General features: G+C 47.2%; 4 protein-coding genes and 2 long non-coding RNA genes across 13 annotated transcripts; 3 read left to right on the top strand and 3 right to left on the bottom strand.

Annotated features, from left to right (window-relative positions):
• Positions 1-4,117: 4,117 nt before the first annotated feature.
• Positions 4,118-8,532, bottom strand: LOC132657411 (uncharacterized). The gene is made up of 2 exons (XR_009595556.1): positions 7,945-8,532; positions 4,118-6,906 (listed from the first exon to the last, which is right to left on the bottom strand). It is a non-coding gene; the product is annotated as an uncharacterized LOC132657411 (long non-coding RNA).
• A 24,809-nt stretch (positions 8,533-33,341) lies between these two features.
• Positions 33,342-49,709, top strand: TMEM220 (transmembrane protein 220). Of its 6 annotated transcripts, none has more exons than XM_042255668.1 (7): positions 33,342-33,521; positions 34,127-34,244; positions 37,489-37,568; positions 38,397-38,457; positions 40,523-40,646; positions 42,059-42,118; positions 48,490-49,709. In XM_042255668.1, the coding sequence occupies exons 3-7, from the start codon at positions 37,509-37,511 to the stop codon at positions 48,623-48,625; spliced, it is 441 nt and encodes a 146-aa protein (XP_042111602.1). In that variant the 5' UTR covers positions 33,342-33,521; positions 34,127-34,244; positions 37,489-37,508; the 3' UTR covers positions 48,626-49,709. The 6 variants fall into 6 exon arrangements, with proteins under 6 accessions (XP_042111602.1, XP_027830680.1, XP_060251425.1 ...); XM_060395439.1 differs by lacking the exon at positions 33,342-33,521 and adding an exon at positions 33,619-33,856 and having other exon boundaries at positions 34,215-34,244; XM_027974879.2 differs by lacking the exon at positions 37,489-37,568 and having other exon boundaries at positions 34,215-34,244.
• On the bottom strand, positions 45,591-58,515 carry ADPRM (ADP-ribose/CDP-alcohol diphosphatase, manganese dependent). Its single transcript, XM_027974878.2, has 4 exons — positions 58,458-58,515; positions 55,845-56,462; positions 54,876-54,992; positions 45,591-51,835 (listed from the first exon to the last, which is right to left on the bottom strand). Exons 2-4 carry the CDS (start codon positions 56,443-56,445, stop codon positions 51,540-51,542), a joined length of 1,014 nt encoding a protein of 337 aa, XP_027830679.1. The 5' UTR covers positions 56,446-56,462; positions 58,458-58,515; the 3' UTR covers positions 45,591-51,539.
• Positions 58,516-58,593: 78 nt separating this feature from the next.
• Positions 58,594-76,765, top strand: LOC101113508 (protein SCO1 homolog, mitochondrial). Its single transcript, XM_004012709.5, has 6 exons — positions 58,594-58,903; positions 60,123-60,213; positions 62,835-63,032; positions 63,739-63,831; positions 68,772-68,887; positions 73,737-76,765. The coding sequence occupies exons 1-6, from the start codon at positions 58,619-58,621 to the stop codon at positions 73,869-73,871; spliced, it is 918 nt and encodes a 305-aa protein (XP_004012758.3). The 5' UTR covers positions 58,594-58,618; the 3' UTR covers positions 73,872-76,765.
• Positions 76,766-102,347: 25,582 nt separating this feature from the next.
• LOC101113252 (myosin-3) lies at positions 102,348-123,374 on the top strand. Of its 3 annotated transcripts, XM_027974881.3 has the most exons (42): positions 102,348-102,427; positions 102,923-102,958; positions 103,076-103,130; positions 103,747-103,958; positions 105,570-105,713; positions 106,230-106,386; positions 107,455-107,482; positions 107,818-107,926; positions 108,499-108,591; positions 109,261-109,324; positions 109,404-109,502; positions 110,256-110,359; positions 110,453-110,591; positions 110,977-111,095; positions 111,186-111,335; positions 111,848-112,018; positions 112,118-112,424; positions 112,532-112,602; positions 113,154-113,241; positions 113,324-113,441; positions 114,032-114,155; positions 114,244-114,380; positions 114,465-114,720; positions 115,040-115,282; positions 115,369-115,545; positions 115,653-115,798; positions 115,878-115,968; positions 116,309-116,698; positions 116,786-116,912; positions 117,327-117,445; positions 117,614-117,810; positions 118,150-118,333; positions 118,912-119,077; positions 119,360-119,484; positions 119,973-120,281; positions 120,398-120,601; positions 120,675-120,800; positions 121,646-121,816; positions 121,917-122,021; positions 122,180-122,275; positions 122,373-122,510; positions 123,230-123,374. In XM_027974881.3, the coding sequence occupies exons 4-42, from the start codon at positions 103,755-103,757 to the stop codon at positions 123,254-123,256; spliced, it is 5,823 nt and encodes a 1,940-aa protein (XP_027830682.1). In that variant the 5' UTR covers positions 102,348-102,427; positions 102,923-102,958; positions 103,076-103,130; positions 103,747-103,754; the 3' UTR covers positions 123,257-123,374. The 3 variants fall into 3 exon arrangements, with proteins under 3 accessions (XP_027830682.1, XP_060251421.1, XP_060251420.1); XM_060395438.1 differs by lacking the exon at positions 102,923-102,958; XM_060395437.1 differs by lacking the exon at positions 102,923-102,958 and having other exon boundaries at positions 102,348-102,438.
• Positions 112,582-120,601, bottom strand: LOC121820586 (uncharacterized). The gene is made up of 2 exons (XR_006061167.2): positions 119,903-120,601; positions 112,582-115,473 (listed from the first exon to the last, which is right to left on the bottom strand). It is a non-coding gene; the product is annotated as an uncharacterized LOC121820586 (long non-coding RNA).
• Positions 123,375-131,670: the final 8,296 nt, after the last annotated feature.

Raw genomic sequence — 131,670 nt, 5'->3', positions numbered from 1 at the left:
CAGGTGTTGACTGGATTTGGCGACTTGCAAGGCTTCCCTTGTGTGTGTGTGTGTGTGTGTGTGTGTGTGTGTGTGTGTGTGTGTTAGCAGGTCAGTTGTGTCCGACTCTTTGAGACATGGCCTGCCCCTCCCATGAACTGTAGCCTGCCAAAGTCCTCTGTCCATGGAATTCTCCAGGCAAGAATACTGGAGTGGATTGTCATTCCCTTCTCCAGGGCATCTTCCTGACCCAGGGATCAAACCTGAGTCTCCTGCATTGCAGGCAGATTCTTTACCATCTGAGACACCAGGGAAGCCTTGCAAGTCGCCAAATCCAAGGCTCAATGGTGAAGCATCCGCCTGTCAGTGCAAAAGTCTCGGATACAATCCTTGGCTTAGGAAGATCCCCTGGAGAAGAAAATGGCAACCCACTCCAGTATTCTTGCCTGGGAAATCCCGAGGACAGAGGAACCTGGTGGGCTACAGTCCATGGGGCTGCAAAAGAGTCATACACGACTTAGCGGCTAAACAACAGCAAAGCTAAATCACAGAGCAAGCAGGGTGCATGCCCACAGCTTCTCTTTCACTACCATCGCGCTGTAATTGCCCACCCACCTCTGGCCTCACTCTCCGGTCTCTACAAAGGGCGAACACAAATAATGCTAATAATGCTTCCTGGCATTTGGGTGACCTTTCAGAATCTCAAAGCCCGTTCACATAAATGACCTCAAACCACAGAGAGGAGGCAGGCAGGAAGCTGTAATGATCCCTGTCTTACCAAGATGGAAAAACTAAGGACCAGAAAGACAAAATAGCCTAGATGTTTTCACGAGGGAACCAGCTCTGAAAGGCATCCCCACCCCCGTCCCGGCTCCAAGTTCAAAGCTGTGTCCCCCTGTCTCACTGAAGCCTCCTGACACACAGCTCCCCTGCTTTCCTAGCAGGGGAGCCCAGGCCTGGCTGCAACTGAAGTGACCTGCGGAGTTTCCGGCACACAGCGGGGCCTAGATCCTGAGTCCGGAAATTCTGATTTAACCAGTGTGGGGTGATACCCAGGGAATCGGTATTTTATACAGCTCCCCAGGTGAGGTGAGGTAATGTGTAGCCGGGATTGGGAACCACAGTGTTACAGGAATGACACGGCAGGAGAGAAAGCCATCAGGCTTCAGTCTCAGAGAGTTTATGGCCACTAGAACACCACACACACCAAAGACTTCTGAACATCACAGAGGCCAGAGTCGGCCCTCTGAGGCCCTTCTCCTCAGCCCATACAGCTACTTGCGGATAGACACACACTCAGGGATGCAGAGAGACACACGCCCAGACACACACAGGCATGGACACACACGTATGACTACTTGACACAATATAAGGGATGTATTCTTGGGCAAACTCCAAGAGATCATGAAGGACAAGGAAGCCTAGCGTGCTGCCATCCACGGGGCTGCAAAGAGTCAGACGTGACTTGGCGACTGAACAACAAAGGGACACATTAGTACCTGCCCTGTTTTCCAACTAACTCATACCCAAACCTAAACAGGAGATTCCCAGCTTTCTACACCCCCTCCAGGATTATGGAACTCCTCTGCATTTACTGAAATCATTGCCGAAATCAGAACTCAGGAAACCTGCCAGACCCCAGCCCACTTCCTGCTCTCTCTGCTCAGAGAACTACGGCATCCAGAAATGTCTCGGGTCAAGACATTCACGGCACAAAGGAAGAGGTTGCCCCAGAGGCGTCCATACAGAAAGCTGGAACAACTGGATTTCTTGAACTTCAAGTGTCACCTGGTAAGTCACACAGCATTTTCTGTGCTTGGTGGAGACTGGGTAAGAGTCAAGTCTACAGTTGGAAACCTCCCATCTCCCTCACCTGTCTGGCATTTTGCACACCTGTGTTGAAGCCAGTGATGTTGGGACTGGGGTAGCTGTGCATTCAAACTCAGCCTCTACTTCCCTACCCAGGGCTAGAAGACAGCACCTTACAATGGGATTCCTGCAGAAAAAGGAGGCTGGTACCACCTGGGCATGTAGCTTTCTCCCTGGCCTTCTCTAGGTTCAGCCAGGAGAGCTCTTGTCTCACTCATCCCTGCCATGGCTGGGCCTACACCATGCCCAACGCATGGCCTGCCCAGACGCAGCATCCCTGGACAAGGAAACCTCTGTCCTGGAAGGTCACCCTGGCAGTCCTGCAGCTGAGCCAAGGGGAGCGGAGGAAGCTAACAGGATTAGGTTAGTGAGGTCATGGCCAGGGTGTCCTGCCTGTGTCTTAGATGGTTGCATTTTGCAGCTGGTGATTAAGAGGCAGGCTCTGCAGGATTCAAGCTCATTACCATGTAATTGAATCTCCTCCCAGACGCCAGCTGAGGCATGGAGCGTTTAAGAACATTTTCCGAGACTGCAAAGCCCGGCAGGCCGCCATCAGAGCTCCCTGGGGACATTCCGGGGTGCCGGGAAGCGTCAGGCCCTCTGGGGACAGCATTTGAGCAGAGGACTCTTTCTGTCAACTGGTGGCAGCCTGGGAAGCTGCTCTGAGCAAGGATTTCAGATGAAATGTCACCCCCTTCTTCTTAGCAGCCACCCCATACTCAGCACTGCCCCCAGGTCTCAGGTTAAAAGCTCGGGGCTCCAGAGGAGTCACGGGAAGAACCCTGGAGGTGGGGTAGCTGGACTGGGGTCCTTCAGCCGAGCAGCTGTGGGGTGGGGGCTGCGAGGGGTGGGAAGGCAGCGTGACTAAGTGATTATGTGGTCTTATCTAGTCACTAAGTTGTGTCCGACTCTTTTGCAACCCCAAGGATTGTAGCCCACCAGGCTCCTCTGTCAATGGAATTTCCTAGGCAAGAATACTAGAGTGGGTTGCCATTCCCTTCTCCAGGGGATCTTCCTAACCCAGGGATCGAGCCTGCATCTCCTGCATTGGCAGGCAGATTCTTTACCACTGATTATGGGCAAGCTATAAAAACCCAACTCCACCATTCACTAGCTCAGTGACCTTCAGTTCAGTTCATTTGCTCATTGGTGTCCGACTCTCCAACCCCATGGACTGCAGCATGCCAGGCCTCCCTGTCCATCACCAACTCCCAGCGCTTGCTCAGACTCATGTCTATCAAGTCGGTGATGCCATCCAGCCATCTCATTCTCTGTCATCCCCTTCTCCTCCTGCCTTCAATCTTTCCCAGCATCAGGGTCTTTTCCAGTGAGTCAGTTCTGTGCATCAGGTGGCCAAAGTATTGGAGTTGCAGCTTCAGCATCAGTCCTTCCAATGAATATTCAGGACTGATTTCCTTTAGGAAGGACTGGTTGGATCTCCTTGCAGTCCAAAGGACTCTCAAGAATCTTCTCCAACACCACAGCTCAAAAGCAGCAATTTATCGGCACTCAGCTTTCTTTATAGCCCAACTCTCACATCCATGTATGACTACTGGAAAAACCATAGCTCTGACTAGACGGACCTTTGTCGGCAAAGTAATGGCTCTGCTTTTTAATATGCTGTCTAGGTTGGTCATAGCTTTTCTTCCAAGAAGCAGGTGTCTTTTATTTTCATGGCTGCAGTCACTATCTGCAGTGATTTTGGAGCCCAAGGAAATAAAGTCTGTAACTGTTTCCATTGTTTCCCCATCTAAGGACTCAGTGACCATAGCCAGGGTACTAACCTCTGTGTGTCTCGGTTTCCTTATCTGGAAAGGGGTAATAATGAAATGACATATCTCCTAGTTTACAGCAAAGATGTATAAAATAACACTGTGCAACTTGTCCCTCTTGGCTTCTGGGCTCCCAGGGGCTGTGCCAGGGCACCAGCCTACAGGTTGCTTTTCTTGCCTTTCTCGGAACCAAGCATGAAGAGATCAGCAGCATTAGTTGCCCATGGCTGGGACTCCATGGGGAGGTATAATAGGCATTCACTATATTCCAGATGGGGCTTCCCTGGAGGCTCAATGGTAAAGAATCCTCCTGCCAATGCAGGAGATGTGGGTTTGGTACCTGCGTCAGGAAGATCCCCTGGAGAAGGAAATGGCAGCCCACTCCAGTATTCTTGCCTGGGAAGTCCCATGGACAGAGGAGCCTGGCATGCCTACAGTCTGTGGGGTCACAAGAGTCTGATATGACTTAAGGACTAAATACATACATACACATATTCTAGATACTGAGCCAGGCATCTACTTATCAAGTTGAAAGCGCACTTCATGGCATCCCAGGTTATGCTTTGTGAAAACAGTCTCAGAGGCTTAGTGAAGAAAGGACCTTGCCCAGGGTCTCACACCCACAGCCAGCAAGTGAGGGGTTGGGGTTTCGAATCCAGGTCTTCATGAAGAACACCTACACAAAGGTGAAGAATGCATCTTTAACTGATGGAGGTTGCAATCGAGAGAACCAACCGGAGGGTAGTTGAAGAGGCTCTTATTCATCCTTGTCGGGGGTACACAGAGGTCTCAAGACAGGAAAAGCAACACTACACACTGCCGATGTGTTACTCGTGGCTACACTGCTTTTTTTCTCCTTTTCTCAGTGTTGACCGAGGCATCTACATCCTTCATAGCACCGTCTGCATCACTCTTCTGTAGGGAGAGAGTAAATCTACAGAGGCATTCCAGAGGGATCATCAGAGACCGTAAGGCAGGTTGTCGCTAACAAGTAACACTCTGCTTTGCAATGGAGTAAGTGCAAAAAGCGAAAGGGATTTGCTAATTCTGCTGTTATTTAACATGACGTTTTCCAGCCTCAGCACTATTGAGATTTTGGGGCTAGTAAATTTTTTGCTGTGGGGGAATGTCCTCTGCGCTGTAGTATGCTTGACAGCATCCCTGGTTACCAGTTATTAGATGCCAGTGGCACACACTTTCCTCCCCACCACAAGTTGTAACAGTCAAAAATGTCTCTACACGTTGCCAAGCGTCCCTTGAGTAGGTAACATTGCTCAAGGCTGAGAACCACCACACCAAGTCATAACTCTGCAGCTACAATATATATAATGCAATGCAATTTATATAGTAGAAGTCTAGTAAGTCCTAGTCATTGCAATAAGATAATTAAATGCAGTGAGTTAGTTATAGAAGGAAGTTAGTTCACTTCTTTATATAATGTAACAAATTAAATTTCAAACAGACTAAAGAATTCAGATTTTTTAAAAATCAAAGAATTAAAACATATAGAAGAATGTTTATCTGATCCTATGGTCTAAAAAGTAACACTTTTAAAGTAAAAAAAAACCAGCATAAATAAAAGGTAAAATTCAATGTGACATATTCTGTATGTATATTAATATATTAACAGTCTATAGTCTATGTGACTTATGAAGGATTAATATATTCCTACATTAAAAATAGATGTTATAAATAGAAAATAAAAGACCAATGCCTCAGTAGAGGAAAAATAAAAGGCAAAGAATATGAGCTGGATATGCACAAAAGAAGGAAAGTAAGTTAGTCAACAAACTTTAAAATGTCTGATATTTTCAGTAACTCAAAAAATGTAAATTAAAACAACTGCAATATACTTTTGCATATACAATTGACAGAAATTGGCTTTAAGCAGTAACATCTAGTTGTGGGGAGAATGTGCAGAACCTGGTTTTGCATATGGGAATTAATTTATGTGGTTTTATCTTCCCAAGGGAGTTTTGGTATCAAAATTGACATATTTTTGACCCAAACATTTCACTTTCAGAAATATATCCAGAAAAAAAAAAATCATGATTGTGTATAAAATGCATCATCGAGATTGCTTTCCACAGCAGGAGGCAGCTGGTTGCATCAGTGATGCTATATCCATAAAAGTGAATCCCGTGAAGTCTGTTAAAAGAATATGCAGACTGTGTTTTCCAAACTGGTCTTTCCCAATTCCAAGGGGTTCCTTGGGCTGCTTCAGCAGTTGCCTCTGGTTGGTGGGGGTTGTATGGGGGGGAACTATCAGCCAGGGAGGGGCAAGGGGACAGGAACAGGTAAGACTGAGAGCCTCCCACTCCTATTCAGTATAGTCCACTTCATTTTGGTTTACATATTAGGCTTACAGAAGAAGTCCTTTAAAGAATGCATTCCAGGGCTAAAGAAGTTTGCATAAGATTGTTGTAGAATAGCATACTGGCAGAAATGACATGAGTTTCGGAATCAAACAGATCTGGTTATAGTGCCTGTTCTGCCACTAAACTAGTCTTGTGACCTTGAGCAAGATGCTTGATCCCTCTGTGCTTTGGTTTCCTCATCTGTAAATTAAAAACAATAATGATGCCTAACTTACAATCACTATTATGAAAATGGAGATAATACATGTCAAATGCACAGACCTCAGCTAATAATAAGCAGCAATCAAGGGTAGCTACCACTATATTATATATTATATATCTAATGAGATGCAAAAATGTCCACAAGTACACTGAACAAAGAAGATCGTCCACAGCAAAATCATGCATGTCAATATATAATGGATCACGTGAGAGCAAATGTATACACAACACCAGTGCTAATGTTTGCTGGGAGGTAGAATTCCAGGTGGTTTCGAGTTATTCCTTTTTGCTTCCTCTCCCAGAAAGTGTTTTCGTAGACTCCTAAGACCCTGTATCTCTGTATGCGTAGGAGGGGGTCAGGTGATATGACTCACATTCCTTTTTACAATGTCCCGACAGTCCAGACAGAGTTAGACTTCACCTTTAGCCTGTTTGATAGGTAGGATTTGTATCACTCAGGATTCATCTTGTCTGCTAATTCTGGGCCTTTAGGAGATGATACATTGGTGTCAATATGTGGAGATCATTAAATCCAACTGAGAATTGTCTCATGGGAGCTGGTGGAAGGATGCTGCGGATTACAGCTAGGCAGCACCTCATAAGCCCTGAGGACAAGCATCTGTGAAATGGGGCAGTGTTGAGAGCCAGCCGTTTCTTCTGCCTCTTTTGATATAGATGCTGCTGCTTATTATGGGATGTCCTGGGTACTGCAATAAGAGAAGGCAGAACTAAAAAGGGATTTTAGAATGTGAGAAAAGGCATGGTCTATATCAAACTATCTCAAATTTATCGAGTTGTGAAGTTGAACAGTTCTATGAAGACCTACAAGACCTTCTAGAACTAACACCCAAAAGAGATGTCTTTTCATTATAGGGGACTGGAATGCAAAAGCACGAAGTCAGAAACACCTGGGGTAACAGGCCAATTTGGCATTGGAATACAGAATGAAGCAGGGCAAAGGCTAATAGAGTTCTGCCAAAAGAACGCACTGGTCATAGCAAACACCCTCTTCCAACAATGCAAGAGAAGACTCTACACATGGACATCCCAGACGGTCGACACTGAAATCAGATTGAGTATATTCTTTGCAGCCAAAGATGGAGAAGCTCTATACAGTCAGCAAAAACAAGACCAGGAGCTGACTGTGGCTCAGATCATGAACTCCTTATTGCCAAATTCTGACTGAAATTGAAGAAAGTGGAGAAAACCACTAGACCATTCAGGTATGACCTAAATCAAATCCCTTATGATTATACAGAGGAAGTGAGAAATACATTTAAGGGACTAGATCTGATAGACAGAGTGCCTGATGAACTATGGATGGAGGTTCGTGACATTGTACAGGAGATAGGGATCAAGACCATCCCCAAGAAAAAGAAATGCAAAAAAAGCAAAATGGCTGTCTGAGGAGGCCTTACAAAGAGCTGTGAAAAGAAGAAAAGTGAAAATCAAAGGAGAAAAGAAAAGATATACCCATTTGAATGCAGAGTTCCAGAGAACAGCAAGGAGAGATAAGAAAGCCTTCCTCAGTGATCAATGCAAAGAAATAGAGGACAACAAGATCTCTTCAAGAAAATTAGAGATATCAAGGGAACATTTCATGCAAAGATGGACACAATAAAGGACAGAAAAGGTAGGGACCTAACAGAAGTAGAAGATATTAAGAAGAGGTGGCAAGAATACACAGAAGAACTATACAAAAAGATCTTCACAACCCAGGTAATCACGATGGTGTGATCACTCACCTAGAGCCAGATATCCTGGAATGTGAAGTCAAGTGGGCCTTAGGAAGCATCACTATGAACAAACCTAGTGGAGGTGATGGAATATCAGTTGAGCTATTTCAAATCCTGAAAGATGACGCTGTGAAAGTGCTGCACTCAATATGCCAGCAAATTTGGAAAACTCAGCAGTGGCCGCAGGACTGGAAAAGGTCAGTTTTCATTCCAATGCCAAAGAAAGGCAATGCCAAAGAAAGGCAATGCCAAAGAATGCTCAAACTACCACACAATTGCACTCATCTCACATGCTAGTAAAGTAATGCTTGAAATTCTCCAAGTCAGGCTTCAGCAATACGTGAACTTCCAGATGTTCAAGCTGGTTTTAGAAAAAGCAGAGGAACAAGAGATCAAATTGCCAACATCCGCTGGATCATGGAAAAAGCAAGAGAGTTCCAGAAAAACATCTATTCTGCTTTATTGACTATGCCAAAGCCTTTGACTGTGTGGATCACAATAAACTGTGGAAAATTCTGAAAGGGATGGGAATACCAGACCACCTGACCTGCCTCTTGAGAAACCTGTATGCAGGTCAGGAAGCAACAGTTAGAACTGGACATGGAACAACAGACTGGTTCCAAATAGGAAAAGGAGTGCGTCAAGGCTGTATATTGTCACCCTGCTTATCTAACTTATATGCAGAGTACATCATGAGAAACACTGGGCTGGAAGAAGCACACGCTGGAATCAAGATTGCCGGGAGAAATATCAATAACCTCAGATAGGCAGATGACACGACCCTTACGGCAGAAAGTGAAGAACTAAAGAGCCTCTTGATGAAAGTGAAAGTGGAGAGTGAAAAAGTTGGCTTAAAGCTTAACATTCAGAAAAGTAAGATAATGGCATCTGGGCCCATCGCTGCATGGGAAATAGATGGGGAAACAGTGGAAACAGTGTCAGACTTTATTTTTCTGGGCTCAAAAACCACTGCAGATGGTGATTGCAGCCATGAAATTAAAAGAAGCTTGCTCCTTGGAAGGAAAGTTATGACCAACCTAGACAGCATATTAAAAAGCAAAGACATTATTTTGCCAACAAAGGTCTGTCTAGTCAAGGCTATAGTTTTTCCTGTGGTCATGTATGGATGTGAGAGTTGGACTGTGAAGAAAGCTGAGTGCTGAAGAATTGATGCTTTTGAGAAGTTGGAGAAGACTCTTGAGAGTCAGGAGATCCAACCAGTCCATCCTAAAGGAGATCAGTCCTGGGTATATTCATTGGAAGGACTGATGTTGAAGCTGAAACTCCAATACTTTGGCCACCTGATGCGAAGAGTTGACTCATTTGAAAAGACCCTGATGCTGGGAAAGATTGAGGGCACGAGGAGAAGGGAACGACAGAGGATGAGATGGTTGGATGGCATCACCAACTTGATGGACATGAGTTTGGGTGAACTCCGGGAGTTGGTTATGGACAGGGAGGCCTGGTGTGCTGCAGTTCATGGGGTCACAAAGAGTCGGACACAACTGAGCGACTGAACTGAACTGAGGCCACATTATCTGACAGCCATCAAAAGGGCAATGAAATGGCCTAAAATTTTTCAAATCAGTGTGACCTTTGTCATGTCTGCCCTAGGAATACATAGCTACTGAGAGGAGTGTGTGTATGTGTGTTGCAAGGGATTAGGTGGTTGAAAGGGTCTGGGTCACAGTGTCCAGGGCTTTGCCGAGCTCTCCAGCCAAACTTTCTGAGAGGATGCATGTGTTTCCCATCTGTGCTGTCCAGTGTGGTAACTACTGGCCACATGTGGGTAGTGAGTCTTTGAAATGTGGCTTATGGTACTTTGTGAATTTTTCATGTTATTTGAGTTCAACTAATTTGTATTTAAACAGCCATGTGTAGCTACTGGCCACCTCACTGGACAACTCAATGTTGTCCATCTGAACAGAAACCTGTTCAGATGGCCTGGGTTTGAGTTGCAGCTACTCCCACACTGACTTTGGCTAAATTACTTAGCCTCATTCTGCTTATCTGTAAAATGGCGTGACCCTAGAATTTCTGAGAATGTCACGAGTTGCGTACAGGCAACATGAATTGCTGTGTATACTGTGTGGTCATAATGCTCATAGTAAGTGACATGGAAGTTCCCGTGCTGGATTTCCTCCATCGACTCCTCCTGACCCACTCTCCACTCTTTCTGCCCCACTCTGTCCTCCAGGAGTTTAGCCTTCGTGGACCACATCAATGGCTCCCTTGTCCTCCAGCTTCCAATTCGCTTCAACCAATGAGAAGTGCTGACATGGAGCTGAAGGGTGGGAGCAGAGAGAGGGCAGGGTGTTTGGTGATCCCCCTCCGTCCTGCGTGGCCACCAAGCTGAGTCCCTCCACATAAGGCCACAGCCCCTGTAGGCCTCTCCCACAATGCCCCTCTCCATCAATGCCCCTCTCCCACAATGCCCCTCTCCAGTTTCTCAGGCCCGGGGGTGGTAGGGATGTGCTCCTGGGTGCTTCACTGACTCTCCCCACTGACTTTTCTTAATGCTGCCCACACCGTGGGAACTAGTCCCTGTAACAAGCCCCGCAGGTGACGTAATCATTTCCAGTCAGACCTGCAGGTACCGTCTTGTTACTCCCATTGTCACCGTCGTCTCACTGTCCCCCCACCACTACCTCGGGGAGTCTTTCTCGACTGTTGGGCTCTCTCTCTCTGTTGGACCCCTAAGCTTTATTCACTGCTCTCAGCTGGTTGGGTTGTGATCTCTGCAAGTGGGAAGATGATCATCAGTGAGGAGAAAATGTGTTTTCTCTGCAAGAATCCCTGCCCCCAGAGGATAATCAGATCCACTTGGCTCACAAGCCAGAGCCAGAGAACACTCTAATTGCTGCTTTTCTGTGCTTTGCATGGGAATCTGAAAGCCGGAATCCATTATCCCCGTTCCAGGGGGAGGAGCACTCTCCCCACCCCACCAGCCTGCCAGCTTGTCACACCCTTAACCACAGCCATCACTGAGGACAGGCTGGGATGAGTCCTGTCTCCCCAGGAAAGACACACAAGCTCTGTCTCTGCCGACCTCAGGGCTCATTGGCTGGAAAGATGGCCAAGGTCAAGGGTTGGTCACTGAGTGCTCAGGGTGAGGACCAAGTATGGCCTTGAAAGAGACGAGGATTAAAGCAGGCATTGATCAGCAAATGTTTACTATTTGAGAGGCACTGGTGTGTCTGTGAGGATTTGTACACACAAGTGGCAAAAGAAGTCAATTCTGGTTGATTTAAGAAGAAAAGTAATTATTGAGGGGACATTGAGTGAGATGGCCATGAGCCCTGGAAACCAGGTTCTGGGAATGGGCAGCTGAGAGGGAGGCTGAAGCCAAAATCATGCCAAAGAGCAGGTCACGTGACGTCTGTCCCGGGAAGCCCGGGCTCCCCAGCTTGCTCTGCCTCACTGCTGCCTCTACAGGTGCCACCACACAAGTGCACCCCCACTCCGGCCCCCATCCCTGCCTCTTCGGGCCACGGGCTTCCGATTCCAATTACCAGGAGTGTGACACTGCTTGGCTGAGTCCGCGTGCCCATGCCCCTGTGCCAGGGGGCTGGGAGGGCAGGACTTGGATCTTTCAAATTCTCTGGGGAAGTGGGCTTTGTCTTCTATCAGGACAAGATGGCCAGGAGTCCTCCAAACATAGGGAGGGGGAGGTGCTGGACGGCCATTTCCACAGGGTGTACATGAGTGAGCCGCAGAGCCTGCAGCCTGGAGGAACTGAGTCCCCAGACCAGAAAGTGTTGTCAAACATTAACGCCAACATGCACAAGAATCAACCCGGGTAATTAGGAAACAGTGCAGACAAGGCCACGCTGCTCTGATCCAATCAGCCTATGACGGGGAACATGCGTGATGCTGAGGCAGGTGGTTCCCATGCGGGCACCATGACCTTGTACTCTGCAGGCGCAGAGCAGGTTCTGACTTAACAAACACACAGGGACAAGCTGAGGCTTGAGTTACAAGGGCCGAGGGTAGGTGACGACAGGGAGGATGACGATACAGGCAGAGGGAATCGGGTGAGAAAAAGCACCAGAGTGAGGCCTAGCATGGGATGGACAAAGGAACTCAAAGAAATGGAGACCGGAGACTGACAAGAACCTGCAGCAGGAGTGGGGAGAGGTGAGGCCTGGCAGCTGGGCAGGACCTGGGGCACTGCGGGGCCTTCTGGGCCGTTCCCAGGGAGCTCCGCTTGTTTCTTCCAGCCCGTGAATTTCGAACAGATCACGACTCACTAGTGGGTGGTAAAATCAGTTCAGTGGGTCTTGGCCAGAAGTTTTAAAAGTGATATAGGATGGCAACTCAGGTAAGTAATGACTCTTGAAAACATTGCCTCAGTTATACAAATAAGTGCATTGTAAAATCAGTTGCATGTAAAATAAATGTCTTCCTGTAGCTCAAGGTCATAGAACTTTGAAAGCTGTGCCTGTGGGCAGAAAGGCACTATTTGAAGCTTTATAAAGGAGAGGGTCTTCCCTGGTGGCTCATCAGTAAAGAATCCGCCTACAATACAGGAGATGAGGGTCTGATCCCTGAGTTGGAAAGATTCTCTGGAGGAGGGAATGGCAACCCACTCCAGTATTCTTGCCTGGAAAATCCCATGGTGACCAACAGTCAGACACGAGTGAAACGACTGAGCACAGTACGGCAAGGACGGGGGTGATAGGATCAGATCTGCGATATACAAAGATGCCTCTGCTGCCAGCTGCATGTGGAAAAGACCCGAGGGCCGAGCCTGCAGGAGAAGGAAAGACGCTGCGGGCCTGAACTTCAGCAGTGCTCGTAGGAATGGAGAGGAGGGTCATGGGCAAACGAGCTGAAGTTGGCACCCTGCTGGAGGCCTGGAGGAGAAGAGGGAGGGCTCCCCACTCCCAGTGTGAGCAGCCAGGAGGACAGAGGTACCAATACCTGGACTGGGGAAAGGCCGGGGGAAGATGCAGACCTGGCAAACTGGGGAAGCAGAGCACGTGGAGAGAATGAGCCAAGGGCTGGACACTGTGAGTCAGCCATGCCTGTGGGCCTCATGGGGCCCATTGTCCAGCATACGGCCTGAGACGTGGGGCACCTGCCCTCACTCAGCCCATCAGACACCGTCCCTGGAGTTGGAGCCTTGAGTAGAGGACACAGGGCTGTTCAATCTATAGGGCTGCCCTCGAGAGAGCCCTGCTCCTGCTCCGAAGGGTCCTTCTGGAGAGCTGGTCCTTCAGTTTTCCACTAAGTCAGTGAGCTCCCCTATCCTGTCCTTTCTGAGTAAATGAGCCGACGCCCTTTTCCACTGCTTGAAGACGAAGTGAAAGCAGCTCAGTCATGTCTGACTCTATGCGACCCCATGGACTGTAGCCTACCAGGCTCCTCTGTCCACAGAATTCTCCAGGCAAGCATACTGGGGTGGGTTTCCATTTCCTACTCCAGGGGATCTTCCCAGCCCAGGGATAGAACCCAGGTCTCCTGCATTGCAGGCCGATTCTTTATCATCTGAGCCACCAAGAAAGGCCTCGCATTACTAACCACCAAAGAATTCTGAGAAATAACACCCACTCTGCTGACCTCACAACATCTGGGGGATTAAAGAGGTAAGGTTTCAAAGTGCACTGCAAACTGTAAGGTGCCAGTCAGCTGTAAAGAACAAGAACTGGACAACACCCGCTTCCTCAGGCCCTTCACATCCATCGTGTTAGGAGCCCACTCATTCCTTCACTTCTGAGACTTGCTGAGAACCTCAGGGGAGGCACTGTGCAGGTGAGCCTGTAAAGAGTCCAGAGATGAAGGCTGCATGGTCCTGAAACTGCCCCCACATAAAACAGCCAACCAAAACTACTCCCAACCCACACTACCGACACCCTTTACAGGTGAGGAAGCGTTTGTGATGGCCTTGGGAAAGCTGATCTAGACTGAGATGGGCCAGGAGAAAGGGAAGGAGGATCAACCAGCAGGGGGCCTGGCATAGGTGACATCACAGAATCTGCAACCCTGCACCCACCCGACTCAGTCACTGCAAGCAGCCTCGTGGTTTGTGCAACAGGAACAGAGGGAAGGCTGTGGGGATGTTACCAAACCAAACTTGGGTCCTCTTGCTGGAAACGCGGCAAAACCAATGTACTGATACTGGGTTGCAATGAAGGAAAATGCAGCGTGTATTGCAAGGTGCCGAGCAGGGAGTACAGGCAGTCTGTGCTCAAAGATGGAACTACCCTGAGGGTTTTCAGGAAAGGGTTTCTCAAGGCAAGGTGAAGGAGAGGGTTGAGGGTGCCTGATCACTCATGGACATTCTCCTAAGTGACTGGTGGTGAGGTCACCACGGTGTATTTCAGGAGTCAACATGACCAACCTGGTTCCAACCATCCTGGGGTCTACATGTTGGTGGTCAGCTTGCAGTTAACTTCTGCCTGGTGTGGGTTTTAGTAGCTACAGAATAATTCAAGGGTATTAAGGTCCTTGGTTTTGTGTTTCAGCTAAACTATATGGTTTGGTTTGGTTTGACTGTTTCCCTTTGTTTCTGCATTTTCTCACTTCTCTGATTAAGTTTGCTCTTTGGAACTTGGGGAAGGCCTAAGAGGCTAAAACTTTTCTACAAGAGGCGGGGGACACAGAGGGTGGTCTGTCTCGAGGAAGGCCCCACAAGTTCCTGATCAGTTTCAGGAGCAGAGGGCTTGGCTCATGGAGATATGAAGATCAGAGCATAGATTTGATGCCAGAGCATTTAGGGATGGATCTAAAGGTTTAAAGCACTTCTGTTAAAAGGAGGGGAACAGAGTAGATTCATGGTTTATGAACAGGGCTTAGTATCTTTTATCTGACCCACACCAGGACAGGTTAAGTGCCTTTTCCAGGTTCAAATCACCCCTATGCTTCCCCAGGGTGATCACTCCTTCCTTGAAAGTCACCCCAAAACTTGTCAGACTCAAGAGGGGAGGACAGTACCTTTACTGTGTCCTTTACTTGGGGCCAAGCACCCAGCAGGCCCTCCACAAGTAAAGAATGCATGAATGAATGAGTGGGTGAATGAATGAATGAGGGGTCCTTCCTCCTGCCAAGTAGCTACAATGCCTCCCTTTCTCTGAAGTATCAGAACTGAATGCTGTGTACACATGGCACTGTGTGACTTGCCAACCCCAGAACTGGCTATCTCAGCTCCTTCTTTAGGGGCTGTGTGCAGGGCTCTTATTTACCCCGGTAGATAAGCAGAGGCCACGGCTGGTCAAAAAGAGCTGAACGCAGCTGGGTCATGAAAGAGGCAGCAGTGGAAAATACCCAGCCCCCCGAGCCTGGATGCCCCACTGGGCTTGGGAACTCGGATCTCATGCTCCTTCTGCAGCAATATCCTGAGGGTGCTGGATGGCAGGCAGTCCTCACCCAGGAACCCCTCTTTGCTCCCACTCTTCATCTTTAATATGTGGTGATGGTGTGGAGGACACAGGTCTGGGACAGGCATAGGACCGTCCTTCATCACTGTCGACCGGAACCCTTCAGGCTCTGAAGAAGGGTTGGCAAAGCTTTTCTGTAAAGGCGTGCTAAGTTGCTACAGTCATGTCTGACTCTTTGTGATCGTATGGACCATAGCCAGCCAGGCTCTTCCATCCATGGACCAGATAGTAAATATTTAGACATCACAAACTGGACAGTCTCTGGAAAAGGAAATGGCTCCAGTATTCTTGCCTGGGAAATCCCATGAACAGAGGAGGCTGGAGATCCCATAGGGTCACAGAAGAGCTGGACACGACCTACAGATAAACAACAATCCATCTTCTCCACAACCTCCCAAGCCTTGTTGCCTTTCCTCCTTCTGATAACAGCCATACTGACAGGTGTGAGGTTCTGATTGGCATTTCTCTGATGATCAGTGAAAAATATAGAGGAAAACAACAGAATGGGAAAGACTAGAGATCTCTTCAAGAAAATTAGAGATCCCAAGGGAACATTTCATGCAAAGATGGGCACAGAAAGGACACAAATGGTATGAACCTAACAGAAGCAGAAGATATTAAGAAGAGGTGGCAAGAATACACAGAAGAACTATACAAAAAAGACCTTAATGACCCAGATAACCATGGTGGTGTAATCATTCACCTAGAGCCAGACATCCTGGAATGCGAAGTCAGGTGGGCCTTAAGCAGCATCACTACGAACAAAGCTAGTGGAGGTGATGGAATTCCAGTTGAGCTATTTCAAAGCTTAAAAGGTGATGCTGTGAAAGTGCTGCACTCAATATGCCAGCAAACTTGGAAAACTTAGCAGCAGCCACAGGACTGAAAAAGGTGTTTTCATTCCAATCCTAAAGAAAGGCAATGCCAAAGAATGTTCAAACTACTGCAAAATTGCGTTCATCTCACACACTAGCAAAGTCATGTTCAAAATTCTCCAAGCGAAGCTTCAACAGTTACAGGAATTGTGAAATTCCAGATGTTTAAGCTGTATTTAGAAAAGGCAGAGGAACAAGAGATCAAATTGCCAACATTTGTGGGATCATCGAAAAAGCAAGAGAGTTCCAGAAAAACATTTATTTCTGCTTTACTGACTATGCCCAAGCCTTTGACTGTGTGGATCACAACAAACTGGAAAATTCTGAAAGAGATGGGAATACCAGACCACCTGACCTGCCTCCTGAGAAATCTGTATGCAGGTCAAGAAGCAACAGTTGGAACTGGACATGGAACAACAGACTGGTTCCAAACAGGAAAAGGAGTACGTCAAGGCTGTATATTGTCACCCTGCATATTTAACTTATATGCATAGTACATCATGAGAATCGCTGGGCTGAATGGAGCACAGGCTAGAATCAAGATTGCCAGGAAAAATATCAGTAACCTCAGATACACAGATGACACCACCCTTATGGCAGAAAGCAAAGAAGAACTAAAAAGCCTCTTGATGAACGTGAAAGAGGAGAGTAAAAAAGCTGGCTTAGAACTCAACATTCAGAAAAGTAAGATCATGGCATCCGGTCCCATCACTTCATGGCAAATAGATGGGGAAACAATGGAAACAGTGATAGACTTTATTTTTCTGGGCTCCAAAATCACTGCACATGGTGACTGCAGCCATGAAATTAAAAGATGCTTGCTCCTTAGAAGGAAAGTTATGACCAATCTAGAGAGCATATTAAGAGATATTACTTTGCCAACAAAGGTCCATCCAATCAAAGCTATGGTTTTTGTATGGATGGGAGAGTTGAACTATAAAGAAAGCTGAGTGCCAAAGAATTGATGCTTTTGAAGTGTGGTGTTGGAGAAGACTCTTGAGAGTCCCTTGGACTACAAGAAGATCCAACCAGTCCTTCCTAAAGGAAATCAGTCCTGAATATTCATTGGAAGGAATGATGCTGAAGTTGAAGCTCCAATACTTTGGCCACCTGATGCAAAGAACTGACTCACTGGAAAAGACCCTGATGCTGGAAAATTTTGAAGGCAGGAGGAGAAGGGGACGACAGAGGATGAGATGGTTGGATGGCATCACCGACTTGATGGACATGAGTTTGAGCAAGCTCTGGGAGTTGGTGATGGACAGGGAAGCATGGCGTGCTGCAGTCCACGGGGTTCCTAAGAGTCAGACATGACTGAGTGACTGAACTGAACTGATGATAAGTGAAGCTGAGCACGTTTTCATGTACCTGCTGACCATCTGTGTGTCTTGCTTGGAGAAATGTCTATTCAGGTCCTTCAGTTCAGTTCAGTTCAGTTCAGTTGCTCAGCTGTGTCTGACTCTTTGCGACCCCATGAATCGCAGCACGCCAGGCTTCCCTGTCCATCACCAACTCCTGAAGTTCACTCAGACTCACGTCCATCGAGTCAGTGATGCCATCCAGCCATCTCATCCTCTGTCGTCCCCTTCTCCTCCTGCCCCCAATCCCTCCCACCATCAAAGTCTTTTCCAATGAGTCAACTCTTTGCATGAGGTGGCCAAAGTACTGGAGTTTCAGCTTTAGCATCCTTGGTCCATTTTAAAATCATGTTGTTTGCTGTCTTTGCTGTTGAAGTGTATGAGTTCCTTGTCTATTGTGGATGTCAACCCCTTAGCAATTCTGGAAAGCTAATATATAACATTGTGACTATAGTTAACAAAACTGCACTGTATGCTGGAAACTTGATAAGAGGGTGCATGGATGCTCAGTTGCTTCAGTAGTGTCTGACTCTTTGGGACCACAGGGAATTTACCTGCCAGGCTCCTGTGTTCCTGAGATTTGCAAGGATACTGGAGCGGATTGCCATTTCTTTCTCCAGGGGATCTTCCCAACCCAGGGATCAAACCTATGTCTCCATTGTCTCCTGCATTGCAGGCAGATTCTTTTCCCACTGAAGCTACCTGGGAAGCCCAATAAGAGGGTAGACCTTAAGCTTATTTTCACTACCAAAAGAACAAAGAAAAGGATGTGTCTATGTGAGGTGATGGGTAAATTTGCTAGCTTGACTGTGTTGACTGCGGGTAATTTCACAATGTATACGTATACCAAATCAGTAAATCATATACCTTTAAATGTATGCAATTTTTAATTGTCAGTTATATCCCAATAGAGCTCGTGAGGGAAACAACAGCAGACAGCTTTCCAGGTGATTCTGACACACACGAAAATCTGAGAACAGCTGGGGGAAGGAGAACAAGAGAGGCTGGAGGAAAGGGAGGTGAGGAAGGGCAGGGTGGGCAGAGCTGGGAGCAGGGACATGCCAGGCTCTGTGCCGGGAGGGGTCTCAATGTGATGAGACAGAGGTCACATGACCCACAGAGACAAGGATCAAGATGGGAGCCCATGGAGGTGGGGGTGGCGGCATTGAGGATGCCAGTCCCGGAAGGAGGTGTGAGAGACAGGAACGTAGAGAAATCAACACTTCGAGCCAAGGATGGAGCAAGGCATAACCTAAGGGCATGGACAGACAAGGGAGGGGAGCAGAGTTCACCCATTCCCAGAAGCTGCTAGAGGAAGAGCAGAGCCCCTGATGGAAGAAGAGGATGAAGGGGAAGGGGGACATCGTGGACAGCCTTATTGCCTTCTCACAGCAGCTCTGAAAGGTGCAGCTGATTATCGGCTCTGTTTAGTGGATGAGGCTCAGCAAGGTTCAGTAACCTACTCAAGGTCACACAGCAGGGACATGGCAAAGTTGAGACTCCACATCCTCAGGGAGGAGCCCAGGCCCTCAGAGCACAGAAGTTTCTGGAAATCAGGAGGGGACTCAGAGACGGGCTCTCTCCACAGGGCTCTGCAGTGGAAGAGCTGACAGCCACCTACTTATCGCAGCAATAGTAAGATCTCCAGCACCCCCCTTCATTCAGGGCTTCCCCACCCCCTCCCCATCTTAATTCCTACAATTTCTCCTTCAGAGGAGGATCAGCCAACTGAGACAAACAGCTATTCCAAATTTCAAATAAACATAACCCTGGGAGGTGAGAATTCTTTCCTAGGCCATTTTTTGGTGAGAGGCTTGGCTGGGGCCGCAAAGATAACCACTCCCGTGCTTCTCCCCCACCCGCCCCTGCTGATGTTCTCAACCGCAAAACACTCCCCCCCCCGGGATATTCTCCTTCCATAAAGTTCTTCCAGCCTATTTTCTGGTGGATTTCAAGAGTGAACCTGAGATTTTTATCTTTGTGATTTAATTAAAATGTGTTTGCTTGATGGTGAGGGAAGACAAGCTTCACCACTACAGACACCTCTTCGAAAATGCCCTTTACCAGCCCTTTGGTGGCTCCCCTGATGCTTGGGGCTGCCCCACCCAAGAGGGTAGGGGATGTGAGCTCTTTCAAAAAGGTACCCACCAGGGCACCCCTAACACACACAGCCTGATTACTCATGCCCACCTTCCCCCTGGGGCAGCCTACGTGAATCAGAAGGGAGAACGCGCTGGGTGTATTAGACAAGCAAACCAGGCAAATGCCATTTGCCCTTTGGGTGTTAGGAAATTGGCTGAGCAGCAATGACCTCCTTAATTGTTGACTTTGAGCTCACGGGAGATGAAATGAGTGGGAAGAGTGAGCAGCCACTGCCTCCAGGGCCAGCCTCAAGGGAGACAAACTCAAACTCCTAGAAACAGGAGATGAGGGAGACAGGCGGTTGCTGAAACAGAATCAGAAAGCTTACCAGGCAGTGTCCAAAATAGATAGCTCCTGGATTAACCTCTTTGTCCAGGGTGACTCACACATCCTCACTGGGCCCCACCCAGCCCCACCCAGCCCCACCCAGCCCCACCCAGCCACAGACCAGCTGGTCCCAGAGGTGGGGAGATACAGTGCAGCAACTGGCCTGAATGGTCATGGCCCAGCAAGTCCTAAGTCCTGGCTTCAGACATGACACTCAGGACAGCACATTGTCTGCAAAAGCCAAGGAGGGATTTCAAGCAACTCAGACATGAGTCTCAGAGTACTTCAAGGCAGCCAACTGGGCTGTGATAGTAAAAGGTGACCAATTCTCAACCCATCAAAGCCCTCTTTGCCTTTAGCAGTAGAGATACACTTGGACACCTTTTTCGCTTTCCTGAGCCCCACTTTGAACATCGGAGCTCTTCACTGGACTGACCTGTGCTCAGGGTCTCGCACTCAGAAGCTCCCAACAGTAAGGGTCCCCATACCCCACCCCCTCCATCACTCAGGAGCTCACAGTAAAGGTCCCCATACACCACCCCTCCATTGCTGACTGCCTGGCAACTCCTCCTGCCTACTTACATTTTATGGGATATTTACATTGTTCTATAGCTTTCCTGGAAGTGTATGGTTTTTCTAAGCAGATAAAAAATCTCCTGGAGATCAAGGTCCATATCTTAAACTCCACACTGTGGCATAGCATATTAGACCCATGTCTCAACCAACTTGATACTTTCAGAGACATACACAGATTAGTAGCTCAATTGATATACATAGTAGAAGCAAAAAAAAAAAAAAAAAATACATGCATTGAGTGAGTGAATGAATTTAGCCTCCATGCAGCTCTTCCTAAGAAGGCCCAGGATATCTCCTCCCCAAGTCCTTTCTCAGGGCCTTCGTGGCTCAGAGCTCTGATTAATGGCCCTGCTGAGGAGGACAGAGGCCAGTCTGCTGTTCCCCAGCAAGAAGAGCCCACAGGCGGCCAGGAGCTCCCAGAGCAGATGCTTACACAATGCCCCACAACCCCACAATGAGCACACAAGACCCTTTGTGTCCCGTGCTGTGTCCACACCCTGTGCTCCCCTGGGCTGCCAGGCCTGTGCCGTTGCTAGGCAACCACCTCACTGAGCTTCCAGGTGATGGAGGACCTGCGGGTTGTTGGGATGAGAAGCCCCTGCCTGCTCCCAGGTCCAGACACTTGTGATGGGAGCAGATTGTCCTCATCTGGACCATCACCTGTGCAGAGGGCTTCCTCCAGGGCCTGTCAAGGTATGGATCAGGTCCTCCTGGAAAGACACAGTAGTTGATGGGCCCTCCCCTGTGAGGACAGCAGGCAGCCACCACTCTGTCCTGTCTAGCAAGGAAAGATAACGGTGGAGGGGTGAGGATGAGACCACATCTTGGGGATGCTGGGAGGTACTGGGTGGTGTCTGTTCCTTGGTGTGAAATCCCCAAGAAAGTAAAAGTGAAGTGAAGTCACTCAGTCATGTCCGACTCTTTGCGACCCCATGGACTGTAGCCTATCAGGCTCCTCCGTCCATGGGATTTTCCAGGCAAGAGTGCTGGAGTGGATTGCCATTTCCTTCTCCAGAGGATCTACCCGACCCAGGAATCGAACCCGAGTCTCCCACATTGCAGGCAGACGCTTTCCCATCTGAGCCACTTTGCTTTTCCCTCTCTGCTTTCAGAATCATGGAAATCACTGGACCCCAACCCAGAATAATTTTGTCTCTCTGCCCCCTGCAGAAACATTTGGCCGAGTCTGGAGATATTTAGACTGTGCTGACTGGGGTCTCTGTGAGCTCCTGTTCATTCTTCAGATCTCTCCTCCCCAGCAAGGTTTTCTGGCCCCGCTGCCCTGGCCAGGTCATCTCCCACCTCAACCTCTTTTACCCTCTCAAAGCACCTTGTGCTCACACATCATAAAAGCACTCTTGTAGCTAAAGCAGTCGATGGGCAATTGCTGATTCAAGGTCCCTCTCATTAGAATATAAGCTCCTCACAGCAGAACCGGAGCTTTCCCATCCACAGTGCATCCCCCAACACCAGGACCAGGATAGAAAACTGAACCAGGAGTACCTTTGCTACCCTACTGCGCCCTTCTCCAACTCGTTCATTTCCTAGCGCAGCTGAACTCACCTTAGACAAATGCCTAACGACTCAAAGGCACTTAGTGAGATTTAATAAACATCGTTCCCTCCTCCACCTTGTTCCCATCCCCTCCCCTTCTCACCCTTCAGCCCCCAATCTGAAGTCAAGCACAAGAGGGGAGGCTCAACAACCAGTCTGCTGACTGACTGATGCCTGCCGGCACCTGAGCCCCCAAATTCCCCTTCCAGGAAGAGGGGTGAAAGATGCTCATGCTTCCTCAGAGACTGAAGGCAGGAGCCGGGACATCTCTGGACTGGGCCCCCAGGCAGCAGGGAGGGAATTAGCTCAAATCACATTAACATGCTTCTCAGGAAACACTGCTGAATTAGAGGTTACAGTCACAGCCACTGCCTCTTTTTAATAGGATGCTAATGCTCATTCTGAGCAATTACTCTATTTGCAATGGTTTCTTAATGTTCAGCTTCTGGAGCTCTGAGAGGAAAGGGCCTTGTGTTTCCAGTAACCCCCCCCCCCCCCCCCCCGCCCCGCCCACACCACTGGCAATGCAGAAGGATGAGCTGCTGAAATGCACCTCACGGCCGGACCAGGGACCTGATCCAGTGAGCCTGGGGAAGGGGCCGGCAGCTGGCTCCCCTGACTGGGAACCAGGCCAAGGGTGAGCCCCTACAGGCTGAGGCAGGACGGTCTCCCTGAACCTCCCTCTCAGTTCCTTGAACAGCTCTGCAGCTGCTGAGCACTCTTAAAGCATCCTGTCCTTTTCCCAGCATAACACTTACCATGCTTATTTTGATTTTAACATTTCCCCCTTTTGGTTATTAGAAAAATGGAGGTTCATTGCAAAAATAAAGCAAACTGTAAGAGAAGAAAACAGATCACACTGCATGGTGCCCAGAGATCACAGCATGCTACCAGATTTTATTCTACATACAGGCACACATAAAAATCTGTAAATACCTTAAAAAAAAAAAAATGGGCCCATTGTACTCTCCACCCTGCTTTTTAACAGTAGGATGAACATATTTCATTGTCATCGCTTATGCAATTGTCTGTCTTTCCCAGTGAGTTTTCCCCACAGTGTGGGCGGCTCCCGACTTTACTAGGCTCTCTGTGCCTGCTGGGCACAGACCCTATCGCATGGCAGTCATCCCTTAAATGTTAACTAGAGATGACATGTCAGTCAGGATTCTTTGGGGCTACAAGTCGCCCAGTTAAGTACCCAATTAAAGCTAGCTAAAGCAAAACAGGAGTGTATTGGCTAAAAATATCTGGGATGTTCAGAAATAGTTCTAGTTTCAAATGAGACTTGATCAGTAATTCAAGCCATGGCATCCAGGACCTAATCAATCTCTGCTCAGCGTCTCTGTCTTGTCTCTGTCTCTCTCATCTCGTGTGGTGTGTCATCGTTAGGCTCCTCCTGATGGCCCAGATCCCCCAGACCATGTCCTCACACCACAAGGTCCAGGAGAAGAGAGCCGGTCACTTTCGATAACAGCAGCATGTGTTCTAGGAGTGGTGGTGGGGTGGAAAGGAGGGGTCACTCTCTCTTTAGCCTAAATTGGGGCACAGGCCTTTCTCTGAACCCATCCCTGTGGCCAAGGGGATGCTAGAGCTGGGGGTGGGGTCAACCCCAGCCAAGTCCCAAGCATGAGGATAGAGAGTAGATAGATTCACAGAGGAAGACAACAAGTGCCCACTAGAAATGAATGATCACACAGGCAGGTAGGAGAATGAGTCGAGTATTGAGGAAGGTGGGCAAATTATCTTCTGCCCAGATAGTTTAGAATCTAAGAAAGGAAAATGCAGGGAAGGAAGGAGCATGGCTCACTCGGCCCCGAGTTCCCAGCTCACCAACAAGGTGCAGAAGCAAAATACAGTGACACCCACATCAGTCACGAACCCTTGGGCTTGTGCTCATCAGGTGTGAAGGGTTTCCTTCTGCTTCTCTCTCGCCTCTCTCCCTCCTCCCTCCCTTTCTCTGTTGGCATGCAGGTGTGTTTTTCCCCATCTCCTTCTCTCTGTTTTGCTGCTATCAGGTATTTGAACTTGATCAAACATAGTTACTATATTATCAACCAAGTAGGTGCTCAATATTTGTAGTATGATTCTGGAACTTCAAATCTCCTTTCTGATAAGTGAATCCTGTTAATTTCCATAGACTATGAAGCCTTAAAACACATTTAGAATGTAATTTGATTTTTAAGAGCCACGACATGGGTCTCCTCACAGAGATCAAAAGGCCCCACTTCCTGCAAGTGGTACAATGGGCCGTACCTGTGTGTTGGCAGAGATAAGAAGGGCAGTGCCCAAGCTGAACTAATTTCAGAGCACGCCTGGCAGACTTCTGGTCAGACTTTTAACCGGCTCTGCTGAAATGTCCAACAGCACTGCCTTGCAGCGACTGGAAAGCTCTGGGCTCTGAGTGGTGGTATGTTAGGGTCATTTCAAAGAAATGCTTCGCACGTAGAATCAGGCAATCAAATGAAGGGCTTCAGGCAGGAGGGCAGACTACTGACCAGGAAGTGGTGGCAGCCATTTCTGGATCATGTGACATTCTAGCTTCCACTTCACCAAAGCAATGTCTGATCCACACCCATAATGAACCTGACCAAGGGACTAAGGATATTTTCCACTCAGCTCCCAACTTTGGGACCACAGTTGAGACCTCCCCCACAAATTTTGTCCTTTTTCTCCATAAAGGACCATCATTATGGTAATGAAAAATCATTCTGTGGGTGCACTTTCCAGGCCGGCGCCGAGCTAGGTAACTCTTCACCTCTTCATTCATCCTACAGTTCTTCACTGGCCAACTACTGAGTGCCAGGCTGTTTTGGGTGTTGGGGTGACCATGAGGGATAAAATACACGAAGCCTGGGTTCTCAGTGGGAAGAGACAGGTCATTTAAAATGAGTATATAAATACAGAATATCGAGCAATGAGAAGTGCTCAGAAGAAACCCAGAGCTGAGTCAAGGGATAGCACGTGAAGAGGAATGCCATTTCTGACAGAGTAGCACAGTCTTTAGGACAGGGTGCCATTTGAGAGAGCCGTAAAGGAAGTGAGATCGAGCCACAGGAGAGGGAAGGATGGTCTGAGTGGAGGAAATCGTGTCTGGAAAGGCGACAGACTGCTTGGTTTGCTGGAGGAAGAGCTGGGAAGTCATCGGAGACGGTGCAGAATGAGCAGAGGGGAGACAGCAAGACGCGGGATCAGGGAGGTGGTGGGCCATGTGGGAGGATCCAGATTTGGCACTTTATTCCAGTGCCATTGGAGAGTTGTGAGATGGGGAGAATCTTGTTTTTTGTTTTTGTTTTTTAAAAACAGCTCTGGCTTCTGAGGGGAAAGGAGGGTCTGGGACAAGAGTGGAAGTGGAGGCACAGTGAGGCAGCAAATGCAATCGTCGAGGTGAGAGATTTTAGGGTGGGGAGGAGGGGCTGCTGTGCATGGATTTTAGAAGCAGAAGGAACAGGTTTTGTTGCTGAATTAAGTACAGAGGAGAAGCATACGTGGAGGATAACTGCAAGGATTTTAGCTTGAATACCTGGGAGAACCAGTGGTGCCATTGACACACTAAAGACTCAAGGGCGGAGCTCATGAGGGGGTGGGGGCGGATCCAGGATTTGACTTCAGGTGGGTTATCACTGTTGGGGCTGGGTGCAGGGAGACCAAAAGGCTGAGGAATTAAACCCAGGGGAGTCCATTGTGTGATTGAGAAAGTGAGGATGGGGCAAAGGGGGCTGAGAAAGAGTGGCAGGGAGGCTGGGAGGGACCCAGGAGAGACAGGTGACCCCTGCCTGAGGGCAGCAAGTTTTCCATGGAGAACCAGATCAGCCGTGTCAAAAGTTGCTGGTAAATGGAGCAACGGAAAACCAGGGATTGACCTTGGAACTGAGCAGACAGGCCAGGGAGGCTCAGTGGTGCCCCTGAGGCCACGTCAGCAGTGAGAGGGTTGCAGTGTGGGTGTATCTGTGCCCCCATCAAGGTCATCACACCCCAGCCATCCAGGCTCCTCACTCCTGTGGCCTCTGAGAAGACAGACCTGACTTTACTGCTAAGGGGTTGGTGTCAGCAGGCAGTCCTTTTAGAAAGCAGCTTGACATGGTTCAAAACACGAGCCTGACATTTCGTTTTCATTGTTTTGACTCCTAAAACTTACTAGGTTTTCTCTCGGCCTGGCTTTGAGATGATATCTTAAAAACGTTATCGTTTGTAACTGGACAATTTTTGGCGAGCTAGTTTTGAGGGCTAACTCTGCCCACTTGATGACCAGGGGAGCTGTTTCCCTTCTCTGTGCCTATCACCCCCTTGAAACTAACGCGAAACGACAATGAGTGATTTCCTTTTCCTGTATCTTTGGTCTATCTTATGGATTACAGCGAACATTAGCTACCTCTGAAATACAATTTTTTTCAGATTATGTCATTTTTATTAAACAGCTCGTTATGGAAATTTTCAAACACAAAGTTGAAAGTATTGTGCTGTGACTGCCTATATACCGCCACCTAGCGTCTACATGTAACATTTTTTTCTACTTGCCTTGCCCCATCTACCATTTATCCTGCTGTCTGTTATCAATTGATTTTATTTTTTGAGGCATTTTGAAGTAAGAGGTAGATGTTAGTACACTTCACCTCTGAACACTTTGGTGTATATATCATTAACTAGAGTTCAATATTTGCTTCAGAAGGTTTTATTTTTTAGATAAATTTTGCAAAAACAGAGAAATCAACACCTATCATGCATACATATGCTAAACTTGGACAAACACATTCACACCTGGGTAACTGAAACCTCTGATGAGATGCAGAGGTTTCCTTATCACCCCGGAAAGTTCCCTCACACTCTTGCCCAGTGGGTTCCCACCTCCACCCCAGAGGCAACTGCTGATCTGATGTTTTTCACTGTAGATGCCTTTGCCTTTGCCAGGGTTTTGCATAAATAGAACCCTAGAGTGTGTACGCCCTGTGTCTGCCTTGTTTAGCTCAGCATAATGTTTCTGCAGTTGGTGCTTGCAATAGCGGGTTACGGGTAGTCCATTTCCCTTCCCTGCTACTCGTGTCCACTAAGGACTGTATCGCAGGTGGTTCATCCATCCTGCTGCTGATCGCAGTGATTATCTTAACAAAGGAAATTACTCTTTGATGAACTTCTGGTTAAGATGCTTCTGCCTTCCTGTTAAGCATCTGCTCATCGTCTGAAGCAAACCGGACCTGAGTTGTGGCTGCGAATCTGAGCTGTGGCTGTGCGTTGTCTGTGACACCGGAAAGCTCTGGATTCCGAGTCCAGCTCCAGCTGTGATAACCAGGAGCCCTTGGGCCAGTTACAGACATGCATGTGCCCAGCGTCTCACATCTGAACACTGGAAGCAGAAGAATCTAAACGATGTGAGATGCGTACTAGGATCAAAGCCGTGTATTCGATCCCAGGCTCACTCACGAACTACAGTTAACAAGTGTCTGCTATTCTAACTTCCCTAAGCACTGGGAAAACGATGGGAAACAAAAGTGGGCCCAGACCTCATGGGCTTTTAGTCCAGTGGGCAACATGAACACCAAACAACTGACTGCACAATTAATTAATTGCCACTGTTCTCGGTGCTGCTTGGGGAGCTGTGACAGCTGCTGAGGGCATCAGACAGAGGTACTCAAGGTGCTGAGAGTGTCGTATGGGCCAGAGTGAGGCAGGCCCGGGGGAGCCTTCCAGGCGGGAGCCATCCATTGGAGGAGCCAGTGAGCGCTGTGTACAGACAGTCCTGCACATGGCCAGTGGTGGGGAGGGAGGGGGACGGGGCATACGTGGAGGCTGACGGGCCAGGCTCCGTGGACAGTGTTCAAAATGTGGGGGTTTACCCGCAGAGCCACGGGCAGCCAGGGCAGCATCACACAAGACTGTCCTGTTTCATCCTTTCTGCTCAGAGCTGTGCCTGCATTGATTTCAGGAGGGGCGAGGGGGCCAGAGGCCAGCAGGCAGAGGTTTGAGATGTATATCTTTCATGGAGCCTTGCTGTGGGGGGCGCGGGGGGAAGCTCAGAGATGCTGGGGCTGCTCAGGCTGCTGTGCCAAAACACCACAGGCTGGGGCTGGAGTGGCAGAAACGCATCTTCTCAGGGCTCTGGAGATGGGAGCCCAAGATGGAGGTGCCACCAGGTTTCCCTTCCCAGCGCACAGACGGCCAGCCTTACGCTGGGGTCTCACAGCCTTTTCAGGGTGCATGTGTGGACAGAGGGATCACTTGTGTCTCTTCCTCTCCTTAAAGGGACCACAGTCCCCTCAGACTAGGGCCCCAACCTTACAACCTCTTTTAACTTCAATTAGGGCTTCTCAGGTGGTTCCGTGGTAAAGAATCCACCTGCCAATGCAGGAGAAGCAGGTTCAACCCTGGGTCAGGAAGATCCCCTGGAGGTCTGGCAACCCACTCCAGCAGTCTTGTGTGGAGAATCCCATGGACAGAGGAGCCTGGCAGGCTACAGTCCACAGGGTCGCAGAGAGCCAGACACGACTGAGTGATTAAACAGCAGTATCTCCTTGAAGTCCCTGTGCCCAGTGCAGTCACGGTGGGGGTCAGAGCTTCAGCACACGGCTGGGGACAGCAGGAGCACAGCTCAGTCCGCAGCAGGGTGGGCTCCAGTCAGGAGATTGGGGCGGAAGTGCCGACAGCGCCGGCTAGGCGTTGGCGGTGATGGTGAAGGGACGCTGGGCAGAAGAATCTGCCGGAGTCAGTGGAGGACATCATGAGGCGGGAGGGGAAAGGAGGCGTCAATTCCTAGGTTTGTTGTCAAGGGCAAATCCTAGGTTCCTAAAGTACAGCGAGCTGAATGATGCCCCCTGAAAAGGCATGTGCATGTCCCAACTTCTGGAATCTGTGAATGTGACCTTACTTAAAAAGAGGGTCCTGCAGATACAACTGAGATGACATGATCCTGTGTTACCCATGGAGAAGGCAATGGCACCCCACTCCAGTACTCTTGCCTGGAAAATCCCATGGACCGAGGAGCCTGGTAGGCTGCAGTCCATGGGGTCGCTAAGAGTCGGACATGACTGAGTGACTTCACTTTGACTTTTCACTTTCATGCACTGGAGAAGGAAATGGCAACCCACTCCAGTGTTCTTGCCTAGAGAATCCCAGGGACGGGGGAGCCTGGTAGGCTGCCGTCTATGGGGTCGCACAGGGTCGGACACGGCTGAAGTGACTTAGCAGCAGTAGCAGCAGCAGGGCGTTACCGGGGTGGACCCACAATAAAGGACAAGCCTCCTTATAAGAGACAGAGGGGAGAAGACATAGACACCCCAAAGGCAGAGACTGGCCTGGTGTGGCCACAAGGTCCCCAAAGCTGGAAGAGACAGAAAGGACACACTCCCTGCTGACACCTTGAATTTGAGCTCGTGGTCTCCAGAACTCTGAGGGAGTACGTGTCTGTGGTTTGCAGCCACCGGTGTGGCGATCGATCCTTTGCCAAGGCAGCCCCAGGCAACCAACGCAGAGTGCCTAAACGGGAGGTTCAGTCCCAGAGTGGGGGTGGGGGGGAGGTCGCTAGGGGGCAGGTCCTGTGGGATGGGAGGAAGAATTTAGGTTTAGAAATATAGAATTTGTGACTCTAAGATGTCAAGGAGCTGAAAGGATAGCAGCTGGGCTCACAGAAAATACTCAATAAATGATAGCTATTCTCCTTATTATTTAGTTTTGGAATGCTCCGATATTAGAAGGCATGGCTCCCCTTAAGCACATTTGGTTTTGCTGGAATCTTGGGAGGGCAAACAGTTTGAAGCTCTGCCAGGACACAGGGCAAAGTGCAGCTCTGTGTCAGCAACACCCCAGAGGGGACCAGCACTTCCTGGTACAAAGTTCTGTTTGTCCCTCTTCACCTCAGGCTGATACCAACCTCATACCCACCTGGAAAGGCTACATCACAGCCACATAGGACAGGTAGCCCAGGGGAGCACCGTCGGCCCTATGCCTTCCCTTCCCTCCTCCCGGCAGGGCTGTTGGTGGCAGAAGCTCGCCACCTTGTGGACACCCACAGTTCTCGGCCTGGTCTGAAATCAGAATCAGGATTGGAGAGAAGGGGCTGCAAAGACCTACCTACCTACCTCCATATAAAGCCTCATTTAATCAGGCTCTGCAAGTCAAGGTCTGGGTGGAAAATCTCTCTGATCTTGAAAACATCTAAGAAATAAGGAAGATGGCTCCAAGCAGGCCCTGAGGGATGGCCCCTCCTGCCTGTGTCTCGGCAGGAGCAGCTATTTCTCTCTCATGGGTGGGAGAGCCTTGGGCCCACCCAGACCACGGCTTCCACAAACCCAGAGGAAGCCTCCCCACTGGCTTGGAGACATCACTTGGCTTTATGACTCAAAGCACAGAGAGCTGGGGTCTTTCTCAACCAGTGTATTCAAAAGCTAGTCTATGCCTCAGTTTCTTCATCCATTCAATGGGGGTAATAACAGTGTCTATGTAATTGATCTGTTGTGGACATGAAATGAGTTAACCTAAATAAGGTGCTCAGATGACTGCCTGAGCAAGCTGGCCCAATACCTGTTAACCAGTATGTGCCCCTCTCCCTACCCACCCCGAACCACCACCATCAAACCCAGCTTTCAGCAATATCCTTACATCTCAAGGCATCCCCACTCACTGTCGGATACCTGTGGTATCTAGGTATGCCAGGTACGCCAGGCACTGTGGGAGGAGAATAAAAATAGGTAAGCTATAGTCCTTTCCTCCAGCAGTTGCGGGACAGTCCAGGAGCAAGGACGACACACGAACACACCAGTGCCCCGCCTGCTCTCAGATGCCGTCACTGACCTGGTGGACTGGGGCAGTCCAGCGGCGTGAAGGCCCCTCCTGCCAGCCTTTCTGCAGAGGGAAGCCAGCACTGACAGGCCGCTGCTCCCTTCCAAACCTCGTCCTCCCCGTGGTAGGTAACACCGCAGATGAGAAGGGAAAAAATGGAGTGACTTCTCAAGCAGAGCTCTCTGGGAAACTGGAGTCACTTAAACTTATTTCTCATGACTTCTCAGGCTAAGCTTTCTTTTCCCTGTGTTTGCAAAAGTTGGACAAACATACAGCAGGAGGATTTAGAGGATTTCAAGCATGGGCATAACTGTCGAATTGTGATTTTAAAGTCATCATTCTGTGTTGTGAGTGGTAAAAAAAAAAAAAACAACAACAAAAAAAACCCACCCACACAGGCTTATATAGAAGAAGGGACTGTGTTGACTCACAAAGCTGAAGGATGGTGAGATGTTCCCAGTGGGGCTAGACCCAGAGCCTTACGTGATGTTACCAGGTACCTGCCTTCTTTATCACTGAGCTCTGCTTCCCCCACCTGGACTCAACCTCAGAAAAGCTTTCTCCCAGCAGCTCCACCTTACACAGTACCAGCTTAACCCACTTCTTTTTAATGCTCCAGCTAGGGTTACTGGATTTAGCAAACATTTGGGACACACTTAAAAAAAACTGTTTCTTGTTGATCTGAAATTCAAATGCAACTAAACGTCCTGTATGCTATCTGGCAGTCCCTCCTCCAGTACAGGCCCTAGGACTGCATCTGGGCTATCTGAATCACACACCACCTCAGACCCAGTTGCTATGGTCAGAAGGATGGGCTGTGCCAGCTGGCAGACAAGGGTCACCTTTCTGTCTCATGTCAGCCCTCCTAGTACACGTGCCCTGATGTTAGGAGGCAGGGTCCCTCCCCAATAACTGGGATGCTGACCCTAGAGGCAGGGGGATAAACCCTGCACCAGCAAAAACAACAGATGTCCACACAATGGCCATGAGTGTCCTGGTCAACACTGAGAATAGAAAACTCTGGGTGGTTGTACAGCACACGACGGTTTATAAGGCCTTTGCCACCACTCTTTCTTGCCTCCCTTACCTCTGTTTGGCTGGCAAAGTGGGTACTGTGATCACTTCCTGTATTTCTTTGTAAGACCATCACAACAAAGTGCCATAGACTGGGGCGGTGAAGCAGCAAACACCTATCATCTAACTATAATTCTGGAGGCTGGGAGGGCAAGATCAGGGTATCAGCAGGCTTGTTTCCTCCCGAGGCCTCTCTCCTTGGTCTGCAGATGGCTGTCTTATCGCTATGTCCTCAGTATATGTCTGTGTATATATCTCTTCCTGGCTACTGGTCATACTGGATAAGGGTTCACCCATGTGACCTCATTTGACCGTAATTTTCTCTTTAAAGACCCAATCTTCGAACCTTCCTGGAGTGCGCACAGCAAGCCCCCTTTGTGGTCCCTACACCAAATAAGGGGGCCAGCCAGCCAGTGCTTCTGAAATAAGCATTCTTTGAAAGGAATGAAACAGAGAGAGAAAGAAAAAAAAAAAAAAAACCTAAAAGTTTTAGGAGATTTAGCAAAAAGGAGAGAAGCACAGGAGTACACACTCATGATTTGAAGGGATTAAGACTTTTTAGAACAGCAAAAATGATGAGGCCTATGGATATGTAAATGAGCCCCACGAAGAACTAATCAGAAAAAAAAAAAAAACACACAGAAAAAGGCCCGTAAAACAAGCGAGGGGAGAACAGTGAATATTTCAAGTGTCTTTAGTTCATAAGAAATTCATGAGCAAAACGTGTGGAGATCTTGTTGGTTTTGGTGGTGGGAAAGAATTGTAAATATGTATAATATGTAAATACCTCTGATAATAAAAGTCCATGAAGATAAACGAAGCTGTCTTCAGAAAAGCTGTGAGCTGTATGAGATGCTAATATCACTGTCGTCACTCTAAGAAAATTACCATAATGCTTACAGCGCTTTGAAAGTTTCCGAGCTTTGAAAAGAAATGCATAAATACTAACCAGAAGGCGTGCACTCACACGCAGACGCACACACACACCTTTTTTCCTCGTTCCTTCGCTCCTCTTTCCTTCCCTTCTAATCTCCTCTAATTTTTTTAAATATGAGGAAGACAGCCTTAGTGAAAACTGATGTTGGAGTTGCACCTTTCTGGGCTCAAGGGCAAATTCCTATCCCCACGGACCAGCTGTGAGATGCTGGGACGGCCACGCGGACGCCCTGGGACTCACTCTCCGCGTCTGTGAAATGGGCAGACCCCCGCACCTCCCCAAATTTGGGGAGGAGCGAATGGGGGCACACAGGGAAGCCTGCTCGGAGTCCCACCCGCCCCAGCGCGCGCCGGCCAGGACCTTCCGGCGAGCGAGCGAGCGAGCGAGCGAGCGAGCGGGCGGGGCGGGAGGAGGGGCCAGAGGTGGACCGCACTGCCCGGTGGACCTGCGCTCCGCCCGGACCGATCTGTCCCGGCCCGGCCCGGCCCGGCCCGTCCGCCCGACCATGGCGCCGGCGGCGGGGCGCAGGGTGCGGGGCCTGTGGCGCGCCTGCAACTGGCTTATGGGCGCCTTCTTCGCGCTGGCGGCCTTTGTGCAGGTTAGCGCCCCGGGCCGGGCGGGAGCGGCGGGAGGGGAGCCCGGGCTCGGACTCCAGGCCGGTTGCGGTGTAGACCGACCGACCAGCGGGGTCGCAGAAGCCGGCCCTGTATGGGCAGGGCGGGAGTTAGGGTTGATGCTTGGGGAACCCCCACCCAGTCTGGGCTGAGACACAGATGCGGTCACATGACCCCGTTTGCTCACTGGCTGGAAGGAGCTGGTTTGGCGCGTGTCACTTTGCGGGGGACCTTTATAAAAAGGCAGCCCAGGGGCAAGGCTGTGCACAGCTCGGAGAGCAAGCAGAACAAAACCCCTCACAGCTACTTATCCTTTCAAGTAAGATCTGGGGCCCCCTCGCGATAGCTGTCCTCATTTCTTGAGACTGGAGGGCCGTTTAAACACCCATTCTGGGCTTGGCCCACACTTTGCAGAGCTTCTGTGCACTTCTTTACAAATAAGTGTGGCTGTGTGTTCAAACCAGGTGCTGGGGTCAGCCAGAAACACCCCCTACACACACACAGCCAGAAGCACCCCCTACACACCTACACACACAACCCCATCAACTAGTCTGTCTTACTCCTATTTGTATCCTCCTGTTGGGCTTAGCAAATGGCTGACATGAATGAAGACCAGACCAAATACTGGAATAGAACTGTGACAGCCTGGGGCTAACGCTGCCATTCTGGCCTTCTAGGTGAACGATCCGGATGCAGAGCTGTGGGTGGTGAGTATGGACTGCTCTCCCATACCTAAAAGAATCAGGGCACTGCAGGAAGCATGCAGTGTGGCTGTTTGCCTTCCTCCCTGCTTCCTGTACTTAAGAGCTTAGAAATCAAATCCTTACTAAGCGCCTTTTCCTAAAATATTAGGAGGAAAAGTGAAAGTGTTTGTTACTCAAGCATATCTGACTCTTTGCCACCCTATAGACTGTAGGCCGCCAGTCTGGAATGGGTAGCCAGTGCCTTCTCCAGGGGATCTTCCTGACCCAGGGATCGAACCTGGGTCTCCTGCATTGTAGGCAGATTCTTTACCATCTGAGCCACCAGGGAAATGTGAAAACATTAGGAGGAGAAGGATCAAATTGAGAATTCAGAATTTTACAGAGATACAGGGGCCTTTCAGCTGTATTCCCTTTGAATACAACAGGCCAACTGAGAACACTTTTCTGAAGACAGAGTAGACCTCTCAAGGCCATGTGAACCAATCCTCATGAATTTCTACCCAGAAACTCCAACAAACGTTGGACCAGAAAATGGCAGGCTTAAGGTTTGTGGTTCTGCTAATTCAGTGAGTTATATTCACAAAAAGTAATTAAAGCCCATTAAAACCTACAGTATATACTGAACTGATGCTCTGACTAAACCATTTAGAGGAGGGGGGATTTGTTCCACACTTTTTCTGAAATATCTGGATTTTGTTTCTTTTAATAGAGGCACCTAAGACTATACAATATCACAGATGAGATGATCTTAAGCTTTGGAATAATGTTGACTTTGTACAAATAGCAACAAGTGAAAGCACTTGGAATGACAGTACATACAATATCACGTATAAATATAACCACATTCTTATATTCTTATTGTCCAGATTCTCAGGCCCCTGCATCAAATCAAACTGCCTCTTCCTCAGCACTCTGGTCCATGTCCTTAATTCCAAATGTTGTTTCTCCTGCAGTTCCAACTATCCAGCTTAATGGTGAATTTCCAAAAGACTCCTATATCCGTCTACCAGTACGTCACACTGGCTCCTCTAATACGCACAAGGTCCTTTTCAGCATCTTTCCTTCCAAAACCCACTCTTCCTCCTGACTCACCATTTCCGTTATCTGCAGAGTCATTCTGAGTCATCCTTGCTCAAAACCTCAGGCATCTCTAATATCTCTGTTTTCTTACCACTGTCTTTGAGATCCCCTCAGAAAACAAAATGAAGAACAATCCACCAAAAAGCAGTGTAGGTCTAATTGCTTATCTGTACAGTATCTGTACATTTTACCCTTTACATCATGCTTGGATGATGAAATATAAGCATCAACACCAGACCCCCACAGACATCCTCACTCACCTCCAGTTTAACCCCCCATTACCTCCCGTGTGGACCCTTATGGGTCCTTTCTAATTCTTTGAGCTGCCTCTGATCTCTTCCATTCCTATAATTCTTCCCACATATTGCTTCCTGATTCAGAAACTTTCGTCATTTCCCAAGATGTTTCAGTTGGCCCTCCACAGTATGGCCCTAACCTACCTTCCCAACTTGGTTTTGGAAGCCTTGTCCACCTATATTACTTCTGGGACTTGCCCTGAGAATTCCTGTGTCCGACTCTTATTCAGGTGTCCAGGTCTATCTCAAATGCCATCTCACCACAAAATCTCTCCACCTCTTTCCCATAAGTTCCAAGCATCCTTCCTTTGAACCTTCACTGTAGCACTGACTCATTCTGCTTTGCATTAGAGTTGGCTCTGTATATGCCATCTCCCAGGGGTCAGGGGCCAGTTCCCTCCTCTTGCTTGGCAACCTAGCATAGAACTTTCCTATGGCAGTCCTTCCCAGACTGACTCTTAGAGTGAAGAATGGACACACAGATGAACTGATACTAGGTTACTGGGTCCTGGGGGCTTGTACTGTACCTGACTGTGATGTCCATGTTCCCTACCACAAATTGTTCATGGAGTATACTTGTATCAGGATGCATACAGGAGCAAATAACTGAATATCTGACTAGCATCAGGTTATAAACATACAGACCATCTCATGAGAAGAAGTCTAGAGGCAGCTGCTTAATGGTCAAGTGTCATCAAGGATCTGGGCTTGCTTTCTTGTTTCTCTGCCAATCCTCAATGGGTAGGTGATATATCCTCTCATGTTTACAAAATGGCTGCTGCAGCTCCAGACATCTCATCCCTAGACAAAAGCATCACAAGTAGGAAGAAACAAGGCAGGAGGCAAAACCAGTTTTCCTCCTGTGCTTTTTCTTCCTTTCATCAAGGAGCAAATGTTTCCCAAGAAGCTCCCCAGACAGGCGGCTATCCAGTTAGTACATATTACTACTAATAAGGCTTATGGTCTAGGATCCATCCTGCTTGGTCAGTACCCATGAATATTGAGTGTTAAGGGCTCTGCATATCAGCCTTGCCTCCAGAAGACTTTTCCGTACATTTCATTGCTGGGACGTGATGGCCCCTCACTGCTAAAAAGGATAAGAAAACAAATTGGCTTTTTTAGTTTTTATAGTGGCAGGGAGACAGGGGGAGCGTTGTTAGAAATGACTGTCATGGGTCTCAGTGGCTATATGTTCAATTAAACTAAATACAGTAAATAAATATTATAATACCCTTTAGTTTAAAAAATCCACCAACAAAAAGATAAAAGACCATTATATTTGGATTCTACTGAGTTCATTACTGAGTGCTTATACTATGCATTGTTTTTACTTGTGTGCTAAAAACAATTACTTTCAGTCTCTCTGCATGTTAAAAAAAAAAAATCCTTAATCTCATTCAAAACAGAGATAAGCATTTAAATAAGGATTAACATGGCACAGCTACCATGGGAAACTATTACTTAAAGATTTGTCCTGTTCCTGTGTTTACAATACACTGAAATAAGAAGATCTTAGACCCTTTAATCACAGATATCTGTTATACTTAAATGCACATTTAAAAATCTCTGCCAAACACTTCTTATGGAGAGCACAGTTAAATATTGAATGATGTGTATGTGTTTAATTTCTGTCTGCCTGTCTGTCTCTGTCTCTCCCTCAGTTGCTAAGTCATGTAGTTTTTTACTGGGGGAACTAACTAACCCCTTACTGCTCTAAGTGTGGTCCTTGGAACAACAGCAGCAGTGTCCCCTGGCTAATTATTAGAAAAGCAGAATCTTGGGCCCTACCCTAGACCTCTGGAATCAGATCTGCATTTTAATCAGACCTCCAGATAATTCATATAGGCACTAATGTCTGGTCTAACCCTCAGCAGCATGGCTGTCCTTGCAAATGTCGGTACCGGCTGATATTCCAGTCATCACTGGGGACCCTTTGGGAAGGATGAACATGGTTAGTAATACAGATACCATCTCTCCCCACGGTCAAGACAGGTGTTTTCACAGTGACAGCAAATAACTTAAAATGTTGAGCCCTGACAATGTCCAGATAAACTAATGGTTTCTAACTAGGCATCACGATTGATGTGACTCACAGCTATGTTTCTGGGGAGGCCCCCATGCTTCTTATAAACCTCCCACCTCTGCTTGTCCTCTGCCCACGACACACAAGCAATAGGTTTTTCTAGAATCTGCCTGCTTGCTGTGAATGAGGCCTCTTCAGGGCCAGTCTTCACAACTCCAAACCAAGTTATCAGTTTCAGAAATGAAGAACCTGATCTTATTGGGCACATGTGATCCATACATGGTTAGTAAACTTTCTGTGGTCTCACTTGCAGAGATGGAATATGGGGCTGGATGGCACATGGGTCTAGACCCAGCAGGGCCACGTAGCTAATTATGGCTTCTCAAGTCCTACTTTTCATAGAGCAATTTTTGAAAAGTAGAGGAAAGCCATTTAGGCATGGATGTTGCTTGGGAGAGATTAGGAGGTCACTGTGTCTTGAGATCAAAGCTCTGCTCACTGCTAGAGCTTGAAAATGAATAAGTCTTTCCTGGAAGAGCCTACGGTCGAGGAAGAAGGCAGGTAAAATGACACCCTGACACGGTAAGTGCTGTAAAAGCAGAGGTTACCACTTCCTTGGTTGTTACTAAAAGCTGGAGGTAAATCATGGCACATGGGACCACCACTGGGTTCGTCTTTCTTTACTCCCTAAACGTCTTGGAACATCTCCTATATTGGGCATCCTTCTTACCCCTGTAATTTCCTTTCTCCTTACAGGTTGTGTATACGATTCCTGCCACTCTGACACTGCTTGTTGGACTTAACCCTCTTGTCACAGGTTTGAACCTTGAATTCTCAATGGTGATAGGGAACATCAGATTTCCTTTTAACGAGAGTCTGTCTGCCCAACCCCCAGTAAAAAACTGGAGCCCTCCATGTCTTTCTTCTTCCTTCTGATCCTAAGAGGAGGCGAATTTCAATCTAGATCATCCCCTTCCATCTTCAGGAAAACTTGATGTGGACGTGCCATACTAAGACAGGCTTTATGCACTTGGTCCCAGCATCTCTGATGCTGATGTGGAACAGCAGTTAGGCCGTGTAGCGGGAGAGAGAGGGGCTTCAGTCACTGCGCTTATTTCTTAAGCCACTAAGCTAATGGAAAATCAGCAAAATCAAACTGCTAACTTTGTTTCCATACTCAGTGGAGATCAATGTCTATTATGTATCTACGCTATACAAATTGTTCTCGCAGTACCACTCTGGTTCATCATTTTCTGATTTTCAATTCATTCAAAATGAGTGAACTGCTATGTATCAGATACCTGTGTATCTCAATTGCTACTATTATATAGAAACTGTCTATAATGTCTGTAGCAAATCTCTGGATTTCTCATTAATACCTATTGCCCTCTCTAGTCTCCCCGTGTACCTTCACAGTGAAAGTGAAAATGAAGTCACTCAGTTGTGTCCAGCTCTTTGTGACCCCATGGAATGTAGCCTGCCAGGCTCCTCCATCTATGGTATTTTCTAGGCAAGAATACTGGAGTGGGTGGCCATTTCCTTCTCCAGGGGATCTTCCCGACCCAGGGATTGAACCTGGGTCTTCTGCATTGCAGGTAGATTCTTTACCGTCTGAGCTACCAGGGAATCCATCACAGTAACTCCAGCAATTTTCTGCACACTTTTATATATGTTTACTCTATCTAGACTGTAGGCCCCTTAAAAGCAGGATCATGTCTAACTCATGTACCCAACACTTGTTAAGTCAATGAATGGCTGTATAACACAGAGGCTTTATCATGTATTTGTTTCATAACTTATTGCTTGGACTCCTTACACATATATATCCCAAGTGAGAATACATACAAAACATTCACTTAAAATAGCTGGCTTGTATGGGCCACAGGTCACCAACCTCAGGCCGGGGCAAAACATAGCTGCTTCACCTTTTATGGCCCTAAAAATTCATTAAACCTAAGTTGGACAGTTTTATTCTATAAAAGTATCTTATAGCAGAAAAAAAATTTTTTCACACTGTTTACTAACATTTTCTTATTAGTGGGGAATATCAGTCCTGCAGGTTATTCTTCACTTTCTTTAAATCAGCTTCTGCTAGTGGGGCTGGAAATTTCTCAGGGCCTTAGAATAAAGACGAATGATTCCCGCCCGGGTGGGGAAACTCCGTCGCCCAGATGTACAGGCTCCTTGTACAGGCCCGTAGGACTCTGTTTACATCTTTAAGGTGTATCCATTAGTTCCAAGCAAGGAAAAAATACTCAACTCAAACGGCCTATAAGCTGAAGCAAGATGTACTGGGGTCCTTTACTGAAAAGACTGGAGCGGTGCTGGCTTCAGGCGCCGGTGGTGGCTCAGAACTTAAACTTCTCTGCAGTCTTAGTTGCACATCAGCTGCACTTGAGCCCTGGGCTCCACGTGGTGGCCCTGCCGCTCAAAGGTCACAGCTTCACCGTGCTAGGTCCAACAGAATCTAGAATCCACTTCCCTGATCGCAAAAGCTCAGGATGGAGCTGGTGCTCCTGATTGGTTATCTGTTCATCCTGAGACAAATCACTGTCACCAAAGGGATGGAATACATTGACCTTGTTAGTGTCCAGTCGTCTGGGACACCGGGACATGTGTGGGAGCATGTGGGAAGGGTGGTTCCCCAGAGAAAAGACGGGTCGTCAGCGTCCGAATGGGAGACAACCAAAATAATACATGTCCACTTAAGTTTATAAATATCGTTTTCACTTGTTTTAACCTTTTAAGGACAAATCAACAGAAAAAACCCCCAACCTTTTCTGTATGCTTTCCCTGAAGGCAGATGAAAAGCCAATACAAAGAAAGCTTGTTTCTCTGGGGCGTGGTTCCATGATTGACAGCACCAGGATATCTGTTTTTAGGTAACTTTATTTGGAAGAGTGTGTCTGCAACACACATATGCCTTTGTGTCCTGTGGGCTATCAGCTTGGCATACAACCTCTTGCTTCATAAGAAACAGAACCTCTTGCATGAGGAGGAAGGCAGGTGAGTGAGTGGTGGTTTTCACTGTTCAGAGTGGGTGGGGAAGAACTGAGAAATCTGTGTCTTCACAACACCTTATCTTGGTGATCTAACTCCCCCAGTACCTCGAGGGGCAGGGAAGATATCTCCTTTACAAGCTAAAGACACTGAGGCAGTGATGGAGCTGGAGCCAGGATTTAAACCCAGCACTGCCTACCACACTCTGTGATCGTTGCTACACATCACCTTATATTACCATCAGGCACTTGGACCTTGGCCCCCCTTGTGATGAGCAGTGATGCCATAGAGTGATGTTCAGTCCAGTCTAATGAGGTGAAAACTCCGTCAGCATCCGGGTTCAGTCCTGGTGCAAGACAAACTCTTTACTTACAAGTGTGATTGGCCGCCTCAGGGGGACCTCTGCCAACCTTGCCCTTGTACGTCTCCTGTCCTCTGCACCGGTCACCATCACTGGCTCTTGTTTTATCACCTCTCCCACTGCTTCCCACCCCTCCCCGCCCCCGCCACCGGCTTTTATCACCTTTTCCTCTGCTTCCCCCTACCCTTGACTCCCTGGCCTCACAAAGAGGCCTTTCCTTTCCTTTCTGTCCCACTGCTAACATCTGCCAACACCAAGATTGAGAGTCCTGTAGATTAAGTCCCACTGGTTTTGTGCTGCTGTTATAGGCCCTAATCTTTGGAAACTAGATCAGGTTGGGGATGGGAATGCAGACCAGATGGTTTGAATCAACCTCCACCTACTTGAAGCCCACAAGATTCAGTGAAATCAAAGAGGGGTTTCCAAGTGGTGCTTGGCCAAATACGATTATCTTCTACTCTGTGTAGAAGATACGACCTTTTAACAAATATTTCTAGAAGCATATACCCACCCCCAAATCATTAGACTGACTCACTCGACAAATCACTCCTCTCCTCTAAGACATGACCTGATCCCCTACAATGTGTACTTGAATTACTGATTTGAGCTCAACCTGCCTAACACTGACCCCTCTAAAACAATATGAAGAGAGTGCCTGATCAAATCTGGGATTATCATCTTGACTGTAGTATTCTTCCCCATGAAGTAAGTGATTTATCTGTGGTTTTGTTTCGGTGGTTTCTCTATTCATCTATAAATTGGGAAACAATCATGATGTTCACATCTGCCTCATAAGATGAAATTTATTTTCATATAGGGCTTTAAAGGGTCTGACAAAAGTAATTTATGAGTCATGGCCAGACTTGAAAGTATTTTGTAGATGCTTGTATCTTGGAGCAAGTCATCAGACAATCAGCAGAATCAAGTGTCACTGTAGATGCTCTGTATCTTGGAGCAAGTCATCAGACAATCAGCAGAATCAAGTGTCAGGGAGAAAATGGAATGATATGCATCTCACAGCCTCTTCAGAAAAAATGAAATCTCTGCTATTTTTTAGGGAGCTGTTTGGTCTCGTGATCATCACAGCATGGCTGGGCCTGTGCCACAGCTCTTCAAAGTAAGTTTTCGACCCATCAGTTAAAATCAGATGTGCTCAAGTAGGTGAATGAGAATGTTGACACAAATGTAAACAGGAATCTTTTGAGAGACATCTTCCCTTTCTGTAGGGGAAGCTAAGAGTAGTTGGCTGTGTTTCACGATCACTCATACTTTTGTGAATATGACAATACACAGTTTTCTGTGTCATCTCAGGGAGCTGCCTGTCTGAGAGGGTGTCCCTCAGGGAGAAAGTGATCTCAAAAAGAAGCTCGGAGATAGAGGAAAAGTGAGTAGCAAATAAAATATAAAACTGGAGGTATATATAAGTGCATATTAACTTTGTACAACAGTAATAGAAAAATAAAAATACATGACAACTGAGCATGTAAGTTGGAAGGGGAAAAAAAATGGAGCTAAAGCAGTCTGGGGTCCTTGAATTATCTGGGAAGGGTAAAGTACTAACTTATATCAGACTCTGATAAGTTAAGGATTCATGTGGTAATAATCTAACAGAAAACCTTAGATTATTAGAAAAATAATTTAAAAAGATAATATTTTAAGAATCTTAGAAAAATAAGAGGAAACCACTAAGAGAAAAGGAGTACAGAGGGCAGGAAAGGAGGAGAGAAAGACACAGAACAGGTGGGGAAATAGGAAGCAGATGTTAAGATAGAGAATTACATTAAAATATATGAGAAATTACATTAAATGTAAACAGTCCAATAAAGATTCAAACATTTCAAAATGGATAAAAAGATTAAAAACCGAACCAAACACTGCTGACAGAAGAGAACTCTTAAGTACACAGAATCAGAGAGATTGAAACTCAAAAGGTGGAAAAATCACATTATACAAACAACAACCAAATGAAAGCCTGTATAGACATTTCAATTTTTAAAAGTAGACTTTAAAATCAGCATTAGAGTAGAGGACTTTTTTTGGTAATGAAAAAATTTTTCTTTTTTTATTTTGAAATATCCAAACATATTCAAAAGCAGAGAGACTAATATAATGAATCAGATGTACTCATCACCCATTTTCAACATTTATTATATATCCAGTCTTGTATCATCTATCACTATCCTGATTATTTTGAAATAAATCTCAGACAGCATATTGTTTTATGTTTTATGTGTTTCAGTATGTATCTCTAAAAGGTAAGCACTTAAAAAATAACCACTCTTACCACCATCACACACACAAAAATAAAACAGTAATTATTCAGTCTTGAGTTGTCCAGCCAATGTTTACATTTCCACAACTGTATGACAAATGCTTGTTCCTCTGTGCTCCATATTTCCTATAAACTGGTGGTAAGATCACAGGCGTAGACACAGGCTGGTCATTGTTGTTGCCTTCTCTTATCATCATCACCACCACCATCACCACCACCAAGCAAGACCACTTCATGGGTGGTGGTATGTACTTCCATCAAAATGTACATCACACCTAGAAGTTTCTCTGTAACGTTAGTATAAAATCTTGGTGACCACTGCCTAAATCCACTAATTTGAGTTGCAGAATGCTGATACTCTAATTGTATCATTTCTTTTCCTGGAAAACTTCTAAAACTTCTACTTATCAATTCTTTGACTACTCAGATACAAATCGTAAGAGGAAAAGGAGTTGATTCTTTAATTTCCCGTTTTTCAGAATAATGAGTTTTTCTTGCCTGGGCATCTTCCAAAAGTGACCAGTGAGTTTTGTTTATTTAACAGTACCATTATAAAGTCATAGATGTCAACATACTTGATGTTTTTTCAGTCCACAGCAGTTGCTTCAACTGTTCCATCTCTGATCAGTGGCACTTATTTACATTGGCTCCAGAATTCTGTTTAACGTGATCCTAGTAAACTTTTAGTTTTTTTGGTCTTAGTAAATTTTGATTGCTTCCTTGCTTTCTGGTATGACAAAATGTTCCACGCTAAGGTGTACATTTTATGCCACAGACCTGGAATCAACCATTTCCTCCAAAAGCCTTCATTACTTTTGGTAGCTAACAGTATTTAGAGGTCACATTCTGGGTATAAATGGTGCTCACTGCTACTGGGTTGAGTTCATTCTTTTTAGTGGTTAGAACTAGGAAATTCACATATATGTACATATGTATGTGTGTGTATACACACACGTGTATTGTGTCATAAATGTATGCACACATATGCATGAGCATATAAAATATATATAAAGTATCTATATGTATATACATATTTACATAGATACCTCAACATAACTCATCTGACTTATCCGACAATACAAACACAATCTCAGAATAACAATATGATTATGGAAAATAGGTACTTTGTGTTGTTGTTGTTAGGGAATATCTCTTTAAGGGATGTGCATTCAAATTACATGGAATAGTTACTCTATATGCTAATCTCACCAAGTGAATACATAGTTTATTTCATTTTGCTTTACATTTCTAGGGATACTTTATTTAAGATATATTGTTTTATAATTACATAAAATATCTATATGGTTCTACACATAGATCTACAAAACAGAGGACATTCAAAGGGCTCTAACTTCTCTATCCCCCAAACCTAACACCCCTCTTTTCTCTATAGGTAAAACTTTTTTCTACTTTGTGGTTTATCCTTCCGTGCTTTCTTAATGGAGAAAATACATGCATTCACTGGTGCTCCTGCTTGTCTTAGATAAAGTGGAAGCACATTATACACAACTGAATTCTTCATTTTACCCTTACCACATCCTGGGGATCATTCTGTGGTATATGAAGACTTTCCTTATGTTGGTATGTCCACAGTATATGCATCCAGCCCTCTACTGTTCAGACTGTATCCAATCATTTGATATTAAAAACGGTACCAACAGAATGTATCGTCAAATTTCTGAAGTCTTACTAATTGGATAGTTGAGAAACATGTAGTAGCTTTCACCTGCATTTCTCTTATCAGGAGTAAACTTGAGCATATTTTTGTATGATTAAGAGCCATTTGCAGTTCTTTTTCTATACATGTTAGTTCATCTCTGAGAGATGCAGGTTTAACCAGTTTCTAACGCAGTTGGTCTTCTCTACTTTTAGAAGCTCTTTAGGGCTATTAACCCTCTGTGATATAAGATGAACATTCTTTTTTGCCTTTATTGTCCTTTTACTCTACTCATGCAAAGTATGCTTTGCCACGAAAAAATACTTTAATGTATCCAAATTGATCAATCCATTCCCTTACTGCTTCTGGATCTGGAGTCACAGGTAGGAGAACTTTCCGTCCTCTCAGGTTTTAAGTAACTTACCTAAGTTTTCTCCTAATACATGTATGGTTTCATTTCTACATTAAAGTCTTTGACCTGTTTAGAATTTATCCTAGTATAATGGCAAAAAGAATGGATGCAATATTATCTTCTTCCCCTTTGGCTCTCTGGTGATCTCAACACCACTTATTAATAAAAGGCATATATAATTAACATAGCCTCAAAATAGATAAAATAAGTACTGACAAGCCAAAAAAGAAAAACTGAAAAATTAACAATCATTTTTGGAGACTTTAATACACTTTTTTCAGTTACTAACAGAACAAGATTTAAAAAATCAAGAAAGATATAGAAGACTAGCTACACAATAAAAAAACTGACCTAATGGACATGGATAGCATACTAGCACCAGGAAGGGCAGAATTCACATTCTTTTCAAGTAAACATTGAACATTTACAAAAAGACTTCATGTTGAGCATGAAATAAGTCCCAACAGATTTCAAAGAACTGTAACATGGAGCATGTTCTCTGACCACAGTGCAGTTAAGCTAGAAATCATTAACAAAAATAATAATTACATAACCACTGTATGTTTGGAAATCAGGAAATATACTTCCAAAGAACATCTGGAAGAAATCACAATGAAAATTAGAAAATATTTTCAACTAAATGATAAAGAGAACACTACATATTAAAATTTGTGGGATGGTGGCTAAAAAGCATGCTTATGGGGTAATTTATCATTTATAGCCTTAAATAGCTGTATTAGAAAAAAAAAAAAGGCTGAAAAATCAATGAGCTAAGCTTCCAAGAAGTTAAGGATTCTCCAGTTAAAGAATTAAGGAAAATAACAGTAAAATAAGCCCAAAGAAATAATGAGAAAATAAACACAAGAGCAGAAACCAATGAAATAAAAAAAAATCAACGTTTCATTCTCTGAAATGATTAATAATATTGATAAACCCTGGCAAGACTAAAAAGGTAAAAATAGTTACAGCAAGGAAAAGAAGGCACAAAACATCAATAATCAGGAATGAAAAAGAAAGTTATTACCCATGCAACAGACATTGCAAAAATCATAAGAGGAGATTATTAACAACTTTTTCCCAATAAATATGAAAATGTAGATGAAATGCATAAATTCACTGAAAAATACAATTTGTCAGAACTGACAAAGCAAGAAATACTCAGAATGGTCTCATAACTGTTAAAGAAATTGAGTAGGTAACTTTTCCTAAAAGAAAACTCTAAATGGCATAATTGCAGAATTCTACCTAATATTTAAAGAAGAAATAATGCCAACCTTCAACAAACTTCTTTCAGAGAACAGAGAAAAAAGAAGGAATATTTTCCAGTTTATTTGTTGAGGGCAGAATAATCTGGATACCAAAACTTGACAAGAATGTTACTCCTACCACCCAAAAAAAGGAAAGAAAAAAAGAAATTATACAGTGATCTCATTCACGACCACAGACGGAAAAACCCTAAACAAATTAGCAAATCAAGTCCTGCAATTCATGACCCAACCACTAAGTTGGTTTTTTTCTAGGAATACAGTTAGTTTAACATTTGAAAACCAACCAATGTTTTTCACCAGATTAATAGAAAGAAAAATATATCTATACAAAAAGAACATTTGATAAAATCCACTAACCACTTATAATAAAAACTCATAGAAAACAGACTTACCCTGACAAAGGGTTGTTGTTTAGTCACTAAGTCGTGTCTGGCACTTTGTGAACCCACGGACTGTAGTCTGCCAGGCTCCTCTGTCCATGGAACTTCCCAGGCAAGAATATTGGAGTGGGTTGCCGTTTCCTTCTCCAGGGGATCTTCTGGACCCAGGGATCAAACTCGTGTCTCCTGCATTGCAGGCAGATTATTTAGCACTGAGCTCCCTGCCACTGCTGCCACTTCTAACTATTGTTCTAGCTCTTGTCCTTGCCAGTACAATAAGGCAAGGAAAAGAAAGAAAAGGCCCAAGGATTGGAAGGGAAAAATTAAATTTTCCTTATTCACAGATGACATTAATTGCATATGTAGGAAATTTTTTTAAAAATCTAAAAAGTTCTTCAAATAGGTGAGTTTGGCATGATTGCTAGACACTATTTACTAAAATCTTATTTTTAATCAGCAATAACAAAATGATAAAAAGTTACCATTTATAATATCAAAATATCAACACCCCAGGACTAAATACAGCAGCTGCTGCTGCTGCTAAGTCGCTTCAGTCATGTCTGACTCTGTGTGACTCCACAGACGGCAGCCCACCAGGCTCCCCCATCCCTGGGATTCTCCAGGCAAGAACACTGGAGTGGGTTGCCATTTCCTTCTCCAGTGCATGAAAGTGAAAAGTCAAAGTGAAGTCACTCAGTCATGTCCGACCCTCAGCAACCCCATGGACTGCAGCCTTCCAGGCTGCTCCATCCATGGGATTTTCCAGGCAAGAGTACTGGAGTGGGGTGCCATTGCCTTCTCCAAAATAAGCAGAGATATGCGAAATTCCTACAAGCAAAACTATAAAAACTATAAAACATTATGGGAGAAATGAAAGATCTCAATATTAAAGAACACCTAAATGATTCTTTGGCAGTATACGATAAACCCATACTGGCACAAGGATAAATGAATGAAAAAGAGAGTCTAGAAACAGTTCCATGTACATATAGACCGTTGACTTAGGACAATGGTAGCACTCTGGGGTAATCTTTTCAATAGTGATGGATCAATTGAATATCAATATGGAAAAAGGAGAAACAACCCCTACAACTTTCATAAAAATCTATTCTAGGTAGATTACAGATCTAATGTAAAAATCAAAACGATGGAACTTTTAGAAAAGATAATTTAGTATCTTCAAAACCTTGAGAAAAAGTTTTCCTCAACAGGACACTAAAATCATTAGGTAAGGATCCATTTTAACATTGCTTAATCAATGATCTCAGTTCCTCACAACACATTATTGAGTGAGCGGGAAAAGCTATGTAGAATACATATTAAAAAAAAACCCAAGGATGTGTAGTACAAACATATAAAGAACTACAAGTAAGAATTTAAAAAAAAGACTGTACAAAAATGCAGTGATGTTGTATTAAATTCAGTCTTCATATTTGTTACCAAACCAAATCGTAATTTTCATTGGGTTTTTGTTTCTAATCATTTTTGTGTGTCCGTAGGGCTCCAGGTGGTGGAAGAATTCAGCTGGCCATTGCTACCACGGTCGCTCTTCTCCCGTTTATCTCCTGGGTCTACATATATATAAACAAGGAGATGCGCTCTTCCTGGCCAGCTCATTGCAAGACGGTGATTTAAATGAAGAATCCTGTTCCTAAAATGAGAGTTCTTGATTTTGTATAAACATGGTTGTAACAAGCTGACTTCCTAGGAATTTATATCAGTTGAGTTACTACTAGAGATGAATTTTTTTTTTTTTAATCCTAAGAACTTTGTATGCCTGCCTACAACACAGGACTGGATGGGACTAGTAAGAGAAGGGTCTGACGTTCTGTTTTATCATAGTGTAGTAGGAAAGTTAAGAAAGAGGAATTCCAACTCTGCTTCATCACTATCCATGTAACTTGGACAAATATATAAATCTACTTTAATTCTTTGGAATTAAAGAATTCCAAAGATAATTGAAATTCTCTCTTGGATAATTCTTTATCTATAAATACCAGCCCACATACTTATTTATATAACTGTGAAGATTAGAGTAGATAATATAAGAGCATTCCAAACATAAAGTCCTCTGCACAGGGTAACAGAGGAAAGCAGGGTTTGGATGATAGACAGGAGTTTAGGAGAGGGCTATGCCCTTGAACTAACATCATTAGACTGGACGGGTACCATGAATTAAATGAGGACTTCGGGTGAACAAAGTGAACACCTATGTCTTGGAAAGAAAGGAAAGTTAGTTAAAGGAATTTGGGACCAAAAAGAAGCAGATAGGGAATATTAATTACCATATGATTGAAAAAGTAAGACCAAAATCTATACACATATCCTTAACGAATGTCAAAAGTAGCTCTGGAGAGATCATTTCAGAGTTGCACCATCTGGCAACCACAAGCCACATGCTGTATTGAGCACCTGAAATAAACTGAAGTTTTAATTTACAAACATCAATTATGACGAAACTGATACATGTATTTGGAACACTTGGTTTAAGCTTGTTTGGAACAACTGAAATATGTGAATCCACTTCTTCAACTGTAAATTTTGTACCTAAATACAGACCAAGTTTCCAATGAAAAGTTATTATCCAAATGGATGGATTATAAGCATAAAACACATGACATTTTAAACTTAGTATAAAAAGAATGTAAAATATTTTTATATTGATTACATGTTGAAATAACATTAGATATATTGGAATAAACAGTATTATGAAAATTAATTTTATGTTTCTGTGTACTTTTAAAAATGTGATTGCTAAAATATTTCAAATTACCAAGGTGGCTCACATGTTGTTTCTGTTGGCCAGTGCTGTTTTAAAGCACCTGGATGCAACTCTTAGTTGATGGCATCAAATTCTGCAGTTTGATGATACGCAGGCATCAAACTCTGTAGTCAAGACAGTTTCCTGAGATTTAGGAAATATTTGGCTCAAAAAGTATTAGCACCCACTATATGTCAGGAGAGTGAAAAGAGTCTGGTAGTTTGTCTCTTTATATAAAGTATTTCAGTGTTCTAGTGTACATTTATGGTGCATATTTATGGTTTTTGTATATATAACTATTAGTCAAGAAATGAAGAAACAGACTCATTTTCAAATTCCATAAGGACCTACCCAGCCTCCAAGCAATGCTTGACACTGTGCAGAAAGCACATTATAGCCAAGTATATAAAGTGAATAGAGGGCTTCAAACATAACTGGATCCAAATTCTTATGAATGTTACATCACAGTATGTACTTCCCAGATGTGATTAAGGATCTTGAGATGGGGATCATCTGGGTGAGCCCTCAATGCCCTCACTGTTCTAAGAGGGAGGCAAGGGGAGACCTGACCCCACAGACAGAAGAGGAGAAAGGCACGTGGCAATAGAGCAGCAAGAGCCTGGAGAAGCCGCGAGGCTGGGGCAGAGGGTGGGGCCGTGAGCCATGGACAGCGAGCCACGCAGCTCTGGAGACCAGAACTGGCCAGGAAGCAGTCTCCCCCAGAGTCCTGGCCCTGACAACATGGTGCTCTCAGCCCAGTGAAGATGTTCTCACACTTATGACCTCTGGAACTGTCAGAGCACACACACACAGTTTATGCCACCGAGTCTGGGGAAGTTTGCCACAGCAGCCAGTGGAAACGCATATGCTGTACTCCACAGTGCCTTGGTACTCAGCAGGCACACAACACTGACTAGCACTGGCTTTTGCCGTCCCCTTCTTTAGGCCCTGAATCAAACTTTCTCTACACTTGGACAGTCCTCATTTGCCACTGAGTAAATGTTTTTGCAAATAAGCCTCAGAATATATGACAACTCACTTAAACACGCCCCACTTGTCTATGAAGGGAGTCAGGGGTAAATTCATTTACCCACTGCAGTCTCACACAGCACCGGCTGGGGGCCCAGACAGGCAGGATGGCAGGCACAGTCGCACAGGCGCTCAGTCCTGCTTTGGCTGAAGCCACAGGAGGTGTGCAAGGAGACCACACATCTACCCGTGTGAACGGAGGAGCCATCTGTTCACCTGTGAGGCAACTGGTGATCTTTCTGGCTTACAAAATAGGAGCATAAACCCATAAAAGTACAAATACGATGGGTACTATAAGCAAAAAGTGTCCACAGCTAATTCACACAGCTGGGTAAACGGAAAAAGTTTACCTGGGCTTATTTCACTTTTTTATTGTGAATTTTAAGTTACATGACTAACAGTGAATGAATACATTCTCCTTGTAAAAAGTAAAAAACATCTCAGGTAAGGCTAAATAGTGTCTGTTTTGAGGATTATATCCACCTTCCCACCTCAGTCTCCTCCCTGGTTTACTCACGCTACTTTCATTCATCTTCTTTCCAATTTTCACCATGGGATATATTACCCAAAAATAACACTTCAGAGTATCTTATGAGCTAACACACACTGAAGCCATTTATGGCTATCTGTTATGCAAATAGAATCCTAAATAACGAGACTGAGGCTTGGGTAATGGGGGGCAAACAAAACCACAAAGCCAAGTCAGTCTCTTTCTATAAAAGTAAACAAATAAAATCAGACAAAAAATGGAAGGAAGGCTTATTCCTTCCTGTAATTCATAATTCTGTCTGGAACTCTGCCCCTCCCTTCCAACATCATTTTGTCAGGATAGACGTGAACGGTGCCAAAGGCCTGGCTGTCTGGAGCTGTTTCGATAACCCCTTCTATGTTGACATGGTGCACACCGTAAGGGTCCTCAGAGTAGCCGCCATCGTGAGTGTGGCCGGCGAAGAAGCACACCACACACTTGTGAGACCAAATGACCGCCAGGGCGTCTCTGTAATTCCAGGCCAGGCACACAGTGTCAGAGGCTTCAGGGTAAATCGGAAGATGGCCTGTTCAAGAGAAGAAGAGTTATGAACCAATCAAGAAATACTTCTTTCACAGAAAACAGGCTAGCAACGAGTGCTCAGGAAAAAGAAAACGTGTACTGCTACTCATCCTGGAGTGAGAACAGAGGGAATCAACGTATGCAAAAAACTAGACACTCTACAGCCACATCTCTGGAGCTTAGAGAAGGGGGAGACGGTTCACACCCAAGGGGAGAACAGCCGCTGTACACGCAGAAATCCGAGATCTACGGCCTCAGGGTCTCAAGATGCACGAACACCAGGGGAGATGGAGGGCGACCTGGGCAGGGCGGTCAGCAAAGGCAGCCACCGGTCAGGCAGATGCCATGCTGGAATCCAGCCTTGCCAACTTTCCTACGTGTATACGAGTGTTACACACGAAGAACGAGCTACTCATAAGTAACAGAACAGTCTAGGGAGGCGCCCATGGATTATATGTCATTTGTATAAATACTCGATGTTTTATAAAGAACTGACTTGTGCCACTTTAAACACTTCCAGGAGGTCAAGATGGTCACAGCCATTGTACACGAGAAAACTAAGTTAGAGCAGAGAAGAGTCACGCTAGCTTCCCCAGGAGACAGAGGCAGAACTTCAGATTCCTGATGCCAAGACACATGTGAGGCCCCGTCACATGGCAGGTGCGGTTTCATGCCCAAGTATGGGCGCTATAGCTCACTGGTCTTTACTTCTTCCCAGTAAATCACTTTCCTTTTTTCTGTTACCATTTATTTTTATTCTGAATATTTTTATTCTGCTTAAAAAGTGTTAGTTGTTTGTTTTTTTTTTTAAAAAGGGAGGCGGTAACAGAGGCTTAGCACACAGACATACACAGACACACACACATCCCATCACCACCACCACTCTCCAAGCTGTGGTGAGGGCTGAGAGCCCAAGGAGGCCATGTGACTTTCTAGACCCAGTGTTATGCTGGACACATCTATCAAGTCCCAGTGGTGTCTCACACAGCCAGTTGTTCCCTTCTTCTTGAAATACTTGGCTCCAGAACACCGCCATGCCCCTTCTCTTCTCCGCTTCTGACACTCGCCCTCCTCTACTGCATTCTCACTTCTCTGGGTCCTATCCGGGCTGCCCGAATGCTTGGTCCTCGGGATACACTACACTATCTACCCCTAACAGCATAGTGACCTCTTAGTAATTTATGATTTTATTTATTTATTTTTTTAAAATTTATGATTTTAAACATCAGGTCTATTCTTTCAACTTCCACATTTAGATAGCCAGCCCAAACTTCGATTCCAAGTTTCTGATAAGTATGTCCACAATGCTCACTCACTCTCTCTCCGGATGTCTAAGAGGCATCTGACGCTTGAAACATATCTTCAAACCTGGACTCCTGAATTCTTCACCCGAAACCCCTCCTACTGCCGTGGTGCTGTATCTCAGCTAATAGCAATGCCATCCTTCCAGCTGAATGGCCAAAACCCGAGTAGGCCAAATACCACTGAGTAGCCAAAATCAAAGTGAAGAAACAAAATAAAATGTCTATCAGCCATTTTAAACTTTGCTAAAGAAAACCCAAGGCACTCAGTTGTTACAGGTTTGTTTACCTGGCCTCTGAGCTGAGAGCAAAATGGAAGAAACCTATCAGAAGCTAATGCAGACAGGTGCGCTGAGAGAAGCGCAGAGAAACGGGAATACAGAGGGAGAGATGACAAAGGGGGCTCGTCTCAGGAGCTGCACGCCGTGAGCTACGCGGTTCAATCTCTGTGTTCAAAGACATCAGAGTATTCAGTACAGGTACGTTTTGTACATTCAGTACGGGTAAAATTAACAGGTACATTTTGGCAGTAAAAACCAAGAAGCAGAGACAAGAAGTATCCTGTTCTGGAGACCACTTATCACAGAGCCAAACAGTGTCACACCAGAGCTATCACCCCTGAGGGCACCTTATTTAATTTTATTTAATTTTCCAAGCCTTAATGACATTTGATATTCTAGAAAAACTTTATTCTGAATAAAATTTAAGAATAAAACACCATCTCGTGCACCATCTTATCACATCAGTGAAAGACAGAGAAATAAAAACTGATTTACAGAAATGTAATTTATTTTTTGGCTGCCCCACGCGGCGTGCAGGATTTTAGTTCCCCAACTAGGGGTCACAGAACCCAGGCCTGAGTAGTGAAAAGCGCTAAGTTCTAACCATTGAACCACCAGGGAATTCCTTGGATATAATTTTATATTACGGACTATCTGAAAAGCTTGTCACTTTCAAAAGGACTTCATGTTCATAATTTCATTTGATACAATGTAAGAAAACTGCAGTGTATACACTGAGCATTTGTCCAGAGTCACATGGATCACAGGAACAAGAGCCAGAAAGGCATGTCATCCCCGTGCCCTAGTCCAATCTTCATGCCACATCAATTTTAGACAGGAGAACTAACCTTACCCCCCACACCACGTACACCAGACATACCACAACCCACATGCAGTTCATGTGTGTGTGTGAGTAAGCACCCACAAACATCGACATCTGAGTGTACTTTAAGCACCTCCAGGTTCCTATGATCTCTGATGGCAGTATGCCGTGAAAAATGACTCTAAGTGAAAACCACACACTTATTTCCCTGCAACCACATGGAGGATTTACAGTCCTCCCAGACGGTCCTCTCACACTGACCTCCTGGGACTCCAGCTTTGCTTCCAGTGGGCAGCAGAGGCCACTGCACCCACCAGTAGAACTCCTGAGGCTGAGATGTGGGCCGGGGCCTGACTGGAGTTTTTCACTTACACACACTGGTACACAAATTGATCCTATTTGGGGAAATTCTACTTTGAAACCTAAAAGGCCAAATCACAATCTCTAATATATGTTTTTCTCCTTTTTATTTTACAATTCTTAAACATTAATTTTATATTGATTGTTTCTCAACGAAGAGTTTTAAACTTAGCTTTTATTTTATAAAAAAGAGACATCTCGATATTAAATACTGTTACTATGCTTTAACTAAACCCATTCTCTAAAATGCTAGAGTAACGGAATCATTTAAATACTTACTCACAATCACCACCTTCTCTTGGTTTCTGTCCGAGAATGTAAGAACTTCGTTCAGCCAGTTCAGCTGTTCTTGGCTAAATCCACCATTAAACTGGACAAACTGGGGCTCATGAAGTCCTGAAACAAATCCAGTCATTTACACCCGTCAAATGTCAACACTTCTCTCACTTGGGCATCCAAACTTAGCTACCATGGGGGAGACTCGTGCTTTTTTCTCCAGGAATACTCGGCAGTAGTTGACTTAAAATAGGGAACTAAAAGAATTTAGAGCAACGTAAATCACGCTGTGTCTTACTCCTGATCTCAATACTCCTCTGCTTACTTCCCTTGCTCCCCGTTACACAGAATACAAAACAGACTGTTTTCATGTCCACCGAGTCACTATAAAGTCACTTGCACCCCCAGACCCTTGCACATTCTTCACTAACAAGGTCTCACTCTGCTTTGCATCTCTGTGTTTGTCTTGAACGCTGTGCTCCACCCACTTTTCCAAAGGATGATGACTCCTTCTCACTCAGGTTTCAGCTGAAATGCTTTTCTCCTTAGAGAAGCTACTTCTGGCCAACTAACTACAATGGTACCTCTATCCTTTCCTGCAATATTACACTATATTTTCTCAGTGGCGTTTATCACTTCTCTTTCATCTATCATCTGTCCTGCACACCTTCTTCTCTTGCTTCCTCCACTCTGTCCACAAAAAAGTGGTGCTGTCAATACTGCCTATAGCTCTGAATCGGTGCCCTAGTGAAAGCGCCTGGCCAGAATATTAGGCCCTCAGACATCTGCTACATAAATGAATCTTGAACCAACTGCCACCACTCCATGTGCCTCGAGGTGAATGAGAAATCCTGACCCTGAACAACAGGACAGTATACTTTTACCTTAATCGTCCATCTTCCTGCTGAATAAAAGGTAGCTGAAGAATTTAAAGACAATGTATAAGATTCTCAGCTCAAAGGAATAATTCACCTTGAGGACTATTCAGTTCCGTATTTGGGTTGTGCTCCCTCAGTATCTTCAGACACTGCTGGTATTTTGGAGAAGATTGATCCACGCCCAAGACACTCATGTCATAAGCATCGAGTAAAATGAAGCGGAATTTAGGGAACGGTACAAAATGATACGCGTAATAATCCTCCGAGGGCACAGTCTCAGGATGGTGGGCAATCTGGTCTTCCAGGAACTTTGTGTTAAGTTTGGAGTTTGTTAAATAGTCTCTGCTGAAATTATAGAATTCGTGGTTTCCCCACGTGTGATGAACAGGGACTTTCAGCATTTGGAATGTGTTCATGACGCGCTCCAGTGACCTTTCTGATGCTTTGTACTGAGCATTGTATCCATCGATGATGTCTCCAAGCTGAAGCACACAACGGGGAGGGCTGCTTTCTTGATTCCAGTGTTCGATAGCACCCTGTAAGTGAAGAAGACTGTGTCTGTAGTACCTCCGTCTGTTTCCCTGGAAATTATAGCCATCTTCCAAATCAGCATATTGAATATCTGCTATCACTCCAAAGGAGAAGAGACGTTTTGAGCTCTCACTGAGGGGTTCAGGTTCGGGCTTATAATCCATAACCTCCAAATAGCTTTCTAAATAAAGAAGATGAAAAAGGTAACTATGTTATAAATGTCTTAATTTCCTACTGGACTGAAGAAAATGGTAAGATGAATATTAAACTTAATGGTCAATCCACTAGGTAGCTAGATTGAAAAAAGTGCATGGGCTTTAAAGTCTGTTTGTTTAAGTCCAAATTATCAAATCCTCAAAATGCTTCTGCTTCCTCACCTGTAAAATAGATAACCTCTATTCTGCAGAAGAACAGCAATTAACAAAAGGGTATTAACATATTAATGAACAGGCATTCTAGTTCCTGTGAAGTCAAATTCAAGTCTGGTATAATTTGTAATTTTTAATAAATATACACTAATTTTAAACACACACACATGCCCTTCTTCCACAGACACCAAATATTCTATCAAAAGCTCAGGACACCTACTTTCAGTCAGGAATTGTTTTAGAACTTACTATTTAACATTGTAAATTTAATAGGAAGAAGTTGTATAAAAATACTTTAGTAAACAAACACAGGAACAAGCTATTAGAAGAATCATTCTGGCAAATAAGAGTTAACAGACCAGCTGAAAAAACATTGAATTCAATTTTAATGTATATGACGGCTGTCTGATCAGTTAACCTACAACTGAGCAAAGAGGTAAACAACCTTTTATATGCTCACTGCCTGAATAAGCAAGGAACTTTTGTGTCTTTTTGTCAATTTGACAAAAACAGAGACATGGAGGGGGTCAGACCTTAACCACAGGCAAGTTCAAGACAGAAAAATTTGTTCAATTAAAAACGATTTGATGTGCTAAGTAAATATTTACTTCCAGCATATATTCTAGAGAATTCCAGCATAATTCAGGAATCAAGAAACATGGGTAATAGCAGACCACCAACTTCCTGGTTAGCGAGCATAGGTGCACACTAGCTAAAGATGCCAGTTCATAGACAAGATCATGTCCAAGGGTCACCATCGCCAGATGCTTCTGCTCAGTAGAAACCTTGGGGGAAAGAAAATCCCCCGCAGGAGTGGGATCCAAAGTTAAGGAAGTTAGAAGGCTGATTTCTCCTGGGTTTTTTCCCCTATATTTTGCAAATCCGCCTCAGAGATGGAGAAGGGTAAGATTAAGACAGCAGATGTTGAAGCAAAGGCAAGACAGAATGAACGCGAGTTAAATTTTCGCAAGGAATGAAAAATAAACCTGTGAGTGCTCTCCCCCTCATTAGTGTCAGTCGCTCAGTCATATCTGACTGTGACCCCATGGACTGTAGCCCACCAGGCTCCTCTGTCCATGGGATTCTCCAGGCAAGAGTACTGGAGATGTCCAGGGGATCTTCCCAACACAGGGATCCAACCCCAGTCTCCTGCATAGCTGGCAGATTCTTTACCGTCTGAGCTACCAAAGAAGACACCCCTCATTAGTAGTGGGCTTAAATAAACGTAGGCTTGCATCAATCACAGAGCCCAGGGGGACCAAGTCCAGGGCTGGGATATAACACAGAACAAACACTACTCCGTACAGTGCCGTTATTTGTAGTTCGGTTCCTTATAACTTGGGAATATAAGTTCCAGGGAGTTCGGTCATACTTGACTAGTCCTTGTCACCCTGCACTACTCAAACATCCTAATCATTTTTTTTTTCTTTTTAAAGTCAAGCAGTATTTCAAGTGCAATGGGTGCAAAGCGGTCAACGACCGGCCTCCTGGCTGGGTTGGCCGAGGGCGCCCGACAGGGTGGGGACGGGGGCTGCCCGGTCCCGCCCGTCTCCCGGCGCCGTTTTCTCTTTTCCAAGGCTGGGGGCGCCGGGGGAGGAGCAGCTGCTGCGGGCGCCGAAGCCTGGGGTCCCTGAGCTGTACTCAGGCCTCTCGGCCCAGGACCCGCCGCGGAGCCCAGCCCCGGAGGCTGCCCCCTCCTCCGGCACCTGCCCCATCCCGCGAGCCCGGCCGTCTACCTGGTCGGACCGGCCCGCGAAACCCCCGCCCAGCCCGGTCCGCCCCGCCTCCGGCCGCGAGGAACCACCTACCGCGCGCCAGCTCCTCGGCGAAATGCTCCCTGGCTACCGGATGGGCTACCGCGTCACCATCGAGCGCAGCGGAAAGAGCGGCTCTCCCTCACTTCCGGAGGAGGCGGAAACGGCGCCGGAAGTCGAGGGGCGGGTCAAAGGAGGCGCGGTCTCTCGAGCTCATGGCGGGGCTGTTGCTCGCGCCCGGCTGGATAATGCGGCTTCCGGGCCGCCAAGTTTGGCGTCTCTTGCCTCGCAGATTCGGGGTTTGGGGCCCAAGGAAGGAGACTGCTAGCGTCTTGCTAGGGCGGCTCTGCGCGAGGCCAGAGGAGGCATGGCGGGCCTTGGGGCTCGCTGCCTGCTGCCTGGGGAGCCGCCCCCTCAGCACTGCAATGCCGCCCCCGCCCGGGTCGTCAGGACCGGAGCGGAAGAGCAGCGGAGACCCCATGCGCCCCTCGAAGCCTGGGGTGAGTACATACCAGAGCCTTGCCTTTGCTAGTCTCGGCTGTCAGTCAGCCCTGCGCCCTTCCCATACCACTTGGTCATGACCTCAGAAATCACGCTACCTGGCCTCAGGTTGACCTCCACTCAGCCTGCTCACCTGAGTCACAGATTCTCATCCCGCGTTCCCCTCCGTTTTGCAAGTACCCTCGTCATTAAAGGGGCTTCCCTTGTGGCTCAGCTGGTAAAGAATCCCACCTGATAAAGAATCCGCCTGCAGTGCGGGAGATCTGGGTTCGATCCTGGGTTGGGAAGATCCCCTGGAGAAGGGAAAGGCTACCCACTCCAGTATTCTGGCCTGCAGAATTCCATGGACTCTATAGTCCATGGGGTCGCAAAGAGTCGGACACGACTGAGCGACTTTCACTTCCAGCATTAAAGAAAGATACCGGACTTGGATTTTAGTTAGCTATTGCGGGAAGAAAGTAAGTTTCAGGTTTTTACAGGGGGCCTCAACCGTAAGTTTGCCATAATTAAAGAGTTAACGTTTTTTACAATTTGTCACTCGACTCTCCCTTCAGAGGCTTGGTGTGTTGTATGCTGATACTGAGCAAATGTGCGTCATGGTTGCGTGCTGGGTATGCCTTTTTCCCTTTGGTTTTTCCAGGATTCTAGGACCCCAAAGGAACTTAGGAGCCACTAGGCTGTAGTGATAAGTAAGAGAAGTGGTTATTGGAGCTGGAGGAAGATTAATGAGTTATTTTACTTATCGCGGGACTTGGAAGAAAGTGCAAAGAAATAACGATGCCATTTGCAAGAAGTTCCACTTTTAAGTCTCTTCTACTTTGGCTTTGTTACTTCTGGAAACCAGATTTAGGTTCACCTCCCGGATTTATTTGGTTTATTTCTCAGTATCTGCACAAGCAGGTGATTAACTGATTTTTAAATCAGCAGTTGGGATCTCAGACACACGGGGTAACACTCACGGTGCTTGAGCCTTGGATGCTTTTTTCAGGTGAACAGAAATTGATTTAGGGAACGTTCCCTTGGAAAGAAGTGCCTTAGTTATTGTGTTAGGAGCTCAGATGCTACTGTGTTTTTTCATCCCAAGGTACTGTGAAACATCCTGTCTGTTTAACAAGATTGAGGCCTCTGTGTATGTATTTTAGAAACTACTGCAATAAATTTAGTGTAATTAAATGAAGTTTACTAATACTTTTAATTTTGAAATCTCTGCCCCAGTAGCCTGTTTCCTGGAAGTCTTTAGCCGTCACATTTGCTATTGGAGGAGCTTTATTGGCTGGAATGAAGTACTTCAAGAAAGAAAAGACGGAGAGTAAGTAGATGCCATCCAGTGAGCTCTTACTATAACCCTTCCTGGCTATGGACTAGCATCTTGGTGGTGGTGGTGTTAAGCTTTGTATCTTGAAATAATTTTATGTTTATGGTAGAGTTGTAAAAATGACAGAGTTCCCACATATCTTTCACGTTATCCTCACCTAATGTTAACATCTTGTATAACCATGACTATTCACTATACTACAAACTTTATTTGGGTTTCATCCGTTTTCCCACTATCCTCTCTGTTCAGGGCACACTATCCAGCTGTGTGGAAAGACTTACTGTGGACAGATTAGGATGCAGATGGTAAGAAGTCCAGAGGGTACAAAGATGACTAAGGTGCAGTCCAGCCATCGAGGCGTGCACTGAGTGAAGCAGACACAGAAGCAAAGGACTTCACTCGATGAGGTTCTGCTCGGCCAGGGGGCGTTATGAGGACCTGGCGTGGGAACGCCAGGTAGAGAGCTACTCTGGATTAACTCTTGGAGTTTAGAAATTGTTTACAAGAACTTTATATTTTAGTGAGTATTTCAGGACTTTTAAGGTTTGTTTTAGAAGTTTCTAGGAAATCCCTAAAGTATCACTCTGTTTTGATTCTTTGGAGAGTCTCTTTTGAAGCCATTATACAAAGGATAATGTTTATATCTGGGAGTGAGAATATGTAGGCTTTAGAACCTTAGGAATATTAGCACCATACTGATACACAGATATATTTCTTTCATGTAGCAAGCAGTGTTTTACTAATTACGATTTTCATATTTTACTATGTACTTCAGTTGCTTCAGTTTCAAAATGAAACAAACTTGACAAACGAGGAAAGTAGTAGAGACAGTTCTAGAAAACCCAAGCTTCTGTTGACTTTAGTTTGGAATTTTCACCTTCTGTTAATAGTCTTGTTTTGTAAAAACTTGTATTATGAAACAGTATTAAAAGTGAGAGTATTTTTGAGATGATGCTGACATGGTCATTTCCAAATACTTTATTGTGTATTTTCTACAAACAAGGACATTATTCAACATGACCACAATACAGTCAACAAAATCAGAAAATTACTGCTGTTCAGTCTTCAGATCTTGTTCAAGTTTTGCAAATGATACCCTCCTTTTATTTTTTAAACATTTTTTGGCCGTTCCTCATGGGATCTTTGTTCCCCTACTAGGGATTGAACCCTCACTCCCTGCAGTGGAAGCGCACAGTCTTCACCTTTGGACTGCCAGGAAAGTCACAACTGTTGCCCTCCTTTTACAGCAGAAAGATCCAGTGTTGAACCACACCTCATAGCTAGTTCTCTCTCTGTTCTCCTTCAGTCTCTAACAGTTTTGCAGCCTTTACCTGACTGTCATGACCTTGACAGCTTGGAAGATTACAGGCCAGTTATTTTTCAGACCGTCCCTTAGTTTGGATTTTTCTGGTATTTTCTCCTGATTAGATTGAGGATGCTGTGTTCTTGTTGCATTTAATCAGGTGTCACGTGATTTCAGTTTGTCCCATTACTGATGTTCAGTCTGATCACTTGATTAAGGTGGTGTCTGTCACTCTTCTCTACTGAAGATGTAATTGTGTGTTTTGTGATGTCCATTTATGTATGTAAATATTCTGTATTTATGCATGTAAATATTCTGTTCTCCATCAGATTCATTTCATGTATTTATGTCAGTGTGGGCTTATGATTTTCTTGCCAGCCAGTGAGTTGTCCATTACTCTCTAGTTTGACGCTCCGATTGTCCCAGATTGGTCCATGGGAGTTCCTGCGAACAGACTCTTGTTTCCTTCCCACAGTCCTCCAATATTCCTTTGAGTTCATCCTTAATTCTAGTGTGGTAGAATGTTCTGGGATCGTGTACTTTCTCTGCCCTAACCCTGGTAGCAGCCATTTCTCTAAAGAGCCTCATTTCCCTTTAGTGGAAGATGATGATATTTGGAAGTCAGGATATGAGCTCACTGCTGTTGGGGTGTGTCCACTCCTGCGTCCTTTTAGTGGACAGAGCTAAGAAAGAGATATACATGTTTATCGCTATATTTACTTCTGTATCTATATGTATTGAAACCGAGAGTTCATATGCTACCTCCCATTTCTTTCCAACATTTCAAGGTTTGTTCTGCTGTCTCTTTCCATCGTCCTAACTCCTTTTCCATTTGTTTTAACTCTTCCGTTTAACGTATTTACTTATTTGATCAGGCTCCTGTATGTAACTAAGGTCACATTGCTTCTGTCCTCTCCCCATGCAGCTGCCCTCCTGCCCGCTCAGGCTCCAGCGTCACTGCCAGGCCCCCACCTCTCCCGCTTGGTCTCAGACATGCTGTTCTGCTGAGACCCTCCTCCACGCCATCATGGCCGCACCTGATGGCTAAGGATTGAATTGTTCTGGAAGAGGAAGAAAATGTTTTTACTGCTTTTTTTTTATAGTCCTTATTATGTACAGTAGCATTTCATTTCATTTCACTTTATGCTTATTTCTCCTAAAATATATATTTTTAAGCTTCTTGGAAACAGGCTCTTTCTTCCACATCTTATGCCCACAGTCATTAATATAGTGTGAACCATAGATCAGGCATTTGAGTACCTGTGGTTAGATTGACTATTTTTCCCTCTCCTTCTGTTTGTGTTTTTTTAAGAACTGGAGAAGGAACGGCAGCGGAGCATTGGAAAGCCTTTACTTGGGGGCCCATTTTCCCTCACAACTCATACTGGCGAGCCCAAAACTGATAAGGACTACCTGGGTCAATGGGTATTGATTTATTTTGGTTTTACTCATTGTCCTGATATCTGTCCAGAAGAACTAGAAAAAATGATTCAAGTCGTGGATGAAATAGGTAAGAAAGCTGTCTCATTCTGTAAAAAGTACATGTTTACTTGATACCCTTAAAGTTACTATGCTTTTCATATTCTTATGTTACTGATAGGTGGAGGGTTGTAATTATTCAGTTTGTGAGAACATGATAATCTCAGTGTTAGACTTGTTAGTTGCTGTGATTCCTGTGACCTTATTCTCCACCAAAGAGGAAGTTTGTTTTGATGCTAAACGTTAGATTGCTTAAAAATGTCGGTGTGGCCTGGGTCTCCCTTAACTCTGCCTTGTGTCCTTTGGTTTTTGTAGCCTTTCATCACAGACTGTGCCATTGTCTTTCCCCCGGTGACTGCTGGTTAGACTAGGAAATGAATTGTTCCCGGATATTCAGACCTTATTAATAGTTTCCTGGCACTTGAGAAATGGTTGTAGGGGGAGTCGGGGGCGGGAATCCTACAAACACTGGATTGGATTAGAAGTCAGGATGTCCATACGATGTGATTCTGAGTAACAGCATGTCCGCACTGGTGCGGGTGTTTACTAGGATTTGTGTCTGATTGCACCACAGACGTGTGTGTACCTGCAGTTCCTGAGGCTCATCTCCCCTCCCCTATCGGTGTTAGCTGTCCCTTTGTGTTGCCTGACCGCCTTGCTGTGCTGCACAATGCTGTGATTGCTACTTGTCTTCTCCCTTAGAATGTAAATAATGACTAATGAGAACTTTCTTTCAGACAGTATTCCAACTCTGCCAAATTTAACTCCACTTTTCATCACTATTGACCCAGAGAGGGACACAAAAGAAGCCATCGCCAATTATGTAAAAGGTATTTTTTATTTCCCACACTTCATGTCTGTTTAGTGGTTAGAGCTTTTGAAAGATCAGCTCACTCGAACCTTGCAGTGCCTTATGAGATACAGGGACAGGTGGTACCATCACTCGTTGTACAGGTGGATAGAAAGTGTCTCAGAACTGTGACTCTGGCTGGTAAGTAAATTATTTTGTCACAGGGGAAGGGTTGAACTTAGCCTTCATATATCAAAAAGGAAAGAGAGAGCCTTGAGTTGAGAGGCCGTAATTGCTTCTGAGCAATTCATCGGGAGCCTCTCAATGAAATGAAAGAAGAGAGTGAAAAAGTTGGCTTAAAATTCAACATTCAGAAAACTAAGATCATGGCATCTGGTCCCATCACTTCATGGCAAATAGATGGGGAAACAATGGAAACAGTGACAGACTTTATTTTCTTGGCTTCCAAAATCACTGCACATGGTGACTGCAGCCATGAAATTAAGACACTTACTCCTTGCAAGAAAAGCTGTGACCAGCCTAGACTGCATATTAAAAAGCCGAGACATTACTTTGGCAACAAATGTCCATCTAGTCAAAGCTATGGTTTTTCCAGTAGTCATGTATGGATGTGAGAGTTGGACTGTAAAGAAAGCTGAGTGCTGAAGAATTGATGCTTTTGAACTGTGGTGTTGGAGAAGACTCTTGAGAGTCCTTTGGACTGCAAGGAGATCCAACCAGTCCATCCTAAAGGAAATCAGTCCTGAATATTCATTGGAACGACTGATGCTGAAGCTGAAACTCCAATACTTTGGCCACCTGATGCGAAGAACTGACTCATTGGAAAAGACCCTGATGCTAGGAAAGATTGAAGGCAGGAAGAGAAAGGGATTGCAGAGGATGAGATGGTTGGAGGGCATCACCAACTCGACGGACATAAATTTGATTGAACTCTGGGAGTTGGTGATGGACAGGAAAGCCTGGTGTGCTGTAGTCCATAGGGTCTCGAAGAGTCGGACATGACTGAGCTATTGAACTGAACTGAAGTTCATTTGCTTCTGATTCCAGCTCAGAAGCTCATTCTCCCTTTTGTAAAATTAGGGCAAACATGCATTCTTGGAGTATGTTCATTGGGAGATTAAAGAAAAATAACTAAATATAAACACATTTTTGAACTCAGTGCATATTTTACAAATCTAAAGTATAAATGATAAACACATAGCTGTTTTAAGGAAGAATTTCAGTTCAAACATCTCAGCTTGTACTTAAAGCCTATTAGAAGGTACTTTTAAAGGCTGGAAATTATGGTAGAATTAAGGGTGAAAATTTAGATTCTTATGAGTTTGGGTAATTTCTCTGAATTCAAGTTTTCTCAGCTAAAAAAAGTGATGAGAACACAGTATTGTAAATCTGCTGTAATTCAATTAAATATAATTCAAGTAAGAGAAAATATGTAAAAGGAAAGAAAAGAATGACTTGTTAAAATTTGTGTGATTAAACACTGGAAGCAAAAAAATAATAATAATGAGTAAAAATCTGATCAGACAGGTTTTGTGGTTATACTAGTGTGTGGAACATGGGTGCTTAAAACTCAGGAATTTCGATTTTAATTATGGTGAAATTGATATCAGCTATAGGTCAGAAGGACTAATGAATTGTTTTCTAATTACTTTTATTATATGACACCTAATACATATCCTCAAGAACTTTGAGTCATTTTCAAGTGTGTTTTATGAAAGACCTGCTGTATGTTTTATTATTTAACACATGTAATGAGAGATGGTTGATATATAAAAAGAGTACTTAAAGTACAGCATGCTGCTGCTGCTGCTAAGTCACTTCAGTCGTGTCCAACTCTGTGTGACCCCATAGACAGCAGCCCACCAGGCTTCCCTGTCCCTGGGATTCTCCAGGCAAGAACACTGGAGTGGGTTGCCATTTCCTTCTCCAGTGCGTGAAAAGTGAAAGTGAAGTCGCTCAGTTGTCTCTGACTCTTAGCGACCCCATGGACTGCAGCCTACCAGGCTCCTCCGTCCATGGGATTTTCCAGGCAAGAGTACTGGAGTGGGGTGCCATTGCCTTCTCCAAAAGTACAGCATAGTGTGTTCCGTTTGACACATGGAACTCGGGACATCATCACCACAGTCCGAGTGAACGTATCCATCACCCCCGTCAGCTTCCATGTGTCCTTGCTGTTCATGTCTCTCCCCTGCACCTACCTTCTATCTCCACTTATCTGCTTTCTGTCGATACAGATTAGTTTGCAGATTTATAAGTTTATGTAAATGGGATTATACAGTATATGCTATTTTTTTTTTAATGACTTCCTTCAGTATAATTATGTTGAGATTCATCCATGTTGGCTCAGACAGCAAAGAGCCAACCTGCAGTGCAGGAGACCTGGGTTCGATCCCTGAATCAGGAAGATCCCCTGAAGAAGAAAATGGCAACCCACTCCAGTATTCTTGCCTGGAAAATCCCATGGATGGAGGGGCCTGGTGGGCTACACCCCATGGGGTCACAAAGAGTCAGACATTACTGAGCGACTAACACATACACAGACACACACCTTCAGTATAATTGTGTTGGGATTCATCCATGTTATGGTGTGCATCAATAGTTTATTCATTGTTATTGTTCAGTAGTATCCCATTGATGCACACTGGAGTTATTTCCAGTCTCTGATCCTTACAAATAAAGCTGTTGAGAGCACTGGTGTGCACCTCTTTGTGTGGACACATGCCTTCATTGCCCTTGAGTAAATACCTCGGAGTGGAGTGGCTAGGTCAAGTAATAGGTGAGTGCTTAACTTTTTAAGAAGCTGGCAGACTTTTTCCCAAAGCGGTTGTGCATTTTTACACTCCCACTGGCACCATATGAGAGCTCCAGCTCCTCCACATCCTTTCCCCACTTGGTAGGGTCAGTCTTTTTAATTTTAGCCACTTCAGTAGGTGTTCTAGTGGTGTCTCATTGTGGTTTTAGTAATGCATTTCCCTTAATAACTTTTAATATTAAGCATCTTTTCATGCTGTTGCTTGCCATCTGTATATCTTTGGTAAAGTGTCTCCACATCTCTTTTTCATTTTTATGGAGCTGTTTGTTTTATTTTACTTAAGTATTTGCTTATTATTTATATTCCTGATAAAAGTCTTTTATTAGGTGCATGATTTGCTGGTATTTCCTTTTGGCCTATGGCTTGTCATGTCAGCCATGTATTTTGAAGAGCAGTTTCCATTTTGGAGGGCTTCCCTTGTGAGTCAGCTGGTAAAGAATCTGCCTGCAATGCGAGAGACCTGGGTTCGGTCCTTGGGTTGGGAAGATCCCCTGGAGAAGGGAAAGGCTACCCACTCCAGTATTCTGGCCTGGAGAATTCCATGGACTGTATATTCATAAACACAACTGAGTGACTTTAACTTTTCACTTCATACTTCCATTTTGGAGAAGTTCCATTTATTAGTTTGTTCTTTTATATTAATGGATAATTTTTTTGGTTTCATCTGTGAGAAATACTTGCCTAACCCAAGGTTACAAAGGATTATTTTCTTACTGAAGTTTTAGAATTTTTATTATAAGCAAAATTTATATCCACAGCTTACAGGTTTGTCAGAAATTGGAGCAATAGCATTGTTATTTTTTAAAAGCAGGTGTAACTCATTGGGTAATAAATGATCTCAAATTTAAATATGATAAAAATGATCTCAAATTTAAAAGTCATACTGACTTTCACTTATCATCACATACTAACCAAACTTAGGTATCCCCAAATGAGTAGATGTTTGAGTTGCTGTACCTAATGGAAATACCAAGACCCTATGGTAATATTCTTCATTAGTCAGTACAGTGGTTGATGATGATACCATTTCTAGTTGCGTATGGGGAGAATTCTAAGTATTTAAGTTGATATTTAGAAAATTACTGGAGTTTCAGCAATTGTTTTAAAAGGTTTGGATGTGCAGCTAGTTCAGGCTTCACTTAGCTTCTCTTCATTTACTCAGAGGATGGGGAAGTAAGACTGACCACCTTGCTTTTTTAGTTTCTGAGCAGTTTTTCAGTTTAGAATGAGTTAGACCAGAGGATGATAATGAGCTTCTCCCTTTGAAAGAAAGTGCTGCTGTTAAATGCTGGACTCAGCTCAATGGTCAGACAAATCCAAGTGTTGTAAGTGACTTCCCCAGCTTACGCAAATTCCAAAAACTTAATCGCAAATGCATGCTGTGAGATTATGTGCTGGAAAATGAGGCACAGGTATTTTGACCTGGCATGAACTAATCATCAGCCAAGTTTTTTCTCATGATGCAATGGAAAACTGTCATGCTTAATTCATAATAATATCTTTAAATTTCAGCATATCTCAGAACTTTACCTAAATGTTTAAAAACAACTAAATTAACAAAAGTTAAGACACATAATTAAAATACATTGCTTCCAGCTTTATTAGATAATCATGAAAGGATTTGATGTACATTATCAAGAACTTTTGGTTTCATTGCTCTTCTCTATTAATACCCTGTTTTAAGTTTCATTGATTTCTGCTCCAATTCTCTTCTGCATACTTTGGATTTAATTTGCTCTTTTTCTAGATCGTAAGGTAGGAACTTACAGGTTTTATGTCTTCTTTTCTACTATATGCATTCAATAAGTTGTGTTTCCTTTTTGATTTTTAAGTTTCTCTTGAGATTTCTTCTTTGGCCCATGTGTTGTTTAGAAGTGTGTTTAATTTCCATGTGTTTTGGGGATTTTCCAGATGTCTTTCTGCTACTGATTTCTGGTTTAATTCCAGTGTGGTCTGTCTTGGTGAGCGTGACACATACCACAGAGGAAATTTTTCATTTGTTTTAGATGAATTTCTTCTTTGAAACATGAAAAACCGTTTAGGGACTCGCAGGAAGAAAGTGGCAGTACCTTTATAACTGGTCTTTGAAGTAGGGATGGTTGTTTTCTGCCTCTTCTTTTTCACTGTCTTTCTCATTTCTTATTTAGAATTTTCTCCCAAACTGATTGGCTTGACTGGCACAAAAGAAGAGATCGATCAAGTGGCCAGAGCATTCAGAGTGTACTACAGCCCTGGCCCCAAGGACGAAGATGAGGACTACATAGTAAGTAAATGCTCAGTTTCAATACCTGGACGGGCTCCCAGGTCTCAGACATTTACAAGCTTTCCATGGCGACTGGCTTTAATAGCAAAATGAAAATGGTAAATAATCTGAGATGATAGCAAATTCCTTAATAATTAGGGATGCTTGAGAGGATAGAAAAGTATATGTAGTTTTTGAAGGATGATTAATTTATATTTTTTGTTCTAATAGTTTATTTAATTGCCCGCTTTTCTCATGGCACATAAGATTGTAGAGCAGTATATTAAAATCTGGGATATCTTAAATTCACTAGAGATAAAATAATCATTTTGGGCAAAGCACATTTTTAGTTTATAAATACTATCGGTTCTCTCTGCCCTCTAATGAAGAGGTTTAAGAAATATACTCCTTTTGAGAAGTATTAGGCCTTAGGGACCTGCATTTTTGGGTTGAGTGAGTAAGAATTCTGAAAACCAAGAGAAAAGAAAGCCATAGTTACTTTTTCTAAGATTTCTTTTCATACCAGCTTTATACATTTGCATAATTTTGTGTTTAGTTGCGTTTGCAACTGTTATGCTCTGCATAATTAGGTGTTCAATATGCCATTTAAAAATGAAGAACAAATTCTATTAGGTGGTTCTTCTGCAGCCCTTACGTTAGAGAGCTGTCTTCACATTCATCAGCAGACCCAGGAGTCTCAGTCACCTTGTTCCTCTTCTTGTCAGTGGTTTCTCAGTGCAGCGTAAGCACCACCCCTACCCACCCAGTTTCCTTCCCAACATGGACATACTTCCCTATCACATGAAGGGCTTAGATTGTATTTTAATATTTCAAGATTTTTCCTCAGTTGTCATGCTCTATTTTCTCTGTAATATTCTTGTGACAAAGTGATAAATCATAAGAGACGTTCCAGCTGCAGAGCTGGTTTTGTAGAAAAACAGTCAGGACCCTGAATCCCTGGTGTGCCAGCAGCGCCATGGCCGGCTTCCAGGAGGATGTGCAGAGGGAACGTCTCACTGCAGTGCTGCCTCTACAGCCCACTGCGATTTCCCCACCACCTTTGGACCCGGAGCATGTGGGCGCCCCATGCTCTGGCCTAAATTGAAGGTGTGTTTCTGGTCCCTTTGCCTTAAACTCACACAGTAATCTTATTTTTAGTTCTGGTGCCTCATAGACTTAGGGAAACTTGAGTTCATGGGAGAAAAAGAGAAAAACCAGCATTTTTTCTTACACTCTAAGTTTAAGCAAAGTAGGAGGACTTACTGTGATTTCCTCTTGTCACACTAATAGCATGAGAAGAAGCCAAGGAGAAAGGAGAGCTTTTCAGACTTCTATATCTTTCTGTAAAATAGAGTTGTACTCACTGGTTTTGAGCTTAACTTATGATAATAGTGGGAGCATTTGAGATAGTCAGACTTCCAGGGTTGAACAGCTTTATTAAACATACACACAGTTGTCAACTAGTTAACACTCGTTAGTCTTATGCTTATAACTCATAATCCTAAAGTTAAATTTTACAGATTAGACCAAACAACCTAAAATACTCAGTTAAAGCATTCAGCTAATGTTAAGAGATACTTTGCTGAACCCAGAGCACTGCTTACCACAAGAATGTGATTTGGGTCACGCTGCTGTCAGACACCCACCTCTATCGTTGACTGACCCTCATCGTTTTTTATTTAAAATACCTTGAGGGAATTCCTTGGTTGTCCAGTGGACTGACCCTCATTGTTTTTTATTTAAAACACCTTGAGGGAATTCCCTGGTGGTCCAGTGGTTAGTACTCCATGGTTTCATTACAAGGGCCAGAGTTCAGTCCCTGGTTGGGGAACTAACATCCCACAGGTTGAGCAGTGCGGTAGACGGTAGATAGGCAGACAGACAGATAAAAATACTTGGAAAGCTTTGAGCTGGTTGGTCTTCACGTAGTAAGAGTGCATCTTCCCTTGTCTGACCATAACCAGCAGTGAAAGGCAAGGTGCCAGTGAGCTCATAAACATAAACCAAACACAGGTGCTGAGATTTGTACCCTAAGATAGCCATGCAGATAATCCAGAATATGGGTATTAATCTTTTGATCTTTAAAATGTGAGTATTTAAATCTTATGGAGATTTCTTAAGCCCTCTAGAACCCATCTGAAACCCATTTTGAGAAATAAATACTGGTCTACTACCATAGAATGGGATGTTTTGATAAGAATCAGCGAGTTCACTGCTATACACTTGCAAAATCAGCCAGTAGGAGGAGACATTCTCCAGCATCTTGGTTTCTTTCATACTAGTGTTACTCTGTTCCTTGAGATGGTAGCGGAACTTAAGATTTAAGGACATGCAGGGAGTGAGGGAGTACTTTAAGATGGAGAGGTAAAGGAATGAGATTTTCTTAATCTCAGTAGCAACAGAGATGAGCTTCTGGCTGAATGCTTGTGGCATCCTCAGACCCGTAGTGTGCATAACCTGAGCATGCTGCACATTCCCGACAGCTAAGTGTGCAAGCCATCGTGTGATACGTGTAATGTTGCATTATTTTCTAAGTGTTAGTTAGGAAATACTTTTGGAAAAGAATACACGTGGCTTCAAACCTGAGATGTCCAGTCTTAATAAAAGAAGTGTGAGTTGTATAATGTGATTTCATCTTTCACCTGTTGGATCAGAAAGGCCAAATATATTGTCATGATCTTATTTACGGAAAGAGAAAATAAAGTGAATTTGGACCCACTGGCACTTCCATGCCTTGTTGATGGGATTCAGCTGATACGCCCTCTTCGGAAGGCCGTTTGTATTATCATCAGCATTTAAATACTTTTTAGGTTAGAGACCCTATTTTTTGGAATCTGCCCTACAGATAAAACCTACAATGGTGTTTGTAAATGGACTGAAAACCAAGCAACCATCTTTTAAAAGGCTTCTCTACATGTACTGATACAGAACATCCAGTATATTGCCAAGTGGGGGAACAAGTATAGTGTGGTGGTGGTTACTCAGTTGTGTCTGACTCTTTGCAACCCCAAGGACTATGGGCCACCAGGCTCCTCTGTCCATAGGCTTTCCCAGTTAGGAATACTGGCGTAGGTTGCCATTTCCCTCTCCAGGGGCTCTTCCCAACCCAGTGATCAAACCTGCATCTCCTGCATTAGCAAGTGGGTTCTTTGCCACTAAGCCACAAGGGAAGCCCCATAATGTATTGTCATATTTGCATAAAAAGAAATAGGTGGGTATTGACACACTGATAAATGCAAAAGGCTTGTCTGGAAGAATCCAGCAGGACCTGGCGGCAGTGGTGCCCCCGAGGAGAACTTGGGGAGTCTGAAGGAGTGTGTATGTATGTGTACAAACTTGCGTGTTAGAAACGCTGCGTGGCTGCTCCCCAGCCTTCCTACAGAGACGGTGGTGAGACAGTCCAAAGATTATGGACTTTGGAATGGGGTAGATCTAGGTTCTAAGCTTGCTCTGGCACTTACTAATTATCTCACTTGCCCCCCTGGAGCCTGTTTGTCGAGTGCAGAGCAGATAATAACTGTCTCCTGGGTTAAGATGACACGTGGAAGTGCTTGTCAGCAGATGGTAGTGTCCTTTCTCTGCACTAGAAACTACTCAAACTTTACAGTGGAAACATGATAATTTGCTCTGCCCACAACCCCAGTGAACACTGAGATGTGGCCACTGACAAGTCTGACAGTTTGGGTGAGACAGTATTTTTACTATGTGTAAGAATATAATTTATATGAGGGATACTCATAAAATTAAGCCAACGCACACTGAAATTCTGGTTTTTTAAGGAGAAAGAACAGAATAGAAAGAGCAGGAATAAGGAAGAAATGGGGTGAAAAAAGAAGAGGTGTGAGCTGTGGAGTAGGGCGTCAGGAGATGCCTGGAAGCCTCAATCTGACTCTGTCAGCTGTTTGGATAAATGCAGGCCCCTGTCCTCCTGAGGCGAGTCACCCCCAGACCCCTGAGAGCAGCAGCTGTCTGAGCCCCTAGGTCTGCATTCTTTCCGATGTGACTAGGCTAGGACTCTCTCCATTTGCTCTCTCTTTACGAATGTGAGTGTGTGAAAGCATGACAACTTCACAGACATCGCCTGTGTGTCCGGGTATATTTGGGGTGTCTCCAGTCTGGTATGTGTGATCACATTCCTGTGTTTGTCTTGCCAAATAGCAGTCAAGCCTGGAATAAACACCAAGGATTCCAAGGGCCAAGTCTTCTGCTCATTTTCATGTTTCCTTTCGAATCGCTAATATCCGAACTAAATACTGTGTTGGAATTTATATATATTATGTGTTTAGTGGTTAGTGTTCTGGGTTTTTTTCTCATAAAACATGGCAAGTAGAATTAAGGATGTGATGAATGATGACTAGTTCGTCCAAAAACATAAAAGAACATACCCAAGATCTAATAAAGAAAGTAATTTCTCACCAACACTTTTAATCCCATGTGATATCTCTTTATGATATGGTTAAGGGGTCAGATAAAATATTTTACTCGTCAACATAGACTCTTTCCAAGTAGGCATCAGTGATCCACAGCTTTGGCTGCTCTGTGAAGGCCAGCAGCAGCCATTTCTTAGAAGTGTGTTCTTTCCTCAGAATTGTGTAGATGAGTGTGTTAAGGATTGAACTGAAAGAATCCCAAGTTCTCACTTGATGTGTCAAGCAATAGTTAGGGCAAATTTCTGAAACAAAAGATTTTAGATAATTGTGGTTGTGAATTGACTGTAATAGACTTAGGCCCATTCCATAAATGATGGAAATAATAGATGCTGCAGAGGTTAGGACCTTACCTGCAGGATTTATTCAGTACAGTAAGAAGCTTATTTCTTCTTTTTGTTCTTCTGGTGAACTTTTTGTCATCTTTCCCCTTTTCTCTGCAGGTGGATCATACAATCATAATGTACTTGATTGGACCAGATGGTGAATTTCTAGATTATTTTGGCCAGAACAAGAAGAATGCAGAAATAGCTGGTTCAATTGCTGCGCACATGAGGACACACAGGAAAAAGAGCTAATAACTAACACAGCAGGGCCATGCTGTATTCTCCTGCCAAAGAGGAAGGACTTTATCTCCCGGAGGAGCCAATACATACGTGTACATACTGCAGCCTGCAGAAAGGCCTTCACACCAGGAGAAAATCTAAATTTTAGACAGGGCATATTACGCTTGGGATCATCAAGGATGAATTCTTGGAACTGTATAGATTACAACCCAAAGTCTCCCAAATTGTGGCCTTGAGACCAGAGAACCCAGTTGTCTTGAAACCAATGGAATGGACCTCAAGGAAGGATACAGCTGGAAAAGACACGTCCATGGCATCTCCCCACATGAGTGGGGCCCTCTGGTCACGTGGCTGCCTCTCCAGAGTCTTGAGGCCTTGCTCAGACAGGTTGTACTGAATTTCTAGGAGGAGTGTCGCTTGCTTTCCTCTTTGAGGTGGCTGATGCAATCAGACCAGGCTCTCTGACATTCATAATTGATCTTTACGCTTGAAAGCATTAGTACAGTCTTTCTTGTGAGTGAGAATCATTGTCATTGTTTGCAGTGTGATCCCCTTTCGGCGGGTGCTGATTTTACTCATAGCGAGGGAATCTGTTGTTGGGGACAAACTATTAGATCGGGTTCCCCAGGGGTCTTTCTTGTGATTTTTAGCAGTATGATGTGTGGGGCTTCCAGGGACCTCCCGGAGGGTGTGAGGATATGGACCATGAGTGTGTACAGAGTACCTGCCTCCCTGTGCTAGACTGTACTTGTCTGAGATAAAGGTGTGCTCAGCTTTGCAGCTTGGACAAGCATGGCCTTTCTCATGGGTGCAGAGATGACAGCTTACAGCTCTTGGGGCTGGTAGGTAGGTGCTTGTTAAAGTGCAGGTGCCCGGGCCCAGGGCTGGGTTCACACCTGCATCCCAGGTTCCTCTGATGCAATGGCTGGGGACTGGGGCCTCGAGAGGCTGTTTTAGGGGTCAGGGGGATGTGGGGAAGGCAGGTTTGGATCTGGGTGAGGCCTCTGCTCATCTTTGGCGTGTCCATCCACAAAGTGCTGGAGTCACAGCCATTAAGGGAGACGCTGGCTTTTGTTTCAGAATTTAACTTCCCTGGAGTCTGGACTTGACTGTCTTGTCACTGTTCTCCACCTGAAGCTGCTGCAGAGCCTTTGCCAGCCTCCACACACTCTGACAGGTGTGGTGCCTCGTCAGACATGGACTTTCCCTTCACATCAGTTCTGTGCGTGTGACATGGCTCTATCTTTTGGTTTTTAAATCCTCTTCTCAATACTTAAGTTAAACCTACTACAGATATTTACATGAAGGGGTGTGAAGAAAGTCAAACTCTGGAGCTGTTCTGGGCTGAACTGTATCCCCTGGATTCGTATGTTCGTTGAAGTTCTAACCCCAGTGCCTCAGAATGAGACTGTGAGGAGACAGGGTCTCTCAGAAGTTAAAATGAGGTCTTTCAGGTGGGCCCTCATCAAACATTCCTTTTGTTCTTACAAGAAGAGATTGGGACACAAGCCGAGAGAAGACCACGTGAAGACACGGAGAGAGGCCTTCAGAAATAAGCCCTGCCCATCCCTTGATCAGGGGCTTCTGGCCGCCAGAGCTATGAGACAGCGTCTGTTCAAGAGCTGGGGCAGTCATGCTTTGTGACGGCACCTAGTGGGCTGCCACAGTGCCATTCTCCCTTTGGCTCCTCATACAAAACTACCCAGATTTAGTTTATATAAACCTAACCGCAGGCAGAAGTCAATTGGTTTGGGATGACTTTCCTAGGAACCTTGTCAAGAAGGTGAGAAACTTAAAAGAACCTGGTCTCCTGCATTGCAGGCAGATTCTTTACACTTTGAACCACAGTGGAAGCCCCAGTAAAAGCCTAGTCTCACATAACAAAGATCTTAAGTATCTGAAATGCCAAACATTTAAAAAGATGGTCTGTTTTAAGCCACAGAACATTTGTGCAGATCGCTTTGCAGCAGCTTATGCCGGAGAAAATTCAATCTTCATTCTCAGCTGTTGTAGGTTAGAGCTTGTGTCATGATCCAGAAAAGGAACAGAAGCTTTTGAAAAAGGCCGTTTATTTGCTCTTCATTCCAGTGTCAAGTTTAAAGGCTTAGAAGTTGGACAGAGGACCTCAGAGATGACATCCAAATGTCTCTATGCAGGAGGGGACGCTCCCAGAGATGAAGTGCTGGCCTCACTCCTGAATCTGCATTAGAAGTTAGGTCCCAGTTTGTGGTCAGGTCCCTGCCTGTCCCAGGGCTGTGGGGTGCCTGTGAAAGTGAAAGCTGCTCAGTTGTGTCCAACTCTTTACAGGCCCATGGACTATAGAGTCCATGGAATTCTCCAGGCCAGAATACTGGAGTGGGTAGCCTTTTCCTTCTCTAGGGGATCTTCCCAACCCAGGGACTGATCCCAGGTCTGCATTGCAGGCAGAGTCTTTACCAGCTGAGCCACAAGGGAAGCACGGGGTGCTCATGGGGGCCAGACAAAAGCTGATGCAGGGAGGGGGTACACTGCCCATGGGGCACCCATTCATTGTAAGCCTCAGGAAATTAAAGTCAAGGCTGTCTCTCAATAAAGTACCACTTGGCAAACCTTGACCTGGGCGGGTTGTGTTTTTGCTGGACTTAAGTGGAATTACTATTTTAAGAAATGGGATTTATTTGAAAATTATAAGAATCCTGTCCATGCAGCAGGCCTAAAAGTACTGTGTGCACCTGGCTATCGGTGAGATAGCTGGTACGTCAGATGTAAAAGCTGAGACTCGAATACCAGTAAAAACGCTGTGTGGATTGACAGCTAATGTGAACCCATTAAATGGTTTGAATTTGTGAATATCTGCATAAGAGATTATAAAATATCTTATGTTTTTAAATATAAGGTTAAAAGAAATTAAAATTTTCAGATCACCAGTACTGCTGTAAATAATGTCTTTTCTTTTTTTGCATATGGCACAGTTTAAGTTGTATGGGTGTGTGTACGTTGCAAGAACTACCCTTTCAAAGACCAGTCACACAAGCATTCTTCATCCGTTGAGCTAATACATTTTACCTGTGGTTCTTAGTTACATTACTCTATAGAGATATGGGTGGTTATTCCTATTAATGAGGTGCAATTAACCTCTTTAGCCATATGTTCCCCTTTAGAAGCTACAGGTTGTTTTCTATTCAGTTTAAGACTCTTTTAAAGTTGATTAATCTTTCCATGATTGTAACATAAACATTTGTAATATTCAGAAAAGTTGGAATGTTTAAGTCAGCATTGTTCCCCCACCAGGAAACTTTGGATGCATTTCCTTTGAATCTTCAACTTTAGTCTTTGTACTGGAAATCCACCAACGTGTCCCTTTAAAAATTAAATGTTAATGGATCAAGGTCAAGCTCAAGACTAGACAGCACTTCCCCACCATCGTCACTGCCGTTAAATGCTGGCTGGGTATCGTTTAGAAATACTAAGGACCCACTCGGGTTGTGTTCTCAGGCTCCAGTTATGAACACTTAAACTAGCATGTGTGCCACTCGAGTCTTACAGAGCTGTTATTTTTGTTACATTTTTTCTATAGTTACTGAATTTGGTAAATATTGAAGGTAGCCCAAAATAGCCCCCTCATGCCCAGGTTATGTAGTGGACTAACTGGAGAGCAAAAACGTTTTCAGGGTGAGCTTCAGTTGTTCCCTCACCTGTCGCTGTTGCTGAATGATGCCATCGTTTCAGGTATGTTGGAGAAACTTTATTCTCAGGACAACATGGAACTGGGAACCGCAGGCCAGGGACCTTCAGAGCTGGCCAGACTGGCTTCCCCCGTGCAGGTGCGGTTGCTGTGCAGCACTTGCGCACAGCCTGGCTCCCCAGCTTGTATAGCTTCTCGTGTGCTGAAGCCAGTCTGGTTTCAATCCTGGCGATGCTAAGGTAACTCGAGGCCTCCCTTTTCTTACCTGTAACCTGGGAACGTACGAGCACGGGTGGGGCAGGGTTGGTGTGAGGGTAAGAGAAGCAGTGTGGGACACCAGCACGTGCTCAGGGGGTGATGGTTCATGTTTTTGGTCCTGATGAGGGTGGTGGTTTGGGTCTTGCTTAACAGGTGGTGTCAACAGTGGGTTTGTGTGTGTCTCCCCTCCTTCCACCCCTACCCAACTCGAGCCTGCCTGATCCTAATGCCTGGAACCCCCACCTCTTGCTGTTTCCCCACCCTCATGCACATAGCTGAGCCTGAAGCTGTTTGGTTACCTCGGCTTACTGAACTGTTCACACCTGCTCTCTTAAATGGTGTCCAGATTTAGAAGAGTTGTGGAAAAAGCCATCAGGTTGAAGCCAGGACCTTGGAGGCATTTGGCCCCGACAGGAACAGCGGGGCATGAGCATGTGGTCATGGCCAGAGCAGGTTCTGCTTCAGGAGCGGGTGGGCGCTGGGGCCCCGTGAAGCTGTTGGACTTCAGCAGCTCTGAGTCTGCTAAGGAGGAGGCAGTTCTCCCAAGTTCTAGAATGTGATGCTCAGGACAAGGGGTGGTTGGAGTGGTCCTGGCTTCGTGAGGGCGTTGACCACAGGTGTAGCTGCTCTACCAGACCATGACTGTTTCTGTCAAGCGTTTCTGGTTTTAGCAGTGGTGTGTCACTCCCACTTTGACCTCAGGAACCAGTTGCTGTGTCTCACTGCCCAGATTGTCCCAAGGCCTGGTTCCTCCCATTGAGGGTAAAGTTGGTTTGATTCTGTGCCATTTCTGCCTACACTCGGTTCACAAGGTGGTACCTTCTTGCCTTTGAGGGTCCATCAACAGGTCATGAGCGAGTGTGTCTTCATGTCTGGCTCCAAGACACCCTTCTGGAGGCACTGTGCTCAGCAGCCTGCGAGTCTGTCTCTTCGGTGTTGATCATGCATCTGCTCCCCATCTGTGCAGGCCTGACCTGTGTGCTGGAGACAGAAAGGGTCTGAGCACCTCCCTGCCGAGTGCAGGCCTGACCTCTGTGCTGGAGACAGAAGGGGGCTGAGCACCTCCCTGCTGAGTGCAGGCCTGTCCTCTGTGCTGGAGATGGGAGGGGGCTGAGCACCTCCCTGCTGAGTGCAGGCCTGTCCTCTGCTGGAGACAGAAGGGGGCTGAGCACCTCCCTGCTGAGTGCAGGCCTGTCCTCTGCTGGAGACGAGAGGGGGCTGAGCATCTCCCTGCTGAGTCCTGGCCTGAGCTCTGTGCTGGAAACCGAAGGGGGCTGACTACCTCCCTGCTGAGTCCTGGCCTGTCCTCTGTGCTGGAGATGGGCAGGTGGTGGGGTAGGGACTGAGCACCTTCCTGCCGGGGGAGCTCATCTTCAGTGTGGCAGACAGACTGTCAACAGAGAAGTATGTAGAGCAGGTCAGATAGTCAGAGGTGCTGGAAAGAAGAAAGAAGGTAAGGGCCTGGAGAGCAATGAGGGTGGGTGACAGTGCGATTGATGATGAAGGACTCCTTCAGGAGGGGGCTGTTTGGAAACTGGGAGTGAGCCGTGTATCTGGGGAGACCTTCCAGCTTGAAGGCCCTGACCCCAGAGTGAGTGTGTGGCACTTAAGAGCAGGAGCCCAGTGTGACAGTGGCTGGTGAGTCTCGGGGACAGGAGGGCTGGAGAAGGAGCCGGGAGCCGCATGTGTCAGGCCCCAGAGTTCATGGCAGGGACCCTGTTCTATTTTGAGTGTTGAAGGGGCCCTGGAAGGGCTGAGGGCAGTGCTTGAGCTGATCCACCCGCCAGGGTGCCCACCGTGACTGTTGCTTTGACCACGTAGGGGTCTATGGGTGCCAATGTCACCCCCTCAGGGGGTGTTAAAAGTCACTCACCCTGTGTCATATTTCAGGAGAACATCTTTGTGAATGTTTAATTGAAAGAAAATGTAAGCTTTTTCTTTTTAGAGTGGGAAATTTTAAACAAAGAGTGGCCTAGTTTAGTGAACTTGATATGCCTATCACCAATTCTGTAATTCTCAACACGGCTGAGCTTATGTCTTCTACACCTCCACCCCCTCCTACCCAGTCCCGCATGCGTGCACATCTTGCTTGGTCTTTGGAAAATAACCACAGTCTCATTATCACACCAAAAAAAGTTTATCTGTTTTTGCTTCATATCACTGAATATCCAGTCAGTGAAAAGTCAAGTTTATAATTGGGTCCTTTGCTTTCTAGGAGCCACAACGCCTCATTGTGGAGGGGTGTCCTGTCCACATCACACGTGTGACTCTTGGGTTTGTGTTTGCACCCAGTCAGGGAGGACACAGAGGGTTTAGAGTGAAACAGCCGGGCAGCACCCCTACCATGGTATTCAGGTCAGACTCTAATCAAACTTGGGCCCATTCAGTTCAGTTCAGCTGCTCATTCATGCCCAACTCTTTGCGACCCCATGAACTGCGGCACAACAGGCTTCCCTACCCATCACCAGCTCCCAGAGCTTACTCAAACTCATGTCCATTGAGTGGGTGATGCCATCCAACCATCTCATCCTCGGTCATTCCCTTTTCCTCCCCCCTGAGTCTTTCCCAGCATCAGGGTCTTTTCCATTGAGTCAGTTCTGTGCATCAGGTGGCCAAAGTATTGGAGTTTCAGCTTCAGCATCAGTCCTTCCAATGAATATTCAGGACTGATTTCCTTTAGGATGGACTGGTTGGATCTCCTTGCAGTCCAAAGGACTCTCAAGAGTCTTCTCCAACACCACAGTTCAAAAGCACCAGTTCTTCGGCACTCAGCTTTCTTTAGAGTCCAACTCTCACATCCATACATGACCACTGGAAAAACCATAGCTTTGACTAAATGGACCTTTGTGACAGAGTAATGTCTCTGCTTTTTAATATGCTGTCTAGGTTGGTCATAACTTTCCTTCCAAGGAGTAAGCATCGTTTAATTTCATGGCTGCAATCACCATCTGCAGTGATTTTGGAGCCCCCAAAAAATAAAGTCTGCCACTATTTCCCCATCTATTTGCCATGAAGTGATGGGACCAGATGCCATGATCTTAGTTTTCTGAATATTGAGCTTTAAGCCAACTTTTTCACTCTCCTCTTTCCCTTTCATCAAGAGGCTCTTTACTTCTTCACTTTCTTCCATAAGGGTGGTGTCATCTGCATATCTGAGGTTATTGATATTTCTCCCCACAGTCTTGATTCCAGCTTGTGCTTCCTCCAGCCCAGCATTTCTCATGATGTACTCTGCATAGAAGTTAAATAAGCAGGGTGACAATATACAGCCTTGATGTACTCCTTTTCCTATTTGGAACCAGTCTGTTGTTCCATGTCCAGTTCTAACTGTTGCTTCCTGACCTGCATACAGATTTCTCAAGAGGCAGGTCAGATGGTCTGGTATTCCCATCTCTAAGAATTTTCCACGGTTTGTTGTGATCCACACAGTCAAAGGCTTTGGCATAGTCAATAAAGCAGAAATACTCACCCACACGCAGTAAAGCCGGTCTACTGACACCCCGTGGTGGTGAAGGGAAGTGCAGCATTTATCGCAGCACTGAACCCGGAGTCCAGGTAGCTCGTGCTCTAAAGACCCAAACTTCCCTGATAAATTCCAAGAAAGGTTTTTAAAGACATGGCGAGGGAGAAGGTGTCGTGGGGTGTGTGATCTGCTGGAGGACATTGTTCTGATTGGTTGGTGGTGAGGTAATCAGGAGTCAACTCCATCAACCTGGCTTCAACTACTCTGGAGTCTGCGTGCTTGTGATGAACATGCAGTCAGCTTCGTGCACCTATGGGGGTTTTGGTATCTGCAAAGCAAAGGAAATGGCTCAAAATATTATTTGTAGCCCTTGAGGAGCAACTGAAGGACCTTGACTTTCTTAATGGCTAAACTCTTATTTTGTCTTGACTATTTTCCTTTCTGTATTTTCTCACTTCTCAGATTTAATTTTACTCTTTGGAACTCGGGGAAGGCCGAGGAGGCAGAAGCTCTTCTGCAAACAGGAGGCGGACTGGGGATGCGGACAGGGGAAGGGTAATCTGTTCTGAGAAGGCCACAGAGTCCTTCTCAGTTACAGGACCAGGTCAGAAAGACCAACTCACTTGTCTTGGGTTTGTTATTTGTAGAACACAAGAAATAGACGACGAGATGAGACACTGAGAACAGGGAAACCTAATGGATGGTTGTGATGAGAATCAGAGCTGTGCTCACCTGTGGCAGGAGGTGGGTGGGGACTGAGGGCACAGAGGCCTTCCAGGAGCAGTGGAGATGCTCAGAGCTGGAGCTGGCTGGTGACTCGTGTAGCTCAAGAGGTGTGAAGTATAAACTTGAGATGTATGCATTTGATTGTTTATAGCTAAAAAAAAAAAAAAAAAAATGGTGGAAGGGACAAAGAGCCCTCCTGAAGGCCAGGCTTGAGAGAGAACAGCATGAGGTAGAGAAGGCATCGGCCATCACTCGCCCTCGCTGCAACAGCCTGGACCGGGTCTCGAACACCCAGCACCACCAGGTCACAGGTAAGAAGGGGCTGAACAGAGACCCTCCGAGAGCTCTGACAAAGCAGAGGTGGGTTGGGGCCAGAAAAACAGGGCTGGGAGGGGACACAGGCTGTCAGACAAGGGCTCCTCAGCACCACTCAGAATTGCAGGAGAGCAGACAGAGGTCGAGGCGAACGCTGGTACTGCTCTGAGAGGCTTGAGGGGACTTTCTGGGACCCAGGACACCAAGAGGGGACTAACCAGAGGACAGGTTCCCTGCAGGTGCAGTGAGCAGCACTAGGTCATTGTCAGTCTTGCTGTAGAGCTGGTGGTCTGTGTGCTCGCTGAGTCCTGGGTGCTGCCCTTGAGCCGTGTGAAGTACTCGTGGGGGCGGTCTACAGCTGGAGCCCCTATCTAGTCTCCCTTCAGGATGACTCAGAGGTATGAGACCAAGTTGAACTTTGTAGTTGGGGCCCAAGCCCCCCAGTCTCAAAGTCCCAGGTCTCTGTGGTGATCTGGAGGACGTGGTGTCATCATGTATCAGACGTGGTAGAGACCATCCCACCTGTCCTTGCTGTGTAAGAAGGGCTGAGGGAACCCGTCTGCCAGTCTGTCTACAACCTGGCTACCGAGACGTGGTCCTGTACCTGCAGCATCACCTGGGAGCTGACCAGAAATGCAGAGTCAGCCTCCACGCAGGTGTCCCCAGTCGGAAGCTGTAGTTTAACGAGATCCCATGTGATTCTTGTGCACATAACTGTTTGAGAGCCACTGCTCTGCGGCACGTCAGCTCTCCACCCCCACACCAGAGAGCCTACCAACTTTTCCCCAGTGGAGAACAGTAAGGAATAATGAAGTAATTCATCTTACCCTGACCAGGAAGCTCTTTAATTAATTTTGCTTCCATGAAACACATAATTTGAAAGCATCTCTCAAGTAAACAGATTCCATTTTCTGGTAACTGATCACTCCATTTAAAAATTTTAATCAAGGACATACATCATTCCCTGTCAGAACTTCTGTTCAGCCTTAGGATACCAGCGGTTCCTCCACTGACTTGCTGTAATTCCAGCAAAAAGCAGAGATATGCTGTTTGGTTAGCCTGTGAGGCTTTGTAAGGTTAATTGCAGTGTTTCCATTTGAGCATTTTCAAATATTGAATTGAAACCAGATGAGGAGCATTTGACCGTCAGCCTGCCCTCGTGCAGTCAGGCTGATGAGAACGGCTGATGAGATTAAATGAAGCTGGGAGAGGCTAAATTGCTTATCTCCTGCTCAGCTCAGACTCAGAAAGGCTCTGAGATACAGAAGAGAGTGGGGCTATGGAGCCCAGCAAGAATTAACTCCCACCCTTGACAGGGACAAGCATGGCGTATGTAACTTGGTACACACACAATACACTCCTTAGTGAACTAATACTTTGCAGCAGCGTTTTTTTAAGAGCTCAACAAAATGATTCTGAAATTAATCTGGAAAAGTAAATGTGAAAAACAGTTCAAGATACAGGCAAATAAGGGAAGACAGTAAAAATAACAGCAAGGAGAAAGGACTTGTCTACTGTTATTAAAATACATTACAAAGCCATGATGACTTAATACCCAGAATTCAACAGATGGATCAAATCACAAAAGTATGGAAACAGATACATGGTTTATCAAACTTGACTGTATAACAAAGGTGATATATTGTGCTGGTGAAGATTATTAAAAATGATTACTGCAACTTAATGAACTTAACAAAGTGAAAAAAGGAATTCCAGTGCTACATCCTCCTTTAAAATGAACACGCAGGAGGGCGGCAGCCCACATATGCGGGTCCCTGGGGGGCAGTGCTGCCCACTGCACCACAGGGTCGCCCCCACCGCAGCCCGGAGCCAGCCCTGAAACATGGACAGAGGAAGAAGAAGGCCCTGCCGATCAGCAGTGGGGGCTGAAGAAAGGAGGCCAGAGCAGCCTCCACCAGCCATATGCAAACTGAAGCACTGGGTGCAGACCAGGCAGCAAAGGAAGCCTGTGGGTGAAGCAAGAAACCAGCAGGCAGAGGTTGGGGGTGGGGGGGAGGCGGTCGCTGAAAGTCAAAAGCCTGACCTGCCTCCTCCAATATATGCACATTTACTGATTTATACATTATATATTATACGTGCGGGCTTCCCCGCTCAGTTGGTGGAGAACCTGCCTGCAATGCAGGAGACCTGGTTCGATTCCTGGGTTGGGAAGATCCACTGGAGAAGGGATAGGCTACCCACTCCAGCATTCTTGGGCTTCCCTTGTGGCTCAGCTGGTAAAGAATCCACCTGTAGGGACTTCCCTGGTGGTCTGGTGGCTGGGACTCTGGGCTCCCAGTGCAGGGGGCCTGGGTTCAGTCCCTGGTCAGGGAGCTAGATCCCACATGCTACAACTAAGACCCAGAGCAGCCAAATAAATAAAATTTAAAAAAAAAAAAAAAAAAGGATCCACCTGTAATGCGAGAGACCTGGGTTTGATCCCTGGGTTGGGAAGATCCCCTGGAGAAGGGAAAGGCTACCCATTCCAGTATTCTGGCCTGGAGAATTCCAGGGACTGTATAGTCCATGGGTCGCAAAGAGTCGGACACAACTGAGTGGCTTTCACTTCCATTATACGTGTGCTATTGCACAGACGTATTTGGCAAGTGGTTGTCGGGGTAGCATATGGAAAAAAACAAATTTGAAAGGACAAGACAGCAAGTAAATGGTGTTATTAGCCCGGAGGATGGGTACCTGAGTATTATTCTATAAATGGAACTTATTTTTGTACACCTTATGTATGTTCTGTTTTCCTGTAAAATCTTAATGTGCGCATAAGTAGAAGGGCTGGTATTTTCTTTCTACACCCCCTGTTGGATATGCTCCTGGGTCTGGAGATGAGTGCTTTGGAGTCCTTGGTGTCCCGGGTTCGGATCCCACCTATGCCCACTCTTAAAGTACCTGCCGTCCCCACCCCAGCCCCCCTCTCCGGAGTTTCTCCTGAGCTTCTGTTTTTGTTCAACCATAAAAGGCAGACTAAAATAGTAGTGAAATCCTTTGTAAACATGAAAATAAAGGCAAAAAGCATAGAGTAAGTCATTGCTAGGCTTAATCAAAATCATACAACAGTTACTATCACTAATATGAAAGGAATGTTTACAAATCCATGAGGAAGTAGAAGATGAGCACCCCATGAGAGCTGGACAAAGGACATAAAGAGCTCAGAAAAGAATATCAAATAGTTAACAGCCATACCTACAAAAAAAAAAAAAGCCAACAAAAAACGATAGTGGTCAAATAATGCAAATTAAATCAGTGGAGGTATTATCTCTCAGGTTGACAAAACACTGAAAAGAATGTTGCCCAATAAGGAGGCGGCTCAGGAGAAATGGACCCTCACATAGAACTGGCGGAATATAAAGTGTGGCAGCTAGCCAGCACATGGAGATGCTGGGGTTTATCACTGTTTCCTTGGGTTCGATCTGACTGGAGAGAGACGTAGCCAGGATCCAGCTCTGGATTCCCACCTGGGGAAGTCCAGGGAGGAAAGGCTCCTGGTCACATGCCATTGTGGACATTCACCCCACACCTCATACATGGAGAAGGACAACCCAGCCCTCCTCCGGCCCCCATAATACTAGAGGATGCTGTCAGGGCCCTGCTGGAGCAGCAGGACAGCTTGGTGCCACCAGACTCAGCAAGGAAACCATGGTCCACCCAGGGCCTCTCACCACCAGCCAGTATCCCTCACTGAGTCAGTCTCCACATCAATTAAGTGGGGATAATTCCACCTGTTCTGCCAGTCCCTTCCCCCTGGGATTGTTGTGAGGCTCACATGAGATGAGGAACAAATGGGGAAAATATTTGCAATATACATGAGAGGTTACTAAAATCTCTGATATATGAAAGTTCTTGAAATAGAAAATGATTAACATTTCAAGAGAAAAAGGACAAAGGACATGAAGACTATTCATAGAACAGCGAATGACCGGCAGCAGCAGGTGGGATTCAGCCTCGCTCATGATGAAAGCAAAGCATCAGTGAGTCACTTTGTTCACTTATAAAACTGGCCCAAATGAGTGGTGATACCCAGAGTTGGCGAAGACAGGAAGTGAGCCCTCCACAGTGGGAGTGGGGGACTGTAAATGGATATAGTCCTTCAGATTACCATGTCTATATGTGCCAAAAGCATTAGGTTCAGTAATCCCATTTTTAGAAGTTTATCCTAAAGAAATAATGGATAAATGTTAGAAGAGGTAAGGGTGTTCCTCACTGATATTTTCAAAGGTGAGCTTTGTTAAATTATGGTACCTCTGCAAAATGGAATTGTGTGGCCCCATTGAAAATGATGCGGGAACATCCCTGGTGGTCCAGTGGCTTAAGACCTCGTGCTCCCAATGCAGGGGGCCTGGGTTCCATCCCTGGTCAGGGACCTGGATCCCACATACAGCCCCCAAGAGCCAGCGCAGCCAAATAAATAATTTTTAAAAATGATGATGTGAATCTGAAGTCCTTGACAAGGAAGGATGTCCACAGTCTGTCAAATAAAAGCAAAGGTGGTTACAATTACATTTCTGTATGATAGGATTTTGGTTTTACAGTGAGCATGTGTTGCTTTAACAAAAATACATAAAAGTCGCCCTGTTTTATTTTGAAAAGACAAATACGAATACAATGTTTGGAAGCAGTATATAACATTAGTGACTAAGCTCTGAGTGGGAGGTTATGATTTGCTTTCATCTTCTATTTCCTTAATTTTAATTTTTGTATAAATATTAATTTTACAATCAGAAGAAAACCTTGGGGAAGGGAGCATTTTCCCACAAGATCTGGTTGGGGCGAATCATTTTTTTAAAATAATTTTTTTGGCTGTGCTGGGTCTTCATTACTGCGTGTGGGTTCTCTCTGGTTGCAGAGGGCAGGGGCCGCTCTCCAGTTACCCTCTGCGGCTTCTCCTCACGGTGGCTTCTCTCATTGCAGAGCACGGGCTCTGGGGTGCTCGGGCTTCAGTAGCTGGGCAAGTGGGCCCCGCAGCATGTGGGATCTTCCTGGACCAGGGTTCAGACCTGTGTCCCCTGCATTTGGGAGGTGGATCCTTAACCACTGGACTACCGGGGCAGTCCCCCAAATCACTTCTAAGTTAACTCTTCACTCGTTGCCATCCCCAGTTTCCTGAAGAGGCCACAGCTTGCTTTTCTAGAGTTGACTGTTCTGCTCGGGGGATGATCCCTAGCCTGACCCATGTTTCCACTGAGCCCACAGTCCAGGCCCCACCCAGGGATGAGAAAGCCATGGTGCTTTCACACTTTGGGAGGAAAAACTAGTGAGGCAAGAAGGAGGCCTCAGGCCCTGTGAGGGAATGGATGAGGTGACCGCTGGGGGAGATGGTGACAGGCGGGTCACGGCAGGGGGAGGCTGACTTCTGCTGCCAGGGGGCTGGGTGGTGGCCCTTACAGCCCCACCTGCTGCTAAGTCGCTTCAGTCCTACTCTTCGCGACCCATGATCTGCAGCGTACCAGCCTCCTCCATCCATGGGATTTTCCAGGCAAGAGTACTGGAGTGGGTTCCCATAAGGGACAGATGGGTGTAGGTGAGAATGCCGTGGGATGGAGGGAGTGTTATTTGGTGAGTGGGGAGGGATATGTGTGAGGTGTCTTGAAACTGCCTGGAAGGACATTTACTAACCCTCCCAGGTGGGGCGGGTGGGGGGCTAGGCCCTAGGCGGGCTTGTGTCCAGGTCTGAGACACTGAGTGAGCTCCTCAGCACGACCAAGAGAGGAGAAACTCAGGTTCCCAGGATGGAGGGTGGTGAGGGGACTCTGGAAGGAGAGGCGGTAACATGGAGGACGGTGATGTTCCCCTTCCCCTCCCATGTCCCTGAGATTGACACAAACCCTGGGACGCTCCCTGCAGCTGAGTTTCTTGTGCAAAACAGGCGAGGGCTGAAGTTTTGCACTGAAGCTGACAACTGGGTAAACTAAGGTGTCCCTGAAGTGCCAGAGCAGGGAGGCCTCCTGCCTCACCGGTTCCTTCCTGAGCTCCCTGCATCTCCTCTTTCAGCACAAGCCGACCCACAAAGGTCAAAGGTATGGAATTCATCCCTTAGTTGCACTGTCTGTTTTGGGTCCATCTGGTTCACCAGTTGGCTCTGGCTGCCTGGCCCAGGCCCAGGCACATCCATGGGGGCCTCTGTTTTGGGTAGGGGCCGGAGAGTGTGTCAGTCGACCTGAAGTCTAGAGGCCTCGGGGACTGGTGGAGCGGGGACAGGGCCCCTTCCTCACAGTGACCCCTGCCAGACAACGGCGTTTGTAGATCAGAGCTCCTCTCCCACCCTCAGGATGAAACTTAAAATGCCCCCCACCATGTTGAGGGCAGGTTTGGGGATACAGGAAGGAGAAGTGGGCAGCATCCTGAATGGACTGTTTCCCAAACAATAGAACATTTCTGGAATCCACCCAGTTACTGTGAAGTGACAGAATTTAGTTTTCTCCTCTGGTGGAAGTGGACGTTTGTAAACGAAGTCAGAATCTGTTAAGAAGAAATAATGGCAATTACTTCTCTGCCTTCCCCTGTAGTTGGGAAGTCAGTACTTGCTTCACAAGGACAGTCTCACAGGGAGACAGGGCTGGCCAGGGGCTACTGCTGTGGAGTGGCTACCCAGTGGGGTGTGCCCGGCATCCACATGCCTCCCGCCTGCTTTACTATGACCTTAGAATGAATGTTGTGACACATCAGAGCCCACTTCAACCTTTTTAGGGCATGTTCATGCTTCCCTTTAGTGAGAAAGGAGGGAAGCTTGGGGACCTAGGAAATCAGAGGGGCCCGTTTCTCAAATGAAGGGACTAAGGCCCAGTGAGGAGAAAGGATAAGCCAAAGTCTCAGGTCGAGGCGGTCTGACTCGCTCCTCTTACCTGCCCCGCCACCCCCCCCCCCCCTCCAGGAAGCTAAAATGTTTGACCGAAACTCCTTGAGTTCTTTGTCCTGCGCCCACACCTCCCCTCTCCTTCCCCCGCAGGTGTTAGAGTCTAGACACAACGGTGGGGCCTGCGGAGGAGGACAACCCTGCCCCCTGCTTTTCCCCAAGGCTTCTGGATTTCCTGGGGAAAGGGTCTCACCAACTAAGGAAAGAGCTGGTCAGTTAGGGGTGGGGACGCCCAGCCCTCCCAGATTTGGGAATCAGGTCCATCAGGGTTGGAAGCAGCTGAAGAACTGGTCTGACAGTAGTTCCTACTGGGGCCTTCCTCAGCATGACCTGGAGAGCCTTAGGAAGCCCACACACCCAAGCCCAGCCCCCAGAGATTCTGACTTAATGGGGTCTGGGTTAAGAAACCTCGGCTAGATCAGCTACTTCATGAGAAGAGTTTGAGCATCCCTGGACCCCTGGCTGCAGCTTCAGCCACTGCCCTTTAGAGAGGCTCCTCGTTCCCTCCAGAACCAGCCCTCCCCTGACACACACCCGCACCTGCTGGCTCTGCATCCTCTTGCTCTTTTCAGGCACTGTTTGGGGAATATCTGTGTGCTCTCAGATCCATCTCTTCACTTCAAAATCCTATCACTAGGTTATTTCCCCTGCCCCCTGGAACTCTGAATGGTTAGTGCTCACATGAAGGTTTTCATCAGAATCTGGGTTGCACTAGATGGGGGAACCTCACAGGTGGTACTCAAGCCTAGAGATTTGGTTGGGGCAGAGGCAAGGCTGGGACCTTTTCTTGTTGGTTTTTACATTCTCCCTTCGCTATTTTTTTTTCCACCTCTGAGGCATTTTATTTGTATGTATTACATCGCCAGGCTTCCCTGGTGGCTCAGACGGTAAAGCGTCTCCCTACAATGCAGGAGACCAGAATTCGATTCCCTGGGTCGGGAAGATCCTCTGTAGAAGGAAATGGCAACCCACTCCAGTACTCTTGCCTGGAAAATCCCATGGATGGAAGAACGTGGTATGCTATAGTCCATGGGGTCGCAAAGAGTCGGACACGACTGAGTGACTTCACTTTCACTTACATCCCTAGAAAAAGAATCCAAGGATTTTCCCTCCTGTGCATTTTTATCTTGCTTCTTCATGGTCCATGATGCCAGCTGAGGTTGTCAATACAATGAAACCAAACTGACGGGATGGGAGCAGGTTATTCTGCCATTATTCTAGATCTCTGAGTTGCACATCAAATCTGGGGCTGATCACTCCACACTTATTTAGCCTGCCTGTGAGGTTCACAATGATTTTCCCAGCCCTGTGATCATCAATGATTTCAGATTCGCCAATGTAACCATGCTTCATGATCACTGTTAGAGACCTGAGGATGGCTTTGGAGCACGGCCTACAAGGACCTGGCCTCTGTCTCTCTCTTCGGCATTGTTGATACTCAAGAGCATCAGCCAGGACATTCATGCGCACCGTTCTGGCGGCACAGAAAGACGGCGGAAACAGCTCTCCTCACTTTTTATTTGAACATTTTCAAACTCACAGAATGCGGACTTACCCTTTCCTTAGAGCAAGCCTATTGTTACTTTTAAATTTAGTTTATTTATCTGGTTGCATTTGTCTTTCTTGCTATGCACAGGCTTTGTCTAGCTGTGGCAAAGGCGGAGTCTACTCTTCATTGCACTGCATGGGTTTCTTGTGGTGGTGGCTTCTGTTGTTGTAGAACATGGGTTCTAGGGCGTGCGGACTTTAGTGGCTAAGCATGGGCTTTAGTTGCTCTGTGCCATGTGGAATTTGCTCTGTGCCAGGGATTGAGCTCGTGTCCCCTGCACTGGCAGGCAGATTCTCACCCACTGGACCACCATTGGATTCTTATCCAATATCAGACCACTGGACCACTATTGTTACATCTTTGCTGTATTTGCTTTACCTGTGAGTATACGTTTCTTCCCCTCCCCCCCCCCCTTTGGCTGAACCATTTGAAGTTCCTGTGTAAGATTCTATCTCCCTAAAATATTTCAGCATGAAATATCTAGAAATAAGATCACTTATTCTGCATAGCCAAAATCACATTTTCACGCCTAAGCAAAATAGCAGTAATTCCTTAAGTACCGTCTAGCATCCAGTTTATATTCAGATGTTCTGTTTGTCCCCTCTTCGGGTTTCTTCTTTCTCCCTCCCCTCCTTTCTGTTCTCTTCCATTCTAGGATCTAAGCAAGGGCCACGTGTTACATTTGTTTCTATCTCTGCTGTCTCTTTCCCCCTAAAACACATCAAAAAAAAAATCTGATTCACTTGGAACTATCTAGGCCAGTCCTTACGGAATCCTACTTTCTGGATTTGACTGATCGCTCCTTCATGGTGTCGCTCACTTGATTCTGTCCCTGCTTTCTGCAGTTGTGGACAGAGGCTTGCATAGACACGGCGAGGCAGCCAGCAGGTCCATTCCCAGGGGGCGCTGCGTAGTGCCTCCTGCGCCTGCTCGTTGCAGGCTCTCCCACCGTCCGGTATCACTGGTGATGCTTCCTCGCCTGGTGAAAGCAGTGACTGTCTTCTTCCCTAAAACTCTGTCCCCCAGTGTTTTTAGCATCATTGATGATCCTTGCCTGGATCATTTATTTTATTAGCAGTGGCAAGGTGATAATGTCCCTGTTTTTATCATTCTGTCTGCATATATGACCAGCATCCTTCTTTAAAGAGGAAGAACTTTTCTTCCTTGCTGCCCCACCCTGCCCAACCCTGTCTCACCTTAGGACTCACAGATTATTTCCTACTCAGTGCGTTGGTATTTCAATAAGGTCATTCTTTCAGATGCTCTAGCTGATTCAGATGAACTGGTCTGGTTCAAATATTCACATGGGGGTTTTCTTACCTTCTTTTATTTTATACTCACTTCTTTTTTTTTTTTTTCCTCTTGGGGTGAAAATCTTGGTTCTTGTAAGATGAATATATTTATTTAGTTATTTGCATTATCTGAAAACATACAGCTGTTTCCAATTTTAACCCAGATTGCAACTAATTAACCTACTGGGAAAGTTTCCCAATTTATACTTCTCTCTATGCTTTGAATACATCTCATGAAGAATGTACAGAGTACTTTTCAAAATTGACAGGAATTCTTCTTTTCTAAGTGTGGTTATGTTATTAATTTGATATGCATTGGGTTTATTTGTGCTTTTATAAATTTGATTTTAGGAATTGCCTTTTCCCTTCCTTTTTCTTAAAAATTATTTTTGAATAAGTGATTGGCATGGTTTAAAAGTCAAAACCATGTAAGAAAGTATATGGATTTCCATTCGTCCTCTGTGGAGTGTGGGGAATTATTTTCTTAGTTTCTGGTTTATCTTTCTTAGGTTTCTTTTTGCAAAAATATCTACAAAAATGTAGATATTCTTATATCTGCTTTCTTACACGAAAGTTAGAATTCTGTATACAATGTTCTGGACCTTTCTTTTTTCACGGACAATATATCCTAGAAATGACTCCATCTCAGCATATAGAGTTCATTCTGATTTTTTTTTAACTCATTAAAAAATTATTTTTGGCTGCGCTGGGTCTTCACTGCTGTGTGTGGGCTTTCTCTAGTTGTGGTGCACTGTCTCTTTATTCCAGTGACTTCTCTTGTTGCAGCACACAGGCTCAGAAGTTTCTGCTCTCGGGCTTAGCTGCTCTGCAGAATGTGGAGTCTTCTCAAGCCAGACATTGAACCTGTGTCCCCTGCATTGGCAAGTGGATTCTTAACCCCTGGACCACCAGGGAAGTTCTTCTTTTTCATGGCTGCCTCTCCATAAAGCCACATATTCTACCATGGGGATAGAGCATAATGTGTTCAATAAGCTTTCTACTGATCGATATTCGGGCTACTTTTGATGTTTTGCTGTAGTAATAGTGCCACAGTAGATGACCCAGCACTTGCAGTGTTTTAGTGTTTGTGGACATACATCTTAGGAGTTGATTCCTAGAAGTGGTTTGATAAGTCAAAGAGAAACTGCATATTTAGGTGTTTATTTTTCTCCCTAAATTCCCCTCCACAGCAGTTGCTATGCAATTTTTTACCCACTAGAAAATTAGGAGAGTGTGTGTTTTATCACAGCTTGCCAACAGAATGTTTTGCACAGCGTTTGGATTTGTTCCATTCTAATTAGTGAGAAATTGTGGTTTTAATATGCTTTTCTCTTGAAATAACGATGAGCATTTTTTCACACATTCAAAGACCACCTGTATATCTTTTTGTGTGAGTTTTCTACTTGTTTACTTGCCACTTATTTCCATCTGAGGGTTTTTAAAAAATCCTTTTCTTAGCTTTTAAAAATTATTTCTATATTAAAGACATTGGCTCTTTGTGATGCAAATTGCAAATATTTTCTCCCAATTTGTCCTTTGTTAATTTTTTTTTTTTAATTGCCATGGAGTTCTTGTTCCTTGCTATGATGGTGTCTTTGGGTTTTTTTTACAGCTCTGAATTTTGAGTCAGAGTTGGCCTCTCCCACCCCAAAACTGGAAAGGAATTCACCCATGTTTTCTTTCAGTACTCGTTTCATTTCTTTACACTTGGGTGTGATACATTCGTTGTTTAATATGTGGTATGTGTGTGGTATGAGGTATGGATCCAAATTTATCTTTTTCCAAATGGCCATCCAGTTGTCACTCTGCCACTTATTAAGGAATCTATCTTTGCTCTGATGACTTGAAATGCCCCCTTCATCCTGAATCAAATTTCCAAATGTATTTAGGCCTCTTACTGGCCTTGCTAGTACGTTCCTTTGCTCCATCTGTCTCTTCAAGCCTCAGTACAACCTTCTGCACTATGCAGATTTTATCATGTATGTTTTAATATCTGATAGGATATCAGATATCTGATAGGATGTTGTTTTCTGTTTTTAGGGTTTTCGTTGTTTTTACTTTGTATGCATGAAATTTAGAATTAACTATATAGCTCCAGAAAAAAGTTGGTATTTTTTATTGAGATTACATTAAATTCATATATTAATTTGGGTATAACTGGAATCTTTATAAAGGGACTTCCCTGGTGGCTCAGATGGTAAAGCATCTGTCTGCAATGAGGGAGACCCGGGTTCAATCCCTGGGTTGGGAAGATCCCCTGGAGAAGGAAATGGCAACCCACTCCAATTCTATTGCCTGGAAAATCCCATGGACAGAGGAGCCTGGAAGGCTACAGTCCATGCGGTCACAATGTTGAATCATCCTATTCAATAGCAAGGAAAACCTACACATTTGTCTTTTTGTATTATTTTAAGGTTTTGCCCATATCTTGCTAAATTTGTTCTTTAGTATTTTATCTTATTTGCTGCTAAAGGGGTCCTTTCTTCCATAGGAGGTCATATCTTCCAATTGGTTATGCAAAATTTATTTTTTTTTGAACATTTCCTTGTATGATTCTAAGGTACAGCCAAATTTGAGAAGCACAGCTCTATTTTTTATGTATTGAGGTATAGTTGATTTAGAATGTTGTTAGTTTCAGGTGTACAGCAAAGTGATTCAGATATATATACACATACACACATATTTTTCAGATTCTTTTCCATTATAGGTTAGTACAAGATACTGAATATTGTGATACTGAATATTGTTCCCCATGCTATACAGTAGGTCCTTGTTGTTTCTTTAGAGTGGAGTGTATCTATTAATCCTAAACTCCTAAATTATTCCTCTCCCACCTCTCTCCATTGATAACCATAGGTTTGTTTTCTGTGTATATGAGTCTTTTTCTGTTTTGTAAATAAGTTCACTGGCATCATTTTTTCTAGATGCCACGTGTAAGTGATATTATGTGATATTTTTCTCTGTCTAACTTACTTCACTTACTGTGATAATCTCTAGGTCCGTCCGTTTTGCTGCAAGCGGCACTGTTTCCTTCTTTCGTATGGCTAATAATCCATTGTGCATAAGGTGCTGCATCTTCCTTATCCATTTGTCTGTCAACGGACACTTAGGTTGCCTGCATGTCTTGGCTACTGTAAATGGCACTGCTGTGGACACTGGGGAGCATGTATCTTTTTGAATTCCGGTTTTGTCCAGGTGCATGTCTAGGAGTCGGATTGGTGGGTCATATGGTAGCTCTGTTTTCAGTGTTTTGAGGACCCTCCATATTGGCTGCACCTGTTTACTTTCCTGCTAACAGTGTCTCAGGGCTCTCTTTTCTCCACGCCCTCTCCAACGTTTGTTATTTGTAGACTTTTTGATGATGGCCATTCTGACCAGTGCGAGGTGACACCTCACTGGAGTTCTGATTTGCATTTCTTTAGTGATTGGTGGTGTTGAACATCTTTTTATGTGCCTGTTGGCCCTCTGCGTGTCTTCTTTGGAGAAATGTCTGTTTAGGTATTCTGTCTGTTTTTTGATTAGGTTATTTGGCACTTTGTGATATTGAGCTATATGAGCTGTTTGTATATTTTATAAATTAAGTTCTTGTCAATTGTATTGTTTGCGAGTGTTTTCTCTCATTCTGTAGGTTGTATTTTTGTTTATGATTTCCTTTGCTGTGCGAAAGCTTATAAATCTGATTAGGTCCCATTTGTTTATTTGTGCTTTTATTGATTTTGCCTTGGGAAATTGACCTAAGAAAACTGCTATTATGTCAGAATGTTTTGCCTATGTTCTCTTCCAGGAGTTTTATGGTGCCATGTCTTATATTTAAGTTTTTAAGCCATTTTGAGTTTATTTTTGTGTATGGTGTGAGGGAGTGTTCAATTTATATGTGGCTGTCCAGCTTTCCCAGCATCACTTGCTAAAGAGACTGTCTTTTCTCCATTATGTATTCTCGCCTCCTTTGTTGAAGATTGGCCATAAGTGTGTGGGTTAACTTCTGAGCTCTCTATCCTGTTCCATTGAGGTAAGTGTCTGTTTTTGTGCCAGTATCATGCTGTGTTGATTACTGTAGCTTTGAAGTATTGTCTGAAGTCTGGGAGAGCTATGCCTCCTGATTTCTTCATTTTTTTCTCAGGATTGCCTTGGCAATTCTGGGTCCCTTGTGGTTCCATATAAACTTTAGGACTATTTGTTCTAGTTCTGTGAAAAATGTCATGGGTAATTTGATAGGGATGGTATTAAATCCATAGATTGCTTTGGGTAGTGTGGCCATTTTAACAGTATTAGTTCTTCCAGTCCAAGAGCATGAAATATCCTTCCATTTCTTTGAGTCGTCTTCAGTTTCCTTGATCAATGTTCTATTCTCAGTGTGAATGTCTTCCACCTCCTTGGTCAGGTTTATTCCTGGACGTCTTTTTATGTGGTTTTAAAAGGGATTGTCTTCTCATTTTCTCTTTCTGGTATTTCATTACTGGTATAAAGAAATGCAGCAGATTTCTAACTGTTAATCTTGTATCCTGCTACCTTGCTGAATTCGTTTATCAGTTCTAATAGTTTGGCGTGGGATCTTCAGAGTTTTCTATATAGAGTTATCATGTCATCTGCATATGACATGCATTATATGCGTATAATACCTCTTCTCTTCCAACTTGGATCCATTTTATTTCCTATCCACTTGCTGTAGCTAGGCCTTATAGTATGATATTAAATAGAAGTGGTCAGAATCCTTGTCCTGTTCCAGATTTTAGCAGGAACGCTTTCAGCTTTCCATCATTGAGTATTATGTTGACTGTGGGTTTGTCATAAAAAGTATTTATTGTATTGAGATATGTTCCCTAAGGCAATGGCACCCCACTCCAGTACTTTTGCCTGGAAAATCCCATGGATGGAGGAGCCTGATAGGCTGCAGTCCATGGGGTCGCTAAGAGTCAGATACAACTGAGCGAATTCACTTTCACTTTTCACTTTCATGCATTGGAGAAGGAAATGGCAACCCGCTCCAGTGTTCTTGCCTGGAGAATCCCAGGGACGGGGGAGCCTGGTGGGCTGCCGTCTATGGGGTCACACAGAGTCGGACACGACTGAAGCAGCTTAGCAGCATACCCACTTTGGTGAGGGTTTTTATCATGAATGGACATTGACTTCCATCAGATGCTTTTTTTTGCGTCTGTTGAGATGATCATGTGGGTTTTGTCTTTTCTTTTGTTCACATTTTTCGTGTATGTTGAACCATACTTGTGACCCTAGGATAATCCTGGTGTATGATCACTTTTATTATGTGTTGTGGAATTAGGTTTGTCAGTATTTTGTTGAGGATTTTGTCCATCTCTATTCATCAAACAGTGGCCTGTAATTTTCTTTTCTGCTGGTGTCTTTGTCTGGTTTTGTATCACGGAGACAGTAGCTTCATAGGAGTCTTTGGGAATGTTCCCTCCTCTTCAGTCTTCTGGAAGAGTTTGAGAAGGATGGATGTACATTCTTCTTTGTTTGGTGGAATTCCCCAGTGAAGCTGCCCAGCCCTAGACTTTTGTTTGCAGTGAGTTGTGTTGTTTTCACAGGGAGTTTTTAAAATTACAGATCCTGTTTCCCCTCCAGTGATGGGTCTGTTCAATTTCTTCTTGATTCAGCTTTGCAGGCTATACATTTCTAGAACTGTACCCATTTCTAGGTTGTCAAGTTTGTGGGGATATCTTCACTCATTGTATTCTCTTACGGCACCTTTGTATTTCTGCAGGACGGCAGAATTGCAGGATTGTATTTCTCCTCTTTCATTTCTTACTTTGTTTAGTTGGGTCCTTTCTCTTGAAAAACACAACACAACTTTAAATGAAAAGTCAGTGTGATCCTTCAATTTAAGGGTTATGGCTTCAATTAATCAACTAACATGCCTCAGATTGACCACCTTTCTTCCAAGTTCTCTATTATCTGGAGCTGTTTGTTCTCCATTTCCTACCAGAGGTGACCTCCGGGTGACCTTTGACCTTTACCGTCCACACTCCTGTGCACCAGGTGGACTAGTTTTCATGCCTCCTTCTCTGTAGCATCGTTCAGACCGCACGTGCTACTCTTCGTTTCTGTCCCCAAATCCCCTGGCAAAGCCCTGGGTCACGCTTTCTCTTTATAACCTCCTTTCCCTTGGAATGCCTGTCTTCTCCTGTCCCTCTCAAAGCATTCTTCCCTGCTTCCATCATGTTGCTCCAGTCTGCCAGCCACAAGGGCCCATCAGTCTTCTGAATCACACTCAGACTCTTGACAGCGGCTGCGGCTGCCCCGCCTCAGGTATGGGGCTCATCTCTTCCTTGCCAGGGACTGTCTCTCAAACCTTCTCTCTCTCATCTTTAGTCTTCTCCTCTGGCTTTCAGCATGTACGGAATCTTCTCTTTACCTCGTCCCCTTTTAGCAGCAGCTGTTGGTGGCTAAGTGGTAAAGAATCTGCTAATGCAAGAGACGCAGGTTTGACCCCTGAGTCAGGAAGACCCCCTGGAGGAGGAAGTGGCACCCCACTCCAGCGTTCTTGCCTGGAGAATCCCACGCACAGAGGAGCCGGACAGGCTCCAGTCCACGGGGTCGCAAAGAGTAGGAGTGGGCGTGCACATCCTTTCACCTACAGATTGAGGTTTGACATTTTCAAGAAGTTTGCTGTGATGGACTTCACAAACTTCTGGCTCATGTCATAATTCTAGAACCATCCATTCCCCGAACTCCTCTCGTGTAGTTAGTGAGGTGGTTTGTAGCACGGCTTTGATATCCAATCCAGCTGCAGCGTTACCCTGGATGTTCAATACCGTGCTTCATTTTCTCCGTATGTTTGACATTGTGCATAATGGAAAGGTGGGGAAAGTGGGTGTTTGTTGAATTGAATTAAAGGAGTATTATGGGCCCTCTCAGCTTTCATTTCCACCTGGGATTCTGGACAACAGTTCGAGATCCCTGCCCTTCACCTCAGGGGTGGGGAAGGGTCTTAGCTCAGAATAACTGACTTCACTGCTTCCAGTGACACCTGACCCACCTCAAGTGGGATGTGGAGAAGGCACTTGACTGCAGAGGCATCTGCTCCTGAGGCTGACTTCCTAGTCAGAACAGGAGCCACCCCGAGGAGCCCTGTGTCCACATGTGGAGCAGACATCACACAGCAGTGGAGGAAAGCCACTCAGGAGGAAGCCAACATCTGGGGAGGGGACTCAGCGGCTCGCTCTCCAGGTAGCCTCTTGAGCTGCCTGCGTTCTAGAGACACACAGCACGCTCTTCCAGTGCACCCAGGAGTAGGCACAGCGCTCCGTCCAGGCTGTGCCGGTTGGTTCTCGCTGCGTGATGGCCAGAGGAACAAGGCCTCCTCCCGTTCCCGTAAAGCTGGCTAATAATACACTGCTATACCATCCATCCCCCACTGATCAGAGAAGGGTTTCACACCAGCCGCAGGGCCAGTTAGCCCTGAAAGTGGCCTGTTTCAGCATCCTGAGGCGCCTTCTCTAAGATGTATCCCTCTTTGGATGGAAATCTTTTAAAACACACACACACGTGTCCCTTCTCCCTGCTCACCTCAGTAAAACTTATCTAATGTGATCTACTCAACACCACCAAGATAACCAGTAGTATCGTGTGTAACATGTGGAAACTTTCAGATAGGGAAATAAAAAAAGTAAAATCTACAATGTGCTCAACATAGCACCAGGTGTGCCTGACATTTTATTATCCTGCTGAATGCACATAACCAGTCTGCAAGGCAGCCATATTGTCCCCATCTTTGTGCTCAGTCGTGTCCGACTCTTTATGACCCCCTGGACATCAGGCTCCTCTGTCCATGGAATTTTCCAGGCAAGAATATTAGAGTGGGTTGCCCTTCCTCCTCCAGGGCATCTTCCCAGCCCAGGGATCAAACCAGTGGCTCCTGCATCAGCAGGCAGATTCTTTACCTTGAGCCCTCTGGGAAGCCCTCACCCCCATATCACAGATGAGAAAACAGAGGTTCAGAGAAGTTAGGCACAATTCCCGCCATCATACAGTGAACCAGAGGGTGAGCTGTGGGGTTCACACCCTGGCCCATCTGACTCCAAAATTTCCACAGCCTGCAGCTGCTGCTATCTGCGCAGCTCTTTCCTCCAACAGGTAAGTTTCCAAATGGCTGTGCTTTTTTTTTTGGTCACACCGTGCAGCTTGCAGGGTCTTAGTTCCCTGACCAGGGATTGTACCTGCACCCTCAGCAGTGAAAGCACAAAGTCCCAACCCATGGGCCACCAGGCAAGTCCCCAGACGGCCGTGCCTTCTGATCCCTGACGCCTGGTTTTAGAACTGTGCTCTCTGCTGCGGTTTTGTTGTCATTTCCATCCTTGGGGTTTCCAGAGAGCAGGGCTCTCTGCCTGACTCTGAGCCTCCTCCTGTGCCCTCAGGCGGTCCTTCTGCCCCTCCTGCCTCCCAGCTCCTCCTGAGCCAAAGCAGCTTGACCAGCCAGCCACCTGTGAGACCTCCAAGCTGAACACTCTCTGCCTGCATGAGGAAGGAGCGTGATGCAGAGGAAGACAGGCTACGTGACCTGCAGAATCTGGAGGAGGCCAGGAGCATCTCAGAGCTAGAGCTGGGTTCAATTAACGTGACCTGGGACTGTTCTACAAGGAACTCAAACTCTGTACGGAAAACATCCTTGCAGTTTCCCGGAGCTGGGTGTGGAAGTGGTTATACAGAGAGACAGGTAAACTGGTGACAAGAAGCTGTAAGAGCAAACTGAGCCTGATTCTGCTCAGGTGGCAGGGAGGGACCCCCGGCACCACCCCTGCCCGAGGCGGCCCTGCTCCGCCAATGCCTGAGGTGTGGCCAGGGCCCCTCGCACTGTCCCCCAGCCCACAGGGCTGCCTCACGCCTCTGCTCCGCAGCTGACCTGTACCCGTCCTGACCAGGCCTCCCAAGGAGAAGGCCAGCCAGTGGACAAAGATGTGGACTCTGACGTGTCACCGGGCAGGCAGGACAGGACCTCAAGGAGACCACCCCCTTTCAGACACAGACCGACACTTTAGGAGCATTGGGCTTTCTTGGGTGAGGAGGGTCTCTAGGCATGGGGGTCTCCACCCAGCTGGAGCAGGGAGGTGGGAGTGTACACACCGCGAGCCCATGGCAGGCTGAGGGGTGCAGGCTTCCTGTATTTTTTCCCTTCAGCCGCGCGCCTGCCTGGCCCTCACAGAGCAGGCGGTTCACCAAGTGTGCTTTGACCTAAAATCACCTGAATCTCAAAAACAGCCGGCTCACCATTAGCCTGGGAACCGCTAAGGGTAAAGGCTGCGTCTCCCTTCCTCTTGTGCCCTCTTGAGGTGCTCTGCCCTGGGGCCAGCATACAGTGGGCAATTAACGTATGTCCCTGTGTCTTGGGGTCCACAGCCCTGCTGCCCCATCCCCGCCCACACCTCTTCCACTTCCGCGAGTGCTGTGTGTTGGGAGGGGGCCACTCTTCCTCTCAAGGGGGAACTGGTGACAGTTAATGACCACGGGGTGCCCACCAACCACCCTCCCAAAGGCTTTTCAGGAAAGGTAGGGAGAAAAGAAGCCAACATAAAGCCGGACAGGAGTGGGCTGAGCTTCAGCCATACCTCTGGTCTCCAGGCTTTGTTCCTTCAACCCTGATTTAGAAAGAGCCACGCTTGCTGGACCCTCTCCTCCCATCCCCGTGTTTCTCTGCAGGCACGCCACCCTCTAACCCCCACCCTGGCCAGCAGCTGTCTTTCCTAATTGGTCATGTATCTTAATAACAACAGGTCCTCAAGCAGCTGTTGCTGTGGATACTGTCTGGTGGGGTGGCTCCCTGTCATTAATTTACTTGCTGGTCCTACTGGCGCTTAAGAAAGGATTAAATTAACAATGACGCTAATGAGACAGAAAGTTACACAGTGAAAGGAGGAGGAGGATTATAATTGTTGTCATTCCTGGCACAAGTTTACATTCACACAATTCTGTTACAACCCTGTGTTGTAACAAAAGTCTTGCCCAAAGTGCCAAGAGGATTTTCATCTTTCTGTCCTCAAGTTACACTCCTTTTCCCCACAGGACGCGATTTCTGTCCCCAGAATGCACCTTGATTTTCAAGCACGTGGCACCTGCAGGATGGAGTTTAGGCAGGACCCCCACGAGGCCACCCCTCAGGCTGAGTGAAGGCACCCCGACCCCAGGTTCAGAGAAAGGCATCTCAAACTTCCAGCTTTCTCCAGCTGGAGAATGGTTATGGATCCTGCTCATTTCTATATATACCTCGCCCTTGGCAACGGCAAAAAAAACGTGAGGAAGGGAGCTGGCCCTCAGCTCGTGGCATTGGTCACTCCCTTTCCAAATATAGAGCCGGAATGAGTGGTGGGGGGACAGGCTATAAAAGCCGCAGCGGCAGCCCCCGGCGCTGCTGTGGGCGGAGGAGTCTGGGCGCCCCGCACAGCTCTCTTCCGTGTGTGGCTCGGAGGATCACACCTGGCTGTGGCGAGGTTAGTTAGAGGTGGAGCTGGGTCTCCACCTCCAGCACCCACTTCCTCCTCCCTGAGGTCCCCTCGACCTTGTCTTCAAGGCCCCCCTCGGGCAGGATCCCTCTGGATGCTCCATGGACCTCGGCCTGTCAGTGTGGCCTGACGAGCCCCCTCTTCCTCTCTGATCTGTGCAGAGGCTGTGGGGTCACCGGCCCCCACCCCTGCCCTCACCTTCCCCGCCTGCACTGTGTGCCTGGCGAGCAGGTGTCCATGATCTCAAGGCCCCGAAGGCTTGTGTCAGTTTGCCAATTTGAGACTTCTCCCTGTTCACAGAAGTCAGAGGGGGCCTGGTCCTAGCCTGGAACCACAGACCTTTTTGACAGAGATGCTGTCCTTCCTGCCTCGTTCTGAAAGAGAGGCACTGCATGCAGACTGAGGAGGCTGCGTTAGTGGGCTGGTGGGAGCCAGGTCTGGGGGCACCTGGGGGCTTTGACTACCTTTATGAATCACTTGTAGGTTACATCCCATCTGCTCTTCCAGCCTGTCTCCGGAGTAAGACTCTTTTTAAGTTATTAGTCCTTTCCCCTTATTTGGTTAATTCAAGACCCGATTCAGAACTGAACTACACTATCAGGTGCCCTGAGTTTTCTTTTTGCATATTTACCGCAGGTCTGATTTCCACGGCTGCTGCTGTCCGCTGTCGTCCTGTGGGTGTGACTCTCAGGTGAGGACGCAGGTTGGGTCCCTTGGCTCAGAAGTCTCCAGGGTACAGTTCCTCCATCTTCCAGGGGCCTGGGGGGCAGGAGCGTGTGGAGCTTAGACCAGGACAGGGTGGATTGGAGAGGACCTTGGACTGGGACAGGGAAGGCTGCGGAGAGGGTCTCGGCAGATGCTCAAGTCAGATGCCACCTCTGTTCTCAGAACAGAGTTGAAGGAAGCGAAAGCCAGTTTCCTCGTGTGAAGAGGTGGCCACCTTGAATCGAAGCAGTCCCCAAATTCCTTAGCTGTTTGCCATTTGGCACACTCTCTTTGAAGAATGGTGTTAACTTCTGATGGTGTTTATTTTTAAATTTCCCCTTGGCAACACCTGGGCTTTTCAGAAAAGGAAACTGGGTCCCAAGAGCTGCCCCCTCCTTCAGGTTCCTTCACCTGGATGGGGGAGCTTGGGTGGCATCCACTCCATGCCCTTTGCACAGAGTCGGCACAATAAGTGTGAATTTGATTTTTCCACGGGGGTGGATGGGAAAAATCAGATGCTCCTGGCCCACCTTGGTTGGGCTCCCACGGGGGCAGGGCTGGAGTCGGGGGTAGGGGGCTGACCTGGTGGGTTCATCCTCCAGCCAACACCATGAGTAGCGACACCGAAATGGAAGTGTTCGGCATCGCCGCTCCCTTCCTCCGGAAGTCGGAAAAGGAGAGGATCGAGGCCCAGAACCAGCCCTTTGATGCCAAAACCTACTGCTTCGTGGTTGACTCTAAGGAAGAGTATGCCAAGGGGAGAATTAAGAGCACCCAGGACGGGAAGGTCACGGTGGAAACCGAAGACAACAGGGTAAGCCGCACCACTCCCTCTGCGAGCCACTGGCCCTCTGTCTGCTGCCCTGGCTGCCCGGTCGGTGCGTCTGCCCCACACCTGGCCCTCTCCACATGTGAATACCTCCCAGGTGTCCTCAGAGAAAGCAGCGTGAACCCTGGCCTCAGGTTGCACGGTGGGAGAACCACCTGCCTGCGGCTGGCCGAAGCAAGTCACGTTCCAGCGCGTTTGTCAATGTTCAAGTCACTCTAGGTCAGCGGGAACCAGCCGTGTGTGTCCCAAAGGTGTGGAGTTGGGAGTCCAACAAGAGGACGACCTTCTTCAGAGCACTCTCCTTTGGGAGCCTAAGTTTCCTCCTGATTCTTCTGGCGATAGTATGTAAGGAAGTAAGGAAAGCAGGTCAGAGACCCTAGTGGACCACAAGCTTGACTGAAGTAGCAGCGTCCCCATATCACGAAGGCAATGAGTAGTCTAGCCCATTCCTTTCTGCCAGGCTAGCATGGGGGTGCTGGGAGGAATTCTGAACATCCCAACTGTCTGGAATTTAGACCAGAAGAATCCAGAAATGTTCTAAGAAAGGTTCAGATAAAATGGGGGTGGGGATCCAAATGAGAGGAGTAAAGGAAATAGTATCACTGGGTTAGAGGTGAAAGAAAACAGCATGGAAACCACCCACTGAAACCATCTTCCAAGCCCTGAAGCTCGAGGGCAGCTCTCAGTACATTTCGGGTGACGGAGTGGGGAAAGGCTTCCGAAGCTGCAGGGAGCACAGAAGCTAGACTCGGTGGAGGACAGTCCAAGATGTCCAGACCCTCATCTCACTGGCGGGCTGAGGCCTGGATGGTTTTAGTGAACCCCTGCTTGAAGGCAGGTTTCCTACCACCTGGCCCAGACGCGGGGCCGGGAAAACCACCATCTGCAACGGAGGTCTCAGACAGGAAGGGGGTGAGCGGAGGGTAGGAGAGCGGAAGGTGAGCTCCACGCCATGACAGGTCTGCTCCTCTCAAGGGGAGCATGAGGATGCCTGTCACCACTGCTCTGCCCAGTGGCGCCTTCCGCCCTGTAGTTCTCTGGCCCCAGAAAGGGAGTGGGGAGAGGGTTCCCTTTCACAGCTCAGGCAGGTGGGGATGAATGGGCGAGATGCTGGGTGGGGGCTGGGAGCTGCTTTCAGGGAGCTCAGGATGACTCGGGCTGCCGGCCTGGAGGTCCATACCACCGGCCACCTCCTCTCTGTCCCTGCCTCGGGGATGCCATCCACCTGCCGTGCCCTCTAAGTAGACGCCAACACCCATGAGCCACTGGAACCGGATTTTGGCCCAGCCAGCATGACCCAGCTGAGGAGTTCCCGCTGGCTCCTGGGCCTGCCTCCTCCTCCCTGAATCCCCTCGAGATCCTCCTCTCCTTTCTGTCATCCTTCCCTCACTTCAGACCACTGGAGACGTAAAAAGCAAAAGCCTGAGTATCAGAACCGAACCCCATTGCATCTCCTCCACCATGAGCCACCCCAGCCCCAACTGCCTCCCTGTCAGACAGGCCTTTCCTCCAGCACCCCCTCCTTCTGATCTGGGCATGGGAGACACACCTGTGCACAGAGACGCCCAGGTGTGCACCGTACCCCCTCCCTTGCAGACGCTGGTGGTGAAGCCAGAGGACGTGTACGCGATGAACCCCCCCAAGTTCGACCGGATCGAGGACATGGCCATGCTGACGCACCTGAACGAGCCGGCCGTGCTGTACAACCTCAAGGACCGCTACACGTCCTGGATGATCTACGTCAGTGCCCACGCCCGCGGGCTCCAGGGACCTGCGCGGGGGCGGGGCTGGGGTGGAGAGGCTCACGAGACGGGCTTTGGAAGGCTGTTGGACGGCATCACCGACTCAGCGGCCATGAGTCTGAGTAAACTCTGGGAGTTGGTGATGGACAGGGAGGCCTGGCACGCTGCAGTCCATGGGGTCGCAAAGAGTCAGACACGGCTGAGTGGCTGAACTGAACTGAGGCCATTGAACAAAAGAGGGACGAGAGTGATGGAGGATGAGAAAGTGAGAGATGAGTGGGCCCAGGAGGGGACCAGAGGAGGGGTGGGGCTGAGGCCAGGTCCTGGTGCTGTCACTCAGCAGCTGTGGATGGTCACTGCACCCCTCGGGTCTCAGCTGCCTCATCCATAGAGAGAAATCGTATCTTGCCTCCTTTACAAGTTTCTCATAAAGAAAAGTGAAATAACAAAGGGGGAGGGTTTTATAGGCACACACCCATGTGTACATAAATATGCATATTTTATGCCCCCACAGACCTACTCGGGCCTCTTCTGCGTCACCGTCAACCCCTACAAGTGGCTGCCAGTGTACAACCCCGAGGTGGTGGAGGGCTACCGCGGCAAGAAGCGCCAGGAGGCCCCGCCCCACATCTTCTCCATCTCTGACAACGCCTATCAGTTCATGCTCACAGGTAGGTCTCCAAGGAGGAAGCCTGGAGAGGCGCGCAGGGCTCAGGGAGGCTGCAGGTCTGGAATCAGCCACCCCTCTAGTGCGCAGCCTCCACACAACTGGGAGGTGCTTAAGCAAAAAAAGAGGCCAGAAATTTTAGGGCCTTGCAGGCCTGGGTGAGAAGCTTGGATTTAAGGCTACTTCATGTGAAACTGGGATTTTTGTGGGCCCAAAACAAAGGCTGATAGTTTCATATGGTTCAGCCTAATACGATGGGCAGCAAGTGGCTGGCTGTAAGCAGGGGCTTAACCTCTTTGATCTGTATTCTCAAGGAGAAGTCTCTTTGAGCTCCCATGTAGGACAAAACAGAGTCGATGTACAGTGAACTCTGACTGCTGGAGACGTGGAGAACTGGGAAGCTCTTTTAATTTTTATTAAAAATTTTTGATCGAAATATAATTGATTTACAATGTTGTGTTAACTTGTTTACAGCAGAGTGATTCAGATATATATATATATTTTGATTTTTTTCCATTATGGTTTATGATAGGATAGTGAATACAGTTCCCTGTGTTATACAATAGGACCTTATTTATTTTATATATAGTCGTCTGTATCCAGTCCGACTCTTTGCGACCCCGTGGACTGTAGCCTACCAGGCTCCTCTGTCCATGGGATTCCCCAGGCAAGAGTACTGGAGTGGGTTGCCATTTCCTTCTCCAAGTTTGTATCTGGTAATCCCCAAATCCTAATTTATTCCTCACCCACCCCTCTTTCCCCTTCGGTGACCATAGGTTTGTTTCCTATGTGAGTCTGTTTCTAGTTTCCAACTAAGTTCAGTTGTATCATATAGCCACGCATGAGTGACATATGGTATTTGTCTTTCTGACTTACTTCAGTTAGTTGGTCCTTTTTAGGTTCATTCATGTTGCCGCAAATGGCATTACGTCACTCCTTTTTATGGCCGAGTAATATTCCACTGTGTGTATATACCCCATCTTCTTAATCCACTCCTCTGTAGATGGACATTTAGGCTGAGAAAGTTCCTTTCATAATACCATCAACCCTATTTTATTTTTCCCTTTGGCAGATCGTGAAAACCAGTCTATTCTGATCACGTAAGTATCCAAGGTGTAGAGCATTTTCACAGCTGTGGCTCTTTGTCCCCAGTGCAGAAGGGGAAGATGGCACTTGCTTTGTTCTGTTAGTGAGAAAGTACAGAGAACAAAGTCTGTGAAGCAGAGATGGAGGGGGACAGGCCAGAAGGCATGTGAGGCCTCAGGAAGATGGGGTTCCCTGTCCAGGGTGTTCAGTGGTGCCGTTCTCCCAGGGCCCTTGTCTCTCCGAATGGTCTCCTCTTTGTGGGGAATCTCACATCTGATGTGGCTCAGGAGGCTGTTCACACTCACAGGACCCTTTTTCTCCTTCTCTCTCTTTCGATCGCTCTGAATAGTGGCGAATCCGGGGCAGGAAAGACTGTGAACACCAAAAGGGTCATCCAGTACTTTGCAACAATTGCAGCGACTGGAGACCTCGCCAAGAAGAAGGACTCCAAGATGAGGGTAAGGAGAGGAGGCAGGCTGGCTCTGCTTCTGCTGCCGACCCTTGTCTTAACTTCAGAGCGAGGAGGCATAGGGTATGTGTGGGGTGGGAGGTGCCCGTCTCCTCAGGGAAGGAGTGCTGGCAGGGTTGAAAATCGCACGGGACAGCCGGCTCTCCTAGACGATCCAGCGCATCGGTGATCTCACAGGACCAGATTCTGTGATTGCCAAGGAGACAAGCTCTAAGGCTCTGCCGAGAAAAGTCAGTCTGACATACACCAGAGTCACACACACCACCCGGGGAGAACTGTAGCGTCCATTTGCCTTTCAAAACGAATATATCCCAGCAGTATGGTGTGAACACAGGTGACCTCACCACCTGGAGAATGGAGGCGCTGAAGGGTTAAATGAGGTTCATGTCAAGATACCCAACCAGAGCCAAACACGACATGGCGACAGGGCTGAGTGAGGTGCTGATGACGTGGTTGGGCCCTAGGCTGGAAAGCAGGGGCAGGGGAGGGACCAGCTGGGGAGGAGGGGCATCGGAGCTCACCCTCACACACGGCTCTTCCTGCCCTGACTCCCTGCTCCAGGGGACACTGGAAGACCAGATCATCAGTGCCAACCCACTGCTGGAGGCCTTCGGGAACGCCAAGACCGTGAGGAACGACAACTCGTCCCGCTTTGTGAGTCTGTGCTGGGTCGAGCTGGGGTGTCCGCCAAGGCCAGCGAGGAGGCACGATCCCTGCTTCCAGGAACCTGCAGTCCTGGGGGTGGATAATGAAAGGAGGAGGAAACAAGTCCACAAGACACTCTGACGGTTCCCTAGCAGGTGGGGCGGTAGAGGGGGCCGGGTCTCCTTTAGACAGGGCCGGCAGAGGAGCCCTCCTGGGGGGCGCTGGTCTGTGAACCTGAGATCCACAGGGTGAGGCTGGACACAGTCGCAGAGGCAGGGAGGGGCTGGTGGAGCCAAGGGATCTCCGGGGGGTCTGAGAGGCTGGAGTGAGGCAGGCTCTGCGAGATGAGGTGGGGAAGTGAGGAGGGGCAGTGGGAAGGGACCTGGAGCCTGGGGAGCATGCAGGCCAGGAGAAGGGTCTGGTTTCATTCCAGAAGTCAGGATCCTGTTAGAGGGAAGTGATATGGTTTGATTTGCATCTTGAACAGAACATGACTCTGCTGACTGGGGTGGCATGTGGAAGCAGCGTGGAACAAGGGAGTGGGGGAAGGCACAACAAAGCAGGGAGAGAGGTGACGAGGACGCTTAACTGCAAGTTCCCGGGGGAAAGGCTCCGTTCCACTCCCCAGGTGGGCAGGAACACCTGGAGTCAGGTTACCTGGTCCCCCTTCCCCGACAGGGCAAGTTCATCCGCATCCATTTTGGTACCACGGGGAAGCTGGCCTCTGCAGATATTGAAACGTGTAAGTAGATTCGTAGGATCAGATGTTTTGGGACATCGGGGCAACAGTTTGGAAGACACTCCCGTGTTTGCGTTCCTAGATCTGCTGGAGAAGTCAAGGGTGACCTTCCAGCTGAAGGCTGAGAGAAGCTACCACATCTTCTACCAGATTCTCTCCAATAGGAAGCCCGAGCTCATAGGTGAGGATGCCCTCGAGGGGCTGGTCTGGGGCCTGTCAGCTCTTGGGAGAGTGGACTGAAGAGAGCTGTGCCTACTCGCAGAGGAAATTTGTTTTAGAAATGGGGTGTGGCTGTTTTGACAGTGATGTGCCCATCTGAGAAATGCAATCCAATGGACAGAAAAAGAATGAGGCACGATTGCCTTCAGCTTTGGTTCAGGGAAACTGGCTGAACAACTTAGCGTTTAGTGGTCCTCTGATGCCCTCTTGTGGTCAGCCACAAAGCCAATCTTCCACCAAATGCTGGGAGGCCCGCGTCAAGTCAGAGGAACTGCCAGCTGGTGGATGTCCACCGCGCTTTTCATTTGGCACCTAACAGGGGCTCCGTGCCCTTCTCTGCTCTCTGGCTATGTCTGCTCTGCATTCTGGGCCCAATCCTGGAAACAGGCTGCAGCTTTCAACAGGTTTTGGAAAAGACGACGATTCTACCAAACCATCTGGGCTTCCCTCCAGTGGCTCTCTGTGTCTTGGCCCACGCTCAGCCTGTTTTCCTGATTAATCTTTCCCAACCGACATGGATCTGTGCTGTCTGCACACAAAGCAAAAGGGTTTAAATGTTCTCTCTGGGGTTTGTACCCTGTGTGGCCGGGGTGGGTGCAGAGTCTTCCCCGGACTTTATATTCAGCTACAGTGTGAGTATGAGAGGCTGTTTAGCCCCAGGTGGGGGTATTTCCTTTGCATCCATGTGACCCCCTCTAACTGGTCATCATTGCAGAGCTGCTGCTCATCACAACCAACCCTTATGACTACCCCTTCATCAGCCAGGGCGAGATCCTGGTGGCCAGCATTGATGACGCTGAGGAGCTGCTGGCCACAGATGTAAGTAGATCAGGGAGAAGGATGTGTGTGTGGTGGGGGGCTCCTGCTCCATCACTGACATCAGCCAGCTGACGTGCTTTCCTGCAATGCCAGAGCGCCATTGACATCCTGGGCTTCACCCCTGAGGAGAAGTCTGGGCTCTACAAGCTGACAGGCGCCGTGATGCACTACGGGAACATGAAGTTCAAGCAGAAGCAGCGGGAGGAGCAGGCAGAGCCGGACGGCACAGAAGGTACCCCATCACCCGCTGGGGCGTGCGCTAGAGCCGGGGCCTCCCTTGAAAGTGATCAATCCTCCTCCCCCTGGAGAGATGAACCTCTGCGGGGCTCAGATGCCGACAGGTTACTGCCCTGTCTGCTGAGTCACTCGAGTGGTCCTGCTTCAGACACGGTGAGGAGTGACCAGGGTTTTGCGGAACCCAGTGCTGCCTTTTCACAAAGCCCATTATATTCTCTGGGTGACTTAGTGCCCACAGGTGAACAGTTTAGAGACACATAATGTAAGCACATGGAGATGAGCTGAGCTGAGCCTTGAAACATCTGGAGGATTTTCAGAGGGTTCTTTGGCTTTGCCAGTTACCTGGGGTTTCCCTTGTAACTGGCCTTCTTTCCTGCCAGTGGCTGACAAGACAGCCTATCTGATGGGCCTGAATTCATCGGACCTCCTGAAAGCTTTATGCTTCCCCAGAGTGAAAGTTGGGAATGAGTATGTTACCAAGGGCCAGACCGTGGATCAGGTAAGTGACTGCCAGGAGGCTGGGAAGGGATGCAGGCACCCGATGCCTCCTGCCCACAGACGCAACACAGGTGCTGACCCCCACACACAGGTGCACCACGCTGTGAACGCCCTCTCCAAATCCGTCTACGAGAAGTTGTTCCTGTGGATGGTCACTCGCATCAACCAGCAACTGGACACCAAGCTGCCGAGACAGCACTTCATTGGTGTCCTGGACATCGCAGGCTTTGAGATCTTCGAGGTTTGCATTCCCGATATTCAGGTGGCTTTATCTGGGGGCTGGTTCTCAGGATTACAGGCCAGATGTCCAGGCAGGCACTTGTCACCCCATATCACATCTGGGAGGGGCACTAGACGGAGTGTGGGTCAGGTAAAAGCATGTACACCCATCAGAGCATGTTGTCAATGTCTACCAGGTATAAGACTTGCGGTGAATAAAAGATAAGCTTGTAGTTTGTAGATGATGACGAGAAGTATGTAAGTACGCAGAAGACCAACTATAGATAAGACAAACTGTGGTCAGGGTCCAGGAGAGGCCCAGGCCGTGGACTTAGGATACGGAGAGGTATCTTCTAGCTTGAGTTCTGGAGAAAACTTTAAGACGTGATGTGAGCTGAGCCCAAGAATGTGACCGCACCTGAAAGCATAGCTGAGCTGCTGAGGCCGAGACAAGGAGAAAGGAGGAGGTTGGTGGGTCTTTTAACTTCGAAAGCAGTCTAACCTTCCGTGTGGACATTATGTTTTTGATGTTAGTATAACAGCCTGGAGCAGCTGTGCATCAACTTCACCAACGAGAAACTGCAACAGTTTTTCAACCACCACATGTTCGTGCTGGAGCAGGAGGAGTACAAGAAGGAAGGCATCGAGTGGACGTTCATCGACTTCGGGATGGACCTGGCCGCCTGCATCGAGCTCATCGAGAAGGTACCTGCCATGTGTGCTTGGTAACCGCCCCTCACAGGCCTGATGCTTGTCATTGCAGCTCACACCCACTCACCCCGTGTGCGCTCTGCCTTGGTCCAGCCTATGGGCATCTTCTCCATCCTGGAAGAGGAGTGCATGTTCCCCAAGGCCACAGACACCTCCTTCAAGAACAAGCTGTATGACCAGCACCTGGGCAAGTCTGCCAACTTCCAGAAGCCCAAGGTAGTCAAGGGCAGAGCTGAGGCCCACTTCTCCCTGATCCACTACGCGGGCACCGTGGACTACAGTGTCTCAGGCTGGCTGGAGAAGAACAAGGACCCCCTGAACGAGACGGTGGTCGGGCTGTACCAGAAGTCCTCCAACAGGCTCCTGGCACACCTCTATGCCACATTCACCACTGCGGACGGTAACAGACTCCCAGGCTGCCTCGAATCCACCCTTCTCCCCCAGCTCAACCCACAAAGGAAACAGCTCTGGAGGCCTGCTAACACCACACACCATCTTTTCTTTCAGCTGACAGCGGAAAGAAGAAAGTTGCCAAGAAAAAAGGTTCTTCCTTCCAAACCGTCTCTGCCCTTTTCAGGGTAAGAAAGATAGAAGTTTATTTGCTTGTAATGGGCTTAAGTCATCTCAAAATGAGCAACATAGAGATGCTGAACTTGGTTTATTCAAGAATAGTGATGTGGTCTTAACTGCTTACTGTCACTTAGGAGAGTGGTGGTATATGTAGACGAGTGCTAACAATTGCAGGACCAGAATTTAACCCCCACCTTACACGCAACTGGCCGGGCTGCCTGGGAGGCGAGTCCTCAGCATGAACTTTCTGACTTGCCTGAAGGACACAAGGCAGTAGCGTCTCAGGCGCCCAGTGGAGCCAGATAGCGCCCCCGAGTTAACTCAGCAGGCGTCCTGTTCTTGGCTGGTCTCTGGCTCACTGTGAAGCAAGACTGTCATATCAGTGACTTGCCTACACTTCTTGCCAAATGGACTATTGAAAGGCCTTTTGAAAAGAGTTAAATAAGACCTTTATTAGAATTCACAAGAAGTTTAAAATACCTTTTTTTGTTACACTGTATCTCTGTGTCTGTAAAAGCCTACAGTCTGCTCACTGTCAAATTGAATCTTTCTCTTTTAGGAAAACCTGAACAAGTTGATGTCAAATTTAAGAACAACACACCCTCACTTTGTGCGCTGTATAATTCCCAACGAGACCAAAACCCCAGGTAAGACGCCCGCCGGCTCTGGAGGCGGTGAGGTCAGGTTTCAGGAGAGTCTGTGCGAAGCTGGCGCTGCTTCTCTCCTCAGGTGCCATGGAGCACAGCCTGGTCCTGCACCAGCTGCGCTGTAATGGGGTGCTGGAGGGCATCCGCATCTGCAGAAAGGGCTTCCCCAACAGGATCCTCTACGGGGACTTCAAACAGAGGTGCGTAGTAAGAGGGCTTCCCCAGCAGATCAGCGGTCAAGAACCTGCCTGCCCATGCTGGAGACCCGGGTTTCATCCCTGGGTCAGGAAGATCCCCTGGAGAAGGGCATGGCAACCCACTCCAGTATTCTTGCCTGGAGAATTCCATGCACAGAGGAGCCTGGCAGGCTGCAATCTGTGGTGTTACAAAGAGTTGGACATGACTTAGCTACTGAACATGCATATGTAATAGAAATGTTCCATTTGTTTCTTGAGGAGGTGTGTAAATGCTGGAATTTGAGAGGGAAAAACACTGAACAGCTGTGGACTCCATGTAAAATGATTTAACCACCACCTGGTCAAGGTATACATGCTTCTTTCTCCCACACTTTCTTAGGGCCTTCTCTGATACACCACGTGGCAGAAAAGGACGTGGCAAAGAAGAGTTAGGAGGCCTAGATTTCAGGCCACTGTTTGGCCTGTGACCAAGGGCAAGTTTCCTTCCCTCTCAGGACCTTGGGCTTCTTGCCTCTTGGAAGAGAGGCCTGAACTGGTTTCCAAAGTTCACGTCTTTGCTAATAGCCTATGATGTTTCTGTGTCCACATGGCAGATACCGAGTGCTTAATGCCAGTGCCATCCCCGAAGGGCAGTTCATCGACAGTAAGAAGGCGTGTGAAAAGCTGCTGGCATCCATTGATATCGACCACACTCAGTACAAGTTTGGACACACCAAGGTACTGTGTCAGTTCCAACAGACGCTGGCCTGTGGTCCCTGACAGACTCTTCCAGAAAACTGACCCAGGGCATCTGTCTCCCCTCAAGGTGTTCTTCAAGGCTGGCTTGCTGGGAACCCTGGAGGAAATGAGGGATGACCGCCTGGCCAAGCTGATCACCCGGACGCAGGCCGTGTGCAGAGGGTTCCTCATGCGTGTGGAATTCCAGAAGATGGTGCAGAGAAGGTCGAGCGGGGTCTGTGCTCAGATCTGAGCTCTTTGGGAGAAGCGGGGAGTTTCTCTTAGAAACAGCTGATGTTTTGTTTTCAGGGAGTCCATCTTCTGCATCCAATACAACATTCGAGCCTTCATGAATGTTAAGCACTGGCCCTGGATGAAACTCTTTTTCAAAATCAAGCCCCTTCTCAAGAGTGCAGAGACGGAGAAGGAGATGGCCACCATGAAGGAAGAGTTCCAGAAAACCAAGGATGAACTGGCCAAGTCAGAGGCCAAAAGGAAGGAACTGGAAGAAAAGCTGGTGACTCTGGTGCAAGAGAAGAATGACCTGCAGCTGCAAGTGCAAGCTGTATGTGCCTAGGGATTCAGATTTTTTTCTCCTAGATTTGATTATCTGAGAAAACTGGACCTGGGGTGGGATTTTTGCTTGTCACTGGGTATGTTTCATAAAGGATCCCATTTATAACAAAATACTTTGTTATTGTTCACTTCCTGAGTTGTGGCCAGCTCTCTGGGACTCCATGGATTGCAACATGCCAGGCTCCTCTGTCCTTTACTATCTCCTGGAGTTTGTTCAAATTCACTCATTCAACAAAATACTGGAATGTCACTGGAATTTCCTTTAAGACATTAAAGGAAATCATGATTCTCATTTTTTTTTTTTAAAGGAAAGTGAAAACCTGTTGGATGCAGAGGAAAGATGTGATCAGCTGATTAAAGCCAAGTTCCAGCTGGAGGCTAAGATCAAGGAAGTGACAGAGAGAGCTGAGGATGAGGAAGAGATGAATGCTGAGCTGACGGCCAAGAAGAGGAAACTGGAGGATGAATGTTCGGAACTGAAGAAAGACATAGACGACCTTGAGCTGACCCTGGCCAAGGTTGAGAAGGAGAAACACGCCACAGAGAACAAGGTACACCCTTGTGGGTGTTTCCGCTGCTTTGGTCAGTACAGACCCAGCTTGATATTTTCTTATAATTGCTTGTGGCATCTTCCTAGGTTAAAAACCTCACTGAAGAACTTGCCGGGTTGGATGAAACCATTGCAAAGTTAACCAGAGAGAAGAAGGCCCTCCAGGAGGCCCATCAGCAGACTCTGGATGACCTGCAGGCAGAAGAGGACAAAGTCAGTTCTTTGAGCAAAATCAAGAGCAAACTGGAACAGCAGGTGGATGATGTGAGTGAAGGATGCCAATTGGGAGGCCTGGGTTGGGGCAGGAAGAGCCCCCGGGGCACCCATCGTGCAAAGCATTTGTTCTTAAAAGGAGATGGTGCCTTTTGCAGCTGGAAAGCTCCCTGGAACAAGAAAAGAAGCTCCGTGTGGACCTGGAAAGGAACAAAAGGAAGCTGGAGGGAGACCTGAAGCTCGCCCAGGAGTCCATCCTGGATCTGGAGAGCGACAAGCAGCAGCTGGATGAGCGGCTCAAGAAGTGCGCCCTGACACCGCTGTGCTCAGGTTTCCCGTGCCCGGGTGTCTGGTCCTCACACGCCCTGCATTTCCCTTCACAGGAAAGATTTTGAGTACTGTCAACTGCAAAGCAAAGTGGAAGATGAGCAGACTCTGGGCCTGCAGTTTCAGAAGAAAATCAAAGAGCTGCAGGTAGGGGGCGCTTGGGACTCTGCTTTCACGCTCGGCCACACATGGTGAGCTGGCGTGTCTGCTGTGCATTATCAGAGCAAGGGGCAGGACCGTGGGCCTCGTCTGTCCAGGCTGACAGTAGCAATGAACAGTTTTTCCACAATTTAAACAAAACACGTAATTGAAGTATTTCACATCAACCCATAGTCAGAGTGGAGGATACTCATTATCAGCCGCTGCAGGAAAGGCTCATGTCAGGGGAAACTCACAGTCTTGGGAGCAGCCCAAGACTTGGCTGGTCTAATGGGAGGGGAAACTAGCCTGTTCTTGACACTGGGAGTCAGATGGCCTGCCCGCACAGGCCCGGATCGAGGAGCTGGAAGAAGAGATCGAGGCCGAGAGGGCGACCCGCGCCAAGACGGAGAAGCAGCGCAGCGACTACGCCCGGGAGCTGGAGGAGCTGAGTGAGCGACTGGAGGAGGCGGGGGGCGTCACGTCCACCCAGATAGAGCTGAACAAGAAGCGGGAGGCCGAGTTCCTGAAGCTGCGCCGGGACCTGGAGGAGGCCACCCTGCAGCACGAGGCCATGGTGGCTGCTCTTCGCAAGAAGCACGCGGACAGCGTGGCCGAGCTGGGGGAGCAGATCGACAACCTGCAGAGGGTCAAGCAGAAGCTGGAGAAGGAGAAGAGCGAGTTCAAGCTGGAGCTCGACGACCTGGGCAGCAACGTGGAGAGCGTGTCCAAGTCTAAGGTTCGGGGGTGGGACGCAGGGGGCTCCCACCATTGCCCCTCCACACCTGAGCACTGACTCAGTTCTCTCCCCTTCTGTACCCTGCAGGCAAATCTGGAGAAGATTTGCCGCACCCTGGAGGACCAGTTAAGCGAGGCCCGGGGCAAGAACGAGGAGATTCAGAGGAGCCTGAGTGAGCTGAGCACCCAGAAGTCCCGGCTGCAGACAGAGGCTGGTGAGCGCTGGGGAACGGGAGGGGCGGCGCCTTCCGGACACCCACCTGGGACAGCAGGTCAAAACCAAAGGCAGGATTTGTTTGGGGAGGACTTCTAGGAAAGCAGATTTTTGGGAGAGAGGCAATCAGAATAACCTACGAAAGGCCATTCAGAGTGCCCTGGAGGAGGTGAGCACTGAGAATCCAGTAAGGAGAGAGGAGTGAGGAGGCGCCCGGCACACCCCCTGCTCCCCGAGCACCCTCGAGACGTTTGCCACCAGGGTGTGCAGCGTCTCACCAGGGTGTGCACTCAGCTTCCTTGCCCTGGACACGTGCCTTCACCCCCAGATCTCAGCACAGTGCCTTACACACAGTAGGAATGTGTGAGTGAATGAACAGACAGATGAAATAAAAATGTTTCCCTTCTGGACACAGGTGAGCTGAGTCGTCAGTTGGAGGAAAAGGAGAGCACAGTATCGCAGCTTTCCAGGAGCAAGCAAGCATTTACCCAGCAAATAGAAGAGCTCAAGAGGCAGTTAGAGGAAGAGAGCAAGGTACATAGCTGAGGGAATGCTCCCCGATCTAACCTCTACGCATCACCTACAGAAACAAAAGACAACTTTATTCATGGGTGATGACAGCGGGAACACATCTGGACTGCATCACACACACAGCCTGAAACATTCATGCACTGGGCCTCTCCTCTCTCCTGACTTCCACAGGCCAAGAGCGCCCTGGCCCATGCCCTGCAGTCCGCCCGCCACGACTGTGACCTGCTGCGGGAACAGTACGAGGAGGAGCAGGAAGCCAAGGCTGAGCTGCAGAGGGCACTGTCCAAGGCCAACAGCGAGGTGGCCCAGTGGAGGACCAAGTACGAGACGGACGCCATCCAGCGCACAGAGGAGCTGGAGGAGGCCAAGTACGTAACTCTGTCTTCAGAAGAACTAGCACTTCTAAATGATCAAATGACAGAGAGCACTGACATTAGCACTGCTTGAGAGTGAATGTTACTGTCTTTTAAGGCAGTTCTGTGCCAGCAGAGGACTTGTGTGAGCACATTTCATTGAGACAAACGACTGTGATCTTGGTTAGAGGCAGGCAGGCTACTAATAACTGATTTTTAGCAGACAGGAGGTTCTCCTGGGCTTATGAAAGGAAAGCTGTTTGAATCACATAGGTTAGTGATTCCAGCTAGATGAATAGTGATGTTCAAGAAGGACTGAAGCTTAAACAGCATCTGCTTCTCATTTGTTTTAAGGAAAAAGCTGGCTCAGCGCCTCCAGGATTCCGAGGAGCAGGTGGAGGCGGTGAACGCGAAGTGTGCGTCCCTGGAGAAGACCAAGCAGAGGCTGCAAGCGGAGGTGGAGGACCTGATGGTCGACGTGGACAGAGCCAACTCCCTGGCCGCCGCCCTGGACAAGAAGCAGAGGAATTTTGACAAGGTGCGGGGTGGGCGCAGGAGGTGGGGCCCCAGTCCTGACTGCCCCAGGAGCAGTGAGACCTGGGGCAAGCCCCTAAAACCAAAGGGGAGTGGGATGCAGGTGGGGGTCCCCTCCAAACACTTCAGTGGAGACAAGCCACGTCCTCCAGTGTCGTCCAGCCCCAAGCATTCTTGGTCCCCAACATGGCTGGTCTGTCTGGGTGGCTGATGTGGAAATCTAATTCGGGTCCTAGAGGGAGGGTTTCTGGCAGCCTCCCCTTCAGTATGACAAGTAAGGTTGATCTGAACAGAGGTTTTAATGAAATATTTAGAAGTGCAGGGCCATTTTCGCAGTAGGGAAAGTAGGCCCAGCTAATTCCTTCCCAAAGGGTCCACTTGCTTTTTGGAGATGGCAGTTACTGTTGACCAGTGACTGATCTTGAATTGATTTATGGAATGAAATCTTGGTTAGTCAACAGGAACAAGCGACGCAGCCAAGGGGACCCCGATTCTCAGAGTGTTTACACTCATGGGGGTCCTGAGATAGAAGCTGGAGGTGAAGGGCCATGAACAGAGGTGCCTTTCTTCCCGGCATTGCAGGTGCTTGCCGAGTGGAAAACCAAGTGTGAGGAGAGCCAGGCGGAGCTGGAGGCATCTCTGAAGGAGTCCCGCTCCTTGAGCACCGAGCTCTTCAAACTGAAAAATGCCTACGAAGAAGCCTTAGATCAACTTGAAACTGTGAAACGAGAAAATAAGAATTTGGAGCGTAAGCAGTTTGTGTGAAATCCCCCTTCACGCTATCGCCAGAGTGTGAGGCTGTAGGAGTGTGACTTCAGGACCCAACCTCATCTGCGTGTCTGTTAGCGCAGGCACAGGAAGCATTCCACACCCAAGGGCTTGTTTCCGAGCCTCTCTGTGTCCAGTATCTTATCTCCAGCAAGCAGCATCATTAGAGCTTGATAAACTAGTTAAGAGCATCCGGCTAGTGCTTCCTCTGTGTGGAAACCTGTACGGAAGTTCAAGAGCAATCAAACTTCTCTCTTTACAGAGGAGATAGCAGATCTCACGGAGCAAATCGCTGAAAGTGGTAAAACCATCCATGAACTGGAAAAATCAAGGAAACAGATCGAGCTGGAAAAGGCTGATATTCAGCTGGCTCTGGAGGAAGCAGAGGTGAGCAGAATGCCAGGGAGGCAGGAAGGCAGCAGATGCTGTGACGGTGGGGCTCCAGCCTGGCCCCACTCGAGGTCTGCAGAGTCACAGTCCTCATGTTGGTTCTTTTCCTAGCAAACTATGTGGACAAATACCTGTGAATACCTGCGAATAATCTTGAAATTACTGGAGAAAATCACTACGTTAAAATAGGTCTAAAAATGAGATTTTACAAAAGGCTGAGATGAATTTAAAATATCTATAGTCTCTTAAGTGCCTAAGAAATATGATCTAAATGTTACTGTTGATTCATAGTATAATAAAAACAAACTGCAATGAAATATTTTATTCCTGCACTGAAGGTAAGTTAGGGATTTTTTAAAAAAGAGTTTTGAATATTATTGAGTTAGTTACAAATATTCCATTGGAGTTTTCTTACCCCAGAGAGGAATGTAGCAGGCTCTGTCCCATCACTGGTATCATTTCTGTTTTGTTTTTGTTCTTCAAAGGCCGCCCTCGAACATGAAGAGGCCAAGATCCTCCGAATCCAGCTGGAACTGACACAAGTGAAATCAGAAATCGATAGGAAGATGGCCGAAAAAGATGAAGAGATCGAACAGCTGAAAAGGAACTACCAGAGAACAGTAGAGACGATGCAGAGTGCCCTGGACGCCGAGGTGCGGAGCCGGAACGAGGCCATCAGGATCAAGAAGAAGATGGAGGGGGACCTGAACGAAATCGAGATCCAGCTGAGCCATGCCAACCGCCAGGCTGCGGAGACCGTCAGACACCTCCGGAGTGTCCAGGGGCAGCTGAAGGTGTGTAGGCTCCCTGGTGGGGAACCTCTCCATCCTCAGACACGCACAGCAATGGGCTGGCCTCAGGGTCCTCTGGCCTCAACTTCACGCAGACGCTTCCATTACTGTCTGGCCAGGATACCCAGCTCCACCTGGATGATGCTCTCCGGGGCCAGGAGGACCTGAAGGAGCAGCTGGCGATCGTGGAGCGCAGAGCCAACCTGCTGCAGGCCGAGGTGGAGGAGCTGCGGGCCACCCTGGAGCAGACGGAGAGGAGCAGGAAGATCGCAGAGCAGGAGCTCCTGGATGCCAGTGAGCGCGTCCAGCTCCTGCACACCCAGGTGAGCGGAGGGGAGGCGGGCCGGGTCCTGGCCTTGGACGTGCCGGGTGGTAACCCTGCTCCTCCCGCCGCAGAACACCAGCCTCATCCACACCAAGAAGAAGCTGGAGACGGACCTCACGCAGCTCCAGAGTGAGGTCGAGGATGCCAGCAGGGACGCGAGGAACGCTGAAGAGAAAGCGAAGAAGGCCATCACCGACGTGAGGCCCCTCCCTGCCCTGCACTTCATCCAGGCCCTCTCTCTCCAGCCCTGAGCTGGTTCCCATTAGACGCGGTGGGGCCTCCCCAGGGCACATGCTGGGTGAGCTCTGCTCTAGAAGCACTCCCCCGACCCCCAGAACTCAGCGTATGCCCTCCCACACATTAATAAGGGGGGCATGAAAAATAACAGGAGTGTGGATGAGAAAGACCGGAAGGAATTCTGTTCATGTCTTGTGCCCTGGGAGAGGTATGCTCTTCTTCCCTTCTATTCATGGCTGATTCCAAATATGAAAACGAGACACCCCCCACCCCCCCGCCTTGTTTGGACCGTACCTAACAGTCAGGTCACCTCACAGAAAGCCCACTTCCCGCCCCAGCACCCACCTTCCTGCTCCAGAGGACGGTCCCCGGACGCGCGGTTCCCACAGCGCCACCTGCTGCTGGTGGGGAGCACTACCCCGCGATTATTCGCGCCCTGCACCGTCCGCACCTCCAGTTCCCTTAGCCTCCCGACCCCACACCTGTGACGCTGGGTTATAGACTCAGAGTTCTATAACTCACGGGTTGGTAATGAAAGAAGGGATTTCCTTGGGGTGGGGAGGTCCCAAAGGGGCCAGTTTAAGAAAGGGAAGAAACGATTTCCCATGCAGCCCTTGGAGGTCTCACTGTCCGGCTTACATGCCTGGTGCAGTTCTTCCCAGAGTCCATGGTAGTGTGGTGGGCTCAGGCATCATGTCACCTGTGCCCTTTGTCAGCAGCATGGCTCTAGTCCTCCGGGTCCCCAGATTTTGACAGTTCCAAGCACCTGACCTTTGTTTACATCTCAGTGGGATGTGCTTTTCAGGCGGCCATGATGGCCGAGGAGCTGAAGAAGGAGCAGGACACCAGCGCCCACCTGGAGCGGATGAAGAAGAACCTGGAGCAGACGGTGAAGGACCTGCAGCACCGCCTGGACGAGGCTGAGCAGCTGGCCCTGAAGGGCGGGAAGAAGCAGATCCAGAAGCTGGAGACGCGGGTACTTGGGGGAGGGACCCCAGCGTAATAAGCGGAGCTTTCCAGCCTGCCCTGGTCATGCTTCATCTAGCCCCAGACTAATTTCCCAAGTGCTCCCCCAGATCCGAGAGCTGGAGTCTGAGCTTGAGGGGGAGCAGAAGAAGAACACTGAGTCTGTCAAGGGCCTGAGGAAGTATGAGCGGCGGGTCAAGGAGTTAACTTACCAGGCAAGTGGAAGGAAACCCCAGGGGCATTTCCTCTGTAATGCGGAACCTCACCCTGGGTTCTGTCTGATAACAGGGAGAAACTCTTTAGCCCAGGCACTGGGACCTTTTGCGTCCCTGTCCCCTCCTGGTGACCTGCCATCCCATGTTCTCTCTTGAAGAGTGAAGAGGACAGGAAGAATGTGCTGAGATTACAGGATCTGGTGGACAAACTTCAAGTGAAGGTCAAGTCCTACAAGAGGCAGGCGGAGGAGGCTGTAAGTCAGCACGACCCCAGGGTGACAACCCGCCCTGCTTATGCCCGGGAGCTCCAGAGAGGAGCTCACTGCTCATACCCACTTAACTCTCTTTTAGGATGAACAAGCCAACGCTCATCTCACCAAGTTCCGAAAAGCTCAGCATGAGCTGGAGGAGGCTGAAGAACGGGCCGATATTGCTGAATCTCAAGTCAATAAGCTGCGAGCGAAGACCCGAGACTTCACCTCCAGCCGGGTAGGTGATCCTGAGGCACTGGGTGGGGAGGACGAGGAGGGGAGGTGTGGCTCCCGGGGAGGAAGCCCCCCGAGATGGAGACATTTTTGAGATGGACGGGACCCTGGAGCACCATCGACTTTAGAACTGGTCCGTCTGGGATTTGCTTAGAGCCACACAGCTGAGAAGAGCCCGGCTAAACCCAGGTCTGTGAGTCCCAATAAAACACTGTCCTGAAGAGCAGGGAGTGGTCCCTCCGTGGGAACGGAGCTCTCGGGCGCCCTCTGCCGCCGGCCTCCGTCACCGCAGTCACCGCGTGTAGGTCCCTAAGTGAAGGTCGCTCAGTTGTGTCTGACTCTTTGTGACCCCATGGACTGTAGCCCACAAGGTTCCTCTGTCCATGGGATTCTCCAGGCAAGAACACTGGAGTGGGTAGCCATTCCCTTCTCCAGGGGCTCTTCTCAACTCAGGGATCGAACCCAGGTCTCCTGCATTGCAGGTGGATTCTTTACCGTCTGAGACACTAGGGAAGACCACCCCTGGGCTGTTCTGAGGACCAGGCTCTCAGGCCTGGGGTGACGGCCACCACCTAGACAGCCGTGTATCCATTTGCCTGTGATCCAAGGAGTACCCCTTGTCCTCTGAGACAGACAAGCAAGCAACCGCATGCTTGCGGGGAGGGGAAGCAGCCGGAAGAGAGGCTCTGCTTACATGACTAGAAATGCCCATTTTCTCCCCAGATGGTGGTCCACGAGAGTGAAGAGTGAGCCCCCTCCTCTGCAACAGGACAGAAAATATGCAAAATGTGTATTTTCATGGTTCCTGATTCTGATACTTTTCATGTGACTGCTTTTCACATGCAATAAACTTTGTTTTCAGTTTGGGGCTGTTTCGTTGTATTTGTTTTCTCTTCCCAGTGTGGAAATGGTTCACTGGTGATATTTATGCCCAATGTGGAAATCTCAGCAGATGGCTTGATAAAGCTATTCCGCATATTTTCTGGGGTGTGTATGTGGGGACAGGGAGAGATTGCTTTTGGTTTACATTTGAGATTAGGTTAACCACTGCTCTGGCAGGAGAAGGGGGAGTTTGTCCAAAGAGTCATCCCCCAGTACAACATGAGGGACGCATGAAGGCTTGGTTCAGGAAAGCCCTGTCTCAAATTGAACTGGGTTATAAGGCAGGGGCTAGAGTCCCCCTACACCCTCTCAGGGAACTGCCCTGGAGTACAGGAAAAGTTTGTTAGGCAGCACTCCACGTGAGCATTGCACTAACTACTGGGAATACATAACTGAGTGAAATATCGCCAGTCCCCCAAGAGCTCGGGCGACATCTGCCACTGAGTTCTCGGCTCAGTGTACATGGTTTCAAAGCCGCACAGCAGAAAATCCCAGCCCTACCCAGGGTAAGCCTGTCTTTATGAGAAAATACAGTAGGAAGTCAGAATACTACCTGGGCGCCCTGCTACAGAAACAGAATTGTCAAACTTGGAATTATTTGTTCGTCATTATCAGAAATATTGCCAAGTGCCCTCCTTTATCTGATTCTGGGGGATTAGATGACCCAGACTTACTCAGGAGGAGTTAGAGCATCAGGAGAGCTCAGCGCCTTCTGGGATTTGTCATCCACAGAAAGAGGGCCACTGTGGCCTATCAATGATTTCAGATCATTTCACCTTAAAGACCACATCTCTCTGTCGTGCTTTCCCCCTTTCCGGCAACGCTGTGACTAGAACGTGCTGTGTCCTCCTGGGGGGTCTACTGATGAAAGGAATCCCAGCAGTGAGACCAAGGTTGGGCCAGGCCTGGCCTGAGGCTGGGCCAAGGGTTGCGTTTGCCCAGAGCCTCTCTGCTGCACACTGATGGCTATAGGCCACCTTCCAGGGAAAGTGGGGGATGGAAGAAGCAGACGAAGCTTGCTACAGAGGCGTTCAAACTGGTAGATGAAGAAGGAAGGAAAGGTCTGGCACGTCACCATTTTTATACAAATTATGAACCCCTGATGAATTATGGCTACTAGTATTAAAATAAGACATCAAGACATGACATGCCTGCAGAAAGAAGTATATACATCACTGCCCAGGAAAAATCCCCACCCAGCAATCACACTGGGGTCTGATCCAGACCCTAATTGTATCCACCAGCTTACAGGAAAGCAGAAACAGACCCAAGAGAGAACCAATAAACTCCAGGACATGGGGAACGCAACTGAACACAACATCTAGTTTTTTCAATAAATGAATCACAAGGGAACAAATCCGTGAAAGAAATGGAAGGAGGAATTCTAGATTAAATGAGACTCAGCCCTATCCACCAACTGCTCGGCTTGGACCTTGTTAGGATACACATGTATATCCCATCACGTAAAATGTGAATAATGACTAGATATTTGATGATGATATGGGATTATTGTTCATTTTCAAGGTGATACTATGATAATGTTTTCTAAAATAGTCCTTATCTTTTAAAAATACATGATAAAATGCAAATAAAAAAGGAAGAAAGAAAAAAGAGGCAGGCGGGCAAGCAAGACCACCTTCGAAGTGAACTCACTTTATAGAATTTTAAGCAAAGAATTGATGAGATGATGCATTTTATGTAGACAGGGGCCATAAAGCTGAAAACCCCTGAGGCTGTAGGACCTGCCACACCCACACACTGACAAAGCACAACATTTCACTTGAAGAAGGTGAGCAGGTGAGTTGTGGAAGCAATCCGTAACTTTCCAATTAGGCTCTGATTTGGTGAGGGACTTTACTTTGCCAACAAAGGCCCGTATAGTCAAAGCTGTGGTTGTTCCAGTAGTCATGTATGGATGTGAGAGTTGGACCATAAAGAAAACTGAGCACTGAAGAATTGATGCTTTTTAACCATGGTATTGGAGAAGACTCTTCAGAGTCCCTTGGATGGCAAGGAGATACAACCAATCAATCCTGAAGGAAATCAGTCCTGAATATTCATTGGAAGGACTGATGCTGAAGCTGAAGCTCCAATACACTGGCCACTTGATGCAAACAGCTGACTCATTAGAAAAGACCCTGATGTTGGTAAAGATTGAAGGCAGAAGGAGAAGGGGATGACAGAGGATGAGATGGTTGGATGGCATCACTGACTCAATGGACATGAGTCTGAGCAAACTCCCGGAGATGATGAAGGACGGGGAAGCCTGGAGGGCAGCAGTCCATGGGGTCACAAAGAGTAGGACACGACTGAGCAACGAACAACAACAAAATGGTAACATTCATTTTCTGTTAATATTGTGAACAACTGTGCCAGTGTTCGTTTATTCCATGAAGCAAAGGATGCCCATGACTATAGAAAATATAAGCCCTATTACTGCAGAGAGAAAGGAAAGCAAGAACCTCATTCCAAATAAGCCCCAGCCGTGCCCCGCATGGGAGCAAGGGGAGTCGAGTCTGGGAGCAGAGAAGGGGAGGGTAGACTCGAGCCTGTCCCCTGAACTCTGTCCCCGGCTCTCAGCACTGTTTACCCAGTGATGACAATCGCAGCTGTCACCCTTGCTTCACAGAGGAAGAAACGGAACCACAGAGCAATGAGCTCAAGGTCACACTGGCCTCTAGAACTGGGATTCTCCCTAGCGCCCAAACTCCTCTGCACTACAAAACACTGCCTCCCTGAGCAGCTGGGAAACAGACGTGACAAGTACCTTGAGGAGGTAGGCTTGGGTTTGAGCAAACTCTGGGAGATGATGAAGGACAGGGAAGCCTGGTGGGCAGCAGTCCATGGGGTCACAAAGAGCTGGACACGACTGAGCAACAAACAACAACAAAATGGTAACGTTCATTTTCTGTTGATGAGAGTCCGTCAGAACTAGACAGATAAACCCACGGCGCACACGTTTTTTCCTTTTGACTGTTACCATTTCTGTTAAGTTCCTCCAGGCCTCCACTCAGACTCTTCTTGTCCCATCAGCCCGGCCCACTCTGTCTTAAGAGAGTCTCCCCTCAGACAGGCCAGGTCACTAGGAACTTGGTGACCTTTAGCTCATCTGCAATATCGCCCAGTCCTTTTGCATGTGAGCTCCAAAGCAGAGTGGCAAAATAGCCTGAAGGGGGGACCCTCACCCTTAGTTCTCTGGGTGGAATCCCACCACCTTCAGATTCAGAGCCATTTCAAGTTACTGTTCCTTTGTATAGATAGTCTCACCTTTTATTGTTTTTTTTCCTGGTACTTGAACATAGAATTTATTAATTCTCCCCCTGTAATTCTTACACTATCCAGAAAACATTCTGAAGTCTTTACTGAGCCAAATCTCTTGGCAGTAGATTTCTATTTTTTATTACCTTTTATAATTTTTTAATTACACAAGAAATACATGATCAACACAGGATTTAAAAAATACATCTGTCAACTCTAAAGGGACTGTGGGCTAGGATGGCAGACTGCTTTATTTGGAAATGAGGAGATCCTGATTTATGATGGTCAGGGGGCCCCCTTCCTCACAACGTGTAAGGGACTCGGCTTCTAATAAGAGCCACATGTCCTCATGGCGGGGATGGGAGGGGAAGGGGGACAATTGGCTGCACTCTGCAGCCTCCTTCTCCTCCTGCTGGAGAAGGCCGCCTCCCCCCGCCTCCCCCATGCCTGGTCCCCGCGACAGCTGAGAGCTTTAATAAAGCAAAGTGTGCCTGGGAATGTGGGCAGAGGAAGCCTCCCAGAAGGTGGAGGTCTATTTCTACCCCTCCCAATAATCCCACTGCTAAAAACAGCTGAGGCTGACCTGTCCCCAGGCTGCTTGCTGGGGCCCAGCCACGGTCCGGTTACCCTGAGCAAGGCCTAGACGTTCTGGAGGCCCTCAAGCCCACGGTGGCAGCAGCCGGGACCCAGGATGGTACCGATTATTTTTAGCTAAGATGTGTCATGCTTTCCACGGCAGTGAGGAGCAAGAAGCCTGGGCATCTGGGGGCCTTCTCCATGTTTTATCAAATAAGAGGTGGTCCTCAGAGCCCCAAGGAGGAGCAGGGGAGTGGGTGCTAGACGCCCTCAGGCTGCCTTCATCAAGACCCCTGACGCCAGCCTGCAGAGAGAAGGGGCAGCTCAGGTAAAGGAAATGGACCATTGTCAGCAGCAGAGGGTTACCCAGAGACACAGAGGAAATGAGTCGGAGCCTCAAGAACAGTCAAGGAAATAGGAGTACTCAAAGATGATGGAAACAAAGCAAACCACAGAGGCTGCGGGGAACCGAGGAAGGTGACAGGGTGACACGTTCCATAGTCAGAAACCAAAAGAGAGGCAGTCCCTTTAGCGGCAAGCACAGTGCTCTGCACACAGCAGGCGCTCCACGTGCGGGCTGAACTCAACTCCTGGTAAGAGGGGGAGACGGGGGACTCGGTGTACCCCTGGGGAGGACTGGTTCTTCTGACTTTCTGCCTCTCCTATCACTAGTAAAGACATAATAATAACCCAGAAGCTGTTATTTACAAATCTGTCAACAATCCTAACCATGCAAATGAATTTCTTGGCTTCCCAAAACAGTGGGTGTGGGCACGGCTGTTTGCAGTTCACACTGGCTCAGAAGCCTGGGCAGAGAGTCAAGCAACAGCGAGGAGGCCCTGGGAGGGGGTGCGGCGGGGGGGGGGGTGGGGGGTGAGGTGTGAAGACCGTCTGGGGCAGAGGCAGCACCTCCCCAGGTTCCAACGCTTCTGCCATCTCAGGTCTGCAGTCTCACACCAACTCATCCACCTGTGTTTACCCACTGCCTACTCCATTCCCAGGAACAGGAAACGGGCGGACAGAAGTCTCTAAGAAAGCCAGATCAGGACCATGTAGAGAGACCCCTTGCTCTGAGCTCCCGGGGCTGAGTGGGGAGGGCCGGCCGGTGGAGGAACAAACATTCCCAAATATGGCGCAGCCTCAGCTCGGGGCAGGATTAGCAGCCACGGCAGCTGTGCCTATTTTGGGCCTGGGGTCTCTGTCCCCTTGGCAACAGGTGTAGAGACTGGGAGCAAGGCATTTATAGGGGCGTTTATTTTGGGGGCTTTCTGGCCTCAGGCCCAGGGGCCGGAGTCAGCCTTTCGCATAAGGGTCCTAGGCTAGAAACCTAACTTCTCTTCCTTCTGTCTCCCGAGGGGCCTACAGGCCTGTCTCCCTTCCACTCCCAGGCTTGCTTGAGACGCCCACTGAGTAAAGTCCGCGAGGCAGAGACAAGTTGGCCCCTTCCCACCACCCGCCCCGCTGCTCACACTTGGGAGCCCAGCATGGTGATGAGGGGAGCATGCCTGCGGTGGCTCTTTCTCAAGGGCACTCGCAGGTCATTTCTATACCAGCCCACGAGCCAGCAAAGGTGGGGTGGGCCCTTTTGGAAGTAGACTAAAGGACATGAGTTTTCTCAGTTTCAGTGACTTGCCGTCAGTCCTACAGTGAATCCAGACCACAGAAGGTCCTGGATGTAGTGTCATGAGTGGCCCATAGACACACACTGAGTGTGATGTGGCCAGAATCAACCTCCCACGGCCAACAGCGAGCAGCCCATGGTCCTGGGGACCCAGCCGGACAGGGGCCAGGCCCCAAAGGGTCAGCTGGTCCTGATGCAATCGCAGGGAGCCGTAAATAGCGTCTCCAGCCTCTTCTCCCCCTTCCTCCTGGGGAGGGTCAGAGCGGCAGCACCAATGGGTTGCGCCCAAGCCTAGAATCAGTCCTGTCGGCCACGAGGAACCCCAGACAGCTCCACAGGCAGGGATTTAAATTCCCAACTCTGATCCCAGGACCGTTGCCCCTGCCTGAGTGGCTGGGAGCTGGCGCTCGGCTCACACCTGCTCAACCTGTTCTGCCTTGTAATCCTGAGCAGTGTGCTACTGCCTTTGTTTCACTGTCTGAAATATGGGCTTGACAATGAACACAGGCTTGTTTTTTTCTGCGGCTCGAGCCATCTCCATAAGGAAATATTAACAGCAGTTCCATGTTTTAAATCATCCTGGGCTCCTGAGATAAAAAGACAGTTTGAATATTAATCATCACAGTGAAAGGATAAGGCAATTTTGACAGGTTTCCTCCCGCCTTTCATGGTTGTACAGAAACCCCTCCTGGGCTCTAAAGGCTGGTAATGTGAGGATGTGGGCTCTGAGGTCCACTCAGGCTATCTGGCCAAAAGAGGATTGAGTTCAAGGCAACCAAAATCACAGCCAAGTCCACGCAAATTACCCGAGACGGCTTCATCCTCCCGAGTCACCTTATTTGAAACACGACTCTGATCCGTCACTGCCCTGCTCAGACGCCATCAACAGTCCCCTCTGCCTCCAGCTGAGCACACACCCCTGCCACAACAGCTCTGTGCCCCAAATGCCCACAGACATGCTCCTCCTGCCTGGCCACCTCCCACAAGCCCACCTCCAAGCGTTGAAATCCAAACATATCTCAGGCCCCCTTGGTCCTCTGCACCCACCAGCAGTCACAACCTAAGACTTACCGCACATTTCCAGGGACACGTTTTTATTCCTTCCACTCTCCCTAAGGAGCTGGGACTTACTGTCTTCCTTAACTTTGAATCAAAGTTCCTGCCTCAGTATCTTTCCATTTCAAACACAGAGAGTTTAGCCACTAGAAGAACTAGGATGAGAACCAGGAGTAAGAAAATTCAAATTCCAGGCTTAAGCTGGCTTCCAGTTTCTTTCACCATCATGGGCTGCTCACTCTCGAGGTTTTGAGTCCTTACCTGGAAAACAAGGCATTGGAGCAATCACAAGCTTCCTAACTGAGCTGGGGCTCGGGGAGCTACATCTAGGCCTCCCCTGTTGATTCTAATGATCCAGATTCCTGGTACTGTGTGATGGGAGCACACTGCCCTAGAGGCCAAGTGAAGTGAAAGTCGCTCAGCAGTGTCCGACTCTTCGTGACCCTGTGGACTATACAGTCCATGGAATTCTCCAGGCCTGAATACTAGAGTGGGTATCTTTTCCCTTCTCCAGAGGATCTTCCCAACCCAGGGATCAAACCCAGGTCTCCTGCATTGCAGGTGGATTCTTTACCAGCTGAGCCACCAGGGAAGCGTACCCTAAGAACTAACAGCATCTCAGCAACACTGCTCAACACCCCCTAGTCCATCTGTTCCCAAGCCCCTGGCTGCCCCCTGTTCCACTGCCACAAGTCTACAAGCCACATCTTCCACATGCGTAACAAGCCCTCTGGTGCTCTGCCTGAGGCTCCCGCTAGGTGGCCCCACTGCTCTGCCCGCCGCCACAGTCCCCAGCAGGACCAAAGACCTGAAGTTCTCTAGGTGCCAGAGCTGATGGGTGACTCAGGCAAAGTGCAGGTGGAAAGTGGGAGAAGATACCCCTCTGCCCTTTGCCTGTGCTTTGGTGGAGAGTCCAGAGCAGAGCCGTGCCACACTGGAATTAGGGCAAAAGGAAAACCCACTAATCCCATCCCATCTTAATTCAAAATCTTGATATTCTGTCCACCATGCACTCTTTTGCATCAACTCTGATTCTGACAATACTGGTCAAATCTCACCAGTCTTACTAACGATTGAGTCTTTCGTTGCCTCCTTAAGTTTGACATGGACTTGCCTCACCCTCGCCCCACCCTGGCCAGAGCAGCGTGGTTTTCCCCAGTGTCCCAGGCGCTATAGAAAGAGCTGTGTGTGCTGTGATGGATGGAGGGCCCCTTCTTTGTGGATGCCAGCGCTGGGCTGGAGCAGAGCTGAGGGCAGGCGCTTGGGTCGGTCACCATCACAGCAGGAGCCCAATTCCCCTCAGGCTAATCTCCGTCTCAGGAAACCCTCAACCTCCCTGCAGATCCAATTCTGCCAGGCCCCCAAAGAGGCCTGAGTCCCAGCAATGCTGCCACTTGGCCAGAAGCCAAAGCCCCTGCTACAGAAGGCCAGGCTAACCTCCCCGGTCCTGTCCCCCGGAGGCTTTGAGAAGATTCCCTGTCCCCTGCGCGGCCTGACCGGACTCACTTCCTGAGGGAATGCGATGCCTGCTGCTCCCTCCTGGGCGCCCTGTGGGCTCCTGTCTCCTCTCCACCTGTTTCTGGGGAGTCTTCTCTCTCTTCTAATGAGCTTGCATTCTTTCCAACTTTTTGTGACTCCTCTCCTGATGCTCCCAGTTTCCTATGACAGGGTCACAGTGCAGTCATTCCCCCTAGAACCACCAGGGAGCTCTACGACTGCCCAGGCCTCACCCGAGACCAGCTTCATCACACTCTGGGGTACAGTCCTCCCC

This window comes from Ovis aries, chromosome 11, assembly GCF_016772045.2.
Source record: "Ovis aries strain OAR_USU_Benz2616 breed Rambouillet chromosome 11, ARS-UI_Ramb_v3.0, whole genome shotgun sequence".
NCBI classification, from domain to species: domain Eukaryota; kingdom Metazoa; phylum Chordata; class Mammalia; order Artiodactyla; family Bovidae; genus Ovis; species Ovis aries.
The sequence above is the reverse complement of the archived record's forward strand: the minus strand, read 5'-3'. Positions and strand labels throughout refer to the sequence as shown.

What these genes read in the sequence shown, in the direction of transcription:
- TMEM220 (XM_060395439.1), top strand. Translation starts at nt 33,697, where the DNA reads ATGCGGTCACATGACCCCGTTTGCTCACTGGCTGGAAGGAGCTGGTTT. An exon ending in CGGATGCAGAGCTGTGGGTG is followed by an intron (nt 34,245 to 37,488) that starts GTGAGTATGGAC and finishes TCTAACCCTCAG; the next exon opens with CAGCATGGCTGTCCTTGCAA. An exon ending in TTGCATGAGGAGGAAGGCAG is followed by an intron (nt 40,647 to 42,058) that starts GTGAGTGAGTGG and finishes GCTATTTTTTAG; the next exon opens with GGAGCTGTTTGGTCTCGTGA.
- ADPRM (XM_027974878.2), bottom strand. Translation starts at nt 56,445, where the DNA reads ATGGATTATAAGCCCGAACCTGAACCCCTCAGTGAGAGCTCAAAACGT. An exon ending in GGAACTGAATAGTCCTCAAG is followed by an intron (nt 54,993 to 55,844) that starts GTGAATTATTCC and finishes GATTTGTTTCAG; the next exon opens with GACTTCATGAGCCCCAGTTT. An exon ending in AGAGAAGGTGGTGATTGTGA is followed by an intron (nt 51,836 to 54,875) that starts GTAAGTATTTAA and finishes TCTCTTGAACAG; the next exon opens with GCCATCTTCCGATTTACCCT.
- LOC101113508 (XM_004012709.5), top strand. Translation starts at nt 58,619, where the DNA reads ATGGCGGGGCTGTTGCTCGCGCCCGGCTGGATAATGCGGCTTCCGGGC. An exon ending in TGCGCCCCTCGAAGCCTGGG is followed by an intron (nt 58,904 to 60,122) that starts GTGAGTACATAC and finishes CTGCCCCAGTAG; the next exon opens with CCTGTTTCCTGGAAGTCTTT. An exon ending in CAAGAAAGAAAAGACGGAGA is followed by an intron (nt 60,214 to 62,834) that starts GTAAGTAGATGC and finishes TGTTTTTTTAAG; the next exon opens with AACTGGAGAAGGAACGGCAG.
- LOC101113252 (XM_060395438.1), top strand. Translation starts at nt 103,755, where the DNA reads ATGAGTAGCGACACCGAAATGGAAGTGTTCGGCATCGCCGCTCCCTTC. An exon ending in TGGAAACCGAAGACAACAGG is followed by an intron (nt 103,959 to 105,569) that starts GTAAGCCGCACC and finishes CCTCCCTTGCAG; the next exon opens with ACGCTGGTGGTGAAGCCAGA. An exon ending in AGAGGCAGGCGGAGGAGGCT is followed by an intron (nt 122,276 to 122,372) that starts GTAAGTCAGCAC and finishes ACTCTCTTTTAG; the next exon opens with GATGAACAAGCCAACGCTCA.